This window comes from Emydura macquarii, unplaced genomic scaffold, assembly GCF_026122565.2.
Source record: "Emydura macquarii macquarii isolate MOO-44397 ecotype Brisbane River unplaced genomic scaffold, CSIRO-AGI_Emac_v2 contig_71, whole genome shotgun sequence".
Classification (NCBI taxonomy): domain Eukaryota; kingdom Metazoa; phylum Chordata; order Testudines; family Chelidae; genus Emydura; species Emydura macquarii.
This window is the reverse complement of record NW_027130208.1, coordinates 1128067-1249962: the sequence shown is the minus strand read 5'-3', so window position 1 is coordinate 1249962 and position 121896 is coordinate 1128067. Positions and strand designations below refer to the sequence as shown.

The window sequence follows — 121896 nt, the reverse complement described above, 5'->3', positions numbered from 1 at the left end:
TTCCACTTCTGGAAGGCATTTGACTTGGTGCCATCAGACACTTTGATTAAAGAGCTAGAATGACATGAAATTAACATGGCAGACATGAAATGGATTAAAAACTGGCTGGCTGACAGGTGTCAAAACGTAATGCTAAATGGAGACCCATCCTGGAGCAGGTGTGTTTCTAACTGGGTCCCACGGGAACAGTCTTTGGCCCTGTGCCATGTTATCAATAACCACAAGGAAAGGTACACATTTCGGAGCACAGGCTGTCGGCCCTACTTACGGGCCGGGGGCGGCTCTCCTGGGAAGCGGGGGCTCTGAAGAAGAGGTGAGGATCAGGGCGGATGATCCGCTGAAGCGACGCCCGGTGCGATGCAGCTCCTAAACCGCTACTGCGCTCCTTGGAGGTACGAACGAGGGGGTTACCTCACCTCTAGAGTCGGCCCTGGGCCGGCCGCTTCCAGGACACCCCGGGCAGGCGTGCCCAGCCCACGGGGCAGGCGGGTGCGGCCCACGGGGCAGAGCTCTGAGCAGGGCCGGCCGCGCGGTGACAGCTCCGGCGGTAGGGCCGAGGGGCGAACAAGTATGTCACCGGCGGCGCTGGCGTGAAGCGACTTACCCCGGGCGGGCGGGGCCTCGCCGGCCATTTTACCATCGCGCGGGGTGGCTTTTCTCTGAGGGGGGGGCTCGTCCCTGCCCCCCCCCCCCGCGTCACCAGCCACGAAGCTTTAATTCCACCCGTGACCCAGCGCCCAGGAAGGGCCCGGCGGGTCCCCGCCCGGGCTGGCAGCCGCGGCACGGCTCGGCCGGGAGGGAGCCCCCGGCTCCGGGCGCTGCTGGGCCCGCTCGCGACCCAGCGCCGTCCCGTGCCGCACGGACCCCCGCCCCCCTTCGGGCCCCGCAGCTCCGGCAGCGACGCAGCCGCGCTCCACCGGGGAACCCCCCCCTCCCATTGGATCAGTCCCGGCCGGGGGGGGGTCCTATGGTTCGGACTGTGCCCCCCCTCTCCCTCATTGGGTCAGTCCCGGCCGGGGGAGGAGGGGTTCCTATGGTTCGGACCGTGCCCCCCTCTCCCTCATTGGGTCAGTCCCGGCCGGGGGGGGGAGGGGTTCCTATGGTTCGGACCATGCCCCCCCTTCCCGAAGAGCCCGAGCCGGCAGTCTCACGTCGCCGCTTTCTCCGCCCCACGCCGGCGGAAGTGACGTTTTGGTGGAAGCCAAGACTTCCGGTGCGCAGGCTGTAGCGGCCCGGCAGGAGGACGGAGCCCGGCCGGGGGGAAGCTGCCCCAACCCCCCCCCCGTCCCTCTTCCGCAGCCCTGGCCCCCCAGCGGCCTGTCCCCTGCCTGGGCCTGAGCCGGCCGCGGCCTTCGCTTCGCTCCCCTCGCAGCCTGGGTAAGTCGCGGGGAGCCGGGCCTTGTTTACGCCGGGGACAGCGCTGAGGAGACGGGCAGCGCCGGGCGCCGCCTCCCGCGGGCGCAGGTGGGACACAGCCGAGCAGCGACTGGAGCTGGGCCGTGGCCCTGCCGAGCCGCCCGCGGAGCAGCGGTGCGGTGCTGCCTCCTCTCCCCTCCCCTCCCCCAGCCCGCCTGTGGCACGGGGCGGGGGGGGCGGTGCGGTGCGGTGCGCCCCCCTCCCCTCCCCCCCCAGCCCGCCTGTGGCACGGGGCGGGGGGGCGGTGCGGTGCTCCCCCCCAGGGGCTGCTTCCACTCCCCCCAGGCCAGGTATGCAATGGGGGAGGGGAGCTGTGTGGTGGCCCATTTCATGGGGGACCGGTTCCCCACCCCCAGAGCCCAATTTTGGTGGGCATGGCTTCTGCTGGTAGCGGCTCTGTCATTACCTGGCCCTTCTGAGCCATTCCCTCATGTGGAGACTTCTTTCTCTCTTACTGTTGGCCTCTGTGAGGGGGTGGGCTGGGCTCCCAGGTGACTGAGTCATTCTAACCTTGGGGAGTAGGTACCTACCCTGTATCATCCCAGCCTGCTTATGCTGTGGTTGGAGCTTATTAATGGCAACCAGTTGCCTTCAGAGCACCCAAACTTTTCTTGCTCCTCTCCCCCAAAGGATATTTGGTACATGGCTCTTTGTGTCGGGGTCCTGCTGGTGGGACGATGGGAATATAGCCTCCGCCACCTGTGTGTTAGATGGTAGTGGAGGTCCACTGGACATAGTGAGGAGCACCGTATACCCTGAGTCTAAGGAAAAGCTTTAGTGGTATCCTTTGATAAAATTGTGTGCTGTGTACCATTCTGTAGGGTGACTTGAACATGGCAAAACCCAAAGTGTATGTTGGCATTTTATACATCCTTGTAGTGCTGTCCAATGAAAGGATTCAGTTTAATTTGATAATGATTTCTGACCTCCACATGTGGTACTCTAACTTCAGCAAGCATACTGGAGCGGAATCATGTCCCACCACTTTGTGACAGGGCTGTCTCATTCCTGGCCTACTGGCTTGGATGCTATCTGCTTGATGTAAGTGTTTGGGTCCGTGACAGGGTCAGAATCTGCAAAATGCAAGTCATCTTTTTTTCCCCCCCAAGTTTGACGTCCTTGAGGCTGTATAGAAAAGTTAATGAAAGTGAACTGATATATGGCTGTCTTAGTGTGAAATGGCTTTAAGAAGTGTGAATTCCCACATGTATGTCAGCAGCATGTTAACTCTCAAACCTAACATCACACTAAAGGGCCAGTTTCAAATCACACTGGCATGTTCTGATAGTTTTGATTTGTACCTGCAGCTGCTGCGCTTTGTGAATGCAAACTAGGGAAGTTGCATATGCAAATGTCCCAGAAGAGTAGAAATATCACTGCTCCAAAGAGCCTTGTGTTCTCCCACCCATTTAAGGGCCTTAGGTAATAACTATTCTACTCTCAAAACATCCCACGGCATCAGTGGGAACCCTCCTGTATGCTGAAGGAGTAAATGGACCATAAATGTAGCCCATCTTTCTCCACAGGGTGAGCATGACTTCTTGGGGTAGGACTGAAGGCTATCCTAACTAGTAATGTCTGTCCCTCCTGAGTGATCTTTGAGATCTACTGGATAAAACTGGCATAAACATTAGATTGTTGAAACCTTTTTATGGGTGACAATTAAGGACTACCCTTAGGTGGGTTCTAGATTCCTGGAGACTAGCATATCTTTTAGAAAGATGTGCATTGCTCAAACAGAAGATACGGGCTGGGCTGTCTGCAAGAAATACTGGGTGAGGTTCCATGGCGGTGTGTTGCTTGGGATCAGATTATCATAATGGTCCCTTCTGGCCTTAATCTGTGACTAACCTTTTCTCTGAGAGGTTTGTAGCAAATGAGAGAGTGTATGATGTATGTATTTGCTTTGGACTTGGCAAAAGTAGAACTCCGCATTGATTATGAAATATAGTATTGAGGAATCTTTGTTTAGAGAGCCCACAGTGGAAACCCTGCAAGAGAGACATTAGCTGCACAGACCCAAAACATACTGACCAAATACATCAGCTTTTCCAAATATTTTCCTTAGAAGCCTCTTTGTCCCCTTCTCTTCATTTTTGAATGTTTCCATTTGGGGAAGGCCTTTTTATACCCAAGGGGTTTCATGTGACACTGGAAGACCCTGCTTTAGAATCTGTTACATGGATGATTTCTCAATGTCGTAATTTAATTACTTGGACTTGGTGACTACTGAATCTGGCAGAAAAGCTGAATGTTTGTAGCAACTTGACTAACTCGTATTTTATTGGCATTTCTACAGTGCTCATCACTATAGCATCAATATGAGTAATAGTCTTCAGTGAGTGATGTTCCCATACTACAGAGTTCCACTTCATATTATCTTCTGATTTGGCAAAATAAAGTAGTACCACAACTTAAATGTTCTCTCCATAATCCCGACCCTCCACTCCTTTGGTTTTAGAGGAAACTAAATGATATAAAAAAATAGTCTAGAAATAGTGAGGTATATTATGGGTAAGTTTAAGATTCTGTCATGGGTATTTTAGTAACAGTCAGAGACAGATCACGGGCAATAAACAGAAATTCACAGAAGCTGAGACTGTTACTAAAAAATACCTTGGGGGTGAGGGGAAAACAGAGCTACGGGGGCTTGCAGTTGCTCCATTGGGCTGGCCTGTCGATCAGCTGTTTGGTTGGGCAGGGGCTGACAGCTGCTCCAGCCTTGCCACAGAATTCACAGAGTTCTCAGAAAATCACGGAATCCATGACCAAATTGTATCCTTAGTTTTCGGTATGGAGAACAGAATTGAGCTGGCTAATCTGATTAGCTTCCAACTCTCATCCTCTCCTATTGGCGGAAGTATAAATCTGCTGAAATGTCTGCAGTGCTTCAGATTAATTATACATTGTCTGCTCCTGAAAGACTTAGAGTATCTAACCAATGTGTTTAAATCCGGAAACAATGGAGTGGGGAAAAAATGAAATGATGTAGTTGAGATTGTCCATGCGCTAAAGTCAAGAAATCCAAAGTTATGGTTCCTACAGCAACAGTAATTTGCCATATTCCACATATATATTAAAATACTAAAGTTAACAACATAAGCAGTAATGCAAAATACCACATATATGCACGAGGCTCAATTTATGCCTCCTGTGGGAAGTGTAACTTTGAATTTTTTTATTTTGCATGTAAAACTCAGTCACATCAGTATATTCCAACTTTTTTGGGGTCGGGGGGAGATCTATTTAATATAGACCTTCTTGAGACCAAATTACCTTGGTTAGATCCTAGCTTGTGATTGTTTTGTTACCCATAGCTCCAGGGTTTATCTCTGTATCACCCCACGCTGCCTGATGGCCCTTTCTAATACAGTGTGGTGGTGGTGATCTTGTGCAAGTCAGGTAACTAAGATCAAAGTGACTACTTTGCCAACAGCAACGGAAATGTTAAGTATAATTTAGCTATGTTGATTCCTTCTGAGTAGTCACCAACCCTTTCATGTATAATTTTAGTAGCTAAGCATTAATTTCTACCGAGAATGTGAAGTAACTGGACTAACTTCTGTTGTTTTCCTCTTTGAATGTAAGGCCCCAGCCAAGCATAAACCAAGGCACGACTGCCAGATTCCAATTAAGGGAGCATGCTGAGGATCTTCTGCCTTTCTGAGCCAGTATTTTGGGGTGCAAGTCAGAACTCTAGGATTCTCTCCGCACCCTCATTCTGAGCTGCCAGATAAATTCCATGCTCTAGGGGCAGCATGGACTGAGCATGGTCTCCTGGATTCTCCACTGAGTTGCTATGATGTTGGCAAGCCATTTCTCATACCCTTATTTCCTATATTTGCCTACACTACCTCTCATGAAGGGTGTCAGAAGTTGTTGAAGTATTCTGAAGATATTAAGTACTAGGTATTATCTAGCTACATCCCTGACCAAACTGTATGGTAGAGGTTGTACAGTGATTTCTCAGGTGACTATACAGCTTTAAGTCCTGGTAAGAGCACTAGGAAACTATGCAGGAAGCCCTCTCCATTTGTGGTTGAGAACCATACTAGTGAGACATGTCCAGGTTTTTCAGCTGTTGGAGTCAGAGCTGGTTTCCAGTCAGGGACCTACATGATAGATTGTTGTGCTCTAGCTGAGCCATCAGGTCAATGTATTTTGGATTGTTTGATCATCTATGTGGTATTGAAATATCCTGTTACAATTTCTTAGACACAAGAAAAAGATTATTTTTTTCTACACCACTCTTCTTCCCCCCCCCCCCCCCCAAACCCTTAGGAGACAGAAGTCAGATGAATTCAAAGGAGTAATAAAGTGTGGTGGAGAAAGAGAAGCTGCAGTTGCTTTCCTGGTCTGCAGTTTGGCAGGGCACTAAGATGTCCGTGGACATGAACAGCCAGGGATCTGACAGCAATGAAGAGGATTATGACCCTAACTGCGAGGAGGAGGAAGAGGAGGAGGATCCTGGGGATATTGAGGATTATTATGATGGGGTAGCTACCGATGTGGAGCAGCAGGGAGCAGATGCCTTTGATCCAGAAGAATACCAGTTTACCTGCCTGACTTACAAGGAATCGGAGAGCACTCTGAATGAACACATGGCCAGCTTGGCCTCCACCTTAAAGGTGAGCAAATGTTTCTGCATTCATCAGAGGTGAGGCTGTAAGACTGGAAAGGCAAATGTTGATCATACCATTGGAAATTGTAAGTGATCCCTACTTGATGGGGACAGTGTTTAAGATCAGTAGGTCTGAGCAGGTTCAGGGCTTTATGGATTACTGCATACTGGGTCTGGGGGTTGAGCATGAAAAGCTATTTACAGAATCTTTATTTTGAATGAATTTTCAGAGCTGAACTTCTTTAATTAACAACTCTCCAATAATAAAACAACGGATAGGGTAAAGAGAAGAGAACCAAATTGAAAAGACAAATCGCAGACACAATACAAATAACTGTACTTATGTTTGTTCAGAAAATGACTGACTGGCAAGAGGCATACAATGCTAAGAGCATATAGTCCAACACAAATGCCCTACCAGTTTTTGAGCGAGTAATCATAGACTTTCAGAAAGACAGCTCAGATTTCCTGCACCAACCCTATGATTGCATTGACAAGCAGTTTGATTAAGGGTGGGGAGCTTGTCTGCTGTTGTACTAATGACTAATTCCTCATTGGAGAAAATTCCTACTTCAGCCCCTTGGCATTAAGTAGTGCTCAAAAGAGACTTTATTATCCCTTTTGTGCAATTGGGGGTATATGACAGGCCAGCAGCAATGCAAGTTTTCTTGTATGGCCCTGCCAATGTGCTTCCTTCCAGTTGTAGAGGGGGAACTTATAGAGGTAAGATGAGAATTCAGTCTCTAAGATACTTTCAGACCATGACATCTCAGCTAAAGCTTTCAACAAGTCTGCCGTGTAATGTCAGCTGTAATGGTGTGGTGTTGTGATGTGGACCCCTGGCATGGGAAGCTGGACAGAAATGATTGCACTTCACAAAAGCTGTCTAACAGCGGTTAAATAATAGATTTTCAAGCCCTACCAATTTGAGCTGGAGCCAGATGGGCAGTTGAGAGACTAAACAGGCCTTATGTCATTCCCAGTCCCCTGAATCATCCATCTCTTCATCCCAGAAAGTCTTCATGTTGTGATAGCAGTATATCTTAGTCACTAACGTGCCAGCCACGCCTTCAGCTGATCCTGCTATCCTTGATGCCCACTTTAACCATCTACAGCTTCAAACCATTACATGTTCCATTCTCCCCTACTGTAGCTAACTGGCTCTTGCTCACATTCTTCTCCCTAGAACATTCACATTCGAGGTCAGAGTTTCCCACCCTCTATAGATTCTACAAAAAGTGAACAAAACGAGGGCAAATGGGAGGAATTGGATCTGGCTTCCAGACACTGTCATTTGAAGTGATAGAGTAGAGATTTAGAAAAGGCTGTTCTGCTCCATATCTGGGTGACTCATAATGTACCCCCTTAAAAAGGGGTAAGTGACATGTTGTCCAATGAGTCAGATTAATGAAAAACACTAGATCATCAGTCTTAAAATCTGAGACTATCCATACTTTGCCACAACACACCAACAGTTGTGTTTACAAAGACCTGAGGGCAGCATTGAATTTGTATTAAAACAGTGAAGACTGCAGTTGCCCTCATCTTGAAAATCATAGACTTTAAAGCCAGAAGGGACCATCATGATCATCTAGTCTGAACTCCTGCACATCGCAGGCCATACAACCTCACCCAGTCCCTTCTGTATATACCATAACTTCTGTCTGAGTTACTGAAATCCTTAAATCTTGATCTAAAGACTTCAAGTTACAGAGAATCCACCATTTACTTTAGTTCAAACCTTTAAGTAACCAATGCCCCACACTACAGAGGAAGGCAAAAAAAAACCCCCAGGGTCTCTGCCAATCTGATCTGGGGTAAAATTATTTTCCTACCCCAAATATAACAATCAGTTAGACCCTGAGCAAAACCTAACAGCCAGACACCTGGGAAAAATTATCCATACTCAGAGCCCTCCCCATCTAATGTCCCATTTTCGACTGTTGAAGATATTTGCTAATAGCAGTCGTGAATAGGTCATATGCCATTATATGCAGTCTCATCATACCATTCCCTCCATGAACTTAATCTTGAAACAAGTTAGGTTTTTTTGCTCCGACTGCTCCCCTTGGAAGGCTGTTCTGGAGCTTCACTCCTCTGATGATTAGAAACCTTCATCTAATTTCAAGCCTAAACTTGCTGGTGACTAGTTTTGTATCCATTTGTTCTTGTGCCAATCTTGGCCCTTAACTTAAATAACTCCCTCTCTTGTTTGTCCCTCTGATGTATTTATAGAGAGCAATCATATCTCCCCTCAGCCTTCATTTGGTTAGGTTAAACAAGCCAAGCTCCTTAAGTCTCCTCTCAGAAGGTAGTTTCTCCATTCTTCTGATCGTCCTAATAACCCTTCTCTGCACCTGTCCTAGTTTGAATTCATCATTCTTAAACATGGGAGACCAGAGTTGGAATTACTTTAAGGGCTGGTCTACATTAGAGTTTTGTCAACAAAAGTCCGCTCTTGTTGACAAAACAGTAATTAAAGAAAGAGATAAATGGTAACTGGGATAATACAACATTGTTTTACTAAAGGTATATTGTGCCAGACCAACCTGATCTTTTTTTTTAAAAAGATGTCTAGAAAATCAGTTAAAGGAATTGCAATAGATCTAATTTAACTGGATTTCAGTAAAGCAAGAGCTGACTGTTGTTGACAAAACTCTGTAATGTAGACCAGCCCTTAAAGTAATTTCCAAGGGTCCTTCACCTTCAGATCCTTGAGTTCTAGTCCAGTACACTTCCCTAACCACTTCCCTTTTTCTTTTTTTTTTTTTTTTTTTTTTTTCAAATTTGTCCTTTTAAAATCAGGACCAATCAATCAGTGGAGCCACTAGACAATTGGTGCTAAAGGAGCATTCAAGGAAGACAAAACCAATGCAGAAAAGCTAAATTAATTATTTGCATCTCTTTTAACTGCAGAGGATGTGAGGGAGATTTCCACACCTGAGCCATTCTTTTTAGGTGACAAAGCTGAAAAACTGTCACAGGCTGTGTGGTGTCTATAGAGGAGGTTTTGGAACAAACTGATAAATTAAAGCATAATAAGTCACCAGGACCCAAGGGATTCACCCAAGAGTTCTGAAGGAACCCAAATATGAAATTGCAGAACTACTAAGTGTGGTATGTAATCTATCACTTAAATCAGACTCTGTACCAGCTGACCGGCAGTTAGCTAATGTAATGCTGATTTTAAAAGAAATGGCTCCCAAGGTGATCCTGGTAATTACAGGCCTGTAAACCTAACTTTAGTACCTGTCAAATTGGTTGAAACTATAATAAAGAACAGACTTATCAGTCACATAGATGAACACAATATATTTGGGAAGAGTCAGCATGGCTTTTGTAAAGAGAAATCATGCTAGATCAATCTACTAGAATTCTTTGAGGGGGTCAGCAAGCATGTGGACCAGGGTGATCCAGTGGATATAGTGTACTTGGACTTTCAAAAAGCCTTTGACAAGGTCGCTCACCACAGCTCTTAAGCAAAGTAAGCAATCATGGGTTAAGAGGAAAAGTCCTCTCCTGGATCAGTAACTGTTTAAAGGGTAGGAATAAATGGTCAGTTTTCCGAATGGACAGATGTAAATAGTGGAGTCACCCAGAGATCTGTACTGGGACCAGTGCTGTTCAATATATTCATAAATGATATGGAAAAAGGGGTAAACAGGGAAGTGACAAAGTTTACAGACAATAAAAAATTACTCAAGATAGTTAAGTCCAAAACAGACTGTGAAGAGTTACAAAGGGATTTCACATAACTGGGTGACTGGGCAACAAAATGGCTGATGAAATTCAGTATTGACAAGTGCAGAGTAATGCACACTGGAAAACATAATTCCAACTCTACATACAGAATGATGGGGTCTAAATTAGCTGTTACCACTCAAGAAAGAGATCTTGGAGTCATTGTGGATGTTTCTTTGAAAACATTTGTTCAACATGCAGTGGCAGTCCAAAAAAAAAAAAAAAAGAGAGAGAAAACCAAACCGTGCTAGAAACCATAGGAAAGGGATAGATGATAAGACAGAAAATATCATAATGCACTATATAAATCCCTGGTGCACCCACACCTTGAATGCTATGTGCAGTTCTGGTTACCCTATCTCAAAAAAGATGTGTTACAATTGGAAAAAGTACAGAGAAGGGCAACAAAAATGATTAGGGGTATGGAACAGCTTCCCTACAAGGAGAGATTAAAAAGACTGGGACTGTTAATCTTAGAAAAGAGATGACTGACGGGAGGGATATGACAGAGGTCTATAAAATCATCAGTGGTATTGAGAAAGTGAGTAAGGAGGTGGTGTTTACCCCTTCACATAACTCAAGAATCTGGGGTCACCCAATGAAATTAACATGCAGCAGGTTTAAAACAAACATAAGGAAGTACTTTATGCACAGCCAATCCGTGGAACTCGTTGCAAGGAATGTTGTGAAGGTCAACATTTTTTAACCCTGTTTTAAGTTCGTGGAGGCTAGGTCCATCAATGGCTATTAGCCAAGATGGCCAGGTATCCTTAAACTTCTGATGGCCGGAGTATGAGATTGGGTGACGGGATGGAACACTCGATCATTGCCCTGGTCTGTTCATTTCCTCTGAAGCATCTGGCACTAGCCACTGTCCAAGAATAGGAAACTGGACTAGATGGACCATTGGTCTGACCCAGGATGGCTGTTCTTATGATGCTAGTTGCAGACTTATTTTTGTTTATCCTTTCAATTAGTTTAAACTAAATTAATTTATGATCACTCAAACCAAGATTTTCCTCTACAACCAGTTCTTTTGTGAGGTCCTCACTACTTACCAATACTAAATCTTTAAAATGGCATCCTCTCTTGTTGGTTTGGTGACTACTGGGTGAAGAAATCTGTGAATTATCACATTCAGGAATATCTGGGCCCTACCATTATTAATAGCATTTGTCCTCCAATCAATATCTGGGATATTAGTCTCCCATAGTCTCACAATTGCCAGTAGTAGTTATTTATTAAAAATATGAGAGGTCTCTTTCCAGATCAAATGCTGGGGTCTGTAGCAGGCTCCCAAGCACTATCCCAGTGGAATATGTTACTATTCTTCCCCAGAGTGATTTTGACCCAAGCAGATTCTATTTTATCCATTCTATCACTTCTAATTTCTTTACAGTCTACATTGTCACTAGTATGCAGAGCTCCTCCATCACCTCTACCTTTTTCTGTCTTCCTTCCTTCCTTCCTGAACAGCATATACCCTTCAATACCTGTGCCCCAGTCATGACTACTGTTCCACCATGTTTGTTATCCCTATAATATCTGGTTTCACTTCCTGCACCAGTAGTCCTGGTTCCTCCATTTTGGTATCCAGGCTCCTTGCATTGTTGTACAGACATCTTAGTTGTTTCTGCTTGGCCTTACCCAGATTCCTTGGCAGATTAATTACAGTCATTCTACTGCCAATATTGCCTAGTTTAGTGATTCTCAACCAGGGGTGTGCGTACCTTGGGGATACGCAGAGGTCTTCCAAGGGGTACATCAACTCATCTAGATACTTGCCTCGTTTTGAAACAGACTACATAAAAAGCACTAGCGAAGTCAATAGAACTAAAATGTCATACAGACAATGAGTTGTTTATACTGCTGTATATACTAATGCACTGAAGTGTAAGTACAATATTTATATTCAAATTGATTTACTTTCTCGTTTTTACCATATATTTATAAAATAAGCAATTTTTCAGTAATAATGTGCTGTGACACTTGTATTTTTATGTTTAATTTTGTAAGCAAGTAGTTTTTAAGTGAGATGAAACTTGGGACATGCAAAAACGCAAGACAAATCAGACACCTGAAAAGAGTACAGCAGTCTGGGAAGACTGAGAACCACTAACCTCGCTGACTTACTGTCGGTAGTATTGGCACTATCTTTCCTCTTGTTGTCCATTCTCCTTCCCTCTGTTGTTCCTTTCTCCATTGCTGTAGTCTCTTGACGTTCTTCTTGCCCAGCATTAGAATTGGGCATGGAAATTACATGAGCATCTCCCCTGAATTCCTAGTTTAAAGCTTTTTTAATCAATTGTGCCAACCTCTGTCCCAGAAGTCTGTTATCCTCCCTACTCAGGTGGAGTCCATCTTCTTTTTGTGGACAATTGATGGATTCTTTCATGCACCCATTAGGATCCTTTTCAGGTCCACATCTTGTATCCTAGCTTCCAGCAGATAGCACACACTTCTGCTCTTTGGATCAGCTCTGATAACAGGCCTGTTTTCTCTTCTTAGTAGAGAATCATAAGAATAAAAGAACAGCCATATTGGATCAGACAAAAGGTCCATCTAGCCCAGTATCCGGTCTTCTGACCATGGCCAATATCATGTGTTTCAGAGGGAATGAACAGAACAGGTAACCATTGAGTGATCCATCCCCTGTCACCCATTCCCAGCTTCTGGCAAGCAGAGGCTAGTTCTCAGCCATGTTGATATGCCTCTTCATGGTGTTTGTGCGATTGTCTAGCCTTTCCCTTTCTTTTCTCACATGCAATCTTCTGTGAGTCATTCTCTATTCTCCTGGCTTTCTCCATTGCCTGTTCCCCTCTTCTTGTAGGGCACTTTTCTCTTCTTCCTTGAGCTCCCATCTTCGGTTACTGCCTATCTCTCCCTTCATTTTCTAACTCAACAAACCTGTTCCTCACCTCTATTTCTCCTTCATTAACTGATCTTTTCCTCTGCCTTGTTCTCGTTGTCTATGGGCTACTTTCTTCATCCAGCAGTCTGTGTATTCTTGTTCCGCTTCCATCTGCAAGTCTTGAGTTTTCCCCTAAGTCTCCTTTCTCTTTCCCACCATCATCCACTCAAATCCCCTTCAAAATTCAGCCATAGTTTCTAGTTGCATCTCCAAGCCTTGGATCTTCTCTTCCATCGTATGACACTTCATACAAAGAAAGCAGGTTTCAGGTACCCACTCCAGAACAATGTACATCCCCCAGCTTGCACATCCAGTCATCTTCGTTGTCTCTTCTTTCTTTGGATCACTACCACTGCTGCCTCTATAGCTGTCATAGCCCTTTCACCTAAGCTCCTGTCAGGAGGTAGGAAAAACCACAAATCCACACACTCTCCCTCAAACTGCCCTTATAAACACCCACTCAAACGCCCCTGCTTTTAGCCCTGTTGCTGACTCCTGTGCCACGGGCTGGCTAGCCAGCTGCCTTTATCATTTGATTCCCACCATGCAATCAAATTTGGTTCAAAGTACTGTTCTTGTGGGGGTGAGGTTGGGGGAATCCTGTGCTAGACCATTGCTTTCCATGGGGTTTTGGGCTCACTGATGTCCCAAGGGGGTGGCTGTGTATAAAATCATAAAATGTAGGGCTGGAAGGGACCTCAATAGGCCATCTAGTCCAGACCCTAGCGCTGAGGCAGGACCAAATATACTTAGGTTGTCCCTGATAGGTGTTTGTCAGACCTGTTCTTAAAAATGTCCAATGATGGGGACTCCACAGCTTCCCTTTGAAGCCTATTCCAGAGCTTAACTACCCTTCTAGTTAGAAAGATTTTTCTAAGATCTAACCTAAATTTTCCTTGCTGCAGATTAAGCCCATTACTGCTTGTCCTACCTTCAGTGAGCATGTAAAAAAAAGATCGCCATCCTCTTTCTAACAGCCCTTACCATATGTGAAGACTATTATCCGGTCTCCTCTCCCCCAACCCCGCATTGTCTTGTCTCAAGACTAAACTTTCCCAGTTTGTTTAACCTTCCCAGGTAGGTCTGGTTTTCGAAGCCTTCCATAATTTTTGTTGCTCTCCTCTAGAATCTCTCCAATTTATTCACCTCTTTCCTGAATTGTGGTGCCCAGAATTGGATACAGTATTCCAGCCTGCGGCCTCCCCAGTGCTGAGTAGAGTGGGGAATTGCCTCCTACATCTTACATACAACACTCCTGTTAATACACCCCAGAATATTAGCCTTTTTCACCACGGCATCACATGGTTGATTTGTGATACCCTATAATCCCCAGAGCCTTTTCAGTACTATTGTCACCTAGTCAGTTATTTCCCATTTTGTAGTTGTGCATTTGATTTTTTCCTTCCTAAGTGAAGTACTTCACACGTGTCTTTATTGAATTTCATCTTGTTGTTTCAAACCAATTTTCTAATTTGTTGAGGTCATTTTGAAGTCTAATCCTCCCCTCTGAAATCCTAGCAACCCCTCCCAGCTTGATGTCATCTGCAGATTTTATAAGCGCATCCTCTACTATCTAAGTCACTAGTGAAAATACTGAATGTTCCTGGACCCAGGACAGACCCTTGCGGTCTCAATAGTTAGTCCCACATGACATTCTTATGAGCAATATCAGAAGTTTTACTAAAATCAAGATGTATCCCATTTGCAGCTTCTTTCCTATCCCCTAGGCCAGTAACCCTGTCAAAGAAGGAAATTACCTTTGTTTGGCATGATTTGTTCCTGGCTGTTCCTTTATGACCCTATTATTCTTCATGTGCTTACAAATTGATTGTTTAATAATTTGTTCTGGTATCTTTCCAGGTATTGAGGTTAAGCTCACTGATCTATAATTCCCGGGTCCTCTTTGCTTCCCTTTCTAAAGATTGGTCCTATGTTTGCCCTTCTCCAGTCCTCTGGGATCTCGCCTCTCTTCCATGAGTTCTCAAAGATGAACACTAATGATTCCAGTATTGCTTCAGCTAGTTCCCCAAGTACCCTAAGATGAATTTCATCAGTCCCTACTGACTTGAACACATCTACATATCTAAATATTATTTAACCTGTTCTTTTCCTGTTTTGGCTTGCATTCTTTCCCCCTTGCTAATATTAATTGTTTTAAGTAGTTGGTCATAATTAATCTTTTAGTGATGACTGCTGCAAAATAGGCATTAAACACATCGGCCTTCTTAATGTAATCCATTGTTAGCTCTCCTTTCCAGCCTTCTCTTGCTCCTAATGTGTTTAAAGAACCTCTTCTTATTGCCTTTTATGTCCCTTGCGAGGTGTAACTCATTGTGTGCCTTAGACTTTCTGATTTTTTGTCCCTACATGCTTGTGCAGTTTTTATTTGTGCTTTGCAATTTGTCTTTTTCCACTTTTTATAGGATTCCTTTCTGATTTTCAGGTCATTCGAGAGCTCCGGATGGAGCTGTATCGACCTCTTACTATTCTTCCCATCTCTCTTTCGCATCAGGATAGTTTGCTGTTGTGCCTTTAATATTGTCTTCTTGAGAAGCTGCCAGCTCCCCTGAACTCCGTTTTCCCTTAGGCTGTCTTCCCTTGGGACCTTATATACCAGTTCCGAGTTTGTTAAAGTCTGCTTTTTTTTAAAACACCATTATCTTTAGTCTGTTGCCTCTATTGTTTGCTGATCACTTTCACCCAAGTTGGCTTCAGATTTACAACCAATTCCTCCTTACTAGTCAGAATCAGGTCTAAAATTGCTGTCCCCCTGGTTACATCCCCCACTTTCTGAAACAGGTTGTTACTGGATGACTTATGTTTTGCAGTATTACTTTTCCAACAGGTATCTGGGTAGCTGAAGTTCCCCATTACTAACAGTATTTAGTTAGTATCTGGGTATTTCTGCTGTTCTAGAAATGCTTCATACATCACCACCTCCTCCTCCTGATTTGGTGGTCTGTAGTAGACCCCTACCAGGATGTCACCCTTGTTTCTTTCCCTTTTTGTGTTCACCCAGAAAGTTTCAATAGTCTCTCTCTCACTTTCTCCAGGACATCAGGACAAGTGTATATATTCTTGATGGGCAATCTGCTCAAAGAGCAAACATTGCAGCTTTTGGCTACTGCATGAGAACATGAAAATTAAAACCGTAGAAACTCTCTGTAAACAAAGTGAAGCTAATTAGTCTGTGTCTTCTAACCTGATTGAACTGCAAAGAGTAAACAAATCACTTGAAGTGCAAATGTTATTTTAAAAATTGTTTTCATAACCTTGTGACAGAGGAGGATTTCTTTTAACTCACTTGTGTCCATTTAACAAAGAGGTGTGGCTCAAGAAGGCTACGGGTTCCAGTGGACAATCCTCCATTGTGCTTTGAGCAACCCCTGGTTGGACTGGAATGGAGCAGTCATTCCCATGTGCAGGCCACAGCTCCCATACTAACGCTGAGTGTGACCACATGGTACATTTGTTTTAATCCAGTTTTAGGAAAGCTTTTAGTTATCTGTTGCCCACCAAGTGGGAATGGCATCTAGGTGGGGGCAGTAAATAGCATTCATTTTGAAGCTTGGGGTCTTAGGCTCATAACCAAATAGATGGCTTTGCTGATGCAGTTGTAGCAAGAAACTACTGTAACCTTTTCCCCCTACATGAACAGACTAGCTATCCCTTCCCAACTTGGCCCACCATACAGAGACTCATTTGTGACATCTTTACTCCGGGACATTTCACAGATTTGAGACCATTCAGTAATTCTTAGGAGGTAAGACTTAACCTGATATCTTCTTTCTTCAGTGCACAACAAACTAGGTTGTGGACTGAAAGCATTTGCAACTCCTGCTTAGTAATACTTGTAGTATTTATCAGTCCTGAACCGTGTTCTGCCTTATAAATACATTTCTAATCTTGTGGACTGACATCGGGTGTCTGCATGCCTATGGCCAAGTGACAGGGTGGAGATTAAAACCCGTGATTTAGAAATAGTTGTGCCATGCTGGCTGTCAAGACTCTTCCGTGATGTCAAGACTACATGAGTTTGAACTGCATTTCTCCTGCTGCTCCAGCTCACAATCTGCAACTGAGGGAGAGGCTGCAATGTCAGTCTAATTCTAAGCAATACTCTGAATGCTCAGAACTTTCAAAACTTTCTACCCAACATGTCACAAGTCTGAGTTAAGTAGGTGTTAATTAAAAGTTTTAAACACTATGATGAAAAGTGCCTTTCATTTGCCCAGGTTTCAGTTTCTTGTAGTGTCTCAGTCCCACTATTTCGGCAGTTCTCCAAGGAGTTCTTCAGCAAAAACAGGGAAGTTGACATCTAGTTTTTCCAATGAAAAATATCTAAGGCCTTCTTTATGAATTATAAAGAAGCACAAAAGACTTATTTTTCCTTTTGCAGGTTAAACTTTGGCTTAGGTGTGTTTCATTCTAGTTGTTATATGAAGGTGAAGCATGTTTAGAAGTTTTCAGCAAAATATATTGTTTCCTAACTGGGATCTAATCTTGGGAGTTGCTCTGGCTCCCTGCGCTGGAACGGGTCAGAAGGCTGAAGTGATCCAAATTGACCTCAACTACTCTACCTTCATTGTTCATCAACCATGGTGGTTGCAGAGGCTCTTGCTCTGTGTGTGTTGTTTTTACTGCTCCATCGTATTGGTGTAAGTCTGTAAGGGTTTGAATCTAGCAGTAATTTATCTTGCTCACCAATTACTTTTTCTTGATGGGACAATCCAGAATCGCAACCACTGGAAAATCACGTTCTGGGATTAAAAGGAACACTTCTCAGAATTATTTTCTTACCTTCGTTGCTTTAAAACAAACCAATTAGCTAAACCCCAGTGTTAGCCCTTCTGTGGGAGAGGACTCTCTCCCTGGAGAGAATCCCAGCCCCAGCAGTCATGAGCCCAGACAATTTGTGTTCCTTTTTTTCCTTTCTCCTACTCTTAAAAGCACATTGCTTCCTACCAGGTTTGTTCTCCACACTGGCCAGGCACTTCCAGACACAACCCAGGTTTTGCAGGATGTTGTCAGCCTGACTTAAAATCACAGGATGTGTTGACTCCGACTTGTCCCTAATGTACTTTCTCCTTAAGTGGTCATATAATGAGCATGGAGTCCAGCTGCATCCTTATGGGCTCCCAGCCAGAACTTCTCAAAATCCTTGTGTTGGAAAAAATGGATTCTCCTGCAGACCAGTTCAAGCTTAGTCTAAGACTGTCCCTAGGAATCCTTTTTAAACCATCAGGAGGTCTCTGCACAATCCACAATGTAAACAGAGTTCCAGAAAAGCCAGTCAGACCTGGAAGACATTCAGGACGAGGGAGCTGCGCAGATACACCACCAGACTAATCGCCAGTAAGGGTTCTGAGTTCTCAAACATGAAACAGTCCTTAAGCTTTTAGGATCAAATTTCTAGGTGGGTGGACAACTCTTCCAGCCAGGTGGCAATGGTTGAAAAGTTACAGCCACAGATGTTTCACACACAGGTGGAAGCCAGGCTGCAACTGCTGGAAAATAAGGTGGCCTGTCTTGAAAAATGAGCTGAGGACACAGCCTCTGACCTAGCTGAACAGTTTAGGAAGCAGTATGTATGGGATACACTGTGTGTGCTGCTGCTTCAATTGCTCTATAGGCTAATTAAGCCTAGACTTGATTGCAACAACCTTTTGTGTGCTGAGCCCAGTCATTGCACTTCTGCTGTTTCTGTGGTTAGACAACTTCTGGAGCTGTTAATCTGGCATCTTTTCCCAATGCTACTGTCATGTATTCTACAGCATTTGATTCCAAGTAAGTAGAATGGTGGACTTTAAAACTCTCTAGCAAGGTCTGGATGCAGATTTAGGTTGCAATATGTTTGACTTCTACACTATACTTGTTTGGTTTCTGCTTTTGGGAACAGGCAACTTTCTGGGCAGCTCCTGAAACCACTAGCAGTAATGATGCTGTAGAATAGAGGATTTTATGCCTGTAATCTCCTTTCCCCCCGTGAATGCATTTGATAAGGCTGTGAAAATCCAAGTTTAAAACATTTGATTTCCTGCATTATAGCTGAATTTCTTTACATAAAACATTCCTATCTTTCCTTTGGCAGGAGGCTAGCTCTTCCTTGCCGCTTCCAAGGAGTAATCCTGATGTAGTCACAAAGTAAGATTCCTAGATTCACAGGAAGCCAGTTTTGTGGTGCCCAGATTCGGTATTGTTTTTGGATTTCACAAAAACAAAATGTGAGATTCCATCTTATACCCAGCAAATTGGCAGTGTCTGTAGCCAAAGCTGAAGCTTGTGCACATGAAGACCCATCCAAGGGCCAGACTGGTAACTGGCCAGGAGCCCAAGGCCTGCCCCTATTCTGTACAAAAGGGAGCAGATTGCATCTGCCCTTGTCTGTGGCATGTCAAGCTCTCTTTGGATCCAAGTATTCTGCTCAGATCAAGATGGAACGCTGCATGTGGGTGCCTGTAGTTTCCATGGGCCATTCTCTCTAGTAAAGGCAAGGACAATGGCATGCTACATTCTTGCACTAAAGCTTCAGGCCTTCCCTTCTTCAGCTCTTCTAGAAATTGAGTGATTTTTAAAAAGAATTTTTTTTTTCTTGAATGTAGAGAACTTTAAGCAGTCAGTAGCTGGGCAAATCAAAATGCAGACACACAAGAGTCCTCTTAAAATGGTTGCAAACCCCAGTACTGCTGGCTGGGGTTTTTATCATGGAGTAGGAGGAATAGGGAAAATACAGTCAGTGCCAGTGATATGTTGAATCTTTATGTGCACAGAAGGAGACTTTAGCTGAAATCACTTGCTCTTTTTTTGCTGTGGTTTTATGTGTTAAAGCCTTCTGGTTTAGGACTCAACAGTATCAATAAATCATATTTCCTGTTACAGCTGAAACATTAGCAGAGAAGATTTGTCTTTTCAGTTGACCTAGTGAATGAGTCTGGTCTGGCAGCCACTGCAAAAGAAAAGTGATCTTCCTGCAGTTGAGATGGTAGAGGGATTGGTCTGTTTTGTATGGGTGTTCAGAAAGGGCTAGATTCTTGTACAGCAGTGTCTGACACCAGAAAGGGGAAAAATAGCCCCTTGATTCAGAAGGTGGAGGGATCTGTTACTCTGAGAAGTCTTGCTGTAAGTTATAAAAAGGCATTTCATCCTGGGATGCAGGGGAACTAAGGGAAAGCACAGTGACATCAGGCCATCTATTAATGCGCTCAGAAGTCCTGTTTTAAAGCATCTAAGAAATAACCAAAGGAAGTAAGGCATTTATCTGGAATGGAACGCTTGAACACAGAGTGCGAACTGCTGGGCCAGTGCGTGGGGCATGGAGTGAGAGGAAGGTCAGAGGGGATTGGTATCTTATTTCTATCCGAAGCTGACCTCGTTTCTGGGGGGCCTACTTTATTCCGCATGCCAGCTGAGCCTGCCTTTGGCTGCAGCAGAGATGTTAAGTGACAAGCTGAAGATCATGCAGCTCATCTGGCATTGAAGCCCAGGATGCTGCTGTGTTTCCCAGACCTTTTTTGTTAATTGATAGAGGGGAGAGAATGCTTCAAAGCAAAATTGCACTTGTACACCTTCACATCCATATCACTGCAACGTGACTTTAAACCTTTCGTGCTAGTGCTGTTCAGAATACTCCAGTCAGGTGCCCACGCTGCCCAGCTGAGGGCCACACTATTTGCAAAGAGCCCAAGGACCATATCTAAATCAGAGGCCAGAAAAAAGTTTCCCTTTGCTTTCTTATCACAGCTTCTGCCCCCACGTGCAGCTTGTCACCTCTTCTCCACCCTGCTCAGTAAGTGGTGTCTAGCTGTGTCATGCACAAGTCACATGGCATGGTGTGCTCTATAATGACCTGACCTGGCCCCTGCCTCCTCTCTCTTGATTCCCACCCCCTCTAGCCCTGTCAGGTTTCGAGTTTCTCACACTTGGCTGCATGAAGGTGCATCAGTTGGAACATCGGTTACTTTAGGTACAGCTGTGTGTGTGGCTCCAGTCCCTATCCATGGTGGGGTTTGTCCTTTTATTGAGGAGATGCGTGTAAACTGGGACCCTTCTTTAAAACTTGAGCTAGAAAATAAATGGCCTGCAGGTTCTGGGTAGAAATACTGGCAGGCACTGGCACTTTACTGTAGATTTTTCTTTTGGCCCTGAAACCTGACAGTGAGTGAAAACATGAGCTGTGTGTAACGATTTGAGAAACGAATTTCATAGGAATCTTTCCCCGCCCAGATGACTGGCAGGGAGACTTTGAACAATGTCCTGCGTTATGGAGAGACCGGAGTGTGTGCAAGTCCCTGGGTAGAAGCAGGGGAGGACGCTCTGGAAATGCCTTTAATTCTTTTTTCCTTTCTTTTCTCAGGTGTCTCATGCAGTTGCTAAGCTTGTATTAGTTAGTTTCCATTGGCAAGTCTCGGAGATTTTAGAAAGGTAAGTGTAACTGACTTGCTTCTTTCCCATGATAGTTGCCTTTCACTCTCACTACTTGGCAAATATGAATGTACCAGGATGCTTCCCACTGATGTCTGCACAAGAGAGTCATTGGGCTAGCAGGGAGGCTGCATGCTATACCCCAGAAGTGGAGGAGAGGGCTGCATTTTGATCAGGTGAATTCCCTTAGCTGACCAGCTAATGTAGGTGGAATAAAGGGAGGGAGATGGTATTTGTATTGGATGGCTCCCATCTCTTTCAGGGATTGCTGTCACTAGTGAAGCACTGCAAATGCATTTTGTTTCAAATTTGAATCTGGATACTGAGAGAACTGCAGGAAGAGCTGATTCCAACAAAAAAGGGAACATTTCCTTTAGACTGTCCTCTGTTTTCTTAACTCTGTTCTAGTCAGCTCTTCCACTGAGAGAAGAGTCTGATCGCTGGCCTACACAGGTATTGAACTAGTGCTGGCATACAAGGCAATCATAATTTCGGATTAAAGCTTTTTGCTCCTTCTAGATACAGCTGGTGACTTTTCTAGCACCTGGAGAGCACTGAAAGGATATTGAGTCAGGGAACTGGGAAGGTGAAATTGGCTCAGTTGCTACTCAAGTAGTACTGAACAATTCTTATACCAGGTCAACAAGCTACAAAGGTAGAGTGTAAATTCTGTCCGAACCCGTTTGAGAAGCGCATGCCAGCAGACAATGCCTCTTTGCATCTCCTTCAGAACTGAAGGCTGGTCCAGAAATAGTAAGAGTGAGTCTGACCTTCAGTCTGCCTCACAAGTCCCTGTTAGCAATCAACCCCTTCCAGATTGGAGAAAAGGGGTGTGCAGTTTCCTGGATGGCCATGGTCAAAGTCTCTCTGTCTGATATGTAGTACATACCGAGTGAGTGAGCAAGCAAGCAAGCTTCCTGTGGCACATAACTGGATCCCAGGGAGTCTGGAACTAGCTCCAGATGGTGGGATTTCTGCATGAGAGTCCAATGCTCTTCTGCTGTGTAACTGGACAGATCTGGAACAGGAGTAAATTGGGGAGGGGCTTTTTTTAAAAACTGGAGCATTACAGATTTTCTCAGTTGACCTGGTCCTCGAGCTAATGTCAAACTTCCATTTTCTTGCCTGAGCTGCACTTGACGTAAATTCAGTGGCGGCGCCTAATTTAATTCTCTAAAAGTTGCAGAGTGAGAAGGAGAGGGGGTTTACCTATCCCAATGTGAACAGAAATGATTTTGATTTAATTCAGTGATGTTCACAACTTTGGTGAAAACCTTCCTCTGCAATGCTGGAGACCCCAAACAGCAACATATGGTTAATTCTAATGCTACTTATTTTTTACTTGGTGTTCCGAGAGGGTGGTCTGATACAATTGCATAAACACTTAGCTAGATAGTGTATTGGAATCAAGGCAAGACCAACCAGTATAGCTTCACTGTCCAAACTGAAATGCAAAAAGTCAACAGCCTTTGTTGAAAGGGGACTTAGGTTTGGGAAATCCTGTTGGCAGGGAAATCTAGTTCACATTTCGATTAAGCATCAGGTTGGACTGATTTAAATCAAAGTGATTTGAATCAGCAAGCAGGAAACTTTCGTTTCAATCAGAGGTCCCCAAACTGTGGGGCACGCCCACTGGAAGAAGGTTCCGGGCAGTGTGCTGAGGCCCAGCCAGTCCCTACGGGTGGGGGAGGGGAGGAAGCGCCATCTCCGCTCCGGCCCCACCTGCAGCCCAGCCCTTGGCTCCAGCCGCAGCTCTGGCCCCAGCCCCGGCCCTGATTGCAGCTCCTCGGGGGAGAGGGCGTGATCAAAAAAAGGTTTTGGGACCACTGATTTAAATAATTGATTTTTATCTTGTTTTGCATGTGTACGTTCGTTATTTTCCTAAAAGGTTGATTCTTGCTGGTTGGTAACAATTTAAAACATGATGATTTGCAACTAAATACAACCTTTACACTAAGTTAGTGCTTCATTTTGCTAACCAAGAGGATACGCTTATATCACTGACAATTTTAAAATCAAGATTGGATGTTTTTCTAAAGATCTGCTCTAGGAATTACTTGAGGGAAGTTCTGTGGGCCCGTGTTATACAGGAGGTCAGACCAGATAACCGCAGTGGTCCCTTCTGGCCTTTGAATCTATGAATCTGAGATTTATTTAAGCATTCCATGACTTCTTTTTTACTCAGAGTCTTAATTTTTTTCAGTTTTATTATGGTGAGTGACGCATTTCTTATTTAAATTTTTTACTTTTGATTTTGTCAAGCTCTCTTTGGATGGGAATTCAATTACAAATGCACAAAACCAATATTTAAAAAAAAACCAGTTAAATAAAATCACTTGAAATGTGCTGGATGCATAAGAAAAAAGTTTATCAAAACAGGTGTTTGCATTTACGACTGATTTATTAAACAAAAGACATAATATCTGTAGTTAGTGAGTTTAACTGATGGTTTCTGGTCACCATGTCCTTCAGGATTTTAGAACTAGTAAATCTCACTTTCTTGTAACTAATTTTTGTTCAGAGATTTGAAGAGGAAAATAAGCTTTCCCTCTTTTGAACTTGCAGTTACTTTCTTGCCTTTGAATGAACTAGTCACTGAACTGGTTGAATACACTGAAATGAAGAAAGTATTCTCTCTACACCAACAGAACGCACTGCTGTTAAAAGTTGGTTTGGTGCTTAAACTGTGGTTCCAAGATGCTTAGCCAGTGACTTCCACCAGTCCAATAGTTTGACTTTCTTTAAAACTTCAGCAGCAAACATACCACTTAATATTTTTAAATTTTCATTTAAATTATTTTCTTTGTAGTAAGGCCTTAAATTTAATTAATTTAAATATAATTTTAAATTTGTTTGTTTTTAAAAATAAAACTGTATTTAATATAAATTTTAAAAACTAACATAGATAAAAAATCAAATTTCATTACAAATTATTTTAATTCACCCTGTTAAGCATTGTCAATATTTTTAACCGTCTTAGTTACTTCCACAAACAGAGGGTTTTATTAGCAAAAGTCTACTTTGCTGCATCAAAGGCCTCCATGAAGAATAGGCTTAGGCTGTTCTTGATCAAGTATCCTATGTGACTCCACTCCAGTTCAGCCAGAAGCTACTCTTCATTAGTAGCAAAAATGGTTCTTGTAAAATCAAGATGCATTTTGGTGCCAGAGTTTAATTCTTAAATTCACCCTTCCAGGCATAAGTCCAATTCTGCCCAGTTGCTAGTGGAAGCACGAGTTCAACCCACCTCATCCAGACATGTAAGTAATTGGCTATTTCCATCTATACCGCTTGGTATAGAGACTTTTGACCCACCTCTTCTAGGATCACCTTATTCACTGCATAGTCTGCCTCATGCTAACATTTTTTGCAGAATTAGTGTTTTAAACCTTCACCCAATACCTCCGGCTGCTTTTTTACAATGAGACATAGCCAAGATGTGTCTGGCACTTAAATATAACCCTTCATATAGTATTGCGTTAATTCCAAGAATAGCTTCTACACATGGAGTAGATCACTGTAGCTTTCAAGAGCAGGTTAGATAAAACAGTTCTGCAGACTCCAAGGGGGCAGATTGCATGGCCCAAGTGGGCTCTTCAGGTCCTGCTCCGTTCCTAAAAGAGGCTTTAGGAGAACTGTGGGTTGATAAAGAAAATAGGGCCTATTTGTCACTGAAATTGGGTGTTGCCCCGAGACGGTGAAGGCTGAGTTGGGTGCATTGCTCTGCTTTGGGGTGTTGAGGCCAGTCTCCAAGGGATGCTTCTTCCCAGCCAGTGTCATAGTGACATTTGAACCCACAGTTCTGGTTTTGCAGCAGTGGTGGCCAGTCTTTGGAAACTTGCACCTCAGTTTGAAGCTTCCTACTGCACATTTATAGAATCCATTCTCTGTGGGTGTTGCAATCCAGTGAATTCTGTCACAAATAGTCACACTGGGAATGGATTGTGTCTTGTCAGAAGATGGATTACAGAATATTGGATCTGGAGGAGGCTGATTTTTACAATGGGGAGTCGCTGTTACATCGGAGTCAGCTTGTAACTAGCAGTGATGGAAAGCTAAAGGGGAAGGCTGCGTGGCTTAAAATAAACTCGCTAGCATCTTTGGCTTCCAGACTAACTTAATCTTTATTATTCCACATGTTGTGAAATGGGCCCTGTGAGCACTTATGGAGTTTGTCTTTGCTTTCACCTAGGTGTCCTCCTCTGAAATGCTATTTTGTACCTTTGGGAGGAAGGGTGAGGTAGTTAAGGCATTGGAGTAGGACTTGGAAAATCTGGGTCCAGTTCCGAGCTCTGCTGCCTGCTTTGCTGGAGCAAGTCACTCAGTCACTTTGCTTCAGTTCCCTTTCTGTAAAATGAAGATACTGCTTCCGTTGCCTGGTCTGTTAGAGTGTGAACTCTTCAGGGGAGACTGTCTCCTACCACGTTTATACAGTGCCTGTCATAGTGAGGGTCTGATCTTGGCTGAGACCTTTAGGTGCTATTGTCCTAGTAATTTGTTACAGTAGTCCCCCTGTCTGAACAACAGGTTTCTCCACCTCTGAGGACAACATTCTGGAAGGAGGAATTGTCCCTCACCTCATCAGTGGAAAGACCACTCTGACCCCAAGCTGTGCTAAACTGACGCACGGGTCCCAATAGGTCTTGTACATTTAAGATTGTATTGTGAAGTGTGTGTACCACATTTAATGCTTTGGATTGCGACACATTTTGAGTGCAGAATATACAGGCCCCATGTCGTCGAAATCCTGCACACAAACCTAAAGGGAAGTGCTTATTTGTTTATGCTGCCACCCAGGCATACACACCTGCCCAAGAGAACTCCTGCAGCATGAGGTTAGAGGAGACAGTATCTTCAGTGTTCCTGTGAGTCTGCGTATGCTGTGCGGCTGTGCTACGGGGGGGAGGAGCATGTGTTTTAGAATGCCATAGGGAGGGACACCAGCTATAGGATTGGAGGGGAGAGTCTGAGAATCTGAACGAAACAGAGGGTAAAAATTGCTATAAGGTGTATACAAATCAGAATGGCTGAAATCCTTTCTACTTGCCAAGTAAGGGGAGGAACAGTGGGTCCTTCTGCAGCAAGTCTACAAGAGAATTACAGTAGAGACTCGCCTAGAGAGACCATTAGCTAGAACTGGGGAAACTGCCTGCTGCCCAAAATAAATGTTTACTGGAACTAGGCAGTAAGGTCTCTAACCCTGATAGAGAACTGTTCTCAGCCACAGTAGGGGTAGGTCTCTGAGAACAAAGATGTTCCTACCTGTGGCAGACGACCATGCTACAGCAGGTAAGACTGCTAGTGTGGGCAGGTCCTTACAGCGTCATTCAGCAGTGCTGTGTCGTAAGAGTGCATAGCTAGGCCTGGGCAGTGAGTTATCCCATGCGGGTTTCTCTGGAAGGTATCAAAGCTTTAAGGAGCTGAAAAGGGATTTGTATTATGGCTTCAGGCTGAATGGGATAAATGGGTGTATAAACTTTTCTTCCGGCTTTGGAGACAGAACCTAGCTTCCGGAGGCAGTCTGTTAACCTGCTTTCCCTTCAGTGTGTAAGGGAGAGCTGAAACTACACATGAGTAGCTAAGGGCTGCATCTTAGTGGCTCATTCTGCATGACCACATGGGAGATCCAGATTGTTTCCTAGTGGCTTGCTTCCTGGACCAGCCCACCACACTGATATGCATAAAAATATTACATTCGCTTGCATCATTTGTCATCTGAAATTGTTGTCCAGCCAAACAGACACTGGATCTAGCCAAACAGTAAATGAACAAGTCTCTCTGAATTGACCTCTGCTAACAAGGTAGATGGAAAAACTAACTGAAGAAAAAAATAATGCAATGATGTATTTCAAAGGGAAGGTTAATCTGCATTTGGTAGCAGGGCAAGCATAGGGACCAGAAAAACAAATCTCCTTCTGGGTAAAACACCAGATCAAAAGCAGAGGCAGTCCAATGACTGGAATGAGGAAAGTGAAAGACTTGTCTAGTGTCCTTTGACACCTAAGAGGCTCCTAAAAAGAATGAAGCAGCATGCTCCTTTCCTAGATGGCTCCTTCTCTCAGCTCTGGTGGGCTGAAGCCAAGGGCAGTCTGAATCAGGTGAAGGTAAGTCTGTTCTGGGTTAGTTTTGAAGACAGTCACTGGGCTCCTTCCACAACAGTGCCACATAAGGGCGGGTGAGGGTCATTGTGCATATAGGACCAGAAGACCTAAGTGGTGTCAGGAACCATTTCAGCACTCGCTCTGATTTGCACCTCTCTTTCAGACAATGGTACATTCCTCCCAACACTGCGCAGTGTGTATGCAGTTTGTCCGAAAGGAGAACTTGCTCTCTCTGGCTTGTCAGCACCAGTTTTGCCGCAGCTGCTGGGAGCAGCATTGTACAGTACTCGTCAAGGATGGTGTCGGAGTTGGTGAGTTCAAGGCAGACGCTTTGGTGGGTCTTTATTTGAGGCATTGACCTCCTCACCTCCCTCCCACCCCCCAAGGCAGCTGGACCAGTCACTTTAGTATCTTAATATTGAGAACAGGAAGCATGCAATTGGTCTGTTCGGAAAATCGGTGCCTTAAATATTTAAACTGGCAGCTGGTTTGGACTGAATCCGTAATTGCCAGGATCTCTGTAATCTTCGTTGGGCCTCTAGAGGACGCCACTACCTCCCAACAAGTAACTATAAATCACTGGTCCCATCAACTTAAGTACATTGGTACTTTAGTATGTACTCAAAAGTATGGACTCCAGCTTTTCAGCAGCCTGATAAATGTAACTGTTGTATCACTTGTATCATAACAATTAATGGAACTTGAGAAGCAGCACATCTCTGATCTGCACATGTTAGTTCCTCCGTTCATGTTGCACTGTGCAGCAAATGTCCTCCATTTTTACTAGGGGTCTCCTGCATGGCTCAGGATTGCCCACTTCGGACACCAGAAGACTTTGTGTTTCCACTGCTGCCTAGCGAGGAGCTGAAAGACAAATATCGGCGCTACCTCTTCAGGGACTATGTGGAGGTATTTTCTGCTTCATGTTCCTGTAGTTCGTTGCCCTGACCTTTCCCAGTAGTCGGACCTTTGGGCCAAGATTTTCAAAAGTGACTAGTGTGGCCTCATTTTTTAGGGCCTAAATTGAGTCCTTTTAAAGGGGGTTTTTTATTCAAAAAGTGCTGAGCACCCACCCCTTGCAAAGCAGGACCCTTTAAAATGTCCCCAGGTGGGCACCCAAAATCACTAGCGACTTGTAAAATATTGATCTTGGTGTTGGGCTTCTTGATGATGCCTCTCTAGAGAGTTCAGGGCTAGAAATGCAGTAGCTGCAGCCTAATTGTTGTTGTCAGGCATGTTACTTTGGTTCCTGCTGTAGTGCAGGGCTCACTGTCAGCTCCCAAATGGTTTGCCAGAGTAAATCTTGCTGTAATGTCATGCCAGTGACCCCAGCTGGTGCTTGGCCCATTTCTTAAAGCAGAGTGCTCTAGTGTCAGAGCAGAGAACTTTAAACTTCAGCTGAATGTTAAATATTGGTGCTAGACCAAGAAATGCTTTTAGGTAGCCTCAGACTGGCCCCTCACCCCGATACAGTGCAGCTCCCTGTTGTTCGGCATCCTCTGAACGTGTCTTCACTCTGCAAAGCTTTATGAATCTTAGCTAAGCTAGAGAGAACCAGGATGTTTAAGGAAAGATTTACAGGAAGTAATTGAGTGATTTGGAAGGAGAAAGGAGTAGATCAGCAGCTCTCGAACTCTGGGTCGTGACCCCAGTGTGGGTTGCGGCCCTGTTTTGATGAGGTTGCCAGGGCCAAAAGCCCCAGCCAGGAGCCCCATGGGCAGCAGGGGAGCTAGAGGTAAGGGGTTGCAATTTTTCCTAAAGGCAGGGGGTGGGGATCATGATTTTTTTATTTATATATTTATTTTTTTATGTTCAAAGGGGGTCATCAGCACAAAAAGTTTGAGAAACTCTGCTCTAGATGCATGGAGCAACATGGGCAAGCGACACTCCCACCCCCAGTAACTGCGGGGAGTCACAGGGAAGTAACTGAGGGAAGACACAGTTGAGAAGCAGTGTGTTTGTGCTGGAGCAGCAAGGGGGTGGGATATGAAATGGGGAAAGAGTTCGAGTAGAGTGAAATTCCAGATCTGTCTAGAGTTTCTCCTCATGGTCTCCAGACAGTTTGGATGGGATCTTGAATTTCCTCATTTAATAAGCACGACAGCCTCACCATCAAACAAAAGCTAAATATAAAGCTCAGGACAAGCACTTAATAACTAACTAACCAACCACCTCCGCATGTAGAAGAGATTGATTGATTGATTGATTGCCCTCTGTTGGGCATGATCTGGTGGCTCTTTCCATTGTCGGCTCCAGATTTAAGAACGATTGATTCACATTAATGAAAGGAGGAACCTCTATTCACTGGGACTGGGAGATCAGTGTTCTCTCATAGCAATTGCTAACCTCACCCCTTGGTGTGTTTGCAGAGCCATTACCAGCTGCAGCTGTGTCCCGGCGCAGACTGCCCCATGGTCATACAGGTACATCAGCCCAGAGCTCGGCGTGTGCAGTGCAATCGATGCAATGAAGTTTTCTGGTAAGGAAGTAAAAGGTTTAAAGGCTCTGAGAGAGACTGGGCACAGGCATATGCTCTCCTTAAGGTCGCTTCATTTAACAGCAAGTCTAGTGTGCAGAAGCATCTCAAATGCGTTACTAAAATTGTTTGTAATTTAAGCCATCTGGGAAATTGGGGTCTAGGGACCTGTCTTTCAGAGGTGGTCCGCTCTTGCTGAGCTCAGTGGAAGCTGTGGGTTCTGAGTGCCTCTGAAAATTGGGCTCTTCATTATCAAGGAAAACAAATCTTGCCTAGTTTCTTCTGTAGCTTAGATTAATCTACAATTTACGATACAAGCATTGGTGAGCAATTTTCGGTATGAGACCGTGATGTCTGGTGCTGGAACCTATCTGCTGCCTGTGTTTGTATGTTTGCTTCTGAGCACTCCTGTTCCCAGAGTCTCTAGTGCATTCCCAAGATCCAGAACATCATAAAGCCAAGGGACTCAGATATCCTGCACACACACAAAGGCTTCTGTGGTATGAATGCTCCTAAACATGCCTAGAAACAGAGTGTAGCATTCAGATGGGAAGTTAGTTGATTTCTGTATATGAAGTCTAGACGATCTTTAAACTTCTATGTGCATGAGGTTCTCCCCAGCATAAGAATCAACTTCCACTGGCTAGGAAAGTTAATGGTGCTTTCCTGACTTGCAATGTCCATGAGAGGAGTAACAAAATAACTGGAAGTACTATGGAAAGGTTTGCTGCTTAGTATCTTCTAACACCCCCTATTTCAAAGGTCTAGCTGCATCTTGAGTGCCCTGGGACAGTAATAGATGTGGGTTAGCGACCCAGCTATTCTGTGCAATTAACCCTGAACAACAGCCTATTTGGAGTTTACCTGGGATGGTCTAGGCTTGCTCCATCATCTCATTGATGCCTGGCTCCATGGAGAAGATGATAGCTGCTTATCAGACAGCCAGATGCTCCTTGCTAGAGAGGGAGCCCTGTACTCTCTGCCAGTCAGAAGAGAAGTAGTGGTATGTTAGAATTTCAGGCAGGCATTCTGAAGGTGGAACACAGCCTCTCCCACTGCAGTATTTAGTAACAAACTGTTTTTCTCTTCAAATCCATTTGCCATCCAGATCCTGGTCATGAGGGAAAGACTGACTTCTTGGTTATTGACACAATCTATTAGCTCTTCTGAAAACTGTAATTTCTTTCTCTTCCTGTTAAGTTTCAAGTGTCGGCAGATGTACCATGCTCCCACAGACTGTGCCACCATTCGGAAATGGCTCACCAAGTGTGCAGACGACTCTGAAACAGCAAACTACATCAGTGCTCACACTAAAGATGTAAGGGAGAACACCTGAACATTCTTTTCAGGCCCCTAGTCCTGCTGAGAAGGGGGGGCAGTTCTGTGCATGTTTAGCATTTCATGCTGCTTTTTTACAATGTTGGTCAGCTCCTACTTGGGGTTTTGGTGCAAAGATCTTGAATTTCTTGCATTAGAGGGGAAATCTAATGAGCATTTTAGGTATCTGTATTCTAATGCAAGAAGTATGGGGAATAAACAGGAAGAACTAGAAATACTGCTGACGTAATTATGATGTAATTGGCATCACAGAGACTTGGTGGGATAATTCACATGACTGGAATACTGGTGTAGAAGGGTACAGCTTGTTCAGGAAGGACAGGCAAGGAAAAAAGGGAAGAGGGGTTGCCGTGTATATCAAAGATATATACACACTTGAACTGAGGTTGAGCTAGAAGTGGGAGATAGGCCTATTGACATTTTCTGGGTAAGGATAAAAGGAGTAAAAAAACAAGGGTGATGTCATGGTAGGGATCTACTATGGACTGCCTAACCTGGAAGAGGAGGGTCAGGCTTTTTGTAGACAACTAACAAAATCATCCAAACCACAGGCCTTAGTAGCGATGGAGGATTTCAGCTACCCAGACTTCTGCTGGGGAAAATAATACAGGGCACAAATTATCCAACAAGTTCTTGAAATGCATTGGAGACAACTTTTTATGACAGAAGATAGAGGAAGAAACTAGAGGAGAGGCTGTTTTAGATTTGATTCTGACAAATAGGGAGGAACTGGCTGAGAATTTGGAAGTGGAAGGCAGCTTGGATAAACGTGATCATGAAATGATAGAGTTCATGAGTCTAATGGTAGGAGAGAAAACAGTAGAATAAAGACAATGGACTTCAAGAAGGCAAACTTTAGGAAACCCCTAGAATCGGTAGGTAAGATCCTGTGAGAAGCAAATCTAAGGGAAACAAGGCTTCAGGAGAGTTGGCAGTTTTTTAGAGAGACACTGTTAAGGGCACAAGAGCAAACTACCCCAATGCGTAGGAAGCAAGGCAAGAGGCAACTCTGTCTTAACCAGGAGATCGTCTGTGACCTGAAATTCAAAAAGAGATTTGTACAGAAAGTGGAAACTAAGTCAAATTACAAAGGATGAGTATAGAAAAAACATAAGCATGTAGGGACAAAACATGAGAGAGGCCAAGGCACAAAGTGAAATTACAATAGCTAGGGACATAAAGGATAACAAGAAAACATTTTACAAATACATTAGAAGCAAGACTAAGGCCACAGGAGGTCCATTACTCAATGAGGAGGGAAAGACAATAACAGAAAACGCAGCAATGGCCAAAGTGTTAAATGCCTTTTTTGTTTGTTTTCACCAAAAAGGTTAGCAACGGTAGGACAACTAACACTGGTGTAAATGGGGTAGGATCTGAGGCTAAAATAGGGAAAGAACAACTTAAAAATTACTTAGGCTTTGTCTACACTAGAAAAATAAGTTGACCTAAGATAGGTCGACTTATAGCCACCGCAGTAATTACCATGGTGGCTGATATCCACACTGCCCTCTTTGGGTCGGTGGAGGCGTCCTCACCAGGAGTGCTTCCACCCACCTAAGAGGGGCAGTGTGGGGAACTGACAGCCCGGTCTCTCAGTTCTGCTGGCAGCTCCCTGCCAGGAGCCCCATGGGATCTGGGGCTCCCGATAGGCCCCACCGTGGGGCTCAGGGCCACCCATTCACAGGCTGTAGGGCTACGGGTGTGACCTGGTTAATTGAAGTACCCACCCTTTTCCAATTCATAGGATACTTGGCATAATCTTTTGCAGGCCTGCAGGGCCTTTTACCAGTGAAGGAGCCTTACCCAGTAATATCCTTATTCTCTATTTATCAACAATGACCAACACAGAATAGACAGGCTAAGCATCCAATGCTCACCACTCCCAATGAGGCAGACAAACGTCTTCTGGTGGCCAGTCAGGATTAGATCATCTGGGGAGTCCAGCTACATGATCTGGTTGGCAGGGGGTTCAGGTCTGGCAGCTCTGTCTTGGGCTCTGTCCTGGAGTTAGGTTCTACAGAACTTCCTTTTGGACCCCAGTTTGTATAGCTAATGCTTGGGTCCTGCTTAGCTGTACTTTAACCAATCATTTTAAACGGAAGCACTACAAAACACCAATCCTAGCCCATTACAAAACAGTTCTTTAACCAATCATACCCCCACCACCTTAGTTGATTTAAATATTGCACAATTAGTCATGCAACAGACGAAACAATCAAAGAGCCAGACAGAAATCATTCAGATAAACAACAGAGAAGTGGGGACCATAAAGACAAAACAATAAGAAATGTGTATTTTACAATCACAACTGTTGATCAGTGATAGCATTCTGTCTGACAAGCAATCAATCAAAGTTTCCTTTAAACATCTTGAGATCTGTTTCTTTATCTGGTGGTGGTCAGTACTGTTAGGACAGTAGCACTTTCTTACCAGCCGATATTACATTGTTTGATGTAATTTAGATGAGAATGTGAAGATGTGACCACATGCTTCTTAGCTTATGGGTGCTGGCTCTCCTAATATGGCTGCTACTGCTTAGCCGAAAAACAAGGCCTCAGACCTTACAATATGATTTGGTGACTTCAGATTCAAGTTGGTAAAATTGGATTACTTCCTATAGCTATGCAAGCCAAGAGAATAGATTTTAAAATTGTATTAAAGCTAATGTTAGAATGATTGAATACAAAGTTTAAAGAAAGAGTTTCTATGCCCCTGGGTATAATGCGTAATTATCCAGAAGTACAAAGTTTGGTTTAAAAATCATAGAATACAAAAAGTACATAATCTTCAGTATTCTAAATTAAGGGTAATTTAGCAAGACAGTTGAAATATTAGTGTCCAAATATTCGGGAACATCACTTATACAAAAATTCTACGAAGAGCAGTTTGTGGAAAGTAAATATAACAATGTGTGTGGATTGTCTCTCAATGAATGAGAATTTTAGGATAGATTGTCCTTCTGTAGATACGATCCATCAGAAAAGTCTTTCTGTTCCTTTCCTGGCATCGCTTCTCAATGGCACTGTGGCTCATCGCTTCCTATAGATATGCAAACCATGAGAATATAGTAACACAAATTGTCCCAGACGTCAGCTGTGGAACAATGAAACCTATGTAAAGCATTGTGTATATATAGTCAGGCAGGTGTCTGATGGCTTTTTACTTCCGCTGAAGCACTTACCCATTGGCACCTACTGAAGTCAGGATACAGAACTAGATGGTCCTATGGTCTGAGTCACTATGGCAACTATTGTCTTTCTATGTAAACTGCTTTAATTGCTAGGCCTGACCAGCCAGTTAATGATAACCATTGAGTGAACTTGGGTTCACAAGTGGTAATGCTAAGAATAATGACCTTACTCCTCGCAACTGTTATCCCAGAACCACTGATCTGTTGTTAATGCACTGAGCCATGCATCTCCTTTCCTCCCACTTTAAAATGGGGTTGACAGGAATAGCACATGTGTAATAATGGAGCAGGAATTATGTTCTTAAGGAATATTCTAGAACAGCTGGATCTACTGAATGCTTTTGTTTTTCCCAGTGTCCCAAGTGCAATATCTGTATTGAAAAGAATGGAGGCTGCAATCACATGGTGAGCAATTCCCTAACTACTTCAGATCGTCCTTCTTCTTAGATGAAACCTTTTGTCCTTTTGCAGATTGTTAATGGTTCCTCTTTTCTTTTTCAGCAATGCTCCAAATGCAAGCATGGTAAGTAACAGTAATGGGAATGTTCTTTTATTGCCCAGCAGTAAATTTGGTTGCCCTAAATACTGAATTAAACACTTCTCCCAGTAAAAATATGAAGAGAATACTAATTGCACATTTGATTTGGTGATAGAGGCTTATTGTTTCACATTCTGTGTTCGGAACTGGTTTCTTATGCATCGGGGCATTTAGGTATAACGCTATACAGAGGTCTTCATCTCCCTTCCCATCATGAGGATGATACTCTTCAGAAATAGACTCTGGTGTTTAAAAGCTTTCCTGACATAGTTCTTGTTTTGTAAATGGATTTTCTTTCTTTCTCTGTAACGGGACTTTCTGAGCCATTGCGTCAAGCCAGACTTGCTCATGTTTGCTGATGGAAAGAATTAGCCCTTACACAGAAGCAGCTGTAGGTCTGTCGTTGATCTGTATAAATGTATCCACTACACCAGAGGCCCCCAAACGTTGAGGTGTGGCCCTCTAGGGAGGTGTGGGGGGACGTTCAGAGGGCTGCAGAGGGGTCTGGGCCAGTCCCCACACGAGGGCAGGGAGGGAGCGCCCCCGCAGCCCTGGCTCCCATCCCCTGGCCTGACCGTGGTCCCGCTCCCAGCCCTGGCCTCAGTGGTGTACTGTGCGTCTCTGGCACCCTCCCAGTCCAGCCTCAAACCGCCCCATGGAGGACAGGAGGGGTTCCCAAGGGAGGGGGGGTCTATACCTGTGTGGGGACACGCCGCTTTCCTCCTCCTGTGCCCCAGGGACTTTCTGGTGCTCATGATGGCGGCTCCCCCGGCTCTGCACCCGCTGTACCGCCGCGCCCCCCCCCCCTCCCCTGGCCGCGCGCGCAAACATACTTACCTGCCATGCGGCGCCCACCTGTTCTGCTCCAGCCCAATCAGATCCGGCACTGGCTTCCCCTACCAGGCACGGCAGGGGATAACGGGGGGTGGGGAGGAGTTCCTCCTAGTCACCTACAGCTCCCCGCCTGCTCCTGGGCTCCATCCAGCCGCCCCTCAGAGCCTCCTCCATCCCCCATCCCTTGCGCGTTGTGAAGGGCCTGTCCGGCACCCCTGCGCCCAGGGGTCTGGCCCCCTCCCAGCCCTCTCCTCACCCCCATCGGTCCACCATTGCCTGACCTTGGCCCTGGACTCCTGGCCCGGTGTGGCTCCAGCCCTGACCATGAACCTGCTCCCAGGGCAGGGGGGCATGGACAGAGATAAGGGGAGGTGTGATGTAAAAAGTTTGGGGGCCACTGCACTAGACTGCTCCTCAGTCCACTCCCATGCCAGAAGCAGCCTGGCTGTCCTCAGCCCTTATTAAAGCCTGGCGAAATATCAGGAATGCAAAGCAAACGGCTTTTGTGAGATGCTAAACTTTTCTTACCCCAGGGAAGTGAGTGAGACCATCTGTTGCTGGGGCTCCCATGTTGCAGCTCTGCTACCAACCACTAGGGAGGCTAAGGAGACAAAACACAACATTTAAAGGCTAGCCATCCCAGTTCATTTCCTTTGCCGCTGGAAGATCAGCAAAAATGGCAGTGACTTGTGGATGCTGTGGTATAAGGAGTAGGTGAGCAAGAAGTTCCTAGATACCCCAGTGATTGGGATTTGAGAGAGGGCAGGCTAACCCTTTGGTGGAATGAGCAGATTTCAACCAAACCGAATGGGAAAGGTAAGCCCTTCTGAAGTGACAAAAGCCTTTTCTGAAGTGATTCGTTCAGCAGCTGTTTAACTTCCATATTTCCTCCTTCCTGACCCAACACTACAAGTATCCCACTTCTAAAACTAGGAAACTCTGTCTTGTGGGTTTAACTGTTGCTCTGTTTTGTTCTCCATAGCTTTTTTACCTATGCTTGCTCACTCAGGTCAGGTCTACGCTACAAACTTATATCGGTTTGTTAAAGACAAACAAAAGGAAGTATTTTTTTACGTAACACACAGTCAACCTGCAAAATTCTTTGTGAGAGGATGTTGTGAAGGCCAAGACTATAACAGGGTTCAAAAGAGAACTAAGTTCACGGAGGATAGGTCCATTAATGGCTACTAGTCAGGGTGGGCAGGGATGCAAAACCATGCTCTGAAGTGTTCCTAGCCTCTGTGTGCCAGAAGCTGGGAATGGGTGACGGGGGATGGATCACTTGATGATTATCTGGTCTGTTCATTCCTTCTGAAGCACCTGGCATTGGCCACTGTTGGAAGACAGGACACTGGGCTAGATGGACCTTTGGTCTGACCCAGTATGGCCACTCTTAGGTTCCAACTACTATGAAAAATCCACACACTTGAGCAAAGTAATTATACAGACCTAACCCCGTATGCAGAGAGTGTTCTGCCAGCGGGAGAGCTTCTCCTGTCACCATAGTTACTGCCTCTCGCAGAGGTGGATTAGCTATGCTGACGGGAGAGGTCTCTCTCATCAACGTAGGAATGTCTTCACTGCAGCTGTGCCAACGCAGCGTTTTAAGTGTAGACTTGCCCGTAGTGATTTCCAGTCTGAAGCTGTCTCCTAAACCACTGGCTGTGGTTATGTGTCTTAGTCATAGAATTTAAGGCCAGCAGAGACCATCGGATCATTTATTCACTGCTGGGTCAGATTAGGATCCTTCAAGCCAGCAGTCAGAGAGCTGCAGTTCACTACCAAGTAAGACTGCCCCTTTCTTTAACTAGGAGGTGCAGCCTGCAAAGAAGGTGCCAGCGTCCAACACTCCGCGTTGATCCAAGCAGTGTCCCCTCAGAGCACGCTGGAAGTGTTACCTCCGCAAGCTGCACCTCCATGTTTAGAGATGGCGGTTTGCACAGCACGGACCTCCAAGAGGGGTTGCAGTTGCAGCTGTATTCTATCTGTCCTTGAGCAGGATGGCACAAACAACCTTTACATGCTGCTTGGCTAGCGCCGTGGCTCTCGGCCTTCCCAGACTACTGCACCCCTTTCCGCAGGCTGCTTTGCCTCGCAAGCCCCAAGCTTCACCTCACTTAAAAACTACTTGCTTACAAAATCATACATGAAAATATAAGTGTCACAGCACGTTGACTGGACAATTGCTTGCTTTCTTATTTTTACCATATAATTATAAATCGGTTGGAATATAAATATTGCACTTACATTTCAATGTGTAGAGCAGTATAAACGAGTCATTGCATGAAATTTTAGTTTGTACTGACTTCGCTAGTGCTTTTGATGTAGCCTGTTGTAAAATTAGGCAAATATCTAGATGAGCTGATGTACCCCCTGGAAGGCCTCTGCGTACCTCCAGGGATACACACAACCCTGGTTGAGAACCACTGGTCTAAAGGAAGCCCCTGAAAACAGAGAGGCTGTTTCTTGAACTTCAAGTGCTTGCTCATGTCCATTCTGAATGTCCAATCCGGTGCTGGAAATTTTTCCCCTACTGGTATCTGTAGGGCCGGCTCTAGCGCCTTCTGCAGCGACGTGCGTATGTGCCCGTATATAGAGCGCTGCTCCCCCTCTCCGCCCAGTTCCTTCTTACCGCCTGTGACTGTGCTGGAGTACTCTCTTGCTCACGCAAGTATTAATATTCTGAGTGGTTTTACCTGCTTTATTAGTGCAGCGGTTCCCAACCTGGAGGGTGGGACCCCCTTGGGGGGGTGCCAAAGATGACAGGGGTCCATGAGGTCTCAGTAATATTGAGGTCATTTAGCCACCCGAGCTCCACGGCAGAGGCAACAGCCTCAAGCTCTGCGTCATCTGGAGTGGAGGAACACCCCCCCAGGCCTGCACTGGCCAGGCGCCCAGCCAGAGAGGAGCAGTCCCAGCTGGTGGGGGCCTGCAACCAGGGTCTGCCTCCATTACCCTCAGTCCATGAGGGATGAGAAGTGGCAGGGCCGCACAGGGTGTGCGGTGGTGGCTGCGCCAGGGAAGGCTTAGTTTCTTACTCGGGTAAGAGTAATTTATTATTATTATTATTTATGTAATTTAGTATTTATGACTGGTAAGGGGGCGGGGCGGGAGGTTCGGGGGGAGGAGGGGTGTGTTAACCAGTGGGGCTTTCACTCAGGAAGGTTGGGAACCACTTGCTAGTGTATATAGTTGTTGGTTAGTAGTTAGAAGTTAGTGAGTTTCAACCATGGTCGGGGCATGGCCCGGTCCCCAGTGTTCAAACCTTGTGTTTCTTGCACAAAATCTGTGCTGCTGAGTGACCCACACCAGAGCTATTTAAAGTGTTCGGGAAAGGTCATGTGTGAGAAAAGTGTATAAGATGTGTAAGAGCTTTCACTCAAGGACCCAGCAGGACCACGACATTAGACTCAAGGCCCTTCTGATGGAGTTGGCACTCAGACGGGCGTCGGTGCTGAGGTCGGACCTGGCACTGAGCACCAAGGCATCGACAAGGAGCACTCCCCCAGCGTCGGTGTCCCCCCAGCACTGCTCGACATCCCCGGTGTTGAGGAAGCGGCTAAAGACACAGGCCAAAAAAGGATGTTCACCGAAGTCGGCTAAGAAAAATTCCAGGTCCTCAAGAAAACCTGAGTTGGGCCACCTACCCCCACTGATCCTGAGAGTATCACCACCCATGTGGGTGTTGAGCCCAGCACCCGCGCCACCACCTAGTCATCCCCACCATGCCTGAGGCATTCTAGGTTATGAGACCTCTTGGCCATACCGGTGCTGCCTACACCAAAGAATGGCAGGTCGATGCACCGAGGGACGGATGCCCCTTCATGGTAGTATCATCAACGGGATGCTCTTCCCCTGTCCCCCAGCAGTCACCAGATCCTCGGCACTGATCCCCAGGGCTGCACCGAGAGGTCACCGGATAGGTACCAATCCCCGGAGCATTGGCACCGGTCCCCAGAAAATCATCGTTCGTCAAACACCCGTGACAGATCACCGGAGCCCCGGCACTGCTCGCCAAATCCTTACAAGAAATCTAAGGACAAGACACGGTCGAGGGACACCCAGCGCTCAGGCTCTCGACACTGCTCCCTGAAGCCTGAGCACTGGCGTTCAAGAAGCGGCGTGGAGAGATGTGTGGTGTCAGCGCCCCCATGGTCACCTGGGAACATTTCCTCGGACTCAGAGGGGAGGTCATTGTTCCCCCAAAGGGACAGGCTCCCAGGCAACCCACTAGATGACCGCAGCGCATACCAGGAACTGCTGAAACACGTGACGGCTGATCTGAGCCTCGAGATAGAGGAGCTCGTGGAGCCAGTGGATGAACTCTTTGGCATCCGCAGCCCCTTCCTGGGTGGCTCTTCCGGTGCATGAGGGAGTGGTGCAACTGGCTAAGGCGCTATGGCAGACCCCTGCCTCTCTGTGCCCCACATCTAAACGGGCAGAGAAGAAGTATTAGGTGCCTGCTAAGGGGTTTAAGTACCTCTACACACACCCCTCCCCAGGATCGCTGGTGGTCACAGCTACTAATGAATGTGACCAGGTGAGTTCAACTTCAAAAAACAAAGGGGCCTTGACAGCAAGCCTGCAGCTGAGGGTATCCAACCAACAGCCACTGTTGAGACAGTACCATTTCAATACCAGGCAGTCGCTGGAGACATTTGCTGACTCCTTCCCACAGTCCTCCAACCAGGGGTTTGAGGCAATCCTGGAGGAAGGAAAGACATTGACTAAAGCCTCCCTACAAGCGGCATCGGACACAGCTGATTCTGCAGCTCGGTCAATGGCTTCCACGGTGTCAATGAGGGAAGCGTTTTGGCTCCAATTGTCTGGTCTTTCTGTGGAGGTCCAGCAGTCCATTCAGGACCTCCCCTTTGACAGCTCAGCCCTGTTCGCCAACCAGACAGACTCCAGGCTGTATGGTTTAAAGGACTCAAGGGCTACACTATGCTCATTGGGATTTTATACCCCTTTGTTGTCGAGAAGGCATTTTAGGCCTTCTCAACAGCAGCGGTTCTGGGGGCAATCCCGAGGGGAGCCCTTCAAGAAAAGAAATAGACTATAAGTGCCGACAGGGCCATTCACTAGGTTCTGCCCCGAGGTCGAGCCCGAGTCACCATCCCTCGGGGTGGGGTGGGGAACAAAGCTTCTGAAGGTGCGCCCAGGGGCAACCTACCAGACACTACCCGACATCCAGATTCCCATTTATTCCCGCCTTGCCTCTTTCCTCCCAGCCTGGGCGGCCAATAATGTCAGACAGCTGGGTACTAAGTATGGTGGCTATCTGCTTCACCCTTCAGTTCATTTCACTTCTGCCTTCCCACCCTCCCTCCCCGTCCCTCTTCAGGGACCCCTCGCACAAGCAACTCCTCGTACAAGAGGTGCAAGCCCTCTTACAAGTGAGGGTGGTGGAAGAGGTCCCTCAAGGACTGAGGGGAAGAGGCTTCTCCTGGTACTTTCTAATCCCGAAGGCAAAAGGGGAGCTAAGACTTACCTTGGACCTGTGTGCCCTCAACAAATTCCTCAGGAAGTTGAAGTTGTGCATGGTCTCCCTAGCAGCCATCATCCCTTCTCTGGATCCTGGCGACTGGTACGCCGCCCTCAATCTGAGGGACACCTGTTTTCACATCTGTCTTCCTGGGCCACAGGAGGTTCCTGCGATTCGTGATGGGCACACAACACTACCAATTTGCAATCCTTCCATTTGGCCTATCAATGACACCACACGTATTCACCAAGTGCATGGCAGTGGTAGCAGCCCACCTCAGGCGCAGATGTGTGCAGGTCTTTCCTTACCTGGACGACTGACTCATTCGGGGTCGGTTGAGAGCACAAATCCAATACGGCATTGAGATCGTAAGGGACACCTGTTGGTTGCTGGGTCTGCTAATAAACTAACAGAAGTCGATACTTACACCTGTTCAAAGGATAGAGTTAATCGGAGCAATCCTAGACTCCATACAAACCAGAGCTCTCCTGCCTAAGGCCAGGTTCCTGGTAATGTCGAAGCTCACAGCCCAACTATTGGCCCACTCCCTCACCATGGCGAGGGTATGTCTCAGCCTATTGGGCCACATGGCTGCTTGTACTTATGTGGTTCGTTACACCAGGCTGTGACTCAGACTGCTGTAGATGTGTGGCTGGCAATGGTATACTCTCCATCCAGGCACTTTCTGGACAGAATACTCACGATTTCCTTGCGTACTTACCTCTTTGTTGTGGTGGATGAAACCGCAGCATGTACTGGCAGGAGTACCATTCGCGGCCCCACAACCAATGTCGTTGATCTCAGATGCCTTGGAATTAGGATGGGGAGCCCACCTTGGTGCGCTATAGACCCAGGGCCTCTGGACCAAAGACGAGTTAGTTCTACTCATCAATGTCAGAGAACTCAGAGCAACTCAACTGGTCTATGAGGTGTTCTTGCCACACCTTGTCAACAAAGTCATGTGGGTTCTCACAGACAACATGGCTGCAATGTACTACATCAGCAGGCAAGGGGGAGCCAGGTCCTCAGCCCTTTGTCGGGAAGCCTTACATTTGTGGGATCTCTGCATGAGCCATAACATTCAACTGGAGGCGACTCATCTTCCTGGGCTCAAGAATGTATTAATGCATTGCCTAAGCAGATCCTTTTGCTCTCACCACGAATGGTCACTCCACCTGGAAGTGGCTGACCGCATCTTCCAAAGGTGGGAAACTCCCCGAGTGGACCTCTTCACAACCAAAGAGAACAGGGAGTGTGATCAATTCTGCTTCCTCTTGGGGCCGGCGGAAGCCTTTTTGACCAATGCTTTTCTCCTGTCGTGGTCGAGCAGTCTCATGGATGCTTTCCCCCCCAATATCTCGAATACACAGAGTCCTTCTGAAGATCAAGAGGGACAAACCACGGGTCATCCTAGTACCCCCGGCATGGCCTCGGCAGCATTGGTTCAGGATGCTGTTGGAACTATCGGTGGCCTATCCTTGGTTGCAGCCAGACCTCCTCTCCCAAGACCAGGGTGGGCTGCTCCATCTGAACCTGACCTCCCAGCACCTGACAGCGTGGATGCTTCATGGTTGAGCAGGGAGAAGTATCACTGGCAGGAAACCTTCCACCAGGGCATCCTATCTGGCCAAGTAGAAGCGCTTCACCTGCTAGGTGGCTCACCAAAACATCTCGCTGACGAAATTGCCTATACAGGTGATCTTGGACTATCTGCTACACCTGAAACAGGAAGGTTTAGCCTTCTCGTGCGTCAAGATAAACCTAGCAGCGACATCGGCTTTTCATTCTCCGATACAGGACAGAATGGTTTTCTTCCACTAAAAGGCAGCCAGATTCCTCAAAGGTCTGGAGAGGCTTTTTACGTTGCTGCAGGACCTGGTTCCCCAATGGGATCTGAACCTCGTCTTCTCCTGACTCATGGGGCCACCGTTTGAGCCTCTGGCTTCCTGCTCCCTCACGCACCTGTCCTGGAAGGTAGCATTCCTGGTGGCGATCACCTCTGCGAGGAGGGTCTCAGAGATCAAAGCTTTGGCTTCAGAGTCTCCATACAGTCTTATTTTTATTATTTCATCCTCACCCCGCATTCCTGCCGAAGATTGATATGAAAGTGGGAAACAACCAGGACATTTTTCTGCCAGTGTTCTGTCCAAAGCCTCACCGCACCAATGAAGAGAGGTGTCTCCATTCTCTTGATGTCAGAAGGGCGCTGGCCTTCTACATCAACAGGACCAGGCCTTTCAGCCACTCTGTGCAGCCTTTCGTCACAATCGCCGACCAAATGAAAGTCTGTCCTGTGTCATCCAAGCAAATCTCATCTTGGATCATGGCCTGCATTCGAGCCTGCTACAAGCAGACGGGTCACGCCCCCAGCATCCCTATCAGCTCACTCCACAAGGGCTCAGGCGTCTTCAGTGGCCTTCCTGGCCCAAACAGGACATCTGCAGAGCTGCAACATGGTCTTTGGTACATATCTTCACGTCCCACTATGCCATCACGCAACAAGCTCAGGACAATGCTGGGTTTGGCAGAGTGGTGTTGCAATCATGACATCCTTGAACTCCTGCCCGCCTCCAGAGGCACTGCTGGTAAGTCACCCAGTTCAGAATGGGCATGAGCGAGAACTCGAAGAATAAAAACGGTTACTTACCTTGTAACTGTTGTTCTTCGAGATGTGTTGCTCGTGTCCATTCCACAACCCACTCTCTTTCCCCTCTGTCGGAGTTCCAGCAAGAAGGATCTGAGGGGTGGGGGCCTGGCAGCGCCCTAATTATATGGACAGATACATGCGGCGCTGCAGAGGGCCCTAGAGCTGGCCCTGCAGATACCACTAGGGGAAACATTTCTGGTGCACACACACACCTAATTCAGAATGGACATGAGCAACACATCTCCAAGAACAACAGTTACGAGGTAAGTAACCATTCTTTCTCTGTAGCTTGCTTTCTGGAAACTGTTTTTTCTGTGCATTATACTGATTGTGCCTCATTCTCCTTAGACTTCTGCTGGATGTGTCTGGGGGACTGGAAGACCCATGGTAGCGAATACTACGAATGCAGTCGGTACAAAGAGAATCCTGATATTGTAAACCAGAGTCAGCAAGCACAGGCCAGGGAGGCCCTTAAGAAGTACTTGTTCTATTTTGAGCGGGTAGGACACATCTCCTTGGCCAGAGCTGCTGTAGCCCTTTAATCCCAGTCCCTGCCTGATGCAAAGTTCATTGCCAGCAATGTCTGTGCAAGAAAAGAAACTACACAAAAAAAGGAATCTGTACAGATGCAGTAGCTTCTGGAGCCCAGTTTAGGTCCTGTCTTTAGTTTCTCTAGGCTCAAAATTCTGCCCAGCAGATCCCAGCCACACTGTTGCCGTTTGCGTCAATGGAAAACAAAAGTTGTGCTTAATTGCTTCAGTTTCCTGATGTTGCAGAAAATCAGGGTTGCCTGCATTCTTCTGGTTTTACACAGCGGCGAGTACACTGGGATTATCATCCCCAGTGAGGGCTCCTGGGTGCTACAATCATATAAATAACACAAAATAATTCTGACACAGTGTCCCTCTGCAAGATGCTGCTCTGCTGTTGCATACAGGTGTCACCTGCACCTTTTTCCTCGCAGGACCAGGGAACTTTCCAAAGCTCCTCATGGAATGAATTTATAGGGACCAGGAAGAAACCAAGTCTCTGGTGTTGAAAACAAAACTCTTATCCTGGGGTTAATTAAATGTTACGGGGATTCCTGTCGAGACAAGTTTAAAGAAAGGTTTTGGAATCTGTCACTAACCACTGTGACAGTCATAGCTCCTCCTTCCCTACAGCAGGTGTTAGCTAGGACTGGTCAAACTGTACCGGTCTAATGCCGCTTCTCTAGAAGAGAGCACTGTAGATCCAAGGTTTCCACCTTTCTGTGAGGTCAGCATGCACTCACTGCCTAATTCAGATACCAACAGCTGCTTATTCACAGCCTGAATGTAGTCTTAAAATAATATAATTCATAATCTTGGCTTTCCAGATCAAGGGACTCTGGGAAATGGCCACGTTTTACAATGTCGTCTCATAGCACACGTCAGCTTCCAGTAAACCCATGTTAAATGTTAATCTAATCTTTTGGCAGAGACCCCTTAAGTGGGCAGTCCCCATGAGTTTACTCCCAGTCAGTCACCAGATGCTCTTGTGACCACAGGGCATTCCTACACAGGGGCTGGGTTTGCTCCCTGCTCCCATCTGCCTCTTGTAGTATATGCAACCGCCCTGGGCTTGCAACTGGGGGAGGAGGGGTCTGCCTTGCTGTCCTCCTGCCCACAATATATATTATCCCTGTGACTCCAGCCCCACCTGACTTCCTGTTTGCTGGAGCTTGTACCTACAGGTAGCAGCACTTTGGTCCCATGCTCTTTCCTTTACTCTTGCAGTGGGAGAACCACAATAAAAGCTTGCAGTTAGAGGCACAGACATACCAGCGAATTCAGGAGAAGATCCAGGAAAGGGTGATGAACAACCTGGGAACGTGGATAGACTGGCAGTACCTGCAGAATGCTGCAAAGCTGCTCGCGAAGGTGGGCATTTGTGTGTCTCTGTCCAAAGGGGAGAACTTGCACGCCAAACATTTTCATCTTAAGAGCATACTGAAAGGGAGGCAGTTCCGGGGTTATATCTGTAAGGGATATCATGCCCTGAGCCAGGAGCGTAAACCAGACAGTAACGCCTGGGGTTAGCAGGAGAATGCCTTTCTGAGCAGGTTATTCCATAATTGGTCATGACAGAGGTTTCCTGCCGCTTCCTCAGAAGCATCTGGTAATGGGCTCTGCTATACTGGACAGGTCTGGCAAGTCCTGTGTCATAGAATCATAGGGTTGGAAGGGACCTCAGGAGGTCACATCTAGTCCAACCCCCTGCTCAGAGCAGGGCCAACCCCAACTAAATCATCCCAGCCAGGGCTTTGTCAAGCCACAGCTTAAAAACCTCTAAGGATGGAGATTCCAGCAGCTCCCTGGGTAACCCATTCCAGTGCTTCACCACCCCCCTAGGGAAAAAGTTTTTCCTAATATCCAACCTCGACCTCCCCCCACTGCAACTTGAGACCGTTGCTCCTTGTTCTGTCATCTGCCACCACTGAGAACAGCCTAGCCCCATCCTCCCTGGAATCCCCTTTCAGGTAGTTAAAGGCTGCTATCAAATCCCCCCTCATTCTTCTCTTTTGCAGACTAAACAAGCCTAGTTTCCTCAGCCTCTCCTCCTAAGTCACGTGCTCCAGCCCCCTGATTATTTTTGTTGCCCTCCGCTGGACTCTCTCCAATTTGTTCACATCCTTCCTGTGGGGGGGGCCCAAAACTGGACACACTATTCCAAATGCAGCCTCACCAATGCCGAATAGAGGGGAATAATCACTTCCCGTGATCTGCTGGCAATGCTCCTGCTAATGCAGCCCAATATGCTATTAGCCTTCTTGGCAACCAGGGCACACTGCTGACTCGTATCCAGCTTCTTGTCCACTGTAACCCCAGGTCCTTTACTGCCAAACTGCTGCATAGCCAGTCGGTCCCCAGTCTGTAGCTGTGCATAGGATCTTCAGTCCTAAGTGCAGGACTCTGCACATGTCCTTGTTGAACCTCATCAGATTTCTTTTGGCCCAATCCTCCAATTTTGTCTAGGTCACTCTGTATCCTATCCCTGCTCTCCAGTGTATCTACCACTCCCCCTAACTTAGTGCCATGAGCGAACTGTCTGAGGATGCAATCCACCCCATCCTCCACCCCATTAATGAAGATGTTGAACAAAACTGGCCCCAGGACCGACTCCACTTGATACTGGCTGCCAACTAGACATCGAGCTGTAGATCACTACCCGTTGAGCCCGACGATCTAGCCAGCTCTCTGTCCACCTTATAGTCCATTCATCCAACCCATACGTCTGTTAGTCACAGAAATAAGATACACTAACACTATCCAGGTCTAAACTTTTTTCCTCTTCTGTTGTAGTGTCGTTACACCCTGCAGTACACATATCCGTATGCCTACTACATGGAGTCTGGCCCCAGGAAGAAATTGGTAAGGTGTTTGCTCAGACTTCTTGGCATCTAGCTAGGGAGCATAGTGAGCCAAGCAGACACACAGATTGGTCTCTTCAGTCCCAGAGTTTGTGTGTTTATAATAAATACATTTAATTGCGGCTATGTGAAATTGTATAACCTCACAAATCCTCATTCTTCGTAATCAGCTCAAAAAGCACTGACTGCTCCCCCTCGCAGTAAAGATCTAATAGTAAAGCTTCTGTTCGGTGTCATTCCAGAGACGTCCCTATTTTTACAGACTTTGCTATAGAATAGTACTACAGCGTCAATGACGGACTAGTTGTCAAAATATTTTTTCCCCTTTAAGGATTCCCATTCCCGTTCTGGGTTGTCCTAAGTAAATAAACGTACCTGGAGTGTTAGCATTGGTTACTGTTGGCTCCTAGGTGCCAAGAGGCAGGAGAGTCAGCAGCAACAGGTGAACCGTCCTGGAAACTCTGAAAAGGAGTATGTAGACCTCAGTGCAGAGTAGGGCACTGCCCTGGAGCTGGCTGGCAAGCCAACGTCTGAGGCTCTTCTTTGACTCAGGGTGTGACCCCAGTGCAGTAAGTGCATCTAGACATACCTGAGCTGGCTTTGCTCTGGCTAGCTTGGATAACAATAGAAGTGAAGCAGTGACCGCATGAGTGGCAACACAGGCTGGACAGCCCCATCTGGGAGCTGGGGCTTGAGGGGCTAGCCCGTGCTGCTGCCTAGGCCCTCGCTTTGCTCTTAGTACTTGAGTGAGTTAGATCAAAGGTAGGTTCGGGTTTGTCCATGTGTGCTGCAGACACATCTCAGTGCAGTGTGGACATAGCCTCAGGTATAGGTTTGCTGACTTTTGTTCTTCCCCAAGTTTGTAGTGTGGGCAGGACAAACAAATGAACTTTGCTCTTTCCACAGCTAAGTGAAGCCCCTGTTGTTAATTACAGACTAACCCAGCTGCTTGGTCACTTATACTGCTTTACTGTCAAAGGGGCCACTGCCTTGCCAGACCCAACACATGACTTACCCTACGTGGTTTTGAGGCTGGGATTCTGGGGTGAAATTTCCATTGGTAACACCATAGTGCTCGGCCCTTGTTTTACATGAAGGTGTGCGTGGCAGGAAGCTGCGTTTCCAGCCCCTAAGTGGGATGGAGATTCGCCAGCCTGCAAACACCAGTTGGCGGTGCCAGTTTCCTCCTTGTCTGGAATATCCTGGAACTTGAATAATTAAAAGTTGAATGTACAAAATGAATCTTCTGTAGGATTTTGAAGTCACTGGACATGCCACGGTCTAGTGCTCGTTGTTTTCCCAAGCGTTCCAGAGATTTGCTCCATCAAACCTGTTGTGGGGAGGAAGGACCCTGGGTGCGTGTTCTTCCTCTCATCGCAGCTGTTTGATGGCATAAAGCTGCTCTTTGTAAATCAGTTTCCGGCTGGTTTCTCTAATTGTCTGTACCTGTTGCTTAGTTTGAATACCAGCAGGCTCAGCTGGAGGCTGAAATTGAAAACCTCTCATGGAAGGTGGAGCGAGCAGACAGCTATGACAGAGGGGTGAGTTACCTTTTTCCCTGTGTCTGCTTGCCAACCCTTCACTTACACGTGGCTTAGTACTGCACAAAAGGGCCCAGCCCAGCTTGGCAGGCAGGGGTGGGCAATCAGATTAGCTTCGAATCTGGCCGTTTTTGTTCCCTGGCCTGCAGATACTGCGCAACTGGCCTGCTTGCTCCCTAGTGGGAGGGGAAAGGATTTTGCTGCTCTCCTGGCTGACTGAACTAGAACCAACAGGCTCTGAAGGAAGATGGATTCAGCCCTCTTCGGTGCAGGGGAAGTTATCCTGGGGTGGAGGAAGGGTGTTGCTTTTTGTTGGGGCAGGTAGTGGGGGAACATCAGAAACCCTTCAATATAAGGAGAATTGGATTGAGAGGGACATTCCTTTTACCCACTGTCAAATAGGAAGGGTCCCTACAGTCCTGAATTTGTTTGAGAAGCAATGAATGGTCCTCACACTCTTCCATACAAGTGTCTTTCCTCTTCCTCTGGGAAGTCCAGATTAATGGGGTTCTGCCCTGCTTTTCTTTTTTCCAGGACTTAGAGAATCAGATGCATATAGCAGAACAGAGGAGGAGGACCTTGCTTAAAGACTTCCATGACACATAAGGCAGAAGGAGGTGGTGGGGTGCAGGGGTGAGAGCAGCAAGCAAGGTTGACGATGACTGCATCGTGAGAAATGAGCACTGCCTGTGGGAGAACGCGGCCAAGGACAAAACCATCCCCTCCCCTTGCAAAACAGACACGTGCAAACGCCCCATCTTAGTCCCTTTCTGTTTTTTATCTTTCTTCTTTTCATTTCCGCCAGGCTAGAGGCTGGAGTTCAGATTGGCATCTTTCATGGGATGTTTTCTTCCTACCCCAGATGGCTTTTGAGAGAGGGAGTTTTTCTGAATGGCTGTTAATAGTATTAGATCATTACAATTTATGTAATTTTCAATGGTTGTACAATTATACAAACAAACCCTAGAATAACACATAACCCTTTTAAAAAATAAATTGGCAATGGAGTGTTTTTCCTTAATAATCTGCTTGAAAATTTAATGGGCGTCTGCCCCAAAATCCTCTTATGCACTGAGGGTTATGAAATAACCCAGCTAGATTTCCCTTTCTCTAACACGCGCTTTGTAGCACTGGCCTCTGGCTGTTCGAGAAAAGTGGCTGGAGCACAGAGGGTGGCTGCTACTGTGTCTGAGCCTGACAGCACCAGAGGTGGCTGCATCTCAGCACAATTGTGTGCGGCATCTCTTCTCTCAGCAGTAGTGTGTGCTGCATGAACCAAAGCAAATGGAGGTGTTATAGGGCAGAGATCAGGTTAACGTAGGAGATATGCCTAGAGGTAATTCAGATCCTTGCATTCAGTGAATTTAAGGTCTTCCACATGGATTTTTGCTTTACTTGGTTTTTAGGGGTTTTCTATGCTGCCGAAACTACAGTGTTTGGGAGACTGTTAGAACAGACGTTCTAACCGTGTTAAATAGACTTGCTCTTGTGAGGTAGAGTGGAACAGGCCATGTTATTTCGATGTGTACAGCTTTGTAAAGATCAGTCATACATGGTGTGTTACATGATCAAACGAGTTTGATCCCATTTACCCAGCAAGACTAAACCCCTTTGTAAATCAAGGGGGAACAGTAATGCATAACGTGATCCCTGACACAAATCTTAGCAATGTAGATGGGCACTCAAAAACAAGTGCTAACGCTAACCTTGCACTGCTCTCTTAGAGCCTACATCAAGCCAGACTGAAAACTGACTGGTGAAGTTAATTTATTTGTATATTGGTATTGAAGCTGCTGGCTGGTTATTATAAGTCTGATTATTGTCTGGGACTCTGAGCTTGTGTATGGGCATTTTTAATATAAAATATAATCGAATTTTTAAAAATGACCTCCCCAAGTCATCTTAATGTGGGATAAACTTCAAAACAGTAGCTTAAATGCCAACACTTGACAGTTGTGAATGTACCAGCTACACATGCCTAGGTAACACATTGGCCTGTATGTGCAGCTGAACTATGAATCTGCTATATTTAGGCAAGAATGGAGTAGCTGAGTCTGTGATGTGAGGAAATCCCCACTTTTAGGATGAAAGTAGTGAATTCCCTTCCATGCCACTTTCATAAGGAATGTCGCCTTGACGCATTCCGGTACTAGGATATTCTTATTTTCACCCTTTTTGACTTGACAAGATGAAAGACTGCATGGGAGTCTTCCTAATTCCTGCTTGACAAAATAAACTAACTCTGCTGTGGGAGCTACTCTCTTGTTTATACGAGACATGCACCATATGGCTCTGGCACCCAGAAGTGAGTATGTTTTAACCATGTTAAGGTGGGAGAAAAGGGAGGAGTATCAGTTTAAGAAAGGGATACTTATGATATGAACTAATCACGTGGCCAGAGCTTGTAGCGTGTACATCGCTGTGCAGAGTTAATGTTTGTAAAGTGCTTTAAAGATGTAAAGCGCAAAGTACTAATGTAGGATTCGAATTGGCGTTCTAGTTAAGATAGCTGCATTCAGGTAAAATTTGGACTCTTTGTCAGAGCTGTATAGGGAGGTGTCTTTTCTAATCCTAAATACTCCGTTTTGCTGCCAGATAGTGTCCTCTCCTCCCTGCTCACTTACCTCACAGAAGCATTCAGCTCTGAGCCAGGATGAGCATATTTTGCTTAAACACAAAGTGTTTTAAAATCCTCATTCCTGGAGCAGTGCAGATCACATGGCAGCAACCAACCAACCAACCCCCAAATGGCCCTGAGAGTGACTCGCAGTCCAGACTGCTCAGACACCTGGGTGATGAGCACCGTACAATTCTGTATAAATACATCCTGCTTTGAAAGCTCCCTCACCTCCCTCTTTGGAATTAAACAAAACTCAAGTTCTGTCAAAAGGGTTTTGCTTCTCCAAAACTCTTCGAGGAAGGAGGCTGTGAATGTCCTGGTTCCCATGACCAGATCCTGCTTCCACTTTCAGTGGGGCAAAACAAGGCAGGATTGTGTCTTTGCAGCATGAGCCCCAACAGGGTGACATCTGTGCAGCCGTAGTGTAGGAACAGCTAAGGCTGTGGTGTGAGCTAATCCCCATTTCCTGCTCGTGCTGACACCTGAAAAGGATGAGCTGCTGCTGTTTGAGAGGTGGGTGACTGATAGGAAAGAAATTAGTGTTCTCAAGGTCAAAGGTAAAGGGACAAATTCTGTTATGTGCACATAGCCCCATTCCAGTCAGAGGCTAGAAGTTGAATCAGGAATATTAACTCTGAAAAGATACACATTTCCCCTGGCAGCAGTAACATGGCAATCTTGCAATGTTTGTCGCTTCCTCTTTTTGTGGATGCTTGCTATTCCTAGGTCATCCTGACATCTCCCTCCATCCTTGCATCTGATACTCTTTATTTCAGCTTTGCAAATGCTAATGCACTGGCTGACTCAGTTCTCTAACAGTCATCAGGCTTCCCAGACAATGCAAAGATTTCTACTGACAATATAAACTGCATGACTGCTGCTCCGCATATGAATTGCTGTACCAATGTGGGACAGGAACAGCAGGAGGTTTCTGTACTATAATCTCACACTCAGACTTTTAGACTTTTTAAGCAGGTGATAAATAGAACTTTATTTTTAAATGAGATGTGTTCTAGGGGCTCCTTTTCTCACCTGCATCTGCTCAGTTGTTCTCCAGGATTGCAGGTAGCAGCTGCTGCTGTTGGAGCTTTAGTATTATGCAGAGTGTTGCTGTTTCCTGGCTGCCTTGTTCTGTCCTTCACTGAGGTTGGAGAGGTCGTCTCCAAGAAACTGCCACAACTTGTAGCTTTTCTTTATAGGCCTTGGAGGGGAAGGGGCAAAGGAAAATGCCCTTGAAATATTTGCAAGAGGTGGAGTGGTTTATTTGAAATAAATTGTGAATTTATAATTTTAAAGGTGTGTGGAGTGTCTTTATTCCATCAGCTTTTGTGAAAAAGCTCTACGTGAAGTGAGTTTTTATTAAATGTGTCAAGCAGTGGGACATGGGATGTTAGAATCACAGGAAGCAGCAAATCGCACAGATCATAATTTGAGTGCTATAACCGTACTAAAACGCTGCTAGGAGGAAGGTTTTGGGATTAAGACATTTAGATGGGGGAGATTCTGTTTCTGGCTCAGCCGTTGATGCTGTGAAACCTTGGCAAAGTCACTTCATCTCTCTGCCTCCATTCCCCATCTTTAAAATGAGAAAATACTCCCCTCCTGCACAGGGGTCTGGGAAACAAAGGCTGGATTTTCAGAAGCTCTGGGCTAGAATGGTAAAAAGTGCTATAAAAAGCCAGTAACACAGAAGTGAAAGTCAAAGCACACCTTGGGGACTGATGTCTTAACATATTAGCATAAAAAAGCACACTTCTGCTAAAGAATCATCTCCCCCAATATGTGTAACTCCTGGTTTTTTGGCAAACTTTTCAGTCCAGTGTAGGTAAGATCGTGTCACCTTCTGAAGAACCTTGTAATTAAGGAGCCTGGCCCTGTTGCAGGTGGGAGAAGCTAGAGGCTATTCAGAGTGTGCGGGGATCTTGTTCCCCTTGTTTTGGTGGCTCTCTCTAACTGAGGCAGATCTCATCCCCTGCTTTGTGCTGGAGGTAGATCTGCGGGAACCCCAGCCGCCAGCCTGGACCCGCAGCGTTCGCCGCGGTGTGGCTGCAGTGAACTAGCCTTGCAGGCAGTGGGTGAGAGCGGAGAGCAGGCAGGGCCCAGGAACATCACTGCACCCCTCCCCCTCCCTGCCGGGCGGCTTTACACAGCCCCAGCCCGGCCCCGCCGCGCGGCTCCCTTTGAACGCAGCAGCCTGTCCGTGTGCCCAGGGGCGGGTCCAGGCTGCAGGTGTGCTCGGCCCGGGCCCAGCAACGAACAGCCTTTTCCCCTCAGCGGCCTGAGGGGGAGGGGCCGGCAGCGCCTCGCCGTCGTTCCGCCTGGTAAATGTGCTGCCATGTTTGTGCCGCGCCGAGCACCGCCCGCACGTGCCACCCGGGGGCAGAGCCGTAGTCTGGCCAATTCGGGCGCCCCCGGCCTGTGTTTGCCCTCCCTAAACATGGCGCGCTGTCCCCTCTGCCTCGTCTCAGCGGGACTGAAACTGCCCGGTGCCAGGCAGGCGGCCGGCTCCGTCCCCGGGCTGCCCGCAGCAAGCATGGCCGGCAGCCTCTGCTGTTCGCAGCGGGCCTGAGGCCGGGCTGCCCTCACCAAAGATGGCCGCGTTCGGGCCTGACTGAGCCGCGGCTCCGACCGCCTTTTTCATCACGTGACCGCAGCACGCTGACGTCAGGGCCGATAGCCAGTCGGCCCGCCTCTTCCCGCCTGACCCGGATGTGCCGTCGTGATGCTCGCTGCCCCCGTGCGTAATGACGACAGCACGTGCTTTCCAATCGCCGGTTGCCAGGGTAACGGACGGTTTGGGGCCTGCCGGCGGTCCGGGGTCGGGCCGAGGGATGGCGGCGGCGGCGCGGGCGGAGGGGCCCCCGCTGCCTGGGCCCCCGGGGGGGCGGCCCCGCCAAGTCTGCTCCCGCCCCTACTTCGTGGTGCTCATGGTCTTCGCGCACCTCTACGTGCTCAACGTGCTGGGGCTGCTGCTCTTCGTCCACCTCAGCGCGGGCGACGGCCCGGCCGCCCCCGGACCCCCGCCCCTCAGCGAGCCGGCCCCCGCCGCGCCCGGCCCCCGGGGGGACGCCCTGCCCCGCCGCGAGGGCATCAAGGCAAGGAGCTGGCCCGGCCCGGCCTAGCCTGGCATGGAGTGGGCTGGTGGCGCAGCCTGGCGTGAGCTAGGGGCACGCCGAGCCCCCACGGAGACGGCCCGGCCCGGCCCGGCTTAGTGTGACCCTGAGCAGCGAGTTTGGCTTGTGGCCTCAGAGTCTGGTTCGGGCGGTGTGCCGTGTGCCAGCACGGCTCAGGGTGCTGTGGCCCTGGCCCTGGCACAGCCCGGCCCGGCCGGCCTGTTGCAGTTCCGTGTTTGCAGCCTGTCTCCGCATTGCTCAGTTGGGTACCCTTGGGAAGGACTTGGCAACATATAACTCGGCACAGACTGGACCTGTCTCCGTGCCCGGTGGCTCGGGGCAGGTCGGCTGCTCTGTTTTTTACCAACTTTGGGGTAAAATGAACCTTGCTGATGGACCGCTCAGCTTTGGGAAGAGGCTAATTGCTGTCTGTGTCTATTGTCAATTAACATTTCTCTGCTGGGGCACACTAGGTCCCTCCCACTTGGAAATGTTACTTTTCTTTATATGCAAACCATTGTGATTTGATGTAAAATAAATATAAACGGGTGGCACTCCATTGATCTCAGGTGCACCTTCACTGAATTTTTAACCCTTTATGGTGAATTTAAACCAAGAACTAACCTGCCCAGATCCAGTGATGAGGTGCCCAGAACTGAATTCTGTCATCCAAATGCGGGTGCACACGAGCTGCATAGAAAGGGACTCCTGGCTGCCTGCTCCATCATGTTATGTCTGTCTATATACAGTCTAAAATTGCAGGGATGCTTTTTTTTTTTTTTTTGTGGGGGGGGGGTTGGGGTCACCGAAGGAAAAAAATACTGAAAATTTGTGCCTCGAATGTAGTATATAAATTCCTGCTGTTTTGTCCACAGGTTGGCCATAAGCAGAAGGTGGAGCTGGTCCCTAACAAAGTCCATTTCATGAAAACACTCAGCTTGAAACCACTTCTCTTTGGTAAGACACACGGCACTGCACAGGGCTGCTAAAATAGTGGTTGAAATCCCATTGGTGTTTTAGTCCACACTGCAGTGTGGTTATATTTGTGGCTATTATGGGCCCCAAACTAGTAATGAGACAGCACTGGGCTTATGATAATTCAGAATCTGGATGATAAAATTAAAAACACAGCTTTGTAAATACTAGAGTCTTCTGCAGTAAGAGGTATGAAACGAGTGTGTGCCCCACAGATGCTGTTTATGTGGTGTGAAATGAGGTCTGAATTCTCTGTTAAGTGGTAGCTTCAGAAGGAGTAGTGTGGTGGCCTGTGGGTGAGAACTGCTGTCCATACTAGAAGGTTTTGTGTTTTTCATACTCAGCCTATAGGCCTTCTCAGGCCAGCCAGCTTGGGTTAAAAGCACCAGTGCACACAAGTTAAAGGTTTGAGTGTGTGGCCAGAACTCAAGTTAGGGGCAACACGTGAGTTATAATTTGAGTTAACTTTGCAGTGAGGATAAGCTCTTTGAAGCATCAAGGGATTGGTCACTAATACCTGACTAATAAATTGAGCGTCTCTGCTCAGGTGAGTCAGAGAAACTGGAGAGGTAAGAGATCTGTTACTTAATTGCTGTTCCATAGGGGGCAGTGCATGACTGTTCCCTTTGATGTGCTTTTTCTAATACAGCAGATAAATGTGATGGCTTATGTATCCCCTTTACCATTGTCAGCAGCCCAGTGGAGCCTACGCTGGGCTTGCAGCTTGCTAGAGCTTCCAGTGTATAAGTGCCGTGTCAGTGTTCCTTGTAAGGATAGGGAGCCTTGCATATAACCTGATGCAGATAGCCCCAGTTATTTTAGTCACCACTTCAGCTGCTGCCAATAAAAACAGGCTTGTCTGAATTCTGAAGATTGCTAAAAGCAAATGAACAATTGGATTTCTGCCAACCTGCTTTGACTGTACCACTTCTGATTACTCCCACAAGGCATAGGAAAGCAAGTGATACTGACATTATAATATCTATAGCTCTTCTCTCTTGCCTTTAGGAAACAGTCTATTCAGACATTTTTCATATCTTTATTAAGATTTACTTATTAAGATTTAAACACTAAGGGAGAGGGAATCCGTTCCAACTTTTGAGCTGGTTACTAGTTCTGTAGCTTTTGTTTTTAGTATAATTTGAAGAATAAGTGAATTGATCTGATTTCCATAAAGCATTGGAAGCTGATTTAAGAAAAAAGGTGACTATCTCAACTTGCCTTCTTTCCTCCTAATCTCTGGCAAATCAATGTATAAACCCATGCAATGTGTAGCTGGGAGCATCGTGTGTATGCAATGGGGCAGAAAGGACTGTGCATGCGTAGGTTGTGCCTTCTTTGGGGTTTGTTAATCTTTTAGTGCTCCCATTGCTGTGGGGGTTGAGTTATTTTGCAACAGTAAAATGGTTTTTTTTCAGGGATTTCTGTTCATTTTTTAATCAGGAAGGAGAGATTTCATGTTTTACTTCTTGTCTGCTAATTAAATTTCTTAAATTGTGATGTGATGCCCTGTTTGAATATGTTCACCCTTGTGTTTAAGATGTTTTGATCCACTGTTAATAGAAATTATTAATTTTGGACAGTCCACTTAAAAGGGTTTGGAAGGCTAGTTGATTTCCCCCCTATTTTTTTTTTTCAAACTTCCCTTTCTATGTTTGGGTTTTTTTTAAATCCAAAAGACCTAAGCTCCTGTTGAAAAGATGCTGCAAAACCCACTGAGGTATTGGTGAGGTGTATAGGCTACTGGAACATTTGAAGGTAAATTATAAGGCAGCTTAGCATTCCTGTTGAAGTATCAAGGAGAGGCCATAAATAAAGAAGGGAGTAGTAGCAATAGTGCTTTCCACTACCTATGGCATGGCATGCTGTCTACACTTCTGTTTATTAGCCATTCCACAGCACACAAGGGTTCCTCTTAACTGGATCTTTTTAGTATATTGAAAATATGTGAATGAAGCTTATTGGTACAAATGTGTATACATTCTTGCTTTGTCATGGTGGAGAGAAACTTCTTCTGGCATAGGTATCAGCAAAACAGATACTGAATTCTTTATGGCCCTTTCACCATTGCTGTGTGATATTAATCATAAGAAAAGGATCCTTGTGGTTCACAATACCTGATTCAAAGTGAAAGCTTAGAAGAAACCCCGACGAACTTCTTATTTAAATCCTTTTAATGCAACAGGCATCTTTAAGAAACACACACACTGCTCTTTCATTGGTTTCTAAATACATAGTATTCATAACTTGTAAATTCCAAAATAGTTTTCTCTCTGGCAGTGTGTAAAGACTCAAGTTTGGAACTGATGTCTTACAAAATTCAGACACAAAAATGGCCTCAAAATAATGACAGGGAACACAGTGTGAGGAGGCAAACATCTAATTTACTAATCAAGTTTCCCTTGGGGCCTCACTTCTAACTTATTTATCCTTATTGATGCCATTCCCACCCCAAATAGGGAAGAAAGCTGAACCCTAACCCTGGGGTAATGCAGTTGGTTTTCCCTGTGCAGACCACCCCATGTTGTATGTATGGTTCCCATCAGAGATGGAAAAAGCTCAGCTACTCACATGTGAAGATGTTGCAGATGCACGACAGGTGAGACCCATGCCTGAGAAAAGAGACATGTATGAACCTTAACGTGCAGAGCCATTGACTCTGCTCCTGTAAGAGCAACAACATTCCTACAGCCTCGCCCACCATGTTAAAGGCAACATAAGCATATGCTCCCTTCTGTTGCTGCCCGAAAGGGGCCTGCTCCACACCCAGGCAGGGCTGCAGGGACCTGCATGAGATCCACACCTAGCCCAGCTGAGGTCAGTGCCACTCAGAATCTGGTAAAGATTTTCTTCACTGAATCCTCAGAAAGAGAGAGTTCAGCATTTCTCATCTTTGCAGCACTTCATGCTCCTGACACACACCTCCCGCACCATCTCCTGACCAGGGACCCAATTAACAGCCATGACGTGCTCCAGTAATGCTGACATCTCACCCCCAGTAGCATGCCCCACTGCCGCTTGTCCAGCTCCCCATACTAGGGAACTTCAGTCATTTACAGAGCACAGACAGTAGGGTGCCATGGCCTTTTAAATGTACCCATGGACCCTTCGGCCACCCTAGGTGCCCCACATACCAGGAACATGGAAGAACTGCAGCCCATGGCAGCTGGCTGAGCCTGGGAAGGAGGGAGAACGGGAGAGGAGGCGTCTCCAGCCCGGCTACACCAGCTCCAGCCCACACAAGGCATTTGTCACTCACCTGAGCGAGCACTCGGGGCTTCACAACCTGCACACAGAGCGCAGCATGAGGGACAGGATGGGCACCCGCCTCCATGGCCAGGAGGCAGGGCCCTGAAGTGCACCCAGCAACACGGGCCCGTTCTCCCACGGCCCAGGGCACTGCCAGGGCCCCTCCGCCCCTGACCCGGGGCAGGGCTGTTCTCCTCAGACAGATCTAGGTCCGGGCAGGGGCAGGCGCAGAAAAATGTGGTTTTTCGGCAGTCCCGGAGTCTCTTCTCCTCGCCTCGTGCCTCGCTGTTTTGTGAGTGTTTTCGGACGCGCAGCCGGAAACGGAAGTTCGAAGCCACCATTTTTCTCAGGAACCGGAAGTGATATTCCGGAAGCGAGCCATCCGCCATTTTGACTGAGGGCAACTGCGACCGGAAATTGACTGTCCGTCATGTTTGTTCAGGGTCTGGGTGGGGTTTTTATGTTTGGCTCTTCCGGGATGTGCCCTCGCGCTTGTCTCTGTGACGCAGACTGGCGAGGCGAGCCGTTGGCGGGAACCGCCCGGGGCGTCATCGTCGGTCCTTTGTTCGCAGTGACCGCGTGAGGTGGGGGAGGGGAAGGAACCGTTCTGCAGCGCGCCCCCTCCCTGCTCCACGGGACCCCCCTTCCCCGCCCCCACCCGCGGCAAACACTCGCTCCAGACCCTGGGAGGCTCTGTAGGTTCCTCCCCAGCCCAGCCCCCCCGCCCCATTCCCTGGGGATCCCCAGACCGGAGGGACTCCTGCAGGGGCTGCCGCGCAGGAGCGACTCTGCTTCTAGCCCGGCCCAGTCCCCCTGCCAGCTGGCTGAGGGAACCCTGGGGGGAGATGCCAGCCTCTGCTACACCCAGTCCTCATTTATCCAGCCCAACCATTCTACGCTCCTCCGTCCCCCTGCTCTGGCCCATTAAACCCCCCACCGCCAGGACAGAACCCAGGAGTCCCGACCCGCAGGCAGCCCTGCTTCCTTCTAACCCACTAGACCCCACTCCCTGCCCAGCAGCCCAGGAACAGAAGCCAGGAGCCTGCGCCCGCAGCCAGGGTTTGTGAGGATTGCTCTGCTGCCCTGGGCCTTATATTGGCATTTACATGCCCCTGGCAGGGTGCGGAAGGACCCCAGTACACACTGTGACCCGTCCCATGCCGAGGGCAGCCACCTGATAATGCCAAGGGCAGGGCAGGCTGTAAAAGGAGAGCAGGTTCTCCCAGCACTGGTGGGTGACACTGAAGTCAGCCTTCCCAACCAGCCACAAACTGCCTCTGATTCCCCCAAGCCGGTTAACACGAAGCCAGGACACAAATACACACAGCCCCCTTTACTGCATTCCAGTCTCTGGCTCCCAATCAGCCACTAGGTTCAGTAAAGAGACCAGTTATTTAAACTCTATACTAAAAAGATTCCTCCTGACCCCAAAGGGTCAGCCACAGTACCAGATCAATATAAGTTTGGCTCTTACCCACACTGCCAGCCAATCCTTTAGTAACTAAAACTAAAGGTTTATTATAAAACAAAGGAAACAAACTATGAGAGAAATGTTAAAGGATCAAAGCAAATCAGATACATACAAATGATCGCAAGTCCATATACATCACGTTTCTGGGAGAATTGTGGAGTTGCAAGCTTGTACAGTTCCTCTGGCATACATCCAGTATCTGGATGGGTCTTAGTCCTTCGGTTCATTTGTAAGTGAATTGATCCAGAGGCAGGTGTGTGTCTGTAGCTGAACAGGAACAAAAGACAAAATGGTTTCCCAGGCCACCGCCTTCTATACCCCCTGGCCCTGGCTATGCTGTCTTGTGGAATTTCACAGGAACCAAAATGGAGTCCAGAGTCAGGGGTGCAAGTCCTGGTGACTCATCAGGTGATGCTGGCTTCTTCCCCTGAGCCCCTTGCACCTGGGAATGTCTTAATGGGCCATTAAGCAGGCTATTGTTTTGCAGCCATCCTGTCTGAGATGCCACTCAGCCAGCACAATTTGAAATACTGATATACCAAACATATCCATAACTTCCATCTCACATATAACACATGAACATAAGTATTATCATCTTACTTAGCATATTATGGCCTTAGATGCAAGGCAGGGATCAATTCAGAGCCCAGCATGATAATTCAGATCTTGCTCCTGCCTGGTGTGAATCAGGAGTGACTCCACTAGCATCAAGGCCATGACAACAGGACCAAGCCCTCTGGGTCATCTCTGGGGTCGATGGGCAGTTCACACCCTGAACTCACCTTGGATCTGGAAGCAGCGTTGGCCTGGGAACATAATGCAAATGCCACCAGATGTGACTGTGGCCTGGGGGGTGACTGATGACGGACTTACAGAATACAGTGAAATCACTTTTGTCCTCTCACACCTCATTCCATCCTCCTCACAGCTGGTCACACACCTCCCGCTTGGGATCCCTCCATTCCTTCACCCGAGTCTCCAAACATCAGAAGCTCTTTCAGGTAAGACGGACCCCAGCATGTGGAACTTTAGTTCACAGACCGCTCTTATCACTCCAGGAGCCCCCGTTGACTTTAAGAGGCCGCTAAGGCCCGCCCTACACACAAGTTGTTTCAATTTAACAAAATTGGTTTAAAATCTGATGTAGGGAAGTTAGAGCAGCCCCACTGTGTTGATGCTCCTATTAGGTTGAAGTATTTTAGCTTAAGTCCATAAGAAATCAACACCTGTTGTGTGTAGACAAAGCAGAGAGCCTCTAGCTGTAAAGGACTTTCCAAGTTCGTTAATTGAAAGGTTTTTATATTTATCAAAATGTTTTGCACCGTTTGAGGACAACTGTACAAGTGAGTGACTGCTCCATATTCTAAATGCCGTTGGAAAAGTGCAGCATAACACTGATTGCGGGCAAAGGATGTCATGTTAAAGACTTATCTTCAGCCTTGTTTGGGCGTGTGACAATGGGCACTACTGGGAAATTATGGATTTTTATTTTTAATACTTCCTAAACATTTACAAATAACAGAATCATCTGCCACTGAAACCAAGCTTATTTCAGGGAGCTATGAGAAGTCCTTGCCCTATTTCGTTTTCCTCTTTATGAGATTCAGTCCCTAAGATATTGGCTCTGACTATTTACTGCATGCTTTTTAGTTAAGAAACACTAGTAATCAAATAATCCTGTTAGTGTAAAACGAGCCCCAGACCAGGCTTTTTCAGCCTTCATGGATTTTGTGATAACTTAAAGTGCAATCTGCTTTGAGGCAATTGTCATTTAAGAGATCACCTGGCAAGGAACTCTGTGGTTTGGGCTCAAATTTGTAAGCCAGAGGGGGAATAAAAGCAGGGAGTCTTGCTGTGTTTTTTAGGTGTTTGACTTGGTACTGCACAACATTTTAATTAAAAGATTAGAATGACATAAAATTAATATGGCACATATTAACTGGATTAAAAATGGCTAACTGATAGGTCTCAACATGTAACTGTAAGTGGGAAATCGTTGAGTGGGTGTTTTTCTAGTGGAGTCCTGCAGGGATCAGTTCTTGACTCTATGCTATTTAACATTTTTATCAGTGTCCTGGAGGACAACATAAAATCATCACCAATAAAATTTGCAGATGATACAAAAATTGGGGGAGTGGTGAATAATGAAGAGGACAGATTACTAGTACAGAGCAATCTGGATTGGGGTACAAGCAAACAATATGCATTTTAATACAGCTAAATATAAATATACATCTAAAAACAAAGAATGTAGGCCCATACTTACAGAATGGGAGACTGAAGATTTGGGGGTTATGGCGGATAATCAGCTGAACATGAGTTCCCAGTGCAGTGCTGTGGCCAGAAGGGCTAATGTGATCATTGTCTGCATAAAGAGGGGTATCTCGAGTAGGAGTAGAGAGGTTATTTTACCTCTGCATTTGGCACTGATGTGACTGCTGCTAGAATACTGTGGCCAGTTCTGATGTCCACAATTCAAGAAGGATGCTGATAAATTGGAGAGGGTTCAGAGCAAAGCAATGAAAATGATTAAAGGATTAGAAAACATGCCTTATAGTGATAGATTCAAGGAGATCAATCTGTTTAACTTAAAGAGAAGGTTAAGGAGTAGCTTGGTTACAAAAAAGTAGCTACATGGGGAACGAATATTTAATAATGGGCTCTTCAATCTAGCATAGAAAGAGCTGATAATCCAATGGCTAGAAGATGAATCTAGAGAAATTCAAACTAGAGATAAGATGTACATTTTAATAGCGAAGGTTATCAAATATTGGAATAATATACCAAGGGATGTGGTGGATCGCTGGCAATTTTGAATCAAGATTGAATGTTTTTCTAAGAGATCTGCTCTGGGAAAAATTTTGGTGACATTTTGTGGCCTTTGTCATACTGGAGGTCAGACTAGATGATCATAGTGGTTCCTTCTTTCTGGCCTTTAGAATCTATGAATGTAAAATCTTCTGGGCCTAAGTGGTCCAGAAGTTAAATTTGCACAATGGTCAGGATGTGGCCAGTTTCCCCAACTGAATTTAAATAGGGAAAGTCCTGGGGGCTGCAAGCCACACCTCAGGCACTGCTAGAGCTGAAGAATCTGGTCACCAATTAATGAAACATTTTCAGAGCACTGAGAGACAATGGTATCTGTAATGCATCTCTGTCCGAACAGATGTTCCATGCATCTCTTCTCAGCACACTGGATGATTGTTAAAGTAAATGGCTGATGATCAAGAAACAAAACAAACTTCACACATCAGAGGTAAACGTAAATTATCATTGTACAAGCAAGACCCATTTACCCCCAAAACTTGTTTTCTTTGCTTCCCTATTTCAATCCTATATTTAGAGATTTAAGGCTGAGAGCTTCTTAAGGAGGCTTTGATCCCCAAGCCCCTTAGCACCCATCAACCCTTAACCTGGGGGTGGGGCTACACTGAGAACCAGGCTTCTAAAAAGCCCACTCCTAAGTGATCAGAGGAGCTGGCTAACAGGAGTTTTGCAAGGGAGTTTAGAGGGAAGTGGGGGGGTAGATACATTTCATTAACATTCTGTAAACTGAAGACAACACCCCCCCCCCATGAAAAACAAACAACAATAAAAGAAAGAGCTGCAGAAGTAAAAAGAGAATGCAGACAGAAGTCCAGCAACAGAGTGGGGGCTATCCAGTTCATTGTACTGAATGCAGCATGTATGCGTGGGTGGCATTTGTGTGCATTCAGAGCAAGGAGCTGCTGGCCCTCAGAGACCGCATACAGGCTTTGGAGACCAGGGTGGCTGAACTGGAGGAGCTAAGGGAAACAGAGAGGTAATAGGTGAGACTTTCCGGGACACAGTAGAACGGTCCCTCCTCTGATCTGACAGCCTCTGTGCAGTTGAGGAGAATGAAAGTCTGAGGGAAGGAGAACATCAAACCGGAGCGGAGGGAAATGATCCCATAGTTGGGACCCTCCTTCCAGATGATGTAATGGTATCATCTTGCACTGAGGACACCTCTCTGGGGGAGGGAATGCCAGTTATTAGGAAGAGACAGGTAATTAGTAATGGAGGACTCAATCATTAGAAACGTAGATAGCTGGGTTTGTGGTGACCAGGAGAACTGCAGGGTGACTTGCCTGCCAGGTGCGAAGGTTGAGGATCTCTTGAGACATCTAGACAGACTTATGTGTAGTGCTGGGGAGGAGCTGGTGGTCATGGTACATGTAGGTACCAGTGACATAAGGAAGGATAGGAGAGAGGTCCTGGAGGCCAAATTTAAGCTGGTAGGTAAGAGATTGAAGTCCAGGACCTCCATGGTAGCATTCTCTGAAATGCTTCCAGTCCCTCACACAGAGCCAGTTAGGCAGAACTGCAGGATGTCAATGTGTGGATGAGACGATGGTGTAGGGAGAAGGGGTTTAGATTTATGAGGAACTAGGGAGCTTATGCAGAAAGGATGGGCTCCACCTAAACCAACATGGAACCAAATTGCTGGCGCGTAACATTAAAAAGGTTGTAGAGCAGTTTTTAAACTAAGGGCTGGGGGAAAGCCAGCAGATGCACAGGAGCACATGGTTCAGAGAAAGACATCCCTTAGGGGAGGATCTGTTAATGGAGATTCTCTATATCCTAGTAAGGAGGAGAGGTTGAAAGAGGATAAAATATGGGCATGATCTGATGAGAAACAGTCAAATGAAAAAGTCTTTCAGTTACATTACGTAATGGTAGACAGCTAAAAATGACAATTTTTAAGTGCTTCTATACAAATGCTAGAAGTCTAAATACTGAGATAGCTGAACTTGAGTGCCTTTTATTAAATGAGGGTATTGATATCACAGAAAGTTGGTGGAATGAGGATAATCAAGGATACAAAAATACATTGGAAGGACAGAATAGGTCATGCTGTGGGGATAGGGGGGAAGTGGCACTATATGTGACAGAAAGCAGAGAGTCAAATGAAATAAAAACCTTTAATGAACCAAACTATGCCATAGCATCTCTATGGATAGTAATACCATGCTTGAAAAAATAGAATATAGCAGTAGGGCTACACTACTAACCATCTGACCAGGATAGTGATCATGATTGTGAAATGCTCAGGGAGATTAGAGAGGCTATAAAAATAAAAAACACCTCAATAATAATGAGGGATTTCAACTATCCCCATATTGACTGGGTACATGTCACCTCAGGGTGTGATGCAAAAAATCAAGTTTCTTGTCACCTTCAATGACTGGTTCTAGGAGCAGCTAGTCCGGGAATCCACGAGAGGAGAGGCAGTTCTTGATTTAGTCCTAAGTGAAGCACAGGAGTTGGTCCAAGAGGTGAATTTAGCTGAAAATCATAACATTTAACATCCCTGGGGAGCGGGGGGCACCAAAGCAGCCAAACGTGATAGCATTTAATTTCAGAAAGGGGAACTGCACCAAAATCAGAGAGTTATTAAACAGAAATTAAAAGGTACAGCGCCAAAAGTGAAATCCCTGCAAGCTGCATGGACACTTTTTAAAGACGCCATGATAGAGGCTCAATGTGTGCCCCATAATAAGAGGACCAATTAAGTGCCACCGTGGCTAAACAACAAAGGAAAAGAAGCTGTTAGAGGCCAAAAGGCATCCTTTAAAAAGTGGAAGTTAAATCTTACTGAGGAAAATGGAAAGGAGCATAAACTTTTGCAAGTGAAATGTAAGAATAGAATTAGGAAGGCCAAAAAAGAATTTAAAGAAAAGTAGCCAAAGACTCAAAAAGTAACAGCAAAAAAAAATTTAAGTACATCAGGAGCAGGAAGCTGCTGAACAACCAGTGGGCCACTGGATGATCGAGATGCTAAAGGGGGTTCCAGGGAGGATGGAGCTAGGCTGTTCTCAATGGTAGTAGATGACAGAACAAGGAGCGATGGTCTCAAGTTGCAGTGGGGGAGGTCTAGGTTGGATATTAGGAAAACCTTTTTCCCTAGGAGGGTGGTGAAGCACTGGAATGGGTTACCTAGGGAGGTGATGGAATCTCCATCTTTAGAGGTTTTTAAACCGTGGCTTGACAAAGCCCTGGTTGGGATGATTTAGCTGACGTTAGTCCTGCTTTGAGCAGGGGGTTGGACTAAATGACCTCCTGAGGTCCCTTCCAACTCGAATACTCTGATTCTATGTTGCAGGGAAAGTAAGTGAATCTTTGCATTGGTCTTCACAGCTGAGGATGTGAGGGAGATTCCCAAACTTGAGCCATTCTTTTTATGTGACAAATCTGAGGAACTGTCCCATATTGAGGTGTCATTAGAGGAGGTTTTGGAACAAACCGATAAATTAAACAGTAATAAGTCACCAGGACCAGATGGGATCCACCCAAGAGTTCTGAAGGAATTCAAACGTAAAATTGTGGAACTACTAACGGTGGTGTGTAACTTATCATTTAAATCAGCTTCTGTACCAGATGGCTGGAGAATAGCTAATGTGACCCCAATTTTTAAAAAGGCTCCAGAGGCGATCCCGGCAATTACAGGCCAGTAAGCCTAATTTCAGTACCAGGCAAATTGGTTGAAACTATAATAAAGAACAGAATTATCTGAGACCTGAATAAGATTTGTTGGGGAAGAATCAATGTGGTTTTTGTAAAGGGAAATCATGCTTCACCAATCTACTAGAATTCTTTGAGGGGATTAACAAGCACATGGGCAAGGGTGATCCAGTGGATATAGTGTACTTAGTTTTTCAGAAAGCCTTTGACGAGGTCCCTCACCAAAGGCTCTTAATCAAAGTAAGCAGTCAAGGGATAAAAGGGAAGGTCCTCTCCTAGATCAGTAATTGGTTAAAAGACAGTAAACAAAGGGTAGGAATAAATAGTAAGTTTTCAGAATGGAGAGAGGTAACTAGTGGTGTCCCCAGGCGTCTGTACTGGCACCAGTGCTGTTCAACATATTCATAAATGATCTGGAAAATGGGGCAAACAGTGAGGTGGTAAAATTTGCAGATGTTACAAAACTACTCAAAATAATTAAGTCCAAAGCAGACTGCGAAGAGTTATAAAGGGATTTCACATAACTGGGTGACTGGACAACAAAATGGCAGATGAAATTCAATGTTGATAAATGCAAAGTAATGCACACTGGAAAACATAATCCCAGGTATATATATAAAATAATAGGGTCTAAATTAGCAGTTACCACGCACAAAAGAGATCTTGGAGTCGTGGCTAATTCTCTGAAAACATCCACTCAGTGTGCAGCAGCGGTCAAAAAAGCTAACAGAATGTTGGAAATCATTAGGAAAGGGATAGATAATAAGACAGAAAATATCATATTGCCTCTTTAGGAATCCATAGTACTCTCACGTCTTGAATACTGCGTGCAGATCTGTTCACCCCATCTCAAAAAAGATACTTTGGAATTGGAAAAGGTACAGAAAAGGGCAACTGAAATTATTAGGGATATGGAAAAACTTCCAAATGAGAAGAGATTATTAAGACTGGGACTTTTCAGCTTGGAAAAGAGGCAACTAAGTAGGGATATGATAGAGATCTATACAGTCATGACTGGTGTAGAGAAAGTAAATAAGGAAGTGTTATTTACTCCTCGTAACATGAAAGCTAGGGGTTCACCAAATGAAATTAATAGGCAGCAGGTTTAAAATGAACAAAAGGAAGTATTTCTTCACACAGCGCACAGTCAATCTGTGGAACTCCTTGCCAGGAGGATGTTGTGAAGGCCAAGACTATAATGGGGTTCAAAAAAGAACTAGATAAATTCATGGATGATAGGTCTTGTCAATGGCTTATTAATCAGAATAATAGACAGAGATTGCTGTTTGCCAGAGGCTGGGAATGGCTGATGGGGATGGATCATTTGATGATGACCTGTTCTATTCATTCTTTCTGAAGTACCTGGCACTGGCCACTGTTGAAAGACAGGATACTGGTCTAGACGGGCCATTGGTCTGACCCAATATGGCCATTCTTATATTTTTATGTACTCTAGTTTAGGAATACCTCCATACGTGACATTTACTTTCACTAGGAATACCGGGTAACTAACTGATTCTCTTTCTTGTTGGGGCTTGTTTGTTGCCCTGTGTTTGAAGGCCTGTGGTCCACAGTTATGCTAATGCTTGTCTGGAAATCAGGAGAACCATACCTGTCCTTGAAAATGATTGTAGTGAGTGCTTGATTTGATAAAGAGGATCTGCAAAGGATTTTAGAAAAATGCTCCTGTTGCCATTTTTTACTCTTTTGAATAAAGAAATAAGGCTTGGCGGGATATATTTAAAAAAACAAAAATCATTTCCTGCTTTTTTTAACCTTTGAAATATCAGGAACATTGAGACTGATCTTCCTGGTTTTGGCAGAAGACCTCTCAGAACATACTTCACTGAAGAGACTCTGTTGTGCCAAAATGCATGCTAGTCACTGGAGTTCAGTGGGTGCTAACAAAAAGAGTTTTAAACAGTCTGACTAAAAATCCCTTCACCTCCCCGTTGTTCAGCTTTCCATCCTGACTCTTGGGAAACCCCCACTTCACCAGTTCTCCAGTCACCAGAGTCTTCCCAGATGGACTGAACTTTTTTTTTAAATTCCCTTTTTGAATTAACCCTTTTGGGTTGCCTTTTTCTATCAGAAAGTAAAAAGGACAGAAGTCCACCATTTTCCTTCCCAGGTCTCCTGTTAAACTTTAGCATACTGACAGGCTCTAGGCATAGCCCTGAGTGACTAATGTTCAGGAATTGAGTTTGGCATTAATTTTGTGATTTACTTGCTGTGTTTGGTGCCTGTTTATGCTAACTCAATACATGTTGCTGCAAAAATGAAAATAAAGCCCTTTTCCCATTTCATACATAGCCTTGTGGTGTAGTTGCAAGTGACGAATACAACTGCTGGCCTCATGTCCCACCAAGCAAAGTGAGATCTGTGTGGAAATGTCTGTAATATCTCTGGGCCGACAGCAAGCTTGTACTTATGCAGATTCTGTGTTTGTGGACAAAGCACAGGACTGAAATTACTATCAGGTTTGAATGTGAAGGGAACAGACAAGAATAGTTATTACGTATCTCCTCCAGTCCATTCTACGCTGATTTCAATTCCCTTATTCCTGCTACTACACAATCTTGCCACGTCTATTAAAAACTCTGGGTTTCCAGTGCAGTCGGAGATAAAAAAGAACATATCAGGTTTGTGTCTTTCCATTTCTTGGAGCTATAGCTGAATCTAAGCTTTTTATTAATAAACACTTTGTATAGCAACCCATTAGGGAAATGCTCTGCAGCACGGCCCCTAGACCTGGGCTGTTGACTACATTGAATCCCACTAAAACATTGTCATTGTACAGAGCCACAGCCCAAAGCACTGGCTGTCAAGGATAGTTTTCTAGATATGAGGAGGAGAGCAATTTCCTATCAGTGGAGTAGAGATTTCTGAAATCTCCTGCCAGACTATGCTCGGCACCGGTGATGTTTCCATCGCCGCACAGCCAGCTGCAGGTTCCTGTTCTTCTTGTGCCATGCATAGGCCTTATTTACAACCACCTTGTCATTCTGCACCTCTCCACTGATGACATAGACTCCAGTGTGTGTACCTCTCATGATGTTGTGAACACAGGTGGCATCTAGGTCCAGCCAGTGCTGCAGGCGTGGGTAGATTTCCGCCCGGAGTAGGGGACCATGCTTCAGTACCTCCAGCTTGGAGTCCATGTCAAAAGCAGAGATGATGGAGGTCATGTTCTTCCTGGAGATCCTAATTTTCACAGCTGGAAGAAGCAAATGTGAAACAATTATGTACTGTTATTAGCCACCTGATTTATGTTCATTCTTTTTGATTTCGTTACTGTTCGTGGCTGACTGACTACCTCCCACTTCTGTTGGCAGCATACAAAACTTTTCTGTTTTGAATGCAATAGAGGGTCATAGCTGTTTCCCTGACTGAGTCATCTCCCTAGCCAAATCACTGAGATTGCACTCAACTTGTAAACCTCCAGATCTGTGATTACAGCCTTTCTAGTGCCAATAACTTTTCTCTTCACTTTACTTTTCTTTGAGTGGGGAGAATGATGAGTGCTCTTGGAGAAGATGAATGCCACTGGATGAGCAGAGACATAGTGCAGGAAACAGTTGTGCAGCTATTCAGTGCACCTCAATCCCAATCTGCACTCCCTTTGGTGTTCCAGTCTTAGCCTTCCTCTCAGCGCAGGGGCTGCAAGCACTAACATTATCAAAGTTGTCCAGGATTTAGCCATGCAGATTGTGTGGCTAAATGCTGTAGAACTTCTTGGAAACTGAAAGGTAAACAAGCAGAGTTGGCCCAGAGCTGGCTGCGGAGCAGAGACAATGAATTGCTGGGATACATGTGTTGGGGTTTGATGTGTGTAGGCTGGAGATGACCAGATGTATCTGCCTTGGTTAATCTGATTTGAACTCTGTCTCCAAAGTGAACTACATGATTGGCTCTCACAGCATATTGAGGATTAGACCCAAAACCAGTCAAAAATACATAATGCAGGATGTTGTTCTTGGTGCAAGCCCTGGATTGTGGGCAAGTTGTCAGAGCAGTCCTGAGCAGAGTTTGGACATTTGGTGCTCAGCAAATAGGTGAGGAATGAAAACTGTAAAAGCTGGAGGTGTATTTTTTCCAAGTCATTTTCTTATAGCAAACAGAAGAGGCTTCCTGTGAATGCTGCTGTTTGGTTGGCTGTCAGAGGGAAAGCTAGCAGCTGAGGTGGGAAGAAGAGGTACGTGTACTCACTGAAATCGTTGGCACAGAAATTTTCCAGTATCTCCTTGGTGGTGCTGGCTTCCTCAAGCTCGCAGTCCCTACAGCTGGCTCGGGGCACTGCTGTAACAGAGACAGAGTTATAGCATTCTTTTTGAACTTTTCCCAAAGCTCTTTGATGTGTCCTTGAGAGACCAGGAGCCTCAAGTGCTCCAACAGTCAGAGCAACAGCAGTGGCACTGCCAGCTTACGCCATCAGCGCGTTGCACATCTGCACGGGATTGGTTCATTGGAGGGCCAAGATGGAGGCAGCCTTGGACCCATTCACTCTTTGGGCGTTGCGTTCAGATTGTCAACAAAGGAAATGTTAGGGTCTTTGCCTACGAACATCTCGAGGTTACTACCTGTTGCCCAGAGCAGGTGTAGCTGCATACAGTGGTTGGACTTGGAACGTTCACTCATAGCATTGCTACCACCAGCGACAGCAATAGTGAGAGATTACAAAAGGAAAAATCCTTGTTTAGATGAGATGCTAATACTCCCAATACAGGCCAGATTTCAACCAGTGTCCTAGAGGAAACATCTGTTATCCCCATTCCCATTAGCTTTCCCGTCTCCCATCACCACATATGTCCCAACCTGCTGGGACAGGGTTCATCAGTGTCTGCATCTCTCATGGTGTTTGCTCGTCATTCATTTTTTTTCTCTGTACTTTGCTCATGCTCAGCTTTGCCATTCCCTTCTGTCATGGCATCTCAGGGTATGACTTCACTGCAAACAAAGGTTTGTTCTTAATTCCTTAGCTAACTTGGCTTAAAAGAGCAGTGAAGACACAGCAGCTCTGCTTCTGACTAGGGTTAGGCACTCAAGTTCAACCCCAGGTTCACCTGGAGGCTTTAACTCAAGCTGCTAAATCAAGTACAGAGTTGCCATGTCTTCACTGCTGTTTTAACCCAAGTTAGCTAACCTGAGCTAAGACCACCTTTTTTTGCATTGAAGACATACCCTAGCTTCCGGCTGGAGGGCTGTGGGGGGCAGTGGGTGAACAGCTGCTTTTGAAGGCAGTGTAAATACTGTTTGTTGCATGGGCCAGGAAGAATGGGTGTGTATTTGGCAGAGTCTGGCTGTTTTTCTCCCTTCTGAAATTAAAGCCCATCACTTCTGTGCTGTGCTCGGGGGCTTTGAGAGCAGCAAATGCTTCAACTGCTAGAGTGTCATAGTGATGACAGCCTCTGACTGAACCCTGACTAGAGCAGAGCTTTACAATTGTGTTGGTTCCCTGTAACTCTAGAACACATACCAGGAACTGCAATAGGGCCTAGCCCCTCGTGGGGAGATCGGTTTCTCAGAACTTTCACTTACGCACTTGCAGTAGAAACAGTCGCATGTGATGGAAACGTGGGCAACACGAGCAGTTCAGCTGATGCAGCAGAATGTGGGGAAGGTGGTGCCGGGTAGGGTTTCCCATAAACTTTTACTTCAAAGCTGTTTGAATTTTTCTTGTGCAGTTCATGCCTGCTGACTGGGAGAGGAGCTTGTGCTCTTTGAGCTGTTTTCTGGTGTATAAAGAAGGCCTGAATAGCTTTTCTCATGCATGTTTTTAACCTTAATATCAAGAATATTGAGCTGAACCTCATTGGCTTTGCTGGAGGACCTTGTGGATATCTGAGGCTGCATGTTATTAACTCAGATGCTTTCCGTGGAGAGGCAGGGGTATTAAACCTTTAACAATGTCTTCATTTCTCCAAACTGTTAATTAGTGATGGAAATGAAACAGGTTTTAACAGAAACAAAACCCAGGAGTTCTAAATAGTCTGACTAAAAATTCTTCCCCCTCCCAGCTGCTCTGTTTTCTCTCATCTCCTCAGTTCTCCAGTCACCATAAAGTTCTCCTGGGTGGACAAAACCAGAAATTCTATTGTAAAAAAGTCCAGCAGAATTAAAAAACATAATTAAAAAAGAAAAAGCCCAAACACAGCACAGGCCCCACTTTTATTTTTGCGGTTCACCTTTAAATGTTATATATGGCAAAGTGTATTAGAAAAATGCCTTACTTCTCCTGCTTGAAGTTGTTTCATCAGTGATAGCTGAGATGCATAAATTGTGATCTGCAGGGAATTTGTTGCAGTTCAGGATTTCAGGCCATGGGTAGCCATAGCAAGCCATGATTGGGGCACAGCTGCTCCGAACTGCTTCACACAGGCTGCGGCAGGGGTAGATGAATCTAGTGAGAGAAAAAGGACTGCACTGAGTCTCTTGAGCTTTCTCTGTAGGCACAAATGAAGTGTTACTGTTCCAGAGCAAGCGCAAACCACCAGCCTTCCTAATTTAACAGCATTGTGTTGTACATTAGAATAACATTCATCATTCCCTATAGTAGCTTTAATTAGCATGAGGCAGAATACAACAGTTACAGTCCTAGAGGTTTTCTCTGGGAAGGAATCACTTTTCTTGAGTACTTTGTCTCAAAAATTGGTACTGATTTTCTCAAAACATTAGTAAACTGTCTGTACCTGTGGTTTAAAATGGGGTTAACCTCCACAGGCATTGCCTCCACAGGTTTCCATGTCAATGGTGGTGTAGAAATTTTTACATACACGGTGAATACACACGTTTTGAAACTAAACAGTAAATGTTTGAGTGTTTGAAGGGTGTTAACACAAATGGGAGAGACTATAACATGATGAAATTAGGGGTTGAGAGTCATTCCCTTCTCTATGTGAAGGGTGTAGGGAATTGCCCCAAGCACCCTTCTTCCAAAGGTGAAGGCACTTGCTCTAGTTGTGCAGCTGCTGCTTCTATGTGTGCTGTGTCCTAACTAGGTTCCTGGAGCTCCTCAATTGATGCACAGTTTGTTGCCAAGACACCACAAGAACTAGTATTTCTCCTGTGTAAGAGCCCCTAGGTGCTGGGGAATGTGGGGCTGTTGTGTAAGGAGATGTTACTGGTAGTGATGCAGGAGTGGGATTATTGGGCTCATCACGAGGGATTGGGGGACGAGGATATTTATAGGTAAAGTTACTGGAAATTTTTTTGGGGGGTTACTATCTGTAGCATAGTGGAAATTCATTGTGTGCAACTATGAAAGAAACTGGACTCCAGATGAACTCAGTGCCATGTTCGAGAATGTGTGGAGGGGTGAAACCCTAAGGGGCCAACACCTGGAACAGGAGAGCAAAGAATTTAGAAGCAGGAATACAAGGCTTACTGCTGGTGGGAGGCAAGGAGAGGATAATTCCTGTGTAGATATTTCAGGGCTGGTCAGCTCACTGTGTGGAAGCAAAGAGGAGATGGTTTTTTTTGCACACTACACATAAGCTGGAGCACTGGGTGAAGTGTAGCATGGTCTGCAGGTAGAAATCCACCAGCGATTTTTCTGAAGTAATTAGTTAGGGAAGTGTGTGGGTTATAAGGCAGCTGATCTTCAAACAAAGTTCAAAACCAAGGACACATTTCACTTATCTCAGGATTTTCACTGAGGATTTTTATTTCCCCTCAGAAATGCACCCAAGAAGAGGGGGGGAAAAGCCCTAGTGAGTCATCTCATTCGTCCCCCTGCCCATACCAGGCTGTTCCTTATACTTTGATGCTTTGTCCAGTCTAGTTCTAAATGACTTCAGCAACTGGATTCCCCAGCTCTTCTAGGGAGACTGTTCTCTCTGGTAGGAAGCTTTATCTGACAGACCATGGCTGAAATAACCATACCTGAAATGCCTTACCTGTCCAAGCAGATAGGTGCAAAGAGTGAGCAGAGGAAGATCCTGGCATCTGGGTGGCACTCTCTGGCTAGCAAGGGCAGCCAACTAGAAGACTGCTGAATCGCCTCTGCCATAGTCTCATGTTCCAGCAGGTTGGGGATCCGCATTTCTGAGTATCCAATGTCGTAGCACAAGGCCATGCTTCTTGGAATGAGCATGCACCTGGAGGAGCTCCTCAAGAAGTACCCATAAACTCCTGGGGAGCCCACAGTTAACAGATATATGAAGCGAACTAACAGCCACTGCATGCCCGGTTTGGGAAATCTGCAGTTTGCTGCATCCATTCTCTTTTCTGACCAGTAGCTATAAAATGTTCAGAAGACAGCTGAGGCTCTGCCTTCTGTGGTGCACCGGAGACTGAGTTGCTCCTGACTGGGAAATGGTTTTTATAGCATGAAGCCATCTCTCTGCTAATCCACTCTCATTAAATGCAACTCTCTTGGAGCTTTTGTGGGAAGACAATACCACAATTTGTGTTTGCTCTGATTGTCTGGATTTTCTTAGGGGGCTTGGCTGAGATCAGCAGGTGTTGATGTGGGGGAGTGAGTGGAATGGCTTGGGGCTCTCTGTTCAACACTATTACTCTGGCCCATCCTCTTCTCCGGATTAGTCATTATTTTATAAATGCCAATGTTTTCCTCTCTTTTGTTTTTGTGGAAAAGCAATCAAGTCTTGCCCAAAGTCAATTAGGAGCCATTTGTTTAGCTTGATCCATTGTTAAACAGCCAATGAGGTGGGATGGCCCCATATTCAGAAATTAACCATTTCAGGGAGCTTTCTGCCTGGTTTGGATAGAGTAATTCATTGGGAGCGAAGAGGGGAGTCAGGATTGCCAGCATTTGATTGACAAACTCTTCATCTAGCACTCTGTATCATGCAAAGCTCATTCTGATTAATATAAATGGTATTTCGGTATGAAATCCAGCTGCTGCAACTTAAAAGAATGTGTGCCTTCTCTAGCATGTAATTAAGATGCCAAAACCTTTATTGTCATGTTATTTCAGTCTGGTTCAGGGAACTTAAAATATTGGGGGTTTTGCTTGTCAGTTCCTCAGTTAATTATTAACTTGTGTTATGCCAATAACTAGAAAGTAGCAAGTGGAGGTTGCAGCTCTGAAGAAGTTCTGTTAGGAGAATTGTGTGTGCGCTGCCTGTGACAGGATTGGTTCTTTACGAGGGAGGGCATGGACAATACTGGCTGCACTGTGTTTTTGTGGCTTCCTGGGAAGCAAGTCATTTTCTGCAGGCTTGGAACCTAGCTGGACTGAATGAGAAGCCTCCTGCTCACCGTGTGTTTTAGCAGATACAGTAGCGTCAGTTCTAAACAGAAGTAATTACCTTAATTCTTTTCTCTTTCCGTGGTTGGACTATGGTCTACACAGAAACTGCTGAAATTGTAGGGGGCACAGTTCAGAAAGCAGGATGGTGGGTAGTATGTGAGCTTGCAAAACAGGACCAGATGTACTTTCCCCCTTTCTAAAATATCTTTAGGTCTAATGAGCTTTGTGTGTAGCTGGTGTGTCTTATGGGATCTCTCCAGTAGCTCACTGGCAAGACCCCACACTCCATTTAACTAGAATTCTCCAGGCCACATAATCACAGGTGGAACTTTTCTCCTTTGAAAATGTTTATACTCTTGATATTAGCTCTATAAATCGTTTAGCTTTGTGGGGGGTGTCCGTCCTTCCATCTGTCCATCCTGTCTTGAATTCTGTCAAGTCTGCAATACACCTACCCCTTATTTTTCTGACCCTATCAGTGGAATCTCAGTTCTTCCCCCGTGGTATAAATCTGTGCTCAGAGATTAGTCATCGTAATTTGGAACTGAGAGCACCTCATTGAAGGTGAGGGGGAGGGGCTGGAGGCTGCCTTCCTCTTTCACATCCGTGGATTCTCTAGCCAGGCTCCATTGAAGAGCGCCTGGTTCTCTGCTAGGTTTTGAATTCCGCTCCAAATGAAGGCAAGGAAAACCTAACGGCACTGCAAATATGCCCAGCACAAAGGCTCTGGGTTCTCGTCCACTAGAGTAACTTCCTGCCACTAGGTATTTAATAGAGCCCCTAGCAGCCCAGTGGTTAGTACTCTGTGCTGCCCCATTGGAGATCGAGTTCCCCGGAGGTGGATAGGGTGCATTGAAGGAAAGAATATTAAATTTTCTCCTCCCCCAAATCTGTTGGGAAGCTTCTAATTTTCTCCCCCTTTCTTTGTTTCCCATTGGTTAGAGATTTCACTGTAACAAATTTTTAGTCTTTCATTTATAGTTTCTCTCTCTCTCTCTGCAGAAATTCCAGATTTCCTGACAGAGGAAGAGTGTAAGCTGATTATCCACCTCGCTCAGTTGAAAGGGCTGCAGAAAAGCCAGATCCTGCCTACTGAAGACTATGAGGAGGCCATGGAAATGATAGAAATCAGTCAAATGGACATCTTCAACCTGCTGGACCACAACCAGGATGGGCAGCTGCAGCTCAAAGAGGTAGAGAGGTGGAGAGAAACAGAGAGGTTTGATATGGGAACTCAAGAAGAGAGGCTCTGGTGAAGTTGCTCATCCTTGTATGATGGAGCCCAGCACAACATATTTTGTTACTTACTTGGAGGTCAGGTCTCTTACAGGGCTGTCGCATGGAAGGGAGACTTCTTATCAGTCTGAAGCGTTCAGTAGCGGTGATCCTGTTGGGAGGTTGCAGCCACAATCTTTGCTAGGAAATGTCTGTTCTGATGTGCTGGGCAAAGGGCTTCTATGCATTGAACTATGCAGAGACCAGTGAGAATGTGCAGTTTTGTACCTTCCAGGCTGTAGTTGGCCCCAGCAGTGTTTTGCTTGGTGAAGTCTACAGAGCTAGCCCTGCCTTCCCATGGTGTGCAGGGCACCACGGAGTCACGGGGAGGATGGAATCACAAACATCTTAACACCTTGCAAACGTTGTTCCTGTTCAGAGTTGTAGCTCTGCATGTAAGCTACGTAATCTGCTAGGATAAGCAGTGCAGAGAAGGCCTCCGAATGAACGTGGTCATTGTGCGGTAGTGTTTATAGCACAAGATTGGGAGTCAAGACCTGGGCCCAGTCCCAGCTGTACCTCTGACTCACTGTGTGACCCTGGGCAACTCATTTCCCCAGGTGTAGCATGGGGCTAATGATACTTGCCCTCCTTTGTGAGTGCCGTTCAGGTATGCAGCAGAAAAGTGCTATGTGATTGCTGAGTATTGCTCTTGATCATAGTGTGACCACAGTACAGTCCTCCTTCCTCCAAAGACTGGAGTCTGTCTGTAGCTCTCTGAGGTGTTTCATTCCTGGATCCTCTTCAGAGAGCACACTTTCCATTCTAAACCGTTCCCTTCGAAAATCTGTACGTGGTACAAGGGAAGATGTGAATTCTGCATCTGTTCATTTGACTGTCCCTCCAAGTGAAAGGAAGACTCTTGCTGTCTCTGCTTGGCTGTTGGCTGGCTTACTCCCAGCTACGCTTTATGGTGGCAGAAACTGCAATATTAGAGCAGGTGCTGATCACACTACTATAGCGAAAGTTGCAAAATAGCTTCCTTTTGAATTCCCTTTCTCGGATGATGCACTGAAGCCCTGCTATCTGATGTCCTCCCAAGTAGCTCTCACAGGCTTCAGAGCTACCAGCCAGTAGGGTTCAATTAAAGAATCATTGCCCAGGATGTGATGATCTTATTCCTAATTTCAGGTGCTGACCCACACCCGCCTAGGGAATGGCAGGTGGATGACCCCTCAGAACATCCGGGAGATGTACACGGCAGTCAAGGCAGATCCTGATGGCAATGGTGAGAGGGGCTCTGAAACACAGCCGCTGAGAATTCCTTTTATCTCTAGCGCACTGGAAACTAGACACGCTGCTGTAGTGTGAGGCTGGAGCCAGAGCCTCATCTAGGAAAAAGCCTGCTTTATATATGTACAAAAAAGCAAAATCCAGGCACAAAGCCCAGATTTTCCCTTTGCCTGTCACCACCACCCCTCAGAGCTCCCCTGTGAAGTAGGTAGATTTTATTCACACCACACACACCCAACTTTAGAATGGAGAAGTGGTTTGCGTGAGCCCGCACAACAGGCTGTCTGCAGAGCTGGGAACAGAACCCACGACTCTGGACTCCCATCCCCCTGCTCTAACAACCCATTAAGAATTCCCTTATGGTACTAACTGCTTGACAGCCTTTTTTGACTGTAGGTCTGTGACTGTAATGTGAAATGATTATTTTGTGGGTGGAATTCGGGACTGCTGTGTATCTGAGGGCTGGTCTACACTGGAAAGCTAGATCAACCCAGCTATGTCATTCAACAATGTGAAAAATCCACCCCCCTGAGCAACATGGGTAAGCCGTCCTAAGCCCCAGTGTAGACCGCTCGAGGGCAATGGAAGAATTCTTGCCTCGACCTAGCTACTGCTTCTCAGGGAGGTGGATTAACGACAGCAACAGGAAAACCCCTCCTGTCTACACTGAAGCGCTGCAGTGGCACAGCTGCAGCATTGTAAGTGTAGACGTAGACTAAAGGCCTGTTACTGTGTATGAAGGGAGCAGGCACAAGGAGCTAGGATTGCACTAGACTATTTCAGGCCCATGATTCATCCCAGGTGAGAGGTGGTGCACAACTGCATGCATATATATATATATATATATGTGTGTATATATATATATATGTGTGTGTGTATATATATATATATATATATATATATATATATATATATATGTGTGTGTGTGTGTTCATGTAACACACAAAGGGCCCTGTAAGCTCTGCCTTAATTTGTGCCACTGTATAATGAAGAATCCTTTGTTTGCAGCTCTGCTATGTTCCCCTTTAGTTAGTTCTTGGGGACCTGCTGCCCATTTAATCAACAGAGCTATAAGATGCCGCCACCACCACCACCTTTTCAGGAGCGAGTCATGTCTCCTTCCTGCTGCTTGCAGCCAGCCAATTTGGAGAGCTGTCCTGCTTCCTGATGAAAGGGGTATCGGGGTCAGTGGACGTGAAGGCAGTTTCCTCAGTCAGCTCTTGGTGCTTCTCCCCCTCTCTCTTGCCATCAGAGATTTAATATGTTCCAAGAGCCCAGTTCCGCCTATCCTTTCCCTGGCCTCCCAAGAGCTCCTGCTGTCCCAGACATGCAGTTTAACCTCTCCTGCTCTAATTAGAACACTGTCAATTGTGTGACTCTCTGTTTCCTAATCAAATTAAGTAAACATGCAGTCTGTGCACACTCGCTTCCAGGCGCCTGGCTCTTTGAGCAGCCCAAGAGGAACTGCTTTGGAGCAGGGGAGCAGCACTTGGTAAATGAGGAATTTGGCTAAATATCCGGTCAGAACACTTGCCTCAGTGCTCTTCTTGGCTCATGACGCCTTGGCTGGGGTAAGGGCGGATGATCTAACTGTCTGTGGCGTTTCCACCACGCTCAACTTTAATAAATGAGAAGCTTCAGTTCCATTCTCGCGGCTGTGCTCTGTGCCGTTGGCAGGACCTCACTTCCGGCGTCCTGCTCCCTTCCATTGTTACCAGCATGACAACGTGCAGGCCAGGTCACAACCTGGATGTGGCACTGTGTCCTTAGACGGGCAGAAGTAGGGACAGAAGGATGCGTGCAGACAGCTGGAAATGATGACAGCTAATAGTGCAGCTGTGAGTGCCAGCATCTGGGGAAACTGTCCTAAACTGCCCTCTGTGATGAGCCCCCTCCTTCCCTCTTGGGACAGGGGACAGTGGAGCTCTATGCCCAACGGTGGCTGTGAACCTTAATTTCTTGTCAGAGCAGTGCAGTGTTTTGCTGCCTGAGTTCTCTGAAATTCAGGAGCAGCCGGTTGTGGTGTTTGGTTTTCCTTTCGAAGGCTGATGTTTCTAAACCACGGCTAGAAATCTCTGTTCTTATCCACCGTCCGTCTGAGCACATGCTGGTTGCTGCACGGTTGCCACACTGCAAGTGTATGACGCACGGTGCAAGACACTGAACCTGATTTTTCTGAAAACAGAAAATGTAAGGATCTTCCATCACTGGGAAAGGCAAAAAGATGATCTTACGCCTGCTACTCACTCCTGGAACATAGGCATCACCATCACAGCGTAGAGACCAAGCATGCATGTCAGGATGGCCGTGGAAAGCAATGTCTGTGTTTTAATGGGAGCCACCTTTTACATCTCATTTCTTGGTGATTGTCACTCGCACAGTAACCAGAACATACTCTGTTGCATTTGCCTTTCAAGTTTCTTTGTCTTTGACTTACATAAAAGCTTCACGGTCAGCTATAAACTGTTTTGCATTCACTGTTTAACATTGCCAGATAAATTCTTGTTGGAAATGTGGGCAGAGTCCCCAAATCTGAGTCCATTTATTCATCCCACTAACTAGTCCCTTTAAAGGGTCAGTACAGCCTTTTAGCGAAGGCAGTAAATGTGGCAAAGCTGGAGGGGCTGTTTATTTCTTTAGAGTAGGTTACTTTGGGTTCTTTGAGTTCTTCACAGTTAAAATGGAGGTTACCAAAATGTAGCCCTGGAGTTCTTCGTCACATGGCTGCTGCATTCCTAGAGGTCCCAGCATGGTCTCTGCCCAAGTAAAGACAGAACATTACATGCTGGAACCTGCAGTCTCCACAGGCTGCATCTCCATGTTAAATGGCAAATGCCATCTTCTCCACTTGCTACCTATGAGATGTGGCTCTTTGGCTACCAGAGAGTTAGGGCAGCCCTCGGGTAGACACAGTTGTGGGGCCTTTGGAGTGGCTTGATTTCGAAGGGTAAAATCCTGTGGTCCCTTTCAGTAGGGTACCGAACTGTCCCTGAAGGCAGGGCACTGCCAGGGAAATGTGCAGCTGCCACCAGAAAGCTGAAGGGACAGCTGCTTTCCTTCTCTTCCACAGGTGTGCTGAGTTTGGAGGAGTTTAAACAGCTAAACATTCGTGACTGCCACAAGTACATGGGCAGCCAGAAAGTGAAGATGAGCGATCTGGTGCGGAACAGCCAACACACCTGGCTGTACCAGGGAGAGGGGGCACATCAGGTCATGAGGTCCATACAACAAAGGTAAAGGCGCTGGCAGGGTAAGGATGATGTGTAGACACTGCCGTGTGTCGGGGGAAAGGCGGCAGGGTGCACAGGCATGGGGGACATTATACGCATTAGGCAAAGCCGCTGTGCCTGGCATCCCTGGACAGTGTGAAGTGGTGGTGGTCTCTTTAGTCATCATGCCATGAGCCCTCATGAGAGATTCCCATGAAGGCCTGAAGTTCATCTACAAACTCGCATTCCTCTGTGGACAGAAATGAAGCTTTCTGCAACTCTCTTTGCTTCTGGGAGCAGTCTTGTAGAGCCACAAAAACTTGGAGTCACACTGGGTAATTCATGGAAACCTTCATCGGGTGAAATTGTTGCCCATTCCCAGTGTTATCCAGTTTGCCAGTAATTATTGTGCATTTACTTTAACTCACTGGATCTCTTCAGGGTAGAACTGTCTTCTAGCAAATATAGCTTTATCCCAGTTTAGTTGAGCCGCTTAATCTTCTGAGCATGCATCAGTGATATGCCTTGCTGTGAAGGTTCAGCCCAGTTTGACCATCCTTTGAGGTTGGACTCAGCCCTGGACAGACCTCAGATCCAACTCTCCTGTCAAGTCCTAATCCAGGACACTAGTTCGCTGCACATCACAGCCAAAAGTCACTTCTATCTTCTGGCAGAGCTTTTGGCCTCAGTAGGCTTGAGAGATTTAGCTGAGATAATTTTGTGCCATGCACAGCTAGTCCTGGCTTAGCAAGCGGGTGGCTAAAGTGTGGTCTGAGGCCTAAAAGTGGTTCTTGGCTGCCCTCATCAGTGTGTCCCAGAAAGAGAACTGGTCCCCGTCCCAATGTTACATGCCACCTCAACCCGAGTGGAGGCAGCCGCTGTGATTTACTCTGTGCCAGATAGTTGGAGACCAGGGGCTCCCGTTGCATTGCCAGTAGGGCCCTTGTTTGGGCAGTGTTGGGGTGTTCCTGTTGAAGCAGAAGCTTACAGTTCCAAAGCCTGCTATTAAAATCCCCCACAGGAGCTGGATTCTCAGACGCCAGAGCCCCCACGATCCTTATACCGATTTTGTGAGGCAGACCTAACATTGCAGTCTCCTTTCCCCAATCCTAAAGGGGTAACTAGTCTGGGTTCTTATAGACTGTGTAACTGGGAGATTCCTTCTTACTTTGGGGATGATCAGTGCTGTAGGAAGTTCTTAGGAGGGACAGAAATCCTAGAGCAGGCAGGTCCCATGGGAAGAGCAAGCAATGTGATAAGGCTATTGATAGTTAAGTCTTGCTGCCTTTCCATGCAGCCCTATCATGGTCCTTCTGCTTTGCTAAAGATCTCTGAGCTCTATAGGGCCGTTTGCAGGAGTCCTGAGAAGGGAGGACATGGCACCTGGAGATCTCCAGGGACATGTACAGAAAGGAATCTTTCCCAGCAAGCAGCAGCCCTGCTGCGAGCTGCTTAGCCAGGGACGTGTCCTTTAGTTGTTGATTAACACTGACTAGGCGTTTCTGCTCTCTTGTTCTGGCTGTCCAGTTCTGCAGGGGGTCCCCTCATTCTGTGTACACTAGGTGTGGAGCTGCGTATAGTCTTTGCAAAGAAATTTGGGTATAAAAGTACACCTGGGACCCGCTAGGCCATTGGACTGCAGGTTTCTCAGCGCAGGGAGGTGCTGGTCACCAGCCGTTTCACCCAGTGTATAGTGCTGATACTGACTGCAGTGCATAAACCTGACTCATTGTTTAACAGAAATGTGGTTTGCAGTTGTCCTGTAAGCAGGTTTGGGTATCTGGTGACCTCTTTTTAACATGAGGCCCTTCGCTACCGCAACAAGGCGACCTACCAAGTGACTTAAATGACAAATATCGCCTGCTGCCCCGGCTGATGGGTAGTGTGTTGTTCTAATGCAGTTCGATTCACTCAGGCGGAGCCCCCCCCCGGGTACATTTTGAATGTGCATTGACATGTCCCCTTTAAATCAGGCTCCTGGCTTCTGCTCAGGGAGTTGAGGGAGAGCATGGTGAGAGGGAGCGCTGCATCTCAGCTGAGAACAACATGCCATGAGGAAACAGGCGCTGGGGCTGACTGAGACTGTGAGGCAGGCTGGATCCTACAGGAGGGATTCAGAAGAGCAGGAACCAGCTTTCCTGCACTCAGATGTCTCCTGGAGACTCTTCTAGCCAGGGAGAGAGGCTATGGGGTATTTATACACCTCAGAACCATTGATGGATCTTATGAAGGTCTTGACCAGTTATCGCTGTGCCCTTCTGCTCTGTCTGTCCTCTTAGATCAGTTCTTGGAGGCAGGATGTGTCCCCCTATCTGAAGAGCACCGGGCACATTCTTAGTGGGCATAGGGGTGCTGGCTTGTTCTGCTTCTCCCTCACCTGCTTTGCTTTCCCACTTCCCCAGGGTAATGCGCTTGACCCGTCTGCCTCCTGAGATCATGGAGCACAGTGAGCCCCTGCAGGTTGTGCGGTACGACCAGGGAGGGCATTACCATGCCCACATGGACAGCGGGCCGGTGTTCCCTGAGACTGCCTGCAGCCACACCAAACTAATCACCAACGAGAGCGCTCCCTTTGAGACTTCCTGCCGGTGAGTTGCACCCTGGAGTGCAGGGCATTCAGCTGTTGGCTTCACACCAAGCCAGCATGGAGACAGGGCTCAGCCTGGGGGCAAATTTAAGGAGACCTATCTAAAGTGATCCGGGCGTGAAGGCACATCAGTTGCTGCACATCAGTTGGGGGTTTGCTTGCTACCTTTCTCAACTGAAATGGGAGTGAGGGTTAACCCCTTTTGTCCCTCTGGCCAATACAAGGAGAAGCACTTACTGCTCCCATCCCACCTGGGGGCTAGAACAGTGCTCCACAGTGGGGATGATTTGCATTTTAGCCACGCCCTTGGGAGCAGATGAGGTGGTCCTTGTTAGCCTTCTCCTTGGAGAACACACTGCTCAGGATCCTTTGGTCCCCTATGCACCTGCCAGCAAAGCAAACCCATCAGGTGTGATGATAGGGAATTGCTTGTGCGACAGCCTGTGGGTATCTTTCCTATTTCAGTTGCACCCTGTAAGCAGCTGTGCTCTCTGTCTTACAGCTACGTGACAGTGCTGTTCTACCTGAACAATGTGACTGGGGGAGGAGAGACCATCTTTCCTATAGCTGATAACAGAACCTATGAAGAGATGGTAAAGGAGCCTCTCCCACACGTGCCCCGTCCGTATTCCTGCTGGCCCCTGAGTTTGTTTCCTCTCTGTGAACATGTTTTGTTTGATGTGGCTGGGAAGGATGGATTTGGGGCTTGGTTTACACACGCTGTTCTCTCTAACTAGGGGAAGGAGAAGATTTAAAAGCAAGTGATTATGGATGTGACTAAGCCCAAAGGGAAGGGAATAGTACAGGGCTGTGACTAATAGTCTTCCTGTTCAGTGGAGACGTTGCAGGGCCTCACACGGAGAGTGAGCCAGTGCCCTAACACAGGTTCTGCTTTGCTGCCTGCCGCTTGGCAGACTTCCTCCAGCGAGGGTGAAGGCTGTCCCCATTGCAGACACTTTGCTGTCCCTCCAGCTGGTGCAGGAAGGGAATGGGAGGCTGTTCAGAAGGGTAGCAAAGTACCAGGGACAGGCTGCTGATGGCAGCTCACTGATTTCTGTACTTCCTAAATTGGCTGCTGCACATGTGAGGAAATCTTCCTGTTCTGCCTATTGTAAATCTAGAGCTCTTTTAATAGAAGGGCCTGATAAAGGGGGATATGATGGAGGGGGCAGAGGCTCCTCATCCCTGTCCTGTTTGCACAGTAACATTTATTCTCGTCTGTCTTTTTCCTCAGTCTCTCATTCAGAATGATGTTGATCTACGAGACACCCGGAAAAATTGTGATAAGGGCAACCTGCGAGTGAAGCCACAGCAGGGCACTGCTGTCTTCTGGTACAACTACCTGTCAGATGGGGAAGGTACCGTCCCACCTCAGCACTTCGCCTGTCAGGAGGGGAAGGGACAGGGTTTGGGAGGACAGCAGCCTGTTTCTTTGGGCCTCACTCTTGGGTGCATTTCTTCCCATGAATTCTGAAAGGACAGTCGAGCAGTAGCCAGAATCTCATGGGCTTTGAGTGGGCTGAATCTTCCTGTGTTTACAGCCAGAAGATCAGTGGTTCCTAACTTCGTTGGGCAGCTTTCCCAGTTAGCAGATTAAGACCTTGGCTGTACCAGCCATTGCTAGCTGCTTTCCACTCAGCTGTGTGAGCTCCAACCATCCTGGAACCTGGGCTGTGTGCTCTTGGCATGATGCGTTATACAAATAGAAAGGGAGCAAGCCATCGGATCTCAGACATGGCGGGAGAGATACAGCCTGCACTGGGCTTGGCAGCATTTGGGGTTCACCCCTTTGTCCATTCCCGCTCCAACATCAGGTTGCCCCATAACTTGATGTCATCCCTGCAATTGTGTCCTTTCTTCCTCTGACCAGCAGAGTCTTTCCTCATTGCTGCTAGCCTGAGTACCTCTTTGTCCCCTGGTTTTGGTCACTGGATGAAGTAAGGGGTGTATTTGTTCCTCTCCCTGTTCCTTTGGCAGCGCAGTCATTCCTCTCTTTGCCCTCTCCTCCTACAAGTGTGTAGTCATTGTGAGCAGCCTGTGGAAATCCCAGCAATGGGTGGTGAGCACTACTGCCCTAGGAAGGCTGGAGGACAGGTCTAGGCTCCAGCAACTGCACGAGACTATAGAGAGCATCAGTGTGCTGTAAAAGAGATCCCAGTGGCTCTGTTCAATAGCAAACAAACAGAATACAAAGAATAGCTGTTGCCCAGGAAGCTGCTGATGTAAGTTTGATGCAGGGTAGGACAGAGAGAATCAGTGCTGTTGGGAAGTGCTGGGGATCAGCCATAGCTGCTGTAAAGTCAGTTGTTGTTTCTTTTACACAATACGATTCACTGATTGTTTTAAGACAGACTTTACCTTCCAGCAGCCAAGGCATTTTGACTTTCAAAGCCTTCTTCTGGCGGCATCTGTCGTTTCTGTCCTCCTTTGAAAAGTGTTCTTCTAAAACTAACATCCACTAGCATTATGTTCAGTAGGTGGTGGTGAATTAGCTAGCTATGGCAAAGCTGATCCCTTGAGTTCGTCCTTAAACCAACTCTCTGTCCTAAATCATAGCAGCTGACATGGTCTGATGTCTCCTTTTAGGCTGGATTGTTGTGCTTGTCAGCAAGAGAATAATATGTGCAGCTCAGAAGTTAGTCCTCAGCCCCATGTCTGCCTGCACTCCAGTGCCCGGGAGAGACACTGCAGGGTTGGGCGGTGCAGTGCTTCCCAATGGGACTGTTACGGTTTGTTTTCCTTTTCCAGGCTGGGTCGGCGACCTGGATGAATATTCCCTGCACGGAGGCTGCCTTGTCACTCAGGGAACCAAATGGATTGCCAACAACTGGATCAATGTTGATCCCAATAGGAGGCGCCAGCTCCAGTTCCAGCAGGAGATGGCTCGCTATGCCAAAGAGGGCGAGGAGGCCCAGAAAGAGTGGACTGTAGATAAATCCTACAGCAGCGTGCATGTGGAGTTGTAGTGTCCCAGAGCCGCTGGGCTTGGAGATGCCTCTTCAGTTACACTGCAGGAACCTTTTTGCACTTGACAGTTTAGTTTATATTGATTTAAGTCCTTTAGTGTTCCACCCTTCCCCCTCTCCTCACACATCCCTGCAATGATCTCAGGCTCTGCTGTAGCCTGCATCTCTGTGGATCAGACTGCGGAAAGCACTACAGTAATCCTCATGTTGGGAAGCAGTTCTCATGCTAATGAGCCAGAGGTTGGGGAAGATTTTGACAACGCTATTAACACATGTATTTTTATTTCAGGTCTGTTTTTTCATAGGGAGGTCCAAGTATCAGTGAGCCCTGTCCAAACTGAGGCTTCTCACCTCTCCAAGGCAGGGCCTTCTGCAGGGGAAAGGCACTGTCCGTGGGTCTGCAGAGTTTCAACCCCTCTTCATTCTGGATCTCAATTTATTTTTCCCCATTGAAATTGAGTCTTTTGTCTTCTGTAGCTGGCTCCACAGGGGTTTCCTTGGAACTTGCCAGTTTCTGTCTCTGGAGTATCCTGCTTCTGTTCCTTCCTCCCTCCCTCCAGAGCAAAAGAGCATCAGCTCAGCTCTCCTGGCCAGTAATTGACAGCACTGTCAGCCAAGCCTGAGCCCTCTGCATAGGCCAGGAGGGAATGTGGGAAGTGGGGGCACTGAGCTGCTGCTTTAAGCCACTTCCCTAAACTCCAGCCCCATGATGTGAGACAGATCAGGGGGCAGAGGGGCATCACTCCCATGTGAGGAGGAAGGGAAGTGTTGCAGGTGCAGCTGTGTGCCTGAAGAAACAAGGGCATTATTGTAATATATATGGAGATCTACAGTAGAGTGCTGATAATGATGAATCCTTCTCAGGGATTGGTGTGGTTCTGAAACAATCTTATGTTGTCTTGATTATCAGGGAGAAAGGGAAACTTTTATGTGCAATAGCAGCAGAGCTGAATTAAGTGGGGGAAAAGGAGAGTTTCACTCTAACCCCATGATTGTGTGGCTGCCTTGTTAGGCATTTGGCTGTTTCCTGAAGGTTCCTTCTGCCAAGTGTCTCATTTGCCCCCCGTCATGGAGCTATGTACATATGCAAATGTTCTGTAGCAATCTGGAAGCGCAGTGGCGGGGGGAGTGACTCCCAGTGCTTCTCTCCAGATAACTGAACAAAAGAGGAGTCTCTCTAGGTCACTTGCCTCAGCTTGACGCATTTTCTTCCCCAACTGCTTTGGATTTCAGTCAGTGCTTTTTTTGTGGGAAGGAAACAATTTGAAATGTAGTGAGGAGTGGAACAGATCCCTGCCTTGCCACAGCATAGGATCTGGGCTGAATGCACGACTGCAAGCTCTGGAGATGGGACTTCGCCAGTGCTAGTACATCCAGAAAGTCAGCAAGTGAAGATCCATGCAGCCCTTCGGGCCAAGTGAGCTTGTTGGATGGGCAGCCATCTATCTGCTGAGGAAGTGGCTGGAGCTGTGGCCGAGGTAGGATTTGGGTTGGTTTGTTTGGCTTTATTTTAAGGCTGCTGAACTGAAGAAAGGGGCTCAGTATGCTACTTCAGTGCCTGGCATTCAGCCCAAAGGCCAGGTGAATGCATTGGAGGTCACATTTCTGTCCCAGCATAATAGTATTAGGTTACATGCCACGCTAGTGAGGGAGGACTTATTGCATCGGGGAAGTCTGAGGACTCCTGCTGAAATTTAGCCCACCAAGCAGGGATTAGCCATGACAGGGATAGGGGTGTTGCTATGAAATCTAATTCCCTTTTAGTGCTGTCTGGGCTTTGGGAGCAGTTTGAAATGTTCAACAGAACAGTTCTAAGGAATGGGGGTCGTCCTGTAGCCCCAGCACTAGGACTGGGTACGTTGCTAGCAGTCACCCTGTTCCTGTACTGGTACTAAAGCAGTTAGCTTAAAAACCAGCAGAAAAGTCTGAGATGCGCTAAGCTAGTGATGCACGTTGCCACCAAGTAGCCTCCCAGACAAGAGGACCCTGTTGGCATTCTGTGTCTCAGAGGAACAGGCAGCCAAAACCAAACCTGCAGTAGGGAATCGCCTACTGGGGCGCTGCAAAGGGTGAACTCTGTTTATCCCACTTCTTCTCTCTTCCAGGGGCACACTTGAGCCATGGTGCCACGTAGTCAGCAGGTAGCTGGGTAAGCAGGAGTGTATAGAAAGGGGTTTTCTGGGCGAGAGTAACCCTGGTTGTCTGGTCGCGGGAATGTAAACAAGACTCCCAGGGCCTGTCATGTTCAGTGCAGCTTAAATCTGACCAGTTGGAAACCAAAGGGCCTCACTTCCTGCTCTTGGCTGGGATTGTGGGGTCAGGTGTGTGTTCTGGGGCTGTTGGTGCCCCTCCTGTGTTCTTTCCACTTTACCGGCAGAGATGAACCTAAGAATGTAGGATTTTGTATGTTGTTTTTTAAAGATGTCCTAGCTCAGACACTTCCTTCACAGGGTGATGTGATGTCATTTTACTTTATTCTCCAAAAGGCATGGCTCTTTTATTGCAACTAACCTTAGCTCATGCGAATGACTTCCAGTTGCATGTGCAAGTGACGGAGCACTGTCTGCCACTGGTTTTCTGTGTTTTCCATATGCTCACCTGCACCTAAGTTTTTCATCCCGTATTTAATATTTATTTAATTTATTGTAGCCATGTGCAAAGAAGCCAGGCCGTCTGTCCTGACAATAAAGTGGTGAAAACTCTTTGCCTCTCCCATGACTAACCCCCCGTTTCCACTTGCAGCCTGTGCTGGGGGTAGGGTGAGCATTTTCTGCAAACCCCCCTAGCTCTGATCAGCTGCGTCTGTCCCCTCACAGCGGGCTGGGGGGCGGGTGGTGCTGGCACCCTGAAATAAGTGAGCTTGGCCTAGGCCTGCCGAGTCTGCCAGCTGTGGGCTGCTCACAGCACTGGGCCCTGCAGTGAGGGCCGCTGGTTGACCTGCCCTGGAACTAGTGCCCCTGTTGGTGCCTGGGCCGGCGGTCAATGGGAACGGAGCCCGTGGTGCTCGGCGCTGCATAAACCCCGCGTGGGAGGAGTCTCCAACCTGAGTCGCGGGCAGGGGCTGGCGGAACAGGAGGAGGTGCAGGAACCTCCGCTGCCGAGCCCCGCTTCTTAGGCGGCCCGGGCCGCACGCGGCTGAGCAGCGGATCCCGGGCAGCGGTTAGCGCCACCCCGCCTAGGCCTCGCTAGTCGCTGTCCCTTTAAGGGGCGCCCTGACAACCGGGCTCAGAGCAGCCCTAGCGACCACCGACCAATAGGGTGCGGCGTTAGAGAAGCGGGAGACGGAGCGGCTCGCTCACGGGGCAGTGAGGCGCCTCCCGACTGGTGGGTGGGGACGTGGGCGGGGCAAAGGCCTGCGTGAGGCGAATGAGTCTCGTGGGCCGGGCTCGCGGCGGAGCCATGGCGGCTCCTGGGGCCGCGCCGCGCCTGGACTCGCTGCTGCTGCGGGCGCCAGTCACGGCCCTGCGCTTCGTGGGGCCCCGGCTGCTGGCAGGTAGGGGCGGGGCGGCGGGCCGGGCCGGGCCGGGCTATGCGGGGCGGGTGGAGCCCGGGCTGCGGCGGGCGGTAACTCCGGCCTCTCGCTGCCCGCAGGGGAAGGGCCGCGCCTGGCGGTGTACAGCCTGGAGCCGGCCGGCGGCGCGGCGGGGAGCCACGGGCGGACGGTGCTGGGCAGCCACTGCATCCACGGGATCCGGGAGCGGAGCCCCGCCGCCGATGCGGAGCGGGATGCGGAGCGGAGCCCCGCCGCCGATTCGGAGCGGGTGCGGAGCGGAGGCCGCCGATGCGGAGCGGGATGCGGAGCGGGATGCGGATGCGGAGGGCGAGCAGTGGACGCTGGCTGTCTTCGGCGGCAAAGGCCTGGCGGTGCTGGCGCTCCGCGTGCGGGGCGGGGCGGCGAGCCTGGCCCGGCTCTGCCCGCTGCGCCAGCTGCACGACTGGATCTGGGAGGCGCGGTGGCTGTCCGGCCCGGCTCGCCGCCCGCAGCTGGCCCTGGCCCTGGGCCACAACTCGGTGGCCCGCTACGACTACGCGGCCGGCCGGGCGCTGCAGGAGGTGCGCTGCCAGGAGAGCTGCGTCCTCTACTCGGCCTGCCTGGCCGGGGAGCGCTGGCCCGAGCTGGTGGCCGTGGCCGGCACCGTCTGTCACCAGCTGCTGGTCTGGCGCGTGGCCGGCGGGGCCGAGGCGGACGGGCGGATCAAGCCCCGGAGCAGGGTCCGCGGCCACGACGGCGTCATCTTCGGCATCTGCTACCTGCAGAGCAAAGGCCTCCTGGCCTCGGCCTCGGACGACCGGAGCGTGCGGCTGTGGGCCGTGGGGGACCTGCGGGCGCCCCGGGAGCCGGTGCGCTGCCTGCGGGTGTGCTACGGCCACCAGTCGCGGGTGTGGGCCGTGGGGCTGCTGAGCGACTGTCTGCTCAGCGTCGGGGAGGACTCGGCCTGCATCGTGTGGAGCTACAGCGGGGAGGTGCTGCGGCGCTTCACGGGGCACCAGGGGCGCGGCGTCCGGGCGCTGGCTGCCCACGAGGCGCGGGGCTGGGTGGCCACAGGGGGGGCTGACGCTGGGGTTCGACTCTGGCACCTCGGAGGACCTGAGCCCGATGGGAATGGCCTGGTGCAGCTAAACTTCAGCTCGCCCCAGAGGACTGGGTCCCCCCGGGCCGTAAAGCTGGTGGGCGCAAGCCAGCTCCTGGTGGTGACTGATGCAGGGGTCCTCTACACCTACGACTTGGCCTCCAAACACTGGGCTCGAGTCATGGAGGACGCAAGCTACCGGTCCTACTGTCTCCTGGAGGTTGTGCGACCGGCCGGGGGCAGCGCGCTGTGTGCGATGGCCAATCTGACCGGGCACATCAGAGTGTTCCCCCTCTGCTGCCCCACGGAAGGTGAGGAGAAGAGGCGGTACGGGGGGAAGGTCCACAGCCTGAGCTGGGTTGCCTGCCTAGGTGGGGATCCCAACAGGCATGTGCTGTTTGCCTCTGGCCCGGGGGGTGTGCTGCTCTGGCTGGAGGTCTCCTGCTGCTCCTCGGGACGAGTGGCTTCGGTGGTGGAGAAATGTCGCTATCTCTTGCCAGTCTGCAGGCACAGGTGGCATACGAGCGTTGCCTTCGTGCCCCAGGAGGGGCTTCTGGTCTGTGGGGACCGCAGAGGCTCCCTGCTGCTGTTTCCCTGCAGCGTGGCTCTGGGATCTGGCACAGGACAGAAGCTGAAGGCAGGCGAAGGGGATGCGACTGATGAGCCTGTGGGTTGTGGTTTGGTCTGCAAAGACTCGAATGACCAGCTGGGTTTGAGTTCTTCCCAGGGGGAGGCAAACCGCCCAATGCAAGGCCCCATTTCCCTACTCTTTGGGCTTCACGGGAAGCTGGGTGTGACCTCAGTGACTTGCCAGGGTGGCTTTGTTTATAGCACGGGCAGGGATGGCTGCTACCGCCAGCTTCAAGTGCAGGACCGGCAGCTGCGGGTGCTGAGGAAGCAGAAGCCGTGCAAAGGGCTGGAGTGGATCGAACAGCTGCACTTCACCCCTGATGGGAACCTGCTGGTGCTGGGCTTCCACGCCAGCCACTTCGTGCTGTGGAGCACCCGGACCAACGAGAAGCTGCACTGCGTGCCGTGCGGCGGGGGCCACCGCTCCTGGAGTTATGGCCGCTGCCCGGCGTCCGAGGTCTTTGCTTACATCAAGTCTGGGGACGTCTTGGTCTATCAGAGCAAGTGCGAACCCAGCAGGCACCAGGTGCTGAGGGAGCCTCTGCATGGGCGGGAGTTGACGTGTGTGCGTCACGTGGGCACAGTAAGGACCGGCGGGCGCCACGTGGTGGATATCCTCGTGACCAGCAGTGAGGACATGACGGCCAACGTGGTTGCCTTCAGTGAGTCGTCCCGTTCGTTGGCCCCACTCGCGGCCATCGGCGACCACATCTCCAGCGTGAGAGCTCTGGCCCTGGCCAATGGCGGCTGGCAGGAGGAGTCTGCCAGCTGGTCTGCTGTCCTGTTCTCTGCCGGGGGCAGGGCTGAGATCGAGTGCTACAGGCTACTGCTCACCAGTGACCACGACGCCAGGTGTGGCGTGGCCTGCCAGGTCATCCACGTGGCCTCGCACCAGCTGGATGAGCACTGGGATCGCATGAGGAACAAGCACCGAGTCGTCAAGATGGACCCGGAAACCAGGTAACACCCCTGACCTTCCCAGGGAGCGGAGGGAGAGCTAGTTCCTGCAGGTTCACCCCTGTCATGGCCTCGGAGAGAGAGCCTGAAACCCCCGCCGTCCTCAGCCCTTCCACCAAGCCAGAGCTCTTTTGGCGCTGCAGACGGAGCGTCTGGGAAGGCTGGTCCCTGCTGGGGTCTCGCCCCCCAGTCACACAGCTGAGGGCTCAGCGGAGTGGAACTTTGTCCTCCTGTCCTAGAGCAGCTCACCCGGTGCCCCTCATGTCTCCAGTGGCCTGGAGATTGCCAGGCTGGTGGGCTGTGCCGCCCAGCATGCAAGGCAAGGCAGGGCAGGGCAGGGCTCTGCTGCTCCCACGGGACTACTAGCCTGGACTCAGTCCCTGCTGCCGGGCCAGAGCGGCGCAGCGTGTTATGCTGGCAGTTGTGGTCATGCCGTGGGGCTGGCTCGTGGTGCCCAGGCACGAGGCTGGCTCTCTGCTTGCCCCGTGGAGCCTGGCCGATGGGCTGACTGGGGGGTGTGTTTGCTCCAGGTACATGTCCATTGCGGTTGTGGCTGGTTCCGATGCTCCCTGCCTGTTCCTGGCTGCCGCCTGCAGTGATGGATCTGTCCGGTAAGGAGGGGTCTCGGTGCCGATCCCAGAGGCCTGTTCTCCCCCCGTGGGCTTGCCAGGGAACGGGAACACAGTGTGATCGAGAGCGCAAGGCCCTGGAGGAGGAGATGCAGCAGAGTGGGCTCAGTGGAAGAAGCTGCTCCCCTGGCCTTCCCTACTCCTGCGTGGAGTCTGAGAGGCAGGGGCTGGAAAGCTTCCCCCGCCCCAGCTGCCCCCTCCCCTCTGAGTTGGAAGAACATATCCTGAATCTAGCCATAGGGGCAGGAGAATGGACAGCAGGCAGAGCTGCGGGGAAATCTGTGCGCCCCCGTTCCCTGGCCCTGACTGCCTTCCTCTTGCTGCTACTGCAGGATCTTCCTGTTGCTGGAGCCTGCCCAGAAGCTGCTGCCTGTGGCTGAGTCCTTTCACCACCAGCGCTGCGTCCTGAAGGCCGAGACTTTTGTGCACAGGGCAGCAGGAGACAAGAGGTGAGCACCGACTGCTTCCCGCCCCAGGTACCGTTTGTCCTGTGCCGCATCGGGCGCCCCTGCAGTTAGCTGGGGAGAGACATTTTCAGCTGTGGTTGGGGGCGAGCAGACAAGGGGGAGGGATACAGGGAGGCTCATGCCCCCTTTGACCAGCACCACTTGGCCCACGTCTTGGCCTCCCAAACTCCCATCTGAGCTAGGGGATTAATCCTAGCGGCGCTTGCGTGGCTAGGAGCCAAGTGTGGGTGCCCTGGTCTCCGTCCTGCAGGAGCCGTTTGGGGGGGCTCGGGTTACTGTGTGTGGATTGCTCTGGCCCGGCAAGCCAGGCGCAGGGAAGCAGGGCCAGGACAGCTGCAGCCTCTGCTGTGACTGGAGAAGGGAGGAGCTAGAGCCAAGGGAACGTGATTTGCTCACTGCGGGGGCTGGAATTGCTGCAGATTCCCCACGGGTCGGGTCCCCCCTTCCCCCCTCCAGCTTGTTTGTGCACTGACCCCTTGGGGGCCCAGGAATCTAGGCCCTCCCCCCACATCTTTGGTTTCCCAGCAGACACTTCCTGTGCAGCGCTGCCACCGACGGGAGAATTGCCTTCTGGGATATAACTGCCGCCCTCCAGCACGCTGCAGCCGCTCTGGAGGTGGCGAGTGGGGAGCTGCAGCCCCTGGGTAGGTGTTTCCCCAGCTGTCCTGTCTGCGGTGATTGCCTGAGGTGTGCTGCCTTCCAGGGCACCTCCAGGCAGCCTGGCGCAGCCGTTCTCCTTTGCAGCGGAGGCGACTTGCTGCACGCTCTGGGCTGTCACTGATGGAGGCTCTTCTCTCCTCAGCTCTGGGGGCCCCGTCCCTGACCGTCCCGGCTCACAGCTGTGGCGTGAACAGCCTCCACGTTTGGCAGACAGTGGCCGGCCAATATCTCGTGGCCAGCGGCAGCGATGACGGCTCCATCCACGTCTGTCGCGTTGCTGTGGATGCAGCCCCGAGTGAGCCAGTCCCCTCCCTTCCTGGGGGCGTGGAGCCGCCTGGAGCCAGCGCTGGGGCCCGTCTTCTCCTGCTGGAGGCGTTCTCAAGGCCCTGCGCCCATGCAGCCCAAGTGACGGGGCTCAGAGTCTTGCGGCCGGACCTGCTGGTCTCTGCCTCCGTGGACCAGCGCCTGACGCTTTGGCGCCTGGGCACGAGCAGCTTCACCTTCCTGGGCAGCAGGTTCTGCCACGTGGCCGACGTGGCGGAGTTGGACTGCTGGGGGAGCCAGGAGCGGGGCTACGGCTGTGTGCTCTGCGGGCAGGGCCTGGAGATCGTCTGGTGCAGGGCCTGAGCAGGACACCAGCCAGCTCCCTTCCTGCGGGGCTTTGTAATAAAGGGCAGAGCCCATCGCCAGGCCTGGCCTCCCTCATTCCGGAGGGCGGGAACCGCTGCGCACAGCCACCGTTGTCCCCAGGCCGCTACGCCCTCTGCCCAGCTGGCGCCGTCCTGCCGCTTTCCCTGCTCCTGGCGCCTGGCACGGCGGTGGAGGACACAGAGGTGCCCTAGGGGACCTCCCAGCTGTTCAGCCGGGCACCCGCAAGTGAGAGGAAGAGTCTGGGCAAGGGCAGCAGGTGTGAGAGCTGCTGGGACCTGACGTGTCCCCCCATTGCTCTGATCCCCCCCTGCACTGCTGGGCGTGTTCCCTCTGAGCAGGACAGCAGCCTGTGAACCGGGCAGGGCCTAGCCCAGACCCACAGTGACCCTAATAACACAGGGCTCTTCCAGAGCCCCTATCCCAGCGCCGTGGGGAGCTGTAGCAAGTCAGCTCCATCCCTGTGTCTCAGATAGGGAAACAGTCGGAGTGTGGACGTGAGGAGCAGGGTCCCGCGGAGCTGGGAACGGAACCCAGGAGTTCTGATTCCCTGTGCCCCGCAGTGCCCGCGCTGCCCTCGTCCCCTGCCTGCGTACAGATGCAGCGTGCTGCCCCGCTGCCCCACCCCAGGGCGTGGGCTGACTGGATGTGCTGCACAAGGACTGCCTGGCTCAGCTGTGCCTGAATGCAGAGCCCTGGGCGGGGTCCCAGTGCCTGGCAGCCCCTCCCTCCTTCCCCCCTGCGTGTGCCCGCGAGCCCCTTGCGCACCAGCATTGAGTGACGCTCCCCCATCCCTGCAGAGCGAAGAGCTGCCCTGCTGGCCTGGCAGCCTCTGCTCACTCAGCCATGCGCCAGATCTGACTCCCAGCAGGGTCCCTGGCTTCCCACCCAGGCACCGAGGAAGAGCAGGGCTCTGAGGCCAGCCGCAGGCTGTGGTCACTCCCAGAGCCAGAGCCTGCAGGCAGCTCCCAGGGACGCAGGCGAAGGAGACGACGTAGCCCCACGCTGAGATGGCAGGTGCTGGGGGACGCGCTATAACCATCTCCCAGGCTCCTCCAGTGGGTGCTGCCTGCAGGTCTGGGCCTTGGGGCTACGGCGCCAGGTGCTGGGACTGGCTGAAGGAGATGCTGGCTCCCCTCCGGGCTCAGTAATTCTGTGTCCTGCACGCTGGGCTGGCTGGAGCCACGTGTGGTGCCAGTCCTGGTGGGCACCCTTGGGCAGGCCAGGCCAGTCTGCTGCAGGGACACTGCACCTGCGGGAATGCTGCTGACTGGCAGCGTCCTGCGCACTGCGTCCCGTCTGCCCTCAGACCAGCCTGCCCTGGCCATGCAGGGAGCAGCCGCGCGTCAGGAGAGCAAGCGAAGGGCAGCCCCGGAGGAGCCGAGGCAGACACCAGGCCCGTGGCTGTCGGGAGCAGTGCAGCTGGCTGCAGGTCAGCGCTGCCCCTGCCAGTCCCTGGGCAGGCTGTCCCGGCGGGTGGACGTGACCCCTCCTTTGAAGGAGCCGGGGCCTGTGAGGAACTGGGGAGATCCCGCCTGGAGCAAGGGGACCGGCTGGCAGGGAAGGTACGGCGGGCAGGGCCGTGGGGCGTGGTAGGGCACTGCCCTGGGGGCTGCAGGGGCAGGGTTTGACTGCGGGAGTCTCGTGTTCCTCGGGGCGGGAAAGCCCCGGCGTCCGTTCTCACAGCCTGGGACTGTCGGGGCCCAGCAGCAGCTGCGCAGCCTGCGCCACCGACGTGTGCAGAGCAGAGGGGCCGACACCACAGGGCCGCTGCCTGTCAGCGCTGCCGGTCCCCCGCTGCACTGCAGAGCCGCCAGGCTGTGTTGGACGGGGGGCCTGGACGAGCAGGATGACAGCTGTGCAGGTGTCAGGAGCGGAAGGGGCTGGGGCCGGGCAGAGCTGCCTGGGGGTGGAAAGGAGGCGGGGGGGCCCTGGGACTGGGCAGAGCTGGGCGTGGCTTGGCATCAGGCCCTGTGTTAAAAACCGGGCGCAGCCATAGCTGAGTTTCCCAGCCCTGTGGCAGGCCCTGTGTGCGGCAGGGAGCTCCCCGCCGAGGCCGTGCCCCATTCCTGGAGCAGCGCTAGATCCGCGCTGTCCCACCCCCTCCCAAGGCGCCCTGCTGTAAAAGCGGGGCTCACCCCCGCAGTTGCTGACCTGGCGGGGCTCAGGGAGCAGACAGCCCGACCCGGCTTTCTGCTTGGAGGGGCTGCCGGTGGTGCAGCTGAGGAGTCACGGGTGGGGAGAGCTGCCGGCCCCCAGCCCGTGGCAGCGTGTGCCAGTGCCCCACGGCTGAGGGGAGAGTGACCCTCTGGGAGCTGGCCACAAACGGCTGTTGTGCGTCCGGGCTCCCCCGGGGCTCCCCGTTCTCTGAGCCCGCCCAGCTTTTGTTCCCTGGGTCCCTCGCACTCGACACCACAGCGAAGGGCTCAAAGGACCAGGCAACGCCGTGCAGCGCAGCTCTGTCTGTGCCAAACAGCAGACCTGGGGAGACCCGCCAGGGCCTGGCCCCGCTGGCTTGCGGAGAGCCTGCGGATGCGTGGCAGTCTCTGCGGAGGCTGGGGGAGGGCAGGGCCAGGGCCTGCCCCTGCTTGATGTGAGAGTCGGGGTCTGAGCCGGAAGTGGCTCCTGCCAAGTGCCGTGGGCGAGGGGAGCCTGCCAGAGCCTCCCCAGCAGGAACTGCTCTGCCCACGCTGCACGGGCTGGGGGGCTCTGAATGCTGGGGGCAGCCGGCCCTGAGCAGCCTGAGCTCACCCAATCCCCCTCAGCCTCCTCCCTGCTGGCACCAGTCCTGCTCGCTGCCGCCTTCCACTGCGCAGCAAGCGGGTGGCAGCTGCCCCGGGTCCCTGCTTGTCCCCACGAGCCAGGAGGAGGAACCTGTCCAGCCTGACATGACGTCCTGGGCTGGGCCGGGCCATCTCAGCCTGAGACCTCCACCTCCTTCCGCCAGCCCCTGGCTTCCTTCCTCCACTGCGCTGCCGCCGCACCAGCTGCTGGCTCCAGAACTTCTTCCCAGGTGCGGGAGCCGGGTGTGAAGGCCAAGCAGAAAGGGGAGGTGGCTCCCGGGGCACATGCCAAGAGCTGAAGTTACCCCCCAGGCACCAGTGTCACCTGCTTGCTCTGAGCTGCCGGCACGGCACGGCCCCGGCTGCAGGGCCGGCAGCTCAGCAGGGGACGGGCCGGCCCCCTAGCACGGCCAGGGCCGGGGCCGGGGCTGGCAGCGACTGCGGGACGGGGCACGCCAAGCACTGGGGGCAAATGCAGTCACGGGCCCGTAACTCTCCAGCCCTTGGTGCCAGCAGTGCCCGGCAGCAGAGCACTGGGGCTGGACAGCCCCTCCCCCCCAGAGACTTGTCTCTTGCCCAGGCCGTGGGGGGAGAGGGATGGAGAAGGTGGGTGCCCAGTGCCCCTTTCGCTAGCAATAGCCTCCCTCCCGCGGGGTGAAACAAGCACACGGCCCCTGCTCTGTAACAATCTGTATTTGGCCCCTACCACCACGGCCGCTGTCCCCGAGGCCAGTGGGGAGCTCAGCCAGTTCAGCGCACAACAGCCAAGAAACACAACTAAGGCGGGGGCCTGGCCCGCTGGGGCGCCCCCCGCCCCCCTGGGAGGGCTCAAGGCAAGTGGACTCCGCTGGGATGGAGGCTGCGATCCGGCCTCGCACTGGCTCCCCAGCGCTGGCTGTGACAGGCACCTCAGCCCGTCCGTTCCAAACCCAGCCAGCAACTCAACCTGTGGGACCCCCCTTAACGCCCCAGCAGAGCTTCAGAACAGCCTCTGCCCCCCGTGGGCAGCACGTTGGCGGCCAGGCTCAGATCTGGCTGAGGGGAGGCAGGTGCAGCGTAGCCAGGGCCCCGTGGATCACGCCGCTCACGCCACGCAGCAGCTGGAGCCGAGCAAACATCAGGCTGAACAAGTGAGGCAGCGGCTCCTGCAAGAGAGACAGGCGGTGAGAGCGCAGGCGGGGCCCCCGCAGCTCCTGCACTCCCTCCTGCCGGCTGGGGCGCCCCCCAGGCCTGGCCCTGGTCTGCAAGCCTGGCTCTCCTCGCGGGGCACCGCTGTGGGGCGCTGGCATCCCCTGAGCTGCCGGGGGGCACTGAGCGCTGCAGGCATGCCAGGCCGTGGGCAGGGGTGCGCTGAGGCTGCGGGGGAGGCGCGGGCTGTGTCTCAGGCAGCGTCCTGTGTCTGCACTTACCGCCAGCACGTGGACGCGGTTGTAGTAGGCGCTGAAATCCATGCTCAGCTGGATCAGGAACTTGCAAACCTGCGCACAAAGCAGAGCAGCTGGAGTCCCTCCTCCCCACAGGTTGGGCCGGAGCCTTGTGAGCCTCCATCACCCCGTGCTGCTGGCGGCTGCAGGTGAGCTGCTCTCCGACGGGGCCCCCGGCCAGGCGCTAGCGCCGTTCTCCACCCCCCCCGCAGCTAGGCCTGAGCCTGGCACACCCCTTCATCCACTCACCCGCGTCACCCTCAGTCACAGCACTGCCCCAGGAACTCCTGGTCAGGGCACCCGCTCTCCTCTGCACACCCCCATCCCCGACACACGATGCTGCCGAGCCCCCCAAAGGCAGCCAGGGCCGCGGCTGTTGGAGGAGGGGAGCCAAGCAGGCTCTCCCTTGCCTTCCACCCTGTCCTTCCTGTTCGCCAAACTGATCTGCAGCTAGTGCTGGATCCACCTGTGAACTCTACAGGGCTCTCTCTGCGTGTGTTTGTACAGCGCAGTGCGCAGCAGGGCCCCAGTCTGAGTGGGACCACGGGGCACCGCCACCGTACAACGAATCTCTTCAAAGAAGGGTGCCTCCAGCGAGGAAACAGCCCTCGCGACTGCTCCACAGACAAGCTGCCCGCCGGGGGCAGCCCTCGCTTCGGGGGTGCCCCACCCCCTATGCCAGCGTGGCACAGCTCTCATCCGGGGAAGGTCGGCAGAGCCCCACAACCAAGGCGCCGCCCCCTCACCGCCTCAGTGTTGGCCGTGATTCGAATCCCGTGGCTGGAGACAGGGAGTCGTGCTGCCTGGCTCAGGGCCTCCGGGAAGGGAAGGATGGAGTTGAACAGCAAAAGCCATTCGCCCTGTGGAAGGAATAGGAACTTCAGCTGCCTCCAGCGCTCCCCCCTCACTCCTCCACACCCACCTCGGCCAGCCCCATGGGACTGCCGGGGGGGCAGGCTGCAGGCCAGGGCAGCCGTGCCGTGCTGGGCCCCACAACACGATGCTTCTCCTGGGAGCCGCTGTGAACTCTTGGGCTGTGTCTGAGATTCCCGGGGCCCAAGGGATCTGACGCTCCCGCTGAACTGCCTGCGCCCTGTCCCGCGGGGGGGGAATGGTTGTGGGATGGAGTGAGGACGGCAGCTTGACTGGCAGCCCCTCTGGCCACGGGGCTATTGGTCCTGGCACTCACCTCGTCTCTGAGCAAGGAGAAGTCCAGCTGTGAGGCCGGGGGGACGGCTGGGTACGCACCTGGAATAAAAGGTCAGCACCTGGTTACATCTCCGTGGTGGCGCGGCCCCGGGGAGGAGCCGAGATTGGCAGCAGGTCGGAGACACGCAGGCGTCTGATACGTGGAGTGAAGCTGGCTCGGCCATCTGGCCCTTGCTGCTGTCTCCAGTCTGCTGCAGCATTTCCTGCCCTGCTGGTGGGCCACTGGTCTGAACCCTGCTGGGCGTGCTGAGTGGGTGTCCCTATGGCTGGGCCGGCCAGGGCTGTCTGCCCCAGCTCTGGGAGCGGCTGTATCAGTCCAAGGGCTCTGAGTCCACCCAGCCGGAGCCCCGGGAGCCCCTCCTGGGCCCTGACTAGCAGTAAGGTCCAGCCTGGCCAATTGCTGCCTAGTTAGAGGCGAATCTCGCTCCAGCAGGGGCCCGCGAGGTGTGGAGCGTCCCGCCTGCAGCCCTCGGCCAGGCCGGCCTGGCACTCACCTTGCTCCACAGCCTGCTGGAAGGTTTTGAAGAGCGTAGCGAGCCGAGCGCAGTTGTACATCACAAAGGCCCCACTTCTCGTCCCCTTCGTGGAGATGCTGCTGTCCTCCAGGTCGAGGATGATCTGAGTGGGGATAAACCAGCTCTGTTCCCCACACGCTTCCGCCTCAGCACGCACGCTCCGACCCCTCAGCAACGCCTACCCCTCCCCACAGCCCCTGCACCACGTCCCCCTGGGGCAGGGCTGGGGCCCTCTCTGCTAGCCATGAGCGGTGGGTAATACCAGTCCCACTTACGCCCCAGCCTGGACACCCCTAGGAAATGCTTCCTCGGGGCAGATTTGCCCAGACCATTCACACAGCCCAAGCGCTCGGGCTCCCGCCCTGCCTCTGGAAGAGCAGTGCAGTCTAACAGAGCTCCCGGCGATAAAGGATCCCTGATCCCCGCCCCCCGCTTGCCTTTGCTTCATTTCATCCCTTCACACCTCGTCACACCTGAACACTTCCTCTTCCTCCACGTTAACCTCCTGCCAACACCACCCGGTGCTAGCCTCCCCTCCAGAGCCTTCCCCGCTTCTGTTACTTGCCTCTGAGATCCCTCGAATTTGTCCCCCTGCGCCTGGTGCCAAGACACCCCCGAAAGCGCTGCTGCCCGGACTGTCACGAGGCTTCTCCTCACCTCCTTGCCCTGGGTCTGCCGCTCGCACTGGAGCTGGCGTCTTGCACTGCATTAGCAGCTCCTGTCTGACGTGCTGTGTGCTGTCCCTAGGGCCCCTTACCCGGCTGCTTCCCTGCATCTCCCCCCGGCTAGGGCTGGGAGTGGGGGGTTCAGGCAGGGCTGCGGTGGCCAAGACTGGGAGTGGGGTTGCCGGGGGCCAAGCAGGGAACCACAGCTGGCAGCCAGGACTGGGCAGCGGGGACAGAGCTGGGAGCTGGAACCACGGTTGGGGGGCGGGGCCAGAGCAGAGCTTGGGGCAGAACCGGGCTGCGTTCCCTCCCTGCCCCCCATGGGGGCTGGTCCACAGCCTGCCGTGCCCCCCTAAGGTTCCTCCGCGCACTGCTAGGGTGGCCCCACAGTTTGAAGACCTCTGCCGTAGGTCTCTCAGGATCACAGCTCCCCGGGTTCTGGTGTGACTGATTCCTGTCTTTTCCACGGTCCCTGGCCATCCTGCCTGCCTGCGTTCCTAGCCCCTGTGGCGCTCACCGCAGCACCGACGCCATGGGGCAACGGACACCGGGCCTGCCGCTCAGTGACCAGCACAGAAATGCCCTCACCTTACTCCGATGGGCTGTGCTCAGCATTTCAAACCGGACGGCAGCTGATGTCAAGACGTCGATGATCTCAGTCCAAGAGTCGTCTGCACAGAAAAGGTGGCAAAGGACGTGAAGTGCCTGGCTGAGCCCCATCCACGCCACCCGCTCAGCCTGCAGTCCCCAGCCAAACACCATGAGCGGGGCCCGGCATGGTCACTGCCGGGCAGGTCTCAGCCCCAGGCCGCTTCGTGCCAGAAGAGGCGGGCACTTGGGGGGGCAGTCCAGCCCCGCCTGGGGAAGGCAGACGTCGTTGGTTTAGTGTGAGTGAGTTTAGTGCAGGAGGCTGGGGGCCAGCGCCCACTTCTCTCCCCATCGGCATGGCTCAGCCCTGCCTGGGAGACTCCCCTGTGGGCGAGAAGGGAGTTGGCTGGCCGCTGCTTGTGAAGTGACTGGGCTTTGCTGAGACTCCAGCCAGTAGCCCCCGTGGTGCTTTGTACACCTGTTCACCAGACGACCCCTCTCCCCCTTCCCGGAGGGCCCAGCGAATGCCCAGCGTGTGGGAATGACTTTCAGTCCCTGCTGATCTGGGCTCCGAAGCCCCACGGTCTCCAGGCCTGCCGCAGCATGGTGCATGGGCTGCAAGGAAGAGGAGAGCCAAGTGGGCTACTCAGCGAGCGGCTAGTTCCAGAAGCAGGCTCTGCTCACCCCTCAAGGCAGGATGGGCCCCGGACTGCAGAGGAGACGTCACGCTCCGAACAGCTAACGCAGCAAGAGGAGCTGCGGGCGCCCCTGGCCTGGGGAGAGGCTGCCTGGTCCCTTGGGCCAGTGGAGGCGCAGCAGCATCCCCTGGCCAAGCAAAGGCGGGAAGCCTTACCCTGAGCGAGGTCTCCATACTTCAGAACCGAGGCTGCGGCCATCTGGCACCGGCGCAGCCTGGGGAAACAAAGGCAGCAGTCATGCAAGAGAGCCTGGGGCCATCGCCCCTTGCCAGCTCCCAGCTGTGCTTGGCACCACACTGGCGATGCCCACCCCACAGAGCTGGGGATGCCACCCAGCCACTCCCACTGGCTTGCTGTAGCAATGACTCCCCCTCAGTCCCGTCTCTCCCACTCCCACTGGCTGCCAGGGCCGTGGCTCCAGCTCTGCCGGCCCAGAGAGGCTGGGCCGAGACCAGGTTTTCGGTGGCAGAGCTGTGAAAACAACCTGGAGCACAACTCCCTGCAGCACGGCCAGCTCCCCGAAGGGCCGTGTTTCTGACCACACTGCCCGAGACCGGGCCCCTCTGCTCCTGCACCAGGCACATGGGGCGCTGTGCCCCTGGAGCGCCCCCTCTAGCCGGGCCGAAGAGGAGTTCCCAGGGGCCTGCCTCTGGCTTTCACTGGCTGAGGAAATCAGAAAGGGTCTGAACAACGCCTAAGGATGCGGCCCTCTCTCCTGCACCGGCCCCTGGCTGACACAGGGGTCGGGAGAATCTCTGGCCAGAGCAGCGCAAGGACGGGGGCAGACCGCAGGGGCGATACACACCGGCCAGTGCCAAGAGCTGCCCAGCACAGGTGCTGCAATGAGCTGTCAGTCCAGCACCCAGCCCGGCCTAGGTTTATCAGGCCTTCCTGCTTCTGCCCTCACCTCCCCACCGGGTCTTGGCAGGACAGAAGCTGCAAGAAGAGCATATCCTCTCTGGCCATCCCCCCGCGTTCACCAGTGACCTCGCCCCAGAGCACTAGCCCGCCCCTGCGCAGCAGGTGACAGTCAAGGCCTTCTCCTCAGGACATGAGCTGTGCCCTGCAGCGCTATGCCGATGGGGGTGCAGGAAGCAGGGCTAATGGCTGCAAGAGGAGACGGGAAGTCAGGACAGCAGGGTTCTCTTCCCAGCTCTCGCTATGCGACCTCGAGTGAGCTGCCTCCCCGTCTGCCCTACCCTCTCTGTACAGGGCCACGAGGACTCAGAGGCGTGGTGCAGAAGCACTGTTAGGGTTACGGTGTATTCTACTGCGCCATCAGGCTGGACAGCACTTTACAGAAGGAAAAAACACCCTGATTTTCAGCCGCCTCAGCAGAACACAGGGGAACCCACTCGGATGAACAGCTGCAGCAGGTTCCTCGTTAAGTGCCGACTTACTGGAAGTACTGGGGTGCCCCTACAGGAGACGGGGAGTTAGCCACCTTCACTGGCCCACAGATGAGGTGTTTCTGCGAGAGAGAGGAGAAGAGAGTGAATCCTGAGACAAAGAGCTCCCTGATCCTTTTGCCCTTTCAGACAGCGTTGGGCTGCATGAAATACAGAGCGTGCCGGACAACCCAAGCCGTTCGGCTGTGCTTAGATCCCACGGTGATAGGCACCACAGACAAACCTGAGCCCCAGCTCTGAACGGATGCTCCCAGACTCTAATGTTACAGCTTATTCAGCCAAAAGCAACCAGCCGCGCTGTGAGTGTCTGATTCGAGTTTCGTCTCTCCCCTCTCCCAACACCTATCACCTTAGCCTCAAGATCTTCAGGGGCAGGGACACTGCCTTTCTCATCTGTAGTGCTCTGCAGAACGCCAGGGGAAGGGTACAGAGGAGGGAAAGGAAGGTTTTCAAGGAGGTGAGGTCCCCTTTCACCATGAGTCTTCCTGGGGGAAAGCAGAGGGAGCCATGCTCAGACACCCCCCGACCCCACCCGAACAACTCCACGCAGCAGCAGGAAACGCTTTCCCATCATTGCCCATTGCTGGCCGCGATGGGGAGGTCAGAGATGTGCCTCACCTGCCAGGCTGTGTAAGCTCCCAGGTCCAACATCCTCCAGAGCAAATCCACCTGCTGCTGCTGGAACTCCCCTTCGCAGCTCACCACGTGCAGCACCCTGCAGCAGCCGCCCGGGCCAGGGCCCTGCAGCAAACCAGCAGCCCGGTTAAACGTGCTCCCACCAGGCACAGGACGGAGCGGTGCAGGGCTCTGCGTTCCCTGTTTACCAGGACAGCACAGACTCAGCACACGGGGACTTCACGGGCAGCGGGGTTACTCACCGAGCAGCGGAGGGCGACGTGCCGCAGCTCTGCCAGGACCCGCAGTTTCTCCTCAGTCACTGTCGAGGAGGAGAGGACTCAGAAAGCGAGGCACAGGCTCGTTGCACCCTGTCTCCACCCCAGCCATGGCTGCCTCAATGTCCTTTGAGGCCATGGCTTGCCCCAGGCTTGCTAGAGGCTGGTGCACCAGAACCAGGAAAGAGCAAAGGGAATGGAAAAAGGGGGATTTGAGACCAGAATCCCTTTATTTTCTGCATGGAAAGAGAGCCAATTGCAGCCTTGTGCCCACCCAGCCAGCCAGCCAAGGTTAAAGACGTGACGTTTACCAAGAACGACATCGAGGTTGGGGTCATAGCCCGCCAGGCGCTGCTGCGTCAGGAAGCTTTTCAAATGCACTTCAAATATTACATCATCGGCCAGCCTGCCCTGCCCTGGCTCCAGCCCCGAGGCCGTAGCGTAAGGGCATTGGCTGAGGACTTGCTTCAAGACCAGGACATGCTCAGGAGCGAAGGCCGTGTCCAAGGCCGAGGGCCAGTCAACTCTCAGCTGGCGCAGGAATTTCTGGATTCCTTCATCAGGCACAGCAGGAACCAGGTGGACATTCACCCTAGAATCAAACACAAAGACCGTCCGCCAGGCAGAGCCGGCACCAAGCGCAGGCTCCTCGCTCTGCCTCAGCCACGCTGCAGAGCCTCTGAAACATTCAGGGAAAAACATTTACAGAGCTGGAGAAGGAAACCCACTGACCCCTGTATTCTTAGCACTTCAGCCAAGTGGTCGGTTACCAGAATGGCTCTCACATTGCTCAGGCTAAGCAGGTCCAGGCTCCTTCGGCTCTGCAGGGGGGTGCAGTTGAGGATGATGCTCTGCCCAGCGGCTGACTGGGAAGGTTTTGTGAACTCAGCAATGGAATTCAGGACCTGGTGGAAGGCAGCAGGTCTCTGTAACTGAACAGTCAGCCCCACCGGGGTCTGCTGGCAGCTCTGGAGGGGTGGCACTCCAGGGCATTTGAGTGAAATCACACCCTCTATGATGTCTTTGGGAACCTGCAAGAAGACAAGGCAGACACGTGTGGAAAGCTGCTGCGTGAAGTAGGTGCTACCCTCTAGCTGAGCTCGCCTGCCCCTCCAGCAGACACCGCCTTTACCACCGTCATTCTCCCACCGTGCAAGTTCCTCCCCGGCACTGACAGGGACTAGCCACAATCTCACCGACAGGGATGAGAGTCAGAAACTTCCAGGCACTTAGTGCAGCCCGTGGGGAGTCAGTAGGGGCGCTGTCCCCTCCGTGCCAGGAGTGAGCCTAGGCCCCGTGCGGCGCAAGGGAGTCCGTGCTCTCAGAGGCGGTTTCAGATGCGCAGGGGAAGAGGTTCTAGCTCCTGATAGGTTGTGCAGGAGTCAAGGCGTTCCCGGATTACCTCCCGGTCTGGTTTACGTTCCCTGAATTCCACGGCAGCTCTAGTTGCACCAGGGTTGTTCACCTCTCACCCAGAACGGGGGGGGGGGGGGGGGGGGGGGGTTGCTGCCTGAGGTGAAAGGGCTGCTGTGTCCCAGCGTGGAGGGGGCCCATGTCTCGTCACTGCTACCGTTTTCATATATCCACCCCTGCAGCCAGCCCCAGGCAGCACCGCCCGCAGCCAGCCGGTGTCTTCTCCGGGCCACGGCCCGGCTCTGCGGCGTGTGCAGCCAGGCCGGCAACCCTCCCCCACCGCCTGCGGGCCTCAGATGCAGGGCCCAGCCCCAGTGCTCAGCGAGGGGCACCACAGCCAGGGGAGACGGCCCTGGCCCTGCCCCAGCCCGCTGGCACCCCCCAGCCAACCCCCGCCGGGCCTAGGCCTGGACCTGGACCTGGACCTGGGCCTCCCCCCCGGGCTGTGCTGCACCTGCCCCCCCCAAAACATGGCACGTGCTCAGGCCCCGCCCCCTTGACCCACAGGCCCCGCCCCTCCCACGCCTGCTTAGATTTAGGCCCCTCCCTCTCCATCCCCGTTTGGCCTTAGGCCCCGGCCCCTGTCCCACAGGCCCCGCCCTCTCCGGCCCCGCTTGGCCTTAGGCCCCGCCCCCAGGGCCTCTCCGCCTCCTACCTCCCCCCCCGCGAAGAGCGCCCGCAGCGCGGCCTGGGGCGCCAGGAAGTCGCGGCTGCGCAGGTTGCGGGCGCTGCTCTCCTTGAACCAGAGTGAGGCGCGGGGGCCGGGACCCGCTTCCTTCCGCAGCGCCGCGTTCAGGGCCGCCAGGGTCTCCGACACCCCGAACCGGCCCCCGCCCGTCTCCATGGGGACCGAGGCTGCACCCGAAACCGGAACCTCCCCGCCGGGGACTCGGCGGACAGCGGGAAAAGAGCGACTTCCGGTTTGCCTTGCCGGAAGTTCCGTCACAGTTTCTCTCAGCGCCCCCTCCCCCCCCCGCTTGGGCGCGGCAGCCGGCGGGCGGCCATCTTGGGGTTGGCCGGAAGAGCAGGGCGGCCATCTTGGACGTGGCGTGCGGGGCCAGTGCCGGCGGCGGCCATCTTAGGTGTGGAGAGCCTGGGCCGTGCCTGTGAGTGCCCGGGCCCCTCCCCCTCTACCCTCCCCCACGTGCTGGCCCCTCCCCCCAGCCTGCACTTCTGCCCGCCCAGCCCCCTTCCCTCGATACCCCAGGCTGGGCCCAGCAGCCCCTCTTCCCGGCGCTCCCCCCAGCGCTGGCTGGGTCCCACGCCTGCCCCCGGGCGCTAAGTGCGGGACAGAGCCCGGGGGGAGGGGCCCCAGACTGTGGGTCCGCGGGGGAGGGGTGTCATGGGGGTGTCACCTCAGAGCTGGGGGGCGGCGGGCACGGCAGAGCCGCAGAGGCCTGTGTCACCGATCTCCAGGCCCGGCAGGGAGGGGTGGCGGGGCTCGCGGCCCAGGTGGGCGCCGTGGGAGCAGGAGTTAGGTCTGCTGCGTGGGCGGGCCGGGCCGGGCCGGAGAAGGTGGCAGAGCAGGTCCCCGCGTCCGCACGCGATGGACTGGCGGTGCGAGTGGTCACCGGCGCAGGACCCGGCGGCGTGACGCTGCCCACCGTCTCGGGACTGCCAGCCGCAAATCCCTGAATTCTCCCCTCCAAATGGCTGCCATCCCGTTGTTTTCCAGGGCTGAAGCCAGCTTGCCTGGGGTCACGATGACCCCGATTTCCCTATGGACGCAACGTGAAGGTGGCACCCGCTCATGGTTTCCAATTAAACTGCGGACGGGATGTCTTTAGAAGGACGGTTGCCACTCCATGGTTAGCGGAGGGGACAAAGACCAACCCTGCAATTAGCATCGTTCAGGCAATGTGTCTCTCTGAGGTGCTGGCGTACTAAGACATGAAGGCCAGGCTCTTACTAAGAGGGGCTGTGCTGCTCCCTTCAGATATTTCTGTGTCATGAATTTTGGGGTCCCTTCCTCCTCCCCGCGATTCTGAGCTGTAACGTAAATGAGCTCAAATTGCTGAATGTGGCATGTCAGGTCAGACACTGTCGTACAGAATTCAGTCGGTCAGGTTTAGAGCTGTGAGTTAATTTCTTGCTGCAGATAGACTTGACTATAAATAGTTGCGTTACACGATGCAGCATCTACGCTGGACGTCTACGCTGTGTATGTAGCCTGTCTGAGCTGGTAGGATCCTGTCCGTTCATTGTCATCAGTGCTTAAAAGCAGCACTGCCAGACGATGTGCGTTTTATTAAAAGCACATTCCAGGACATCAAAGACCAGATGAAATGTTTCCCTCACAGGTTTCTTAGTCTCTATTCCTGATAGTTTTTTGTTTGGTTCTTGCGGGATTTGCAGCCCAGAAAATGAAACAGTTTGAGACTGACCAGAAACAAAAGTGAAAGGGACTGATCAGCTTCCTTGTCTGAGGTGAGCGAAATGCAACCAGCAGCTGCAGCACAGCCGCCAGGAAATTGGCTTTTTTCTATGTTCATTTATTATTTATGGCACCCAAAAGGCTAAACATTTTTCCCGACCAAATAACAAGGTGGCTTGTATGTGCCTGAGCAGGTGCTGATATATGGGCAACCTGTTAGCATTTGCTATAGGGACAGACACACCTATCATGGTCCTGACCCTGATGGCTCTGAGCGTGCAATTCTGCAGCATGGGTCTTTGGCCCACTGACAGACATGACCACGTACTGGCAAAGTTAACCTATTCTGGCTCTTACTGAAACTCCATTGGGTCTATTTCTCTCTCAGCCATTGAGAAGTTTGTCTGCAAAGAGAGAGCTGCTCCAGCCCCTTCCACACACACAAGCCGGTTTCCTTCTCTGAGGTCACTAATAGTCCACACTGGCCTCTGTCCCATTGCACGTTCCCTTGGAGCGCAATAACTCATGGAAAGTGCTGGTGAGGCTGGGAGGCTGCTCAGAGGAGAGCCAGCCCCTCTCACAGCCAGTCCCATCAGTCAGCCACAACAGGAAAGAAGATGGAGATGGCGATCAGTGTGCTGTCAGAATCTCCGTTAGATCTACACAGCTATGCTCCTCTTTGGCATCATTCCAGCATATAGTCCTGGAACCTGGGGCCTGAGAAGAGCTAGTCTGCCCGCCCGCATACCCAGGCCATGGTGTGTCACCACGTGATTCCTGCATCCAGCCCATAACTCCAGTTCAGTTCGAGTTTCCCTTTGCTTCTCAACACCCTTAGAAACTGAGCTGCTGCAGTTGGTGCAGTCGTGCTTCCTCTCAGAGCCTTCCTGGGGCAGCACTTTGCTTTCAAATGGAATGGAGCTGAACCTCTGACCCGGAGCTGTCCCCATGTAACCTTAGAGCTGCGGCCTTCCTCTCAAGCCCTCCAGCTCGCAGGAGTGATCAGTGCCCTTATTCGGTATGGACCAGGGAACGATGCATCAGTCTTTTGTGTCTGCTGCTCTTGGCTTCCACTGGCTACTAATTTAATAAAACAACGAGAGTCCTGGAGCACTTTAAAGATTAACACATTTAATTTCTGCAGGCATAAGCTTTCGTGGGCTGCAGCCCACTTCGTCAGATGCAAGAAATAGAAATCAGATAGGAGGTATATATATACATCCAAGGGTAAGGAACAGCAATGGGGAGGGCAGGTGTTAGCAAAGTCCATTCAGTTAGAGTAGATGAGGCCTATTCACAACCATCGATTAGAAGGTGAGAATGTGTGAACAGTGCCAATTACTTCTTGTAACGAGAGAACCATTCCAAGTCCCTATTCAGACCCAGTTTGATTGTATCAGGTTCGCAGATGAGTTCCAGCTCTGCAGTTTCTTGCTGAAGTCTGTTTTTGAAGTTTTTTGTAGAAGTATGGCAACTTTCAAGTCAGCTACTGTGTGTCCTGGGAGATTGAAGTGCTCTCCGACTGGCTTATGGATGTTACCCTTTTTTGTTTGATTTGTGTCCATTCATTTATTTTGTGTAGTGACAGTCCAGTTTGGCCAATGTCCATGGCAGAGGGGCATTGCTGGCACATGATGGCATATGTTACATTAGTAGATGTGCAGGTGAATGAGCTCCTGATGGTGTGATTGATGTGGTTAGGACCTGTGATGGTGTCACTAGAGTCGATGTGTGGGCAGAGTTGGCAACGGGGTTTGTTTCAGGGATAGGTTCCTGGGTTAGACTTCTTGTTGTATGGTGTCCGGTTGCTGGTGAGTATTTGCTTCAGGTTGGGGGGCTGTCTGTAAGCAAGGATAGGTCTGCCTCCCACAGCTTGAGCGAGTGAGGGATCATCTGCTAGGATAGGTTGTAGATCCTTAATGATGTGTTGGAGAGATTTTAGCTGGGGGCTATAGGTGATAGCCAGTGGTGTTCTGTTGTTTTCTTAGTTGGGTCTGTCCTGTAGTAGGTGACTTCTGGGTACCCGTCTGGCTCTGTCAATTTGTTTCTTCACCTCCCCAGGTGGGTATTGTAGTTTTAAGAATGTTTTATGGAGATCCTGTAGGTGTTTGTCTCTGTCTGAGGGATCGGAGCAAATCTGGTTGTATCTTAGGGCTTGGCTGTAGATAGAAAATGTTCCTGATGGCTTGAAGTCCATCTTTGTGTGGATTGTTGGTGTAGAGCTTCTACATCCATAGTGACTAGGATGGTGTTTTCTGGGAGATCACTGATGGATTGTAGTTTTCTCAGGAAGTCAATGGTATCACGAAGATAGCTAGGAGTGCTGGTGGCATAGGGCCTAAGGAGAGAGTCCACATAGTCTGACAGTCCTGCTGTGAGAGTGCCAATGCCTGAGATGATGGGGTGTCCAGGATTCCCAGGTTTGTGGATCTTGGGTAGCAGATAGAAACTGGTTGGGGCTCAGGGGGTGTGTCTGTGTAGATTTGTTCCTGTGTTTCTTTAAGGAGTTTCTGAAGTAGATGTTGCAGTTTCTTTTGGTATTCCTCAGTGGGATTGGACGGTAGTGGCTTGAGAATGTGGTGTTGGAGAGTTGTCTGGCAGCCTCCTGTTCGTAATCCGACCTATTCATGATGACTATGGCACCTCCTTTGTCCGCCTCTTTGATTATAATGTCAGAGTTGTTATTGAGGATAACTGTGGATGGCGTTGCGTTCTGCATGGCTGAGGTTATGGGGCAAGCCATGCTGCTTGTCTACAATCTCAGCTTGTGCACCTCGGCGGAAACACTCTGTGTAAAAGTCTAGTCTGTTATTTCGACCGTCAGGAGGAGTCCATGCAGAATTCTTCTTGTAGCGTTGGTAGGAAGGGATCTGTGGGTTAGTGTGTTGTTCAGTGGGGTGGTGGAAATATTCCTTGAGTCGGAGACGGCGAAAATAGGGTTCCAGGTCACTGCAGAACTGTATCAATGGGGCAGTGGGGGGGCCTGGCAGAAAGAGAGTCCCCGAGATAAGACGGTCTCTTCTAATTGAATGAGTCTGCGTGCTGGGCCTCGGCACAATGCTACTGCCCACGTCTATCCGACAGAGCTCCTTCAGTCCTGGGATGGAACTGGGGAACCCAAACTGCAGGGCAGGTTAGAGCCCATGACTGAACTGAAGGCAATGGGCAATGGCTTCGTTTGGTCAATGGGTGGCTTCCTAAAAACTGGAACCACTCGACCCACTCGCCTGTCCCTGCCACCTCCTGGGGAGAAAAGATAACTCTCCTTCCCTACCTTCATCCTCCTCCTCCCCACTTCCCGTGGTGCCCACATTCTGTCTGCAGAGCAGACCCAAAGGGCAGCAGAGGGGTCAGTATCTAGGAACTTTATCCATTGCTTCCCGTTGGAGGATCTGTAGCTCCTGGGACAGGACAGCTGTATGTTGCCCTCTCCCAGAGGAAATACAAACCCGAGTGCACTGCTGCGTGTGACCATTGTTAATATACGTAGCGCTTTGGGAGCAGTTTCATCTGCAGCTGTTGAAGTGTGGCCCCGTTATTCTGCCATGTGAGTTTATTCTGCAGTCGCTTTAGTATTCTTGAGAAACGCAGAAAACCACCAGTGCCCTGCTGAGATGAGATGGGAATTTAGGAAAGAGATGTCACGCCCCGGGCTGGAATTGAGCACAACTGCTGCCCGGCATCCAGCTCTTTTCTACAGCACACTGAATGCTGTTTGCGTTGCAGTACTGTCTAGCGGCTGAACGCATATCAGGGACCCCGCACAGCAGGCTCTAGTGGCAGACCAAGGGGTTTTGAAGCCTGTCAACTTAGCCTTTGTCACATTCTCCCTGCATCCTACTCACTCCTGCAGCTATGGCACTGTGGTGGTCAGCGTTGATATAGGTGCCCAAAGTGCCATTGACCTATTTCATTCCCTTTGTGCATCTACAGGTCACCCAACAGGGTATTTCCCAGCAGACACTCGGGCAGATTCGCTGGGCCACAAAACCTAAGAATGGCCAGACTGGGTCAGACCAAGGGTCCGTCTAGCCCAGTGTCCTGTCTGCCGACAGTGACCGGTGCCAGGTGCTTCAACGGGAATGAGCAGGACAGGGCAATTATGGAGTGATCCATCCTCATCGTCCAGGCCCAGGTTCTGGCAGTCAGAGGCTGAGGGGCAGTCAGAGGCTGGGGTTAATCCCTGACCATCCTGGCTAGTAGCCATTGCTGGGCCTGTCCTAATTCGTTTGGAACCCAGTTATACCTTTGGCCTTCATGACATCCCTGGCAGTGAGTGACCGTGCGCTGTGTGAAGTGCTTCCGTGTTCGTTTTAGACCTGCTCTCTGTTCATTTCATTGAGAGACCCCTGGCTTCTGTGTTATGGGACGGGTAAATAACACTTCCCTCTTCACTTTCACCACCCCAGTCAGGACTTGGTCGGCCTCTGTCCTGTCCCACCCAGATGGTAGTTCTGACTGTGTGGTGGGGCCTGTGGGTTTGCCCCTTTCCCAGCCCCGGTGAGTGCCGCTGCTTCTTGTTCGGAGAGCTGGCAGTCTGGTTCCTCGTGCAGGGTCCGGGTGCTCCGGAGAGACGCTGTTGCTCATTGTATGGTGGGCCTGGTGCTGCCGGGGGGGGGGTGGAAAGCTGAGCTCCCTGCCCCCAGGGTGTGCTAGCGAAAGTTAGACCACGCCCAAAGGCCAGAAAGCCATGGCAGGGGGAGGGCACATGGGGACAACAGGAGGGAAGATCCCACCGTGGGGCGCAGCTTCCCCCGGAGCATGAGGAGAGCTGATCACATGTTCATTAGTACCAGGAGATGCGAATGAAGCGGTGCTCACCGGAGGGCTGGCACCAAGGCGCTCTGCAGCCGGACAGCGTGTCTGGCCCCTAGCCATCCCTGGGCTTGGGCCACGCTGGATCCCCATGCAGCGGCAGACGGGTTGGAGATGAGAGGCCTCTCTGTCCCCTCCATTTCCTCTTCCCTTTCGTGACATGGGAGAAGCCTGCAGCGAAGGATCAATGTTCTCTGCACCACCACTCACAGCCAAGAGGTGATCTGAGAATTCCTGCTCACGCCAGACCAACTACTGACTGTCTGCAGTGGCAGGAAGCGACCCGTGCGCCCCAGGGCGTTCCCGGCTCCTGCACAGCTCCGCTGGGCTCTCCAGCCAGCGGGCCCACCCGGGTCAACCTGAGAAGAGAAGAGAAGATCGGTGGGAGAGGGCGATCACAGGGCGTGCGAGTGGGTCTACACATTTCCAACCATTGCAGCGCCAGAGTCGGCAACAACCCTGGCACTAGTATAGGCAAAGCGAGGGGGTCACTGGACAATACAGGCCTGGACACAGGACCTTCCGCAGGGGGAACCAGAAGCACTTTCCACATGATCAGTCGTGAAGGCTCACAGCCCCTTGGAGGGATGGATCATCTCCATTGGACAGGCAGGGAAACTGGGGCACAGAGACAGGCCAGACAGAGTTAATGGCAGAGCTGGGAATAGAGCCCATGTCCCCTGCTCTGCCTGCTAGACCACACAGCCTCGGCATCCTTATGCCCGGCCCTCCTCTGCCCACTAGGCGACACTGGCTGGTGAAAAGGATGAGCCATGCACTGTCATTCTGCACACTGAGTGTGAGCTTTTACAGAAGGTGGCCACGGACCAGGAGAATGGGGGGCATGGGTCTGCCTGCCGTCCCGCAGCTACGTTCAGGGAGGGTGGGATTAGTCTCCTCTTGTCCTCTGGGCCGACGGAGCTCAGGCTGCCTCCAGGCGGTGCCGAAAGGGCTTTGGATGGACACGATATTCCCGATGGCTCTCTGGCTGCTCGCTCAGCGGGAGTGATCGTGTCATTCCGAAGCAATTTCTCTCCAGGGGCCGGGCGTTGTCAGTCGTGTTCCAGCTCAAATCTGCTTCTCCGGGGAAGCACCACTCTGCCCCAGCCCTGACACTGACTGCAGGTCAGCCCTGTTCCCTCGTCCCCCAGTCCTGCTCAGAAGGGACAAGGAATCCCCAACAAACCTCGTGTGCTAGCACCCCAGCCCTGCTGCTCCCTGCATGCCAGCTGGCCACAGTGGCCTTTCTTTCCTGCTGCAGCTCACCACTGCCATGTCCATGGCACTAGCTTAGGGGCTCTGGTTGGGGCTTCAGGGCCTTACTGGTCGTACCCTGCCTTAGTTTCCCATTCCTCTCTGCTACTGCTGCTTTCAGCCCCGACCCGCATCCACCAGCGAGGTGCCTGTGAGCACCTTGTTCCCTTCAGGGCCTGTCTAAGAACCTTTCGTCTTCCCTCAACGCTTTCCTTCTCCAGCTGAGGACTGAGGTCAGGCAGCTTGGAAACCTGAAGAGCAGCCAGACTTCCTGCCCGCAATCTCCATGCCGGGCTGGAGGGACCCTGCTGCCCAAGGCTGATGGGTTTTGTCTGGCCGTTTCTCAGGGGAGAGGCCACATGGTCTTGCTCTCCCAAATCTGGATCCAGCTGTGCCCAGCTTAACCCTGTTGAACCACATGATTCGGGACTGCCTGGGGGGAGAGGGCCATGTCTCTTGGGCCTGTTTGCCACCTGCACAGAGGAATGGACGCAGAGCAGGCTGTCACCTTCAGTGCTGCCCCTACGAGCAGGCACGGCCAGGCTTTTCTGCAGCCGGTAACGCAGAGGTTCTGGTAGACCCAAGACCCTGGGCTTTGCCCATCCACATCCCCACCCGTGGCCCTGCCTAGGACTTCACTGTCTCTCAGCGCTGGGCTGACTGGATCCCTCCCCCTGAGCACACCTAGAGCAAGGCCCAGTCTGTGGGGCAGAGAGCTGGGGAAGAGCCCCCACCCCCCGTCTGTGTTGCACTAGGAGCAGCAGGAAGCACGTGCATGTGTCTTGTGACTCCAGCCCCCTGCCAGGGTCCTCTCTGTCCTGCTGCAGGTGGCCACATCCACATTTCGGCAGCATCTGGTGGTTGCAGCTTCTGCGGAGACTTTCTGGTGGTTTCTCCCCAGGAAACGAATGTTGTTTTGAGATAGCAAGAGCAGGAGCCTGCTGGAGGAGAGCCCCGTGCCCTCCGCCTCCCGCTGCGCCCCTCTTCAGCTAGGCCAGGCCCTGCACTGTGACCAGCCCGGCCTCGCTCATGTCTGGGTGCCTCTCCCCAGGAGATCTGGGGCCTGCCTCTTAACTGCAACTAGGCTCAGTTCCTGGGGCTCCCGCTTTGCCCCCCACAGCGCTGCTGTGGCCATGGGTCCCAGAACCCCGTGTCCTGTGAGGTGGGGCCTTGGGCCTGGGCGGGGGGGTGTCCTGCATGGGGTCCTCTGCAGGGCCAGCTCAGGGCTGGGGCTGGCCGCTTTACCCAGCAGCGTGCCGAGGGCCAGCCGTCAGGCAGTCCTCTCCCCGGAGTGGGTTCTCTTGGCTGTGTTGGACGCTCCCGGGAAGGCCGGGCTGCAGCCTGCCAAGCACCCGGTGCAGCACCCGTTGGTGGGATTGGAGGCTCCCCTGCCTTTGTTCAGGTCCTGCCTTCACTTCCTGTTTCTCCCGCCCACAGACAGAGGCTCTGCTCACCCAGCGTGCTGCCATGTGCTCATTCATGGGTGTGGCCATGGCTACCCACAGCGCCGGGTCCCCACAGCAAGGAGCAGAGCTTAAAACCCCTGATCCAACCGCCTGGAGTGCTCCAGGCTCAGACCTCCCTGTCCCTGGTTCTGCATCTGCCCGGGAATCCCAGCCCACAGCTATTCCCCTGCTATTCAGCCCGACACCTCACAACGCTGGCCCCGCAGCTCCCTGCTAGCCCAGCTCTCCCACGCCTGAGCCGGTGGCCCCTTCCTCTGACCTGCCTTTGCAGAGATTTCTGTCGCAGGAGGGAAATAACCAAGCTCCCTTCCTTTGGGAACGGCACCAGTTTTCAGTCCAAGAGCCATGCCCTCCCGCAGCTCTGACCCTCGCCCGCTACCGGACCGTGTGTGGGCTGCGTTACTGTCACCCCTGAGCCGCCATCCCACCCAGCTCTTCTCCTCTTGGTTAAAGCAGCCCAAGAGCTGGCTGGGTAACTGCTTGCGCCTGGCCTGGCTCTTGTGGGATGCAGAGCCCAGCCAACGGCAGCCAAGGTCGCCTTGCAGAGGCTGTTAAAGGAAGGCGTGAATCCCAAAGGCAGTGACTTCCAGTCTAGAGCCCATGAAGACCTGGTGCCCAGCTGCCAGTAATGCTCCTCGGAGCAGCGTCCTTGGGCTGGCTGAAACCAGAGCGAACTTGAAGGTGCCTATGCTGCTGGGAGCCTTGGGATGAGGTGGCCCCACGTGGCAGGGTCCGTCGGACGCCTGGGCAGGAGAGCAGGTAACGAAATCCAACCGCAGCTGGGATGCTCAGAGGAAGACAGCTGCTTTTGGGATTCCGTTGCCCACTGTCACGCCATCAGGTGGGCAGGTGGGTATCCGGTGCCATCATGCCCAGGAACCAGGCCCAGCGGGAAAGTGCATCTTCAGCCTCCTGAGGGGGGTGTGGAGAGACAGACCAGCGCAGAGTGAAACAGCACAGCTACAACAGAGTCAGTGTCAGCCTGGACCATCCCACCAGGAGAGGATGACCACTTACCCCAGCTGCCAACAGCGGGACCCCCACGAGAGCGTGCTGAGCTCACCCACCGGCTGTCCCAGGGCTCCCTGATCGTGGAGCAGGATCGCTGCAGGAAGAGAAACCCGCCGGGAGCAAGCCCTGATGAGCACCACTGGCTAGTGCTGCAGACCCATCACCGTCATGCAAACTAGCCTCACCCACTGTATGTAGAGCAGAGACGCCTCCCAGCCCAGCAGCGGGACGAAGCCATCACACCCCTGCCAGAGCTCTGCACTGGCCAGACGGCAGGAGCTGAGTGGCTTTGCGCAGCGCCAGCAGTCGATGTTAGAAATCCAGGGAGCTACAGTCAGTGGTGGTGTAAAGTGATGGGGTCACTAGTGAACCCAGCATGTGAGCGGGGCGCTGTGGGGCACGCGCTGGTGGCGGCATCCTCGCGCCAATGAGACCCGCACCAAGGTCCTGACCACACCCGGCTAGTACAGATCTCCTGGCCAAAGCACAGGTTGGGTAATTGCGTTCTGCTAAATTCCTTGTGCTCTTTCTGTTAGATATGGGACTCTTCACTCCCCACTCCTGATCTGTTGCTGTGTGTTGTTAAAGCGGTTCTGTTCCACCCCAGAGGTGACTGCATTCAGCTGGTGATCTCTGAGCGCGTGGGCATGGTTTGTAAGGTGTTTTCGTAGGGAAGAGGCTGTAGAAATAGGATTATAATGGGGGCGAGGGGGAGCGTGCAGTTAGTTCACTCCCTGCAGGCGGCACTGCAAGGCGAGCTGTGCGGGGAGCCCAGGCAGAGCCAGTGCAGGGTCAGGTGCTTGGCGGAAGAAGGGGTCAGTGTGCTGGTGGTAGGAAGAGGCTGTAGTGGAGTTGCTGGCCTGGCGCCCTCCCAGCGGGACGGGCTCTGAAGAGAGTGGCTGTCTCCCCGAGCAGTGGAGGAGAACAAAGAGCTCGCCCGGAGGTTGGCTGGGTGCAGCCCTTTCCTGGGGACGAGCGGCTGGCATCCTAGGACTCGGAGAGGCTGGTTTAAAGCCTGGAAACCTGAGACAGGCCCTGCCCTTTTATCCCGGCCTAGGCGCCTGTGGGGCAGATGCCCAGAGGCTGACCTCGAGGGAGGGGCGCAGGGTGTCCAGGCCCAGCCCGGCCCGACACAGTGGGGCTCGGTGCGGCAGGGAGGCGCAAGGCGTCCAGGCTGCGGTTGGAGCAGGGAGCCGGACTCAGCGGTTCGGGCTCTGTGTCCGGTTGCTGCGCACACAGCCAGCGCCAGCACGGAGTGGAAGGAGGGGTCGGCCCACGGAGGAGCTGTGGCGGGGCAGGGCGGAAAATTGGGGAATACCTGCCCCGGCACCTCTGCTCTTCCACACCCCTCCGAACATTTCGCAGCCCTTCACGGGCCAGGGCTGGCCAGCCCCAGCCCCCACGCGCCGCTCTACCCGCAGGAGGGGCTCTAGCTACCACCTGCTGCTCCTGGCGGGCAGGGCCAGAGCAGATGGGAGGAGGAGGAGGAAGTGAACTTGGTGTTGTTCCCCCCACGCGTGCCCAGGGGAATTCCAGGCCCCAAGCTGGCGAGACGCCACGGCAGGGCTTAGCGCTGCGCAGGGTGGGGCGCGGCGTCTGCTCGTCCCTGGGCAAGGCGGGCGGGCTGGCCCCCCGAGGGCTCCGGCTGCACAGCCAAATGTCTGTGTGTCGGTGCCGGTGGGGCAGGGCCTGGCTGGGGACTGGCACAGGGCTGCGTCCCAGCATGGGGCGGGCGGCCTGGAATGGTGGCTGGCCTCCCGGCTGCTCCTGTGTTAGCTGGGGACTGCCCCGGGCGCAGGGCCTGCTGGCGGAGCTGCACATTGCTCTGGGAGCAGAACGACTCTGGGGGCCAGACCAGCACCCCGTTCTGCGGGCTGGGGGCCCTGCGGCAGCCCCTGGTGGCTGCAGTGGCTGAGACGAGGCCGGTGCGGGCGGCGGGTGTGACGGTGCTGGCGAGCCATCGGGGCCCATTGTGCAGGGCGCTGCGCAAAGCCCTGGCCTCGGGCCCACCCCGCCACCACCACCGCCTCCATGCTCTGCTCCTCTGCCCCCTCGACGCTCTCCAGGCCCCCAGGTGCTGCCCCCCTGCCAGGCTCCTCCTTAGCAAGGTCGGGGGGGGGCGGGGGCAGAGACTGGTCCCGAGGACTGGCCCCGCTCCTGCCGCTTGTCAGGCCCAGCCTGGCTCCCTGCGCCGGCCCAGGCTCCCTCAGCCTGCCAGGCGAGGCAGGTGCTGGGAGTGGCTCTGGGGAGCTCCCCCCTGCCCCGGGGCTGTGCCGCCTGGCCCCGCCGGGCTGGGTGCAAAGGCTGGAGTGGCTGGGTGAAGCGGGGCGGCCTGTCTCCTGGGGCTGCCTTGTGCCCTGGCCCCTGGCCTGCTATCTAGCCTGCCCGGCCCCCACCCTAGGCCAGCCAGGCGACGGTGCGGCAGGGAGGGCGTGTGTGATGCCGGGGGTCGAATTACAAATACCGAATTGTTATTCAGCTGTCACTCGTGTGTGTGTGTGTGGGCGGGCGGGCGTGCGTGTGTGTGCGTGCGTGCGTGTGTAACCCCTTCAGTGCCCTGCCAACAGGCGCGGCAGGGCCCGGCCAGGCCAGGGCGGGGGGGAGCTGGGCGGCCTGCCTGTTTGCTCCCTCTGGGGTGCTGTATCAATAAGATGTCGTCATAGCAACGTGCCCCCATCTCTGCCAGCCCCAGTCTGCCAGGGCCGGGCGACCTCGCCCCCAGCCACCGAGGCAGGGCACTCGCTGTAGCCACCTGGCGTCGCCCCCCCCCCCTCCCTGCCAGCGGCCGGGGGGGCCCGTCCCCATGGTGGGGCTGAGCGCCTGGGCAGGCCGCGCGGTGACTGTGGGGAGGAAATGCTGTGGGGAGCGCAGGAGCTGGGAAACAGGAACCGGAGCAGTGCGGTGCTGGGGCCGAGGGGCATTCACACAGCCGCAGGAGCGACAGACTCGTGGTGTTCGGCAGCAGCAGGCGTAGCTCGTAGGCGTTCCCAGCACGGGCAGGGCGGGTCCTCGCTGGGGGGGCAGGGGGGGGCGGGATCCTGGCGCGCTGGGCCCAGCCTCTCCCAGCAGGAAGCGCTGTGGGGCGCAGGGCAGGAGGTCTGGCCGGGAGCGGGGGGGCCCAGCAGCCCTGCCTGACAAAGCCAGCGCCTGTGTCGCTCAGCGCTGGGGGGCGCACGGCAGGACAGGGCCCGCCCACGCGCCAGTTGTTGGCTGAAGCCTGGGCACCTGCCCGGGGGATTCCAACTCGTGGGGCTCCCTTGCCCCGTGTTCCCCACCCAGTGCGTCCTGCGGCGGTGACGGGGTCGCTGTGTCCAGGGCTGGAGTCACCGTCATGGGGCCCTGGCCTAGGCAAACGGCTTCTGTTGGCGGGGCCCAGGGCTGGACTGGTGGCCAGGCCAGACCCACGCACCAGGGCCCCGGGCCCAGCCCTGCAGGCCAGGAGTCACGCGTGGGGCAGGCGTGTTCTGCATCCCCCCACCCGGCTTTCCAGGCCTGGCCGAGGGTGGGATGGCCAGGACAAGCTGCAGGGACGCGCGGGTGGGGCACAGGCAGCGACTCTGCAGCAGGTGAGGGGCTGCAGGGAACAGGTGCGGCCCCAGCACGCTCCCCGCGGGGGCGCCAGGCCGGCAGGGGAGGGCAGGCCACGCTTAGCACAGCCAGCACCCGCGGCGCAGCCTTTCCGCCCGCGGAGCCGGCCTGGGCTCGCCCTGGGGTGCTCCTGCAGGCTGAGGGAGATGGCAGGGGCAGCGGAGCGGAGCAAGGGGTTAA

General features: G+C 50.9%; 5 protein-coding genes and 1 non-coding gene across 9 annotated transcripts; 3 read left to right on the top strand and 3 right to left on the bottom strand.

The window, feature by feature from the left end:
- Positions 1–212: 212 nt before the first annotated feature.
- On the top strand, positions 213–52569 carry ARIH2 (ariadne RBR E3 ubiquitin protein ligase 2). 3 transcript variants are annotated; one of them, XM_067541064.1, is made up of 15 exons: positions 213–392; positions 5698–6044; positions 21043–21110; positions 24307–24370; positions 27375–27522; positions 27999–28120; positions 29581–29690; positions 30888–31005; positions 34573–34623; positions 34720–34741; positions 44071–44222; positions 45480–45623; positions 47046–47114; positions 48571–48654; positions 49189–52569. In XM_067541064.1, exons 2-15 carry the CDS (start codon positions 5796–5798, stop codon positions 49258–49260), a joined length of 1473 nt encoding a protein of 490 aa, XP_067397165.1. In that variant the 5' UTR covers positions 213–392; positions 5698–5795; the 3' UTR covers positions 49261–52569. The 3 variants fall into 3 exon arrangements, with proteins under 3 accessions (XP_067397165.1, XP_067397173.1, XP_067397155.1); XM_067541072.1 differs by lacking the exon at positions 213–392 and adding an exon at positions 480–568; XM_067541054.1 differs by lacking the exon at positions 213–392 and adding an exon at positions 1126–1377.
- A 1481-nt stretch (positions 52570–54050) lies between these two features.
- P4HTM (prolyl 4-hydroxylase, transmembrane) lies at positions 54051–90081 on the top strand. Its single transcript, XM_067541043.1, has 9 exons — positions 54051–54369; positions 55263–55344; positions 76782–76972; positions 78186–78282; positions 81358–81520; positions 83899–84084; positions 84586–84676; positions 85318–85441; positions 86832–90081. The coding sequence occupies exons 1-9, from the start codon at positions 54106–54108 to the stop codon at positions 87047–87049; spliced, it is 1416 nt and encodes a 471-aa protein (XP_067397144.1). The 5' UTR covers positions 54051–54105; the 3' UTR covers positions 87050–90081.
- On the bottom strand, positions 58186–58261 carry LOC137149336 (small nucleolar RNA SNORD26). Its single transcript, XR_010918750.1, has one exon. It is a non-coding gene; the product is annotated as a small nucleolar RNA SNORD26 (small nucleolar RNA).
- On the bottom strand, positions 69466–74639 carry LOC137147710 (secreted frizzled-related protein 5-like). Its single transcript, XM_067540036.1, has 4 exons — positions 74461–74639; positions 72796–72965; positions 70775–70861; positions 69466–69782 (listed from the first exon to the last, which is right to left on the bottom strand). The coding sequence occupies exons 1-4, from the start codon at positions 74637–74639 to the stop codon at positions 69469–69471; spliced, it is 750 nt and encodes a 249-aa protein (XP_067396137.1). The 3' UTR covers positions 69466–69468.
- A 361-nt stretch (positions 90082–90442) lies between the features above and the next one.
- Positions 90443–97151, top strand: WDR6 (WD repeat domain 6). The gene is made up of 7 exons (XM_067540368.1): positions 90443–90542; positions 90641–90810; positions 90851–93210; positions 93738–93818; positions 94169–94285; positions 94832–94947; positions 95106–97151. The coding sequence occupies exons 1-7, from the start codon at positions 90449–90451 to the stop codon at positions 95588–95590; spliced, it is 3423 nt and encodes a 1140-aa protein (XP_067396469.1). The 5' UTR covers positions 90443–90448; the 3' UTR covers positions 95591–97151.
- A 1918-nt stretch (positions 97152–99069) lies between these two features.
- DALRD3 (DALR anticodon binding domain containing 3) lies at positions 99070–108086 on the bottom strand. 2 transcript variants are annotated; one of them, XM_067541018.1, is made up of 13 exons: positions 107864–108086; positions 106528–106826; positions 106107–106387; positions 105781–105839; positions 105521–105643; positions 104894–104964; positions 103649–103707; positions 102796–102878; positions 101522–101645; positions 101008–101066; positions 100565–100678; positions 99804–99872; positions 99070–99539 (listed from the first exon to the last, which is right to left on the bottom strand). In XM_067541018.1, the coding sequence occupies exons 1-13, from the start codon at positions 108050–108052 to the stop codon at positions 99420–99422; spliced, it is 1650 nt and encodes a 549-aa protein (XP_067397119.1). In that variant the 5' UTR covers positions 108053–108086; the 3' UTR covers positions 99070–99419. The 2 variants fall into 2 exon arrangements, with proteins under 2 accessions (XP_067397119.1, XP_067397129.1); XM_067541028.1 differs by lacking the exon at positions 100565–100678.
- Between the last annotated feature and the right edge of the window lie 13810 nt (positions 108087–121896).

Excerpts from the sequence above, each read along its gene's own strand:
- ARIH2 (XM_067541064.1), top strand. The coding sequence starts at position 5,796 with ATGTCCGTGGACATGAACAGCCAGGGATCTGACAGCAATGAAGAGGAT. Across the intron at positions 27,523-27,998 it reads CAAGGATGGTGTCGGAGTTG|GGGTCTCCTGCATGGCTCAG; the intron begins GTGAGTTCAAGG and ends CATTTTTACTAG. Across the intron at positions 47,115-48,570 it reads CTGGCCCCAGGAAGAAATTG|TTTGAATACCAGCAGGCTCA; the intron begins GTAAGGTGTTTG and ends CCTGTTGCTTAG.
- P4HTM (XM_067541043.1), top strand. The coding sequence starts at position 54,106 with ATGGCGGCGGCGGCGCGGGCGGAGGGGCCCCCGCTGCCTGGGCCCCCG. Across the intron at positions 55,345-76,781 it reads CTTGAAACCACTTCTCTTTG|AAATTCCAGATTTCCTGACA; the intron begins GTAAGACACACG and ends CTCTCTCTGCAG. Across the intron at positions 81,521-83,898 it reads ATGAGGTCCATACAACAAAG|GGTAATGCGCTTGACCCGTC; the intron begins GTAAAGGCGCTG and ends CCACTTCCCCAG.
- LOC137147710 (XM_067540036.1), bottom strand. The coding sequence starts at position 74,639 with ATGGCCTTGTGCTACGACATTGGATACTCAGAAATGCGGATCCCCAAC. Across the intron at positions 72,966-74,460 it reads GCACCTATCTGCTTGGACAG|ATTCATCTACCCCTGCCGCA; the intron begins GTAAGGCATTTC and ends TTCTCTCACTAG. Across the intron at positions 69,783-70,774 it reads TTTCTGTGCCAACGATTTCA|CTGTGAAAATTAGGATCTCC; the intron begins GTGAGTACACGT and ends TGCTTCTTCCAG.
- WDR6 (XM_067540368.1), top strand. The coding sequence starts at position 90,449 with ATGGCGGCTCCTGGGGCCGCGCCGCGCCTGGACTCGCTGCTGCTGCGG. Across the intron at positions 90,543-90,640 it reads GGGGCCCCGGCTGCTGGCAG|GGGAAGGGCCGCGCCTGGCG; the intron begins GTAGGGGCGGGG and ends CGCTGCCCGCAG. Across the intron at positions 90,811-90,850 it reads CCGCCGCCGATTCGGAGCGG|CGGGATGCGGATGCGGAGGG; the intron begins GTGCGGAGCGGA and ends CGGGATGCGGAG.
- DALRD3 (XM_067541018.1), bottom strand. The coding sequence starts at position 108,052 with ATGGAGACGGGCGGGGGCCGGTTCGGGGTGTCGGAGACCCTGGCGGCC. Across the intron at positions 103,708-104,893 it reads GGGGCACCCCAGTACTTCCA|GCTGCGCCGGTGCCAGATGG; the intron begins GTAAGTCGGCAC and ends TTGTTTCCCCAG. Across the intron at positions 101,646-102,795 it reads GCACAGCCCATCGGAGTAAG|ATCATCCTCGACCTGGAGGA; the intron begins GTGAGGGCATTT and ends ATCCCCACTCAG.